Here is a 142,403-nt window from a genome sequence, read left to right as displayed (position 1 = left end):
AATACTGTATGTATTTTACTGTTGTGATTTTTTTGGGATACACCTGTATTGCAGTTTTTGTTATATTAACAGTTTTTGGACAGTATATTTTTGTATTTTATTGATTGTGTTGTTACACATGCATTTTGTCAACATACTTGCAGGTTCATAAAGGACATGTACCATGCTCATTTCCCAAATGAGGAATTTCTGTTATCAGGACAAATTGGACAGCGCAAACACGAGTCCGTACTAGAGAATATTTACTGTAATTGATGAAGCAGAGTTTAAAAGAAAAACGATCCTACCCTAATTCCCATCCCTTAATTACACAAAAACAGAACATAATTTCAAATTGACTGTGAAAAAAAATAGTAATATTCTGTTACTGGTTCGGTCTGTAACGTGCAATATTAAGGAAAGGGGGATGGGACGTGACACTGCACACAGGCTGGTCTCTAGTTGGTTGCAGGCTGCAACATACCAGCTGCAGGTGATTATTTTTTGTGATCTGGAATGAAAGCCATTGATCAACATATTCCAGTCACATACTGTACTTTTTCGCAAAAATCAGCTGATCACTTTCGGTGGTCGATCAACTAGTTACGAGGAACCCCCGCCTCCAAAGTCCCACACAGAGGCAGTGGAGGGAAAACTATAGCCCGCGGTAGTGGTAGCCACTCTGATTACTTTTTAAAGCAACACACGACTGAACATTCATTTTCCTTCATTCTGTTAGGCAATGGGTATAAACATACTGAGATTTCATTGGCTGTTTGTTATAAATTATCGACTGTGCGTACATTCGCAACAACCTCCAGGAACTTCAAGAGACTGGCAACCGGGACCAGATATTTATAGCCAAGCAACAATCAAGTTATTTGAATCCGATGAAAAAATATAGCCTGCAAAAATAGATTTAGTTAACAGAAGCCGTAATCCAAGGTGTCCAACCAAAGATCTATCTTTCAAGCCAACTAACCTTTGTGATCGACCATTACCGCACGTGCATATGCACGGACTCCCAGTGGCGGTTCTGGGGGGGCCAACGGGGGCCAGTGCCCCTGTAGCACCGATTCTGGCCCCCCCTGTGGCCCCCCCTCCGAGCGCAGATTACGCAGTCGTGCCGAGTCGCCGACGCGAAAGGTGGAACCAAAGTGCGTGATTTAACATTCTAGACGGACCCTTTAGTGCGCTGCGCCATTTAAAAATGAGCGGGAAAATGAGAAGCAGTCCGCAGAGAAGGAAATTACCACGACACGAGTGCTATTTGCGTGTGTGTGTGTGTGTGTGCGCGCGCGCGTGTGTGTGTGTGTGTGCGCGTGTTTGTGTGTGTGTGTGTGTGTGTGAGTGTGCGTGCGTGTGTGTGCGCGCGTGTGTGTGTGCGTGTGTGCGCGCGCGTGTGTGTGTGTAACTTTTTTAGTCTCCCTTTTTATTTTAATTTTTATTTAACAGGATCAATATATAAGACATTGCCTTTTAAAATTTGGATAATTATATGCATGTAAATCATCTAGCTTCAGTGTATTTGCAATTTCTGTCCCCGGCAGGCTGGTACCATATCATCCCCTGGCTTGAATATTCTCAACAGACGTATTGTTACGCTTGCAGACATTTTAGCCCTCCTAATACTGTTTTTTTCTCATCACTGTAATGTTATGACTACAATTTCAAAGTCTGAAGAAATAAAAAGTCAAATAAGATTTCGAATCTGTCTTTTTAGCCCTGGGTTGAATGTGCCCCCCCCCCCATCAAAACCCCTGGCCCCAGCCCGGCCCCCTCAGTGAAATTGATCCAGAACCGCCCCTGCGGACTCCGACACGCATGCTATCAGCAACAGCCATAACGGCCCCGAACATGAATGAAACAGAAAAATAAAGTAAATCCAAAGGTTTGTGAAAAGGAAATCACTCCCTACCTGACTCGGAGGCACGGGACGCACTTTTGCAGCGTGTTAAATGCATGAACATCACTATCGTAGCTCGTGTGTACCATTTTAAAATGCTTCTGCTGGCGCTCCCGATTCCCATTCTTTGGGTGAATTGCAGATGAAACAAACTGAAGGAACAAATTTACTCTCATTTCTACGATGCACATGACTCATTGTCAAAGAATGTCCGTTGGTGATTGTCCTCTCCAACATTGGCAAAATTACTGACCCCCATTAATTAGTTCTTATCTGAGAACTAACTTGATTGTGACTTTGAAGCAGCAGTCATACTCTCTTCTGAAACCATGGTTCTTTATGTCAAGTTGGTTTCCTGCAAATAAGCCAGTTGTAAACCGGCACCCACTGAGCACAAAGGCAGGTTTGTTGTCTGGTGAGCATGTGTGTGTGTGCGTGTGTGTCTATGCAGCTTGTGTATGTGAAAGCCCATGCACGCGCACACCCCCGCAGATAGACAAAGTCAAGGCCAAGCAGTCTCCTTAACCCCTCCGGTGCAAACCACAAAGCAAACAGCAGCCCACACCCTCGCAGAGTCTCAGGCAGCCTCAAAGAGATTTGCCCGAAGCTATCACACTCAAGACCGATGGGCAAATTAGACAGACAGATATCCAACAATAATTTGTCGGAATTCTCATTAACTTATTAGCAACATTAGAGTTTACCATGGAACCGCCGACTGAATCACATTGATTTTTACCCTCTGACTCATTCACACAATAGTGTCTTGAATGACTCAGGTGTACAACTTAAAATGAATGAGAGAGAACGAGTGAGCAATGGTAGACTCTTAAGCCCAATGATTGGTGTTGGAAAAGATAATGAAAGCACACCAAACCACTTAGAAATGTAATGAAATGCTAAAGTATTTTTTTTCCCCCATCAAATGTAGTCAATCACTATTTTCAATTCACTGAACATTTGATCCTATCGTTATAGAATCTGTGCTAATGTATACCACCCAAACGTGTGACTTGCCCCTTTGGCTCGGGCCTCAAATCAGACGCGACAATTTTCCAAATGTAAGCATATCAGGAAGCGCAGAGGAAGAAACGAACATGTAGGGATGAACACAATAATGGTGATATTGCAATATTAAAATTGACTGGACCAACAAGTGACCAAAAGCCCAATCGGATAAAATGCCGGTAACAACATCAGCTGTCACTAATCACTCCTCAGAATCTCACAATGTACCATCCACATCGGTTCAATAAACCTCCCTGGCTTTTATTTCCACAATATGATCGATTCGGCATTGACAAACTTGCAACATGTCTATAAATTGTGCTTTGTTGTGAAAACACACCACCATTATCACATAGTACAAACCTCTTTCTACTGTGCAAGGATACCACACCAACCATTCTGTGTCATTTATTTAGCATCGTTCCATTCATTTTTTACGGTCCCAGCCAATAACGCACTCGCCTTTGATCTTGACAGCAGCCCACAATTCCCTCCACCCTCCCCCCGTAACAGACACAACACAAGGGATTGTCTACAACACTCTTACTCCGACACATGAACTTCACACTGAACTAACACTAAACTACTGAATGAGACAGGCGTTTACAACCGTGAAAATAATGTCTGGACTGGGGGTGCCAAGCTCATTTTTGTCGCGGGCCACTTTGGAATGGCATCTTCCTTCGGAGGGCCATTACGACAGTGAAACCGAATAAATCTTTGATTATCTCATTGTATCACTACTTTTACGCAACAAATTGATGAATTACTGGTTTTGAAATCACTCAAGTCAACTGTTTGTTTGTTGTTTGCTCAATTGTTGTTCAAGTGACTGTAAAGAGGAAAACAAAATTATTGCACAATGTCAACGTTATTGTAATACACATGACAATTTGATATTTCGGTGCAGATTTTAACAAGGATCATGGAAGTTGACACACATGATTTGCTTTCACGCGGCCACATCAAATAATGTGACGGGCCGAATCTGGTCCCTGGGCCTTGAGTTTGACACCAGTGTTCTAGCCAATTCTATAGTTTCTTGAAGACATTCGGGTTAGGGTTAAGACTAATCCATACAGTAAGATGTACCACGGCGACTGCTGAAGACTTTTCTTTGAAGACAGAGATGATGACCGTTTACCATTTTTAATCCAGAAATTGTCAGACCGGAGCAGTTTTTTTTGGCCTCACAATCGGCATCCTCCACTCTCTCCCGTCTTCCTATTCTCCATTTGAATCAGGTAAGTCCAGCCCCGGTCCTCGAGAGTCCCTGTTTTCTATGTCTCCCTACATCAACACACCTGATTCAAATGATCAGGAGTAGGTTTGGACACCACTGATTTGAATCAACAATTTCAGTAGATGCAAATGCTTGTCACACACGCATCTCAGTAAATTGTTGGGCGCTATACCTCCGAGCCTACGAGTCACTTTTTATTGTCAGCTCGACAAGCATCATTTTTGCTGCTCACAAAGAATCATGACGGTGTTGTACGGTACTGGAACAAGCAAACAGATTGAATAGAAACAAACATGTTTTACGTTTTGTAAGCGAGTTTCTTTCGCCACACTGCCATTTTTCACAATGTCATTTTCGGAGGAAATTGCCGCAAACCCACCCCCGGAACCTTTTTTTTCTCCTTTGATTTTGTGATGTCACTTTGAGCAGGGCAAAATTAACGAGCAAGTAACAAAGAAAGGACCGTAAATAAAAACAAGCAAGTCATACAAAGATTGGTTCCCCAGTGAGCAAGAAGTAAGGGTATTTTCCAAAGCAAGTCTTTTTTTTCCCCACAGAGCCATTTTAACAATGCTTGGTCATTTTTGTTGGCAATCAGCGCAAATTTGGACCTTATTTATGCCATCACTTTTGGGACGTAGTTTAGTTTGGTATTCATATGGAGAACAAACTCTTCTCCCATAATGACTGGAACATGATGCATGCATCTGGGTGAAAATGATCCTATTACGCATTCACTGGATTTTTTTCTCAAGAAATTAACATGCCCTTTAGGGTAGCAGACAAAACTATGAAGTGCTAAAGCAAGAAACAGTACAGCATAAGAGAAGAACATTAGCAACATTAGTGCATGAATCCTTCCATGTTTTATTTAATTTTTTTTTTGTTGCTTTTGTTTTTGTTAGAGGAATCTATGAGCAAAATTGTATCATGTTTAAAGTTTCATTTAATTTGGGCACATCGAAGCGTTTGGGTGCGTATCCAGCACCCCCAAATGCCTGCACACATCTGGCCGGGGGACTGTTGAAGTCCACAATTAGCACGTCAATACAGGTGGACAACCACAGGGGAGAAGGCGACACTCGGTCACAAAAGGGGAATGAATAATTCGGGAACAGCGGTTGAGCAACAAAAGACGAGTTGAGAACACCCGTCGCGCCCAGACGACATTGACCATCCGCAAAGTCTACAACATGCTAATTCGATGTAGACCAGCCAGAAAAGGCGCCAATGTACTGGTGGTTCAAGTTGGAAAAACAGGTAACCAATCACTACCGAGGAGCCGGACCGGGGTGCGGCATGCAAACATCGGGGGCAGTGTTTTTCTTGTATTTTGCATATGTTACAATAAAATGTCGAACTCGCGGTGGCGGGACTGAGAGTGTGATCGCGGAGCAACTAACCGTCGTTCGCTCTCAGAGATCCGCTCCCGCCGATATTGAAGACAATTTTCCTGTGTGCCGAGTCATTTCTTTAACTTTGTCCGAGAAAATCTCTGACAGAAACTTGGCGTTGTCGGCAGGATGATGTGCTTGTTCGAACGGATTTGAGCTTTTTGTTGGACTCTCCGATTTCCTCCGGTGGACGATCCGTGGCTGATCGCGTGTTTTGCGCCTCCGAAGCCGACCAGACCTCGTGGAGACTTTTCCAGGAGGAGCCAGCCCCGCACCGGACACCGTGAGGAGCAAGCAAGCGCCATCATCCAACGAACCTGGGTTCAGCTCGGCATCGGGACAATTGTCGGAAAAATAAGGTCAGTCGGCGTGGTGGAGAAGCCGTTGCGTAGTCGGTTATCTCCACTGAATGACGGAATTAGACGAGTTAACGCCGAAAACGGAGTAGGCTAGCTCGAGTACCGTTTCGTGGTTAGCGGTACGGGGGAAATTAGATTCCCGGGACACAGAGCCCAAGCGCATCTGTGAGAGCATCGGCTCATTTAGATATCGTTTCTCGCTAAGCGAAAACGGTAAGGAAGCTTTGTCTTCCTGCGGAGGTTGACCACCTCGGCGTGTGTTGCATCTAACGTTGTATGCGTATATTGCGCGTATCGGTTTGTGTTAGTGCGTGAGTGTGATTGGTGATCACACTATTGTGGTAACGTAACCCATATAAACTCCGGCGCGGGCACGTACCGTTTGTTTTCGGGTGACGACCCAGATCTAGATCGCGATTTTTTTTCTTTTTGTAAAATACCTCTAAACGCTTCCAGCTGTTGCTAGGCAACATGGCGACACGGAAGTCCTCGGGTTGTTGGCGATTGAGCGGAACACAGCAGACAACAGCACGTTACGATGTAGAGGCGATCATTGAAAACACACGATTAGCTGAAATTGACTGCAGAGGGTCAACGCGATTCGTGAAAAAGTGGAAAAAGAAATACGGATTCTCGGGAGACGTTAATGATTGCGATGAATTGGAAACGGTGTTGGGCAAATTATCGCTGAAAGACAAAGAAAAGCGGAAAAATAATGAACACGGTAAACAATGGTACAAGTGTAAAACACTCGTTGAAAGGGCCAAACGAATACGGGTGAAAAAGGCGAAAGACACACGTCAGAGGCTGGATGAGGATTTAATTGCAGAGGCTGCTGCAACGCAACCCTCAGCCGCTCCAGCGGCCGCCGTTTCGGGGGAGTTGTACCCGGCCTTCCCCCCACAATCGCAAACTACGAGAGAAAAGAATTCGGTACCCCCTCCGCCCTGGGGAACTAACCAAGCCCCCATAACACCCCTCGATCAAACTACCGCACAGAATTGGAGTCTAGAGAACCCGGTCAAATCGCAGGATGGTCCAAACCATGGACATCAACACGAAACGCGCTCCAAAGGCACGGTGGGTGAGTGGAGGCGGACCCTCGACCCATCCACCTCGCTAGAGCATAATTCGTATGAGTCTAGATTCGACTGGTACCCTTTCCAAGCGTTCCCTATGGTTCAAATGCCGTCGACGAACGACAAATCGCTGTACGTATATAGACCATGGACGCCAGCCGAATTTCGAGACATCGCCGCGTCACTTCCAAAACCGAAGGACGATCCGGACGAGTTCGTAAGGGAACTATCCGATTTAGTCCACAGTCACAGGCTTACCGCGAGTGAACTTTTGAAATTGCTCTCATTAACTACCAGTTCCAAGTTTGGCGCAGTTGTGGGCAACTTTAATGGTAGGAAAGCTGCGGGAGGTTATCTGTGCTATGATGAACTCACGCAGGTAGGGGGACCCCTTGACCAAATTATGGAACGTTGCGCCAAGGCATACGAGCGGACGCAAGATCCAAAACAAATTGCCACATGCATCCAAAAGGCTGACGAAACTACGGACGATTTTTTCCATCGTCTGCGAATAGTGTTCAAAATACACGGCGGTATCCCTGAGACACAGTCAGACTTGTTCAATTCGCATTTAAAACAGCATTTGCTAAACCAAGCACATCCTGATGTTACCCAATATGTTAAAAGACATAATTTGAATTGGCCAACATGTCCGATCGATGAGGTTTTGAATTACGCACGGAATTACGAACGACTCGAGAACAAGAAAAGGAAGAATGAGAGTCACGTGACCAACATTTATTACGCCGCAAAAAACCCACACGCACACGGGAAAACCCCGGGTCCTCCTTATAAAGGTAATAAACAAATACGGTCGTTTGCTCCCTTCAAATTAACCCCTAGGGACCAAAAACGTTTTGTTGAAGGCAGATGTTTTCTTTGTGGGCAAAAGGGTCACATGGTGAAAGAATGTAGACAACAGCGGAAGGACAGGCGCGTGCGGGAGCGTGATGGTAGCACGGGGACCTCCTCATCAGATGAGGAGGATTTACAAACGATACGGAATAAAAAAGAGGAGGTAGCTATGACAGCGATAAAGGCCTCTGCGCCTTTGTTTGAATCGCCCGCCTCAAGTGAGGACGAGGGTGACATCTTAGCCGGTAGCAATCATGTTTTCGACACAGAAAACTACCTGCTGAGATGTGAAACCTCGTCCATAACTAAACCGGAAATGACGTTGTTGGTTGAAGGAATCCCGACCGTCTTCCTTGTTGACACGGGCGCCGATATCACTGTTCTTGGTCGTTGGGATCGCGATACTGTGAAGCCAAGCGATGGCAAAATTCGCATGAAAGGAGCACACGGCTCCGTGCAGCCCCTGACGTTATCGCAAACAGTAACCATTACTTCCCCCACAGACCCAAATCGGAAGGCACTCGTCGAAGCCGCGCTAAATTCTCGCTGTCCACATAATTTATTGGGACGGGATGCTCAAACGCAACTCGAGATTTACACCATCGTAAATCACAAGGGCCAGATTGAAGCCCGCATGGGGAACAGTCAACATGATGCTCGCTATTTTTGGACACTCGATTTACCGAACGATGACGTAACTCGGAGTTCCGAATGTCTAGTTCGATTGGCAGGTACCAAATTAAAGCCAGGAGGTAACGTGCAAACGGCGAACAACCTGCACGTGACTATCAGACGTAAGCAGACACCAGGACCAGACCCTGACTACACTAAAGTTTTTCTGGGCCTGCAACCCCAGGGTATCGTTGTTGAGCACGTGTATTGGAAAGATCAGTGGTGTTTCGCCACAGCGCGGGTAGGAAGGGCGGTCAAGCCCCTCCTCTCACAAGGGCAACACATTTACATACCGCTCGGCAAACCGGAGCAATGTGAGTGGAGAAATATGAATAACCTTGCGAGCTCCGTTCCAAACCACCTGTGGAACCCCTCCCCCGCCAATCCGGGGTGCGAGGAAACACAGGATGGCTGGGTGCGTCAATACATCAATTGGAAAGTGATGACTACTCCGGCCGTTCATTTCAGCTGACAAATTGCAGTAACACGTGACGTACTAGCAATAGAGGCACAGGACACAACACAGGATGATTTGAAATCAAGACAAATTTTTGCACCTCACACAGAACGAAAATATTGGACAAATAAGAGAGCACAACCAGATGACGCAGGGATAGAGAAATTGGAAGGCGGGAAACGTTGGCTTCCAATCTCTCTCTTCGAGTGCGCCGCGAGGTTGACACATGGCTTGTCACATGTGTCAACAGGGGGGATGATAGCGATGATAACACAGGTGCACCAATATTATCATACACATGGGTTTATGCATATTTCAAAAAAAATTTGGAGATGTTGTGTAATCTGTTTGAACCAAACACAAGGGAAACGATACTGTCTTGTCATTGTTGATGTGTTTTCAAAATGGGTTGAACTGTCTTCGAGCGCTCACGATGATTCAGGAACTGTCATGAAAGCATTGGGCGAATTGTTGGACACTGATTTGGAGCGACACTGTGCGTACCACCCGCAATCGGCTGGATTTGTGGAATGCATTAATGGAACTGTCAAAGCCAGGCTCATTGAGACAATGAGAGAGACTAAAAGTCTATTTGATCAGAAAGAGATGCATAGGCACAATGACTTGCCAGAGTGTTCTGCTCCACAGACTCGCCAGGTCCGGAGTGGTGATCAGAATTTCCTCAAAGTGCTGAAAAGACTTCTCTGGGACAGTGAACGCTGGAATGGCCCCTCCCAAGTGATTGCAGCAACAAAAACTGCGGTCAAGATCGAAGGACGCGATGGCTGGATCCACCAGTCGCAGTGCAAGCTCCTTCGGTTTGAGGTTGAGGGGCCTAGCGACGCCAGTCCCAGGAAGGAGAATCAGCACCTAAGTCCAAGTGCGCTGACCTTGCGTGCCGCCGAAAGACCACCGGAAGGGCAGTCAAGCGTTGCCGATGCACCATCAGCATCATCGGCATCATCCTTATTGGCCTAAGAGAAGTCACGGTGGGCACACAGGCCCACAGAAGGAGTGACTTGCCCCATGGGATTCAATGTCGGGAGGCAGGAGACGATTGTTGGTATATTTTTCTTTTTGTGTTTTCGTGTCGCTTGCGTGATCCCGCTGGTCAGAGGTTGTGCTGCCAAATTCATGGATGCTATCAAAGTGAAGTGGCGGCTCACCTGACTGTGGCCATGTCGGAGTACCAACAGGTGCACACGGAGTCTGACGAAGATTATGTTAACACTGACTTTGGTGATTGATTTACTGGAACCTTATGTAAGCCCGTATGACGACTTCACAGAAAAGCATTGCAGATGTGAGTGTTTGATGTTCTTGGGTTGGCTTACTTTGTATATAGTAGTTAGTTAGTAGTTAGTTTTGTTAGATTTTGATTTTCATTCGAGGTGTGTTTAGATTCGATTTGATTTTAAATTACTTTGTGTTTAGATTAGGTTTTGATTTTCATTTAATGTATAGCCATTGCCCGGGAAGGGTTTTCTGTCCTGATCGTTACACCCCCTTCCCCTCAGGACAGTTTTTCTTCCCACCCGTGCAATTGCATATCAATGTCACCTGGGCGTTTGACGAAACTTTAATTATGATACAGAGGTGGGAATGTTAGAGGAATCTATGAGCAAAATTGTATCATGTTTAAAGTTTCATTTAATTTGGGCACATCGAAGCGTTTGGGTGCGTATCCAGCACCCCCAAATGCCTGCACACATCTGGCCGGGGGACTGTTGAAGTCCACAATTAGCACGTCAATACAGGTGGACAACCACAGGGGAGAAGGCGACACTCGGTCACAAAAGGGGAATGAATAATTCGGGAACAGCGGTTGAGCAACAAAAGACGAGTTGAGAACACCCGTCGCGCCCAGACGACATTGACCATCCGCAAAGTCTACAACATGCTAATTCGATGTAGACCAGCCAGAAAAGGCGCCAATGTACTGGTGGTTCAAGTTGGAAAAACAGGTAACCAATCACTACCGAGGAGCCGGACCGGGGTGCGGCATGCAAACATCGGGGGCAGTGTTTTTCTTGTATTTTGCATATGTTACAATAAAATGTCGAACTCGCGGTGGCGGGACTGAGAGTGTGATCGCGGAGCAACTAACCGTCGTTCGCTCTCAGAGATCCGCTCCCGCCGATATTGAAGACAATTTTCCTGTGTGCCGAGTCATTTCTTTAACTTTGTCCGAGAAAATCTCTGACAGTTTTCCAGCTGAAGCAAGGTTTCGCCTCCCCAGTTCAGCTTCGGATTTTTATTTGGATGTCTAGTTTTCTGGCATGACTAAAAACCAGAAGTTTGTTACATCACATCTTAGCAAAAGAAAACCAGCTGTGTCCCTGAGCATTATGTAGGCTACTTTCCACGCGTATGTGGCATAAGTGTTGTATCTATGGAGAACATCAGTTCATCAAAAGCTCTGATGCCCCAGTTTGCCTTCAGTCTTTGCATGGATATAAGACATTCCTTTTATGAGCTCAAAAGCATGAATTGAGTCTTAAAGATCCTCACACGAATGTGACCTAATTTGTGTCTTTCAGGCAAACAGTGCCCACACACACAACAATGTGTGAGCACATACAAAGACTGTTACAAACGCTTTAGTCACGCACATGAACAAGGAGGCTTTGGGAAGAGAATCATCACTCGAGTGCGACCCAAAAAGTCAAACACAACGTGGAACTCCCAAATCACTCGTTTGTCACTTGTATTTCCCCAAATATTGTGGTCAAAATCCAAATGAAGGTGTTCAACCATCCTCGTGTGAATTTGACGATCGAAATCTGTGTGACAATATTACATTTGGTCTACTTTTTTTGCAGCTACTTAAAACACAGACTTGTACCCTTACGGTTGACTCATTTCAAGTTGAAGAGTGTTTGTTAACCGGTTTATGATGATCTCAAGTTGACTGCTCTTGACAAATGGAAAGACTAAAAAGCAGGCAGAGAAAGAGGAAGGAGATAAGTCATTCCCACAATTCCACAAGTGCTTCTTGGTGGGCAGGAGTGTTGCCATCAAGCTTTTAGTGTTTATTGAGCTTCCCAAAAAGGAAATGCCCTGTCGAAACCACAGTGAACTCAAGAGCAAAAAAAGATGGGGCCCTTTGGAGATGATCAACCAAACCACATAAACATTAACACGGTGCTACTTCCAATTTAAGAATGGGAATTCAGAAGGTCGCTGTGTACAATTTAGCGACACAGATTGTATTTCCTCCAACAGTTTTTGTTTTCATTGTTTTGCTGGTCCTCCGACTTATATTCAGGCGCAACACGTATATATTAAATTAGAGCTCGTACCCAGAATTCCTGTTTCCTAACCGTATTGACGACAGCGAACGAGTTCCGGTTGGATTCAAAACTTCCACTTTTAAGAGGTGGCCAGCATCATGACGGTGTTTCAGGCAAAAATATCGATTTTTATCAAAATATACAATACAATACAATACATCCTGATTTATATGACTGATATGAGACGAAAGTGATGACATTAAAATGGACAATGTGTGATTATTTTTGTTGTGTGTTTAGTTTTACAATAAAATGCAGCTGGGATGTCATTAAACGGCTTCAAGGCATACCTCGGGAGGGCAAAATCACAAACACGCCACATGTTTGCTGAAAGCAATAGGAGGTGCAAGCTGGGCTTTCACAGGGCAGGAAGTCGCATAAATAAACGGTGCGCAGCAATCAGATTATTGGTGAAAGTAAGGATGATGTGAGTGTATTTTGGACTTATAAAGATTTGTGAAACATCCCATTTTAAGTGTATACTATGGTCAAATGATAAGGACCATCCACCAAAAGTTTCATGGGTGAAATGCCTCTAAAGGGAGTTCAAAGAGCCTTTGTACACAATCTCATGCAAGACTTGATGGGAAAATTAAATGAAAAAAGGTTGAAAGAAATGTAGATGCCAACAAGCATCGCAGCACAAATCGTATTTGAAATAAGGTGTTCACTGTCAAATGAAAATCAGACAGTTAAACGCTTGTCTTCACTCCACCAGCAGGTGCAGCTACGGGCTGACTCGCTCACTGGTGCAGTAGCTAAGCCTCATCACGGAGTTCAAGTGTCAGGCAGAGAAAGGAGCTGACCTCAACAAGGACGGGCCTCAACATGCAGGCAGCTGCTCTCGGCATGCCAGCGCACAGGAGAATTAATAGAACCAGCAGCTCTCAATGGGACACTGTTAGGTCACACAAACAGCCAATTCTGATCCGGGGTCATCTTAATGCGCGCTGCCTCTTCCCCTCCGTATTAGTGGTGAGAAATATGAAACCTGGATCATGCCAAACATTGTATAAATTTCCGGGTAGGCTTAAGCGTGAATGCTGCTGGCCTGGGCTGTACGGTACGAGCTGTGATATGCGCACTTGCGGGAATCAAGAATCTGGGAGTGCCCCGTGTACTCTTCTGTTCCAGCCAACATACGGTATGTGATTAAGTCGAAATTACAGCCTCTATGTGTTACTTTTAACACTAAGTGCACATTCTGAATTCACTTTTGCCGACGTTAAACAGCCATGTGACAGGTAGTTGCCAGTAGAGAAGAGAGGCCGTATAGTATTTTGGTTCGCTGAATCACATCTGAATTTTCCGAAAACTTGAGCGCTACATTCAACCCCAAGTTGCTCCTGACGTTGACTGAGTCAAGTGCAATTCATCAGCAGCACTATTTTACTGCCATGTCAGCATCCACCATCATGATTGCTGATTCAATGCGATAAAGTGGTAAAAGCGCTTTGAGTATTAAAAGGTCGAAGGTATGTATCGCAATGCACATGTAGACCATTCTGAATCGAGCAATACGTTTCGATAATAAATTAAAGGGTAATTCATGCTAGCAAAACAAGAAAATCGACTACTTGACTTCAATACAGAGCATGCATGCACCACAAACACAATAGCCAAAAAATGTCAAAGAGCAGAGGCATATTCGAGCATTGTTGTAATATAATGTTTTTGGGGGGTTTTCACTTCTTAGCCGCATACTGTATTGGCCAAAATGGCAAGCCATTTGAGTGAATGAGTCTCACTTTGGACGAACAAAAAATTGAAAAGGATTGAGGCAACATGGCAAAGGTGCTCACATCCTTTCCTCAAAAATCCTCTTCCTTAGTACAATGAACACATCCTTCGATTGCATCACGTGAACGAAAAAAGCACTTATTAAATGTCCTGCTCTTTTGATGTTCAAAGCTGGAAACGTTCCACTTTAACATGGTTCCAGCAAGACTTCGGTGAAAAGTGGACTCGTATTCGATCACCCAAACACTTCATCCCGGTCTTTAACGATTAAGTGCCAGTTTTGGGTTATCTAAGCAATTAACATGCCTTTGCTGGCTTTCCTTATAGTCCCTTCGTGAGAACAATTTTTCTTAGAAACGTATTATATTCCCCACCATAAAGGCAATGATTACTGACTAAGCGCGCGTTCGGAAATTAATTGTCTTTTAATTTTTTTCAGTATTCATCATAAGCGTTGGTATTGTGTGCCACGTTGCTGTTTTCTATCTGCTGTAGTGAGCAACTTGAAAACGACTTCTCCAAAAATGAGTTCAAACAAAGTATGAAAAAGCCGTCATTCTTCAGCCATTCCGTTGCCCGTTTGTCTCTCATTGTGAGTGATGTGCTACGCACCACTTACTGTACGTCATAGCAGTTCCCGCTACTGCGGGAGCACGACTATTTTCCACTCATTTTCTATCCTACTTATCCTGTTCAGGGTTGCGGGGAGCTGGAGCGTATCCCAGCTGACGTGAGGTTAAAGGCAGACTACTCACCAGTCAATCAAAGGGCACACACTCTATCAGGACAGACAATCATTGGCACGCGCAACACTGTCACTGAGGGAACTGAACCCAGACTCGAAGAAGGAAAGTCAGTCAAGTTGACCGTTACACAGGCAGTGACTTGGCAATGCTATCTTGCAGTGGAAAATCAACCACCCTAAACGTGACTGTCATGATCCTGTCCTGTTTGCTTTGTTTTTCCAGACTCCAGCTGGAGAGTGGGCGTTCTCTCGTGAGCCACACCTGCCTCTAGTCATGCCTCGTTGCCAGCTGCCTGTAAAGACACTGCCATGCCGACAAATCCTGTTGGATTATTACAGCCTTGCTCACAACTAGTCGCCAAGTGCCTGAATTTTCTCGACGTTCATAGTTTTTGCCTCATAGTTTCTCGCCACTTTGCTTGTATTTTGTATTTTCTTGTATTTCCTTGTTCTTATTTCCACGGTTGAAGTATTGCCGTGCATTGGACTTACTTGTCCTTTTGTGACGAGCAATTTACGTTTATATTCATCCTTGCGTTTGCAAGTGTTTTTTTGTTTATTTCGTTCGTTCCTGGTTCTTTGTTACTAGCGTCTTTTGTCGTACTTTGTCGGTCTTGCGTTTTTGTGAATAAACCTTATCCGTGTCTACGCTTGCGCAATCCATCTCTCTTTGGATTATTTCAAAGACCAAACAGTGATGAGTTTAGCCAAATTAAACAGAGAGGAAAGGATTGAATGGTACTTCATTTATAACCGTAGCCGGGTTGTTGGTGAAATGAGTTTGCTGAATGTGCTAATGTGCCCATAAACAAGACACCGTACCTCCAAATACTCTGCATCAGTATCTCATATTGAAGTTGCCTTGTAGTGGCTGTAGTGTTTGCCTTGGCACAGAAGTGTTGTCCAATTTCACTGAATTGGTCCGGAATGCATTGTTGTTCATCTTTCTTTGCCAGGGACCTATAGTGACAGGCAGAAGAATTAAATGCTCTTCCACTCGAGGGCAAAATATACATAAAGTGGATAACCCCTGCTACCACCTATGGCCATTCATACAGCATAACTTATGACTGACACTTATTAAGTAAAATTGTGAGTAAATTGAGATCATTATTACTGTACTGTATACAGTCTTCCCCTCTATATCGTGGTTCATCGTTCATGCCCCAAATACATGGTTCTTACATGACGCATCATTCTTATGGGTTTTTATAGTGTAGTGAACGGGCATATTTAATGTGGAAGACCTTCAGTTGAGTACTATGTTGTGCTACAAGTCAGACAGTACTGAGGTCGACTCAAAGAGATACAGAGTAATTCAGAGCAAGAGGAGGCTGAAAGAATAAATGAATGCCTGTGAGTATTTTTTGCTCTATTTGTATGTGTTGCTGATGTGTGTGTGTTCAAGTAGCAGTTGTTTGAAGCTTTATAATTACTGTGCCAAGTCAAATCAGATGTATTTATATTGCCCTTAATCATAGAAAAGTCTCAAATGTTGACAGTTGACAAATATTAACAACATCCCCTGATCTTGGCCCGCAGGAGAGCAATCAAAAACTCGAAAAGGAAAAAAAAAACATCCGGTGAAAGATTTGAAACCTTGAAAAGAGCCGCAGATGGGGTAATACCCCTTCCAGGACGATCAGGCTGCAATGGTTGCCAAGTGGGCAACATTTAACACAATATAGTGCTATACAATGTGACACTGATGTAACATCTCTGACTATGATGGTTTGGCTGAACATTTTGGTGTTTAAAAATGCGTACAGCGTTACATTTGCTTTCGTTTTATGTCAGTTTTACAGTAAACTTGAACTAGGTGTGTGCATGTGCCGGTTACCGGTGTGATGGTTTACCATGGTTTGTAAAAGTCAGGGTTTTCATAACTGCCAAGACTGTCACCGATAATGACCTCGTACTTTTTTTTTTGTTTGTTTGTTTTTTTGGGAGGGGATGTCTAAGCAGGGTACAATACGATTGGCCGCTTGCAGAGTTAACTAAATGAACCACCTCTTTAAGTTCACTATTCAAAATAGTTCACCGGTGATGGGACACTGTGACTTACTAAGAAGAGTTCAAATTAAAAAACAATGTTCGTATTTATTTATTGTATTTATTTAAACTTACCATTATACGTGCTTCTTAAGGACTCAACATTCTATAATTTTGTTTTAAAATAAAGTACCAGTAGATTGTATTCAATGGGAAAAAAATATTTTTATTTCCCCAAATATTTTTAAAAACAACCTTTTTGAGCTGTAATTTTAATATTACGGATACAGCGATATTTTTGTTAATGGTCATGATACTATCAGAATCTATTGTCGGATCGTGTCTAAACTGATAGTGGCAAATAAACAGATGGAAGCAAGCATACTGGTTTCTTATATTAAAGAACTGTGCGAGCAAAAGTAAGAACAGGCACTAATGTATTTTAATCAATTTTAAAGTGCATAAGAGGAGTAAAACTATTTTTTATGCTTCTATATCAGGGGTGTCAAACTAATTTTTGTCTTTGAAATAAGAGGCACTTAAGACCTGTTTGTTTAAATATTCTTACATTCATCCATCCATCCATTATGTAATCCGCTTGTCCTCACGATGGTCACAGGCTGGAACTGTCTTCAGGCAGTCGACGGGATACACCCTGAACTGGTTGCCAAGCAATCGCAGGGCACACACATAGGCGGACAACCATTTGTGCACACAATCACACCTTGGGACAATTAAGAGTATTCCATTAGCTTGCCATGCATGTTTTTTGAATGTGGGAGGAAACCAGAGTACCTAGAGAAAACCCACGCAGGGACGGGGAGAGTATGCAAACTCCACACAGGAAGGCCGGAGCCAGAATCAAACCCTGCACCTCTGCCACTGTGAGGTGGAACTGCTTTTTTGAAATATTATTTTACAAAATAATAGGTACATTAGTCACAACAAAAAAAATGTCTCAAGTATCAAAGTTTCTAAAAGTGTGGTCATTTGACAATATTGATATTTTAGCAATACACATGCAGTAAATGCACATAATCTGCTTAAAATAATGTGGTGGGTCAGATCTGGCCCCCAGCCCTTGAGTTTGACACCTGTGTTCTATTTGGTCTGTCTATACCATGAACTTTCAGCTATTGCGTGTGTGTGTTAAATGGGTGTTCCCTGTATATCAGCCTCATTTTTGTGACATTTGTTTGGCGGTGTACATTGTCCCATGAGATTTTCCCAATGTAAAATATGTGGCTTGGCTCAATAAAGTTTGGGGAACTCTGCCTTATACAAAGTAGTTATCACAAGGCTATTGTTGTTGATTTAAAACAAAAACAAAAATAAACAACAGAACAGGGTCTCCTTGCAAAACTTGGAATATTACTCGAAACATTGACCAGTTATACTGGTGTAAAGACATAGACGATGAGTGCATTTTTGACCACAGCTGACCTCTCACGGCCCCTGCACTCACTTTCCAGTCTAGTTGATTGCATCTGCAAGCTGTTGATTGCCCCACTCAGCTCAGGGAGGAGAAGAGCGAGAGGAGGTCAGCACTAGGCAGTGTTACAGCACCGGCACATAGCGCCAGAAAACCGAGCAGATTAAGGGCAAATTATATAACTTGCACTCCATTTGAGTCAGTGCATTCATTGCATGTGTCAAATGCACAGCTCCAGAATATGTCCTCAGTGCCTCTGCTTGCACAAATGCACAAACCATGCGATATAATGCTTTAAATGTGTGTTTGATGGCGTGGCGTGGACTATTTCAGCGAGCCTTTGCAAACTGTCCACCGGCACTTCACTTGTCGTGTATCCAAAGCACCTTAATCGCCTGTTCTTAAAATGTGTGATTGTGCGATGAGTAATATCGGCGAGAGAAAGGAAACGGAAACGAGTGTGATATTACGCCGAAGAGCAGAAAAGACCAAATTAGTTCAAATAATAGGTGGGTGATTTGGTGGCACAACGTAGTAATTAACCTGCTGTTGTTAAGCAGCGGCGGTGCCAATTGACAGTCACCTCGTCTTACCTTGGTATGGTGATGCATTTTGTGTTGATATTCTGCGTGGTGATGGCTTTCTCCAGTTCATCCAGCTGTCCCGTCTTCTTCAGCTTCTTCACCAGACTTTTCACGGCTTTTTCACACCACTTCTCCTCCTGGCCGTTCTGCTCTCCCTTCTTCCAGCCCAAAAGTCGCTTGACGATGGGGGGAGTGAAAGGCAGAATTGACATCTTTTAGCTTGCTCTTGACTTCTCCCAATGGTCCCAAGTTCGGCTGCCGTAATCAAACCCCAAGCGAGCTGTCTTTCAAAGCGACCCGGACCGCACGGTGGGAAATTGTTATTTCCTCGATATTTCAATATTATTCAAGTCAAACGGTGGCATGCCGGGTTTTAACGCTGCAGTGAACTCTGTCCGCTTGACTGGAGCTCACGAAATGTGTGATGGCAGTCGGTTGCGCTGTGGAATTAGTAGCCCTCCGCCGAGAAACCTAGTGCCGTCTTTACGTTTTCAGACGTTTTTTTTCTTTTAAAACAGAGACCGATTATTGTCGCCTGAGGCGTATTATTCCTCATCAAATGAACTCAAACAAATCCTTGTTTGTCGAAATTGTGTGCTCTAATTCTCAATGTGTGTGTGGGGTTTTTTTTTTAAGTTCAGAGTCATCCGCTGCGCTGGTTCCGCCGTGCGAAGTTTGCATGAAATGCAAATGCAGGCGCTGCAGCTGAGCGTGTCTATTGAAACTTCGGACTGCACAGCCCACCCTTCAAAAGGCCGTCGAAACAGCTGGACAATTGCGCAACCCATTCCATTTTCGAATGGTGCGCCTGCATTCTGCAAAAAAACGAATTCTCCTGTGCCAAATTAAGATGTAGCCCTTGGAGGGCTGGAGTTATGCAACACTGGACAAAACAAAAATGTGACGGCCAGTTCGCATATGATTCGATATATAACAGGGGAAAGCAACGCCCTTTTTTAAACGAATTGATATGGCATACCACTGTGGTGCACAGGCTGTTTTCCATCCTCCCTTTGCATTCTTTGTTGTTAATTGTTAACTAGTATCAACAAAGCACAGGTTCTACTTCAGGATCAAAATATTCAACTGGCTAGTTTGTGAGGAGCTACTGTGAAAAGAAAAGTGATCAAATGGAATTTTGCACATGTTGAAAAGCTACGCCACGCATTTGTCTCAACTTGTTACTGGTATGAACAGAGAAGGCCCACTCAGCAAGATGGAAGTTGGATGTACAGCATGGCTCATATGTGGAACCACTCAAAAGCAAGCGCGCCACGCGCGCACACACATACACGCGCACACACACGCGCACACGTAATGTGTGGACTGCCCAGACACCAGATGCACAACACAAGCCGCAGCACAGTTGAACCACGCAAAGTGAAAGTGATAGTGGGTTGAGGGTCTTAAACTGCCTTTGTTGTGGCGCTTCAAAAAGAAAGACTTTTATTGCATTCAAGAACAGGTTGCAAGAAGGTTGAATGCACCCATGTGGTAGTGCACTTGCTGGCCTTTCATTGCTAAATTTGCAGCACAATTGTCTGATGGGTGTATGCTTGAATACAACATTAAAAAGAGGAACTACAGGTAGATGCAAACTGTATATGTTGTATATGAAGCCGATATGATTCCAAAAAGGGATAATTATGTGAGAAGTGCACATCGTGTGATGATGTGAAATGGAATGTGACTGGCAACCCAAATGCACGTTTGCTTCCTCTTTCTCTGATGTACTCTGCAGTCAAAAGGGTATTGTGCATCAGAATAGAGCAAGCCTTTTATCAGAGCCCCCACTGACAGTTCACAGTCATACAAAAATAGTTGCATCGACCTGTGGGTAACATTTTGGTGCGTGTGTACAGCTACATTGACCTTCCCCCCAACCCCCCACCCCTCCCCTCTGTGAGCACAGTTTGTCATTTCTGCTAAAAATACAGTTGGATCACAGCTCAGCAGGACAACCTCTTTGCTTTTATCTATTTTGGTTCCTCAGCCACAGGTACAGTATGTGTATTTAAAGCCTCCTAAAGACCATTTGTTCTCCATTAAGCCCTTTACTGTACACACAGGTTAAAAATATGGCTTTCTTGGTTAAATACTTGAGGAAATTTTTTTAGTATAACCTATCCTTGTGTGGGTCCAACAGCACCTTTGCAGCTGTGCAACATATAAGGGTGGGATGGCAGCTTGCAGGAGCGTGCTGACATGTATCACACGGCGAGGCCTCTCCGGTCCTCATGGTAACTGTTTACGCCTCCGTGGGACACGACCGGCCAAGACAGCTGGTTTGTTTTGGAGTAGTATGGGTCGAGACAGGGTGGATATGGGGATGCAGGATGGGGGATGGGATTACAGATGGGCCACAGTAGACAGGAGGGGAGTGGGTGGAAGTTTTTTTTTTTTAATGGGATGGGGAGGGGGGTCCTTTGAGAAGAATTACTGAGCACAAAAGGCTTGTCAGCAAGACCGAATGGGCAGTGACCACATGCAATCCGATGGATGATAATGACATTGTGTTGAATGTGACCTCAGGGGACCTGCTTGGTCCAGAGTTTGTGAGTATGTGTGTGCATGTGTGTGGGGAGGGCTTGAGGGTGGTCTGTGTCACGTCAGATGGTGTCCTAGACGAGCAGAAGAGTAAAAATCACAGGTCTCTGGCTTGAGTTCTGATAAGGCTCTAGGGTCTCTATTTAGCTAATTAATATCCCAAATGTGATCTGAAAATGATAGTTTATGTGAGCATCACAGCGATGCAACCAATGTCAATTTGATTAGTTGAAAGAAAAATGATGGAGAAAGAAAAGACAAATCACAATCCAAAGCAAACCACATCACGTGTCAATCACGGTCGTGTTCTGGTGTGGCCCGGTACTGCTGCTCATTTAGCGGGCACAATGGTGTTCATTGATTTGACTGCTAGCAGAAGTAAAGGAAGTATACATGTGCAGTACAAAGGATGATAGAACTTTGTACAGAGAGAACCCAAAAGGTTTTTCGCAGTTAAAATACGAAATCACAAATATACAGTTAATACAAGAAAAATGAATAAAAATGGTAAAAGTATTGAGTGAAATACCTATCTTAAATGTTTTTTACTTGCACAATAAGTAAAAGGCGTCCATCTTTTTGATGTAAGATCCGCCAAGTATTGAGGAGCCTGACCACTGAGAGTTCTGTGGGTTAAAAATATTGTACTGGATCCTAAAATGAACTATACATTTCCATATACTGCAGTATGAAATAACACGGGCTGCTCAGTGGTCGACTGGTTAGCTCATCTGCCTCATACTACTGAGGTCCAGGGTTCAGTTGTAGGCTGTGTGGAGTTTGTATGTTCTCCTCGTGCTTGCTTGGATTTTCTCTGGGTACTCCGGTTTCCTCCCACATTCCAAAAACATGCACGGTAGGCTAATTGAATACTCTAAATTGTCCAAAGGTGTGACTGTGAGTGCCAATGGTTGTTTGTCTATGTGTGCCCTGCGATTGGCTGGCAACCGGTTGAGGGTGTCCCCCGCCTACTGCCCGAAGACAGCTGGGATAGGCTCCAGCACAATCACAACCCTCGTGAGGATAAGCGGCTTGAAATATGGATAGATGGAATATCATATGCATTTAATTTAAGTTCTGCCCTGGTGTTTAAATGCGAGACATACCTGTTTGAACAGTATCTGTCTGATTCAGGTGAGTGTTTGTCAGGTATTGTTAGGAGTAACCAACTCAAGGCAAGAAGACTATAAAAAGCATTTAAATGTCTTGGCACCTGCTAGTTTGTTTTGTCTTGCAGAAATACGGTATATCATCAGCCATTTAAGAGTGCCTGATAGAAAATCATATGATATACCTGGGACAGCATTGTTGTTGTTTCTATACTGTATAGACACACACACAACCCCACTCACCCCACACCCACATTGCTTTGTTTTGTGCCCAGCACAGGTTTTGCACTTCAACTCTGGATGGAGGCAGGTTCGACTAAGTGATGTTGTTTTAGCAGCTGCACATGCTAACAGCTCAGCATGGTGTCAAGACAGCTGACTTGATTCGCTGCAAATAACTTTAATTGCAGCGCTCAAGAGGCGCAATTGTACGCGATGTAGTGGAAGAAGACACTGAATGGCTCAGGTCCTGTAGCAGGTCAAGGCACATAAAGTACATTTAGAAGGAGCTGCAAGCAGATCTGCGCCGGCGGATGATGTAAAGTCGATTGTCTGTGAAGCGAGTACTTGGACAGTACTTTCCACCCTATTCGTTTGTGTATGTGTACTCAGCTTGTTGGTGCTGCTCTTTGCAGTCTTTGCCTTTTGCTGGTGCTCTCACTGCACCAACACCCCGGGAGCTGTTTGTATGAACCTTGCTTTTTACTGTATGCAACTATTGAGGAAACAACTCTCATTTCATGGGTCCTCTGTGACAAATCTTGTGAAATTTCACAATGTTGCCCAACTGTGTGCTATGAATAACAGGAAGGCAGATATGGTTCCCTGTCAGTGTAAATTGCCTGCCACTCAGCTCAGCAGGAGCTTGAATAAATGCACCATGCACATCAAGTCAGGAGTAGTTAATTGACACAAGGCATGCCCGAAACGGGCACTGGATCACTTTCAGATTAGTTTTTTTAGTGTGTTTGTGTGTGTGTGTGAGACTCTATTTGTGCATGTGTGTGTGTGTGTGTGTGTGTGTGTGTGTGTTTGATATATTGACACAACATGCTCCCATTTAGACCCAGCAACACACGTTGGGGGACTGTGGCGATTTTTTTTTCAGGTAAAACATTTAGCCTGCAAGTATATTCAAACACATTTGAGAGTACGTTTGAATGTATTTGTGAGTACATTCGAACATACTTGAGTTGCGAGGCCGCTCGAAACTATTTGCCACGTCAAAATATTTGTACTCCACATTGGCAGCACATTGATAACCTTGAAAATGCCAGCGAGATTAATTTTCCTGATCAACAAATGCATAGAGTTTTGGAGTGAAAAATGGGTCATTCTCGCCACACTGTCCCTTTAAAAGGCGCTGATGAACCAAGCCATTAGAAGGATTCAGGTCGCACTGTTGTTGCGTTGTAACATAACTCAGCAGCAGAGTCATAACGCTGGTTGCCCCTGGGCTCTGTCTGTGTGACTCTGCTGATGTGGGTGGACCAAACACAAATATGTGAATCATAGCGCAGGTAAGTCACTATGCTTCACTTACCCTCTCTTGAGTGGTGACTCATGTGAAACAACAATCCTTGAGATAACCCCTTTTTCCCGACTGCGACTTACTTTGTATTCTGAAATGGTAGCTTAGCCTGTATTTAGCTTTGGGACACCACCACTGTGACCTTAACTCATGAATCACCAAAATATGACTGTTGGTAATGCCCCATGAGAGCAAATTTCCTGTTGTTAGTATACCTGCCTAATCTTATTGATAGCAGACAGGATATTGAGTTGAAGTCATCAGGTTGGAGATGTCGTGGGAAGCTTCATGGAGGTCTGCGTCTCATGCGAGGCATCATCTTATATCATTTGACACATGCACATGCTCCATTGCAGCATTGAGGTCCACATGGCGAGTTGATGACTCACTTGGGATTTCCAAATCCGATGAGCATCGCAGCATTTTGCAATAATCATGTGCAGATGTGTATGATCACGTCTGGCTGATCATTCAAGAGATGGCAGAGTTCATAATAACCACAGGTCATGTTTCATGCTGTCAGCATTTTTGCAGCAGAGAAAATCAAATAAAATACAAAGTTAATTTATATTAATCTTGTCAGGTTGTCACAGGTCACTATAACCATAGTCATCAGACGAATTATTGAATACAAGAGTTGAACCAACAATGCTGCCTTATAACTAAAATAATTTTAACCGCCATGTCTTTTTTTAATATAAGAGTCATTAGGGCATGTGTACATGTTAGGTATGTGTGTGTGTGTGTGTGTGTGTGAGCATAGGTATGCTTGTGAGGATATAAAATCCGACTTCAACGGACAGTCAGGACGGCGGAAAAAACCATTGGCACTGCCCTACCCACTCTTGAGGACTTGCACACTGCAAGAACCAAGAAAAGGGCACGGAAAATCCTACGGGACCCCCCGCACCCTGCCCACCACCTTTTCCAGCTACTCCCCTCAGGCAGGCGCTACCGATCCATGCTCACCAAATCCAGCAGACCCTGTGGAACAGCATCCCGTTGTAGTTATTGTAGCTCCAGCTCTGTAGTCACTTGAATCACTGTCACCGATCTACAGTATATTCCACAGCACCAGACACTTTAAAGTGCTCAAGGACATCTGCATTATTGCACACTTGTTGTACTACAAATACTGCTATTGGTCACTTTAAAAGGGTTCAATGATTTTCTGCACCAACTGTACAACTGTGATAGTATTTTATTCTACCACTGAGCACTCACTTTAGCTCTGCTTGATACTTTACACGTTGTCTCACAGTTGTCACTGGGTGGTACAACCGCACAACAGTACACTTACATTACGGAATGTCCTTCCATACTTATTTGTCATGTCCTTGTTTATGACGATACTAGTGCAGCGTGTTCTACCGGAGACAAATTCCTTGTGTGTTCTACATTCTTGGCCAATAAAGATGATTCTCATATATCTATGTATGTTGGGGGTAAGGAGAGTCGTCTTTGTATGTTGAATTTCTTTTTTTAACTGCACAACTCTTTGAGTTGCGTTTATATATACATATATATATGAATATATATATATTATCCTGTAAGTGCTATATAAATGAAGTTTGATTGATTGATTGATTGGTTGATATTCAGAGAGAGATTCATTGAATAATATGTCTATTATTTTGGCTGTAGTCATTAGTTTTGGTTTTCTGTGGTGTACAATGGCACGGTATTGCATTACAGTAGTGGCTACCTTTCAGGTTTTTGTACCGCAATGTACTTTAAACTTAATTCACAACGATGCGGTGAGACAAAATATGGCTACTGAGATGTATTGCATCATGACCTATAATTATATGTTATCAATACTTGATAAATATGGATATTGGTTCGTGTCACCGATGTCACACTTAAGGAACGTCAGAAGTTTTTAAATATTTTTTTCTCTCGAGTTTCATTGTTTAAACAGTTCTTTCAAAAACATGAAATTGTACATTTTTAATTAATGAATTAATTGGTTCATTAACTAACATATTGATATATTTTAAATAAGGTTAAAAGAGATACAATTTCACCATTTACACATACTAGATGTATGTCACTAAATACTTGAACAAGTGCAGTGTCAGTGTCGTGGTGTGGTCGAATTCCAGACTGAAATGAGTGGGGGAAAATGGATCGTTTTGCAGCGTAACCTTTGCACCAGCTGTGATTCTGATCAAAAACAACCTTTTGAATTATTTTTCCCAAGAAGATTTGATATGGGCCTGTATAGTTACTTATTGTTGAAGCATCCAGGTTAGGCTTTTTTAGAAGTGGTTTTATCACTGCAGTTTTCAAGGTCTGGGGAAACTACTGTGATTGAAGGGAATTATTCACGATGGGTTAATGGGTGTTTTTTGAAAAACTGTGATGGCAACATATCAAGATAGGATATGGAGGATCTTAAAACTGTTTCTTTCAAAGTTGTGTAGTTTAGAAAGTTCAAATGTTCAAGATTTACTGGACAACAAGATGGCACACCATTGTGATTTTTCCACAGAGTGAGTCATTTGCTTTTTGTTTTCTCTGTAATATTTTATCGGTGAAAAAGACCGATATGACTTGTTGGACAGCAATTCAGAAGGAACTGATCTTGTGGGGTTTGTCACTTCTTCTACAACAGAAAATAATGTATGGGTATTATTACTGTTTTCATTGATAACCTCGGAGATGAATGATTGTTTTTTCAATTCCTGGTTGTAGATATGACGACTGTCTTTGTTGTAATGAACTTGGAGTTTGGTTTTGTGCCACCTGCCCTCTGCTTGTCTGCATACTCTTTTTTTTTTTTTTGCCTTAACCAGCAGGGCATTTCTCCATGATGACATTTTCCTGACTGGCAAAATGTTTGTCTTAATTGGGGTATTACAACTACCAGGACTAGAATTTTCATAATACTGTAATATACAATGAGAGTCCCACCTTTTGTTAGCTCCAAGTAGTGTTACTGTGATTACCTATGCTGAATGCACGTGTACCTTAACGTGCCTTGTGAGTTTATCACCCTGCATTTTCAAAAAGCCAGTCGCTTTCCAGTGAAAAAGCCCTCCCTGCGTGCAGTGCCCTCTAGTGGAACAAGTGCTATACTGCAATCCATGTAATTGCGTCGTGATGTAAGCGTTCAAAAAGCTGCCTGGGGGCTCAACACAATTGAATCACGATTCCAAATTGCAATCGGAGAGGATGAAAACACGATATTGTACATTATTTTTTAGTTCTAAGATCATTTCTGTTTCTAATCAGGAGTAATACACATCACTAGGAGTTTTATTATCCTGCCAACTAATGTAATCCCAAATTTGATTTCCACTTGCAAATTCAAGTACAACGCAAGAGGGCGGCCTGGTAGTCGAGTGGTTAGAGCGTCGACTAACCACGGGGTTCGATTCCAGCACTGGCCTTCCTGTGTGGAGTTTGCATGTTCTCCCCCACATTCCAAAAACACGCATGGCAGGCTGATTGATCTCCCAAAAACAAAACACTGAAGTAATCACTGGACATTATTAAAGTAAGATATGTATATTTCATTCTGGTAACCTTTTTCTTGATGGCTTTTGCTCTATCGTACATTTAAAAGGATAAAACAAAAAATTGCAGGTGCCCGAAATAAAATGATCTTGATCCTAACCCCACATTTTAAAGTAGACTGTATATCAACAAGGTAGACTGAGGGATCGACTTTAAAATGTACCGAAATGACTTTATTTTCTGCAACCACTTGACGAAATAAAATTGAGTGAATTATAACAAAAAATGTTCCCACCGTACACTGACGTTTTGCTATACTCGGTTATTTCCTTGCCCATGGCTTCACTTGTTCAGAACAATTATATCATTGACGAGATTCTATTGTGATTGGTGATATGCAATGGAGAACTCACAATAGAATCTATGATATAATCATTATAAACAAGTGAAGGAAATAGCCTACTGATGCGAAAAAGTCAGTGCGCACTTTAAAAAAGTTTGTCTTGAATTTACGCAATATCATTTTGTCAATGAAATCATCTAGATACAAATACATGTTTGAATAGATGTATACATTTACTTAGGAAATGTATTGTCTACTTATAAAATATATCTGGATTAAGATGATTTTATTTCGTGCAACTCTTGAAATGAAATCGGGTAAATTCAACACAGCATTTTTTTTCAGTTTAGCTGGTTGCATTCTGCTGCATGTTAAGTAATATATTTAACGGTAATGTTTCTGCAGAACATAAAGCCTTGCATTCATTTGTTTAAACTAGGGCTGTCCAAACATGAGCGGTTATTTTTGTCAATACAGTAGAGGGCAGCAGGAATCCACCCTTGCAAAGTCCAAATTTTTAGTCTGGAAAGTGACTATGCTTCAATTTACATCAATAAATCCGTCATTGCGAGAATGTGTCATGCGTATCAACATCAAAATCTTTCCGTGTTGGAAAGCGGTTTGACAAGTGACGCATCAGAGAGCAACACAATGATATTTATTTCAAAAGATGAAAAGTGTGAGTTGAATTTATTGTTCCCATTCCATAAAAGATATATCAGAAATGTATATGCTCGGCTTCCCTGGCCTCTGCATGTACAGTGCAAAACAATTGTCTTCCAGGAAACATTTAAAAACCTCGACACAGCTTTTTACTCTCATATTTTACCATTTTGAGAAAGGATAAGGAATTTCAAAAGGAATTCATCATTTTCAACTTCAATTCTAGCTGAGAAGTCAAGCATTCATCAAGCATTCAACCACTATTTTTTTTATCTGATCAACAATGTAAGTAACTATAATTTGACATGTTAATTGTGGTTCACTGGGTAAAATTGAACATCACTAACGTGAACGCTGATTGTATTCAAACATTGAAGTATCATATGTACTGATGTTATTACTCATGACAGAAACATCAGTGACTAAAACACACCCAAATAAAATAAGATATAAATTACTGCAGTCTCCAACTGCAGGGCATGACTGCTGCATTCACTGTCGGATGATCAGGAATCACAATGTTGCCTTCAGGGCCTAGGATAGTACCTGCAACATAAACGTTGACAGGCAGACATAAGATTTCTCACAGATTTGAAAGTAGAATGGGACCGGAGTGAAAATCCCCTCATGTGTGCCCCTCTAATACAGACATCTTTTTCAAAACCTAACTTTCTCTTTTGGATCTACTTTTCTGAGAGCCCCAAAAAAAAAAAAAAAAAAAAAACTGGGATGGAATTGCCAAATCGTAAATCAATTTAAAATTATATCAGGGGAAGAACAGAGATGAAGAAATGAAGAAATAAAAAGTGATGAAGGAGGCTCTGTAAGTGATTCAAGCAGTTTGGGTCGTCATGTTTTAAACTGACTTGTCTTTTTTTTTTTCATGGAAATAATTACCTATCAAGTTAGTATGAGCGAAAGGCTTCCCCTGTGGTCCTTCTCTGATTACAGACGCTTTGCGTTTTATTTGAAGACAGCAAAATAATAACTCATAAAAATACTTAGAAATAGCATTGATTTGACGTGCTGTCAGGTGAGAGGATGAAGGCAATGCAAAGAGGAATTGCTCGACGATATAATTGCGTTTGTGTCTTTATACTATATGCGTGCATGCGTGTGTGTGCACGTGTATTTTTAGCATTTCAGAGCGCAACAGACTGTTCTTCACCTTTGTTTTGCATAAAACCTTTTGACCATTCAGATGAAAGTTTTTCCTAATTTTCTCAATGCGATTAGTGCATGTGTGGTCGACCTGTGCCGACAGGTCAGAAAAAGCAACAAACCGAGAATTTTCTCAGTATGACCCTAACAGAATCAGATCATTTCATCTGGAAAACCAAGCGAGGGTGGAGACTGCTATAGTCTCTCTACCAACAGTCGGAAACCTGAGCTGGGTCGTTGCTGCGCTGGAATTTACTGCACTGGCATCTGCTGTAGCCAAAACCTCATTCTGGAAGTTTGGAAAGCAGAGTGGAGTGACAGCATTTCCTGCATCCATTTAGAGACCCGCAATATGGAAAACATTTAAACCTCCCCAAGAAGAAAAATCAGCCATCCTTTAGTTGCATTTCCTGCTGAATGCAAGTCTGCAAAGGCAACCTTTCATCTGTCAGCAATAACAAATTGAAAACCAAATCGGGGTTGGTTTTCGACTTGATTTTGTGGTGCGTGCTTATTGTACGATGAAATATATTAATTTGTTTTGATTGAAGTCTTGCCAATTTTGTCTGTAGCCTGCAGTACCTCAGCTTTTATCATTTGGGCCCTCCGCCCTCCAAAAAATAGACATGCATGCAATGCAAAAAGCACTGCTAATAATGTAATAATGTGAGCTCACAAAAACAAGACAAGAGAAGTGTGTACTACCATTCTGAATCACTTATCTGGCTTTATTCAAACATCGTCATTAATGCGCGCAGGAACCCCGTGGATTTGAGGATTCTGAACACGACTCCTAAAAAGTCACTGAGCAGTACTCTTTGAAAATGATCTATGCTCGTCACGACAGGACGCGTGGAAAAAGTCTCATGGACCCATGTCTGAAATTGGAGAGGAATTTAACAATTTTGGTTTGAGGTGAATTCCGGGGCCTCTCCGAGCAAACTCCGACATTGCAATTCGCCCAAATGAGTCGGAATGGGGACCAGGAACTACATGAGACAATGGGAGATGACATCTAATGTGGGTGGAGCATGTTGTGAAGTTTAATGATCAAGGGCCTACGAGGCCTCATTCATCACTGCTTGCCGAACTTCAAAGTGGCGTACAACTGCTGTACGAGCCGTTTCCTATATCTCCGCTGCTATTTCCCATTCACCGAATATGTCTGACAATACTCATTCATCATTACAATTGAATATTCCAGGAATTCTCGCAACAATGCGAAGTCAAATGTCACACAAACAAACCACTGATTTTGTATTGTGTGCTTTTACATAAACCGCACTCCTTTCACACTCCTCTGCCTGCAGCGACTCCTCTCCAAGGCCTCTCCTTGGCACAACCTCTCTTACATGTCACGCACAATGTCTCTTTGATAAGAGCTCCGCTTGATGTTGTCAAACACATACAATGGTTTGGCAAAATATGATTAGTGCCTATACAGTGAAGTGGATCATATTGTAAATGTTTTTTTTTTTGTTTGTCGCCACACTCAGACATAGCACACCCCTGTCACTTTAAAAAGTCCCACTGTACTTTTGGGACTTCTTGAAACCACATTTTTCTTTCTTTCGGACTGACTTGACTTTTAACTAAAATTTGTTGTTGATGTTGTATTGAATAGCAGGGCGTCCTCAAAAAAAGTACCCTGTGTACTGGAGCCACTGTAACGAGATACAATCGTGTTGACCGCATTGAGGGACAAACTCCTCATTCTTCTTCTTCGTTGTTTCATTTTGATTTTAATTACGACTAGCCACATTACTACTCTTTATAGACTTGGTGTCAAATCGAGAAAGTGAAAAGCTTCCAATCTAGAGGAGACTGGATGTGTTCTCGGAAGAATGCCGCGTTAAAGTCCGAGTGTTCCGTGACACTTGGCGAAGCGAAGGTCCCTGCACTGTTGTACCGCTCTGAGACGAGCAGGTACAATGTGAGATCGATCTTGAGGTGTTCCAAAGGGGTTAAAAAGGACTTGAGGAGTGTTTTGGCTGTTCTTCAAAAGCAGCTCGAGGCAGTTTACTGGTCATGGCTGAAAGAGAAGAAGGCTGTCTTGAGCAACCGCCCCCCCCCCCTGCCCCCGAACCCCCAGCCCCCCTGCCCCCCTTCCTGTGTCTCTGTCTCCATATAATTACACTATGGCTGACAGACATAGTCCTTTAAAATTACAAAACAAAGACAGGCTGGAAAATAAACAGCGCCTCGATCACTCATTCGAAGCGTGAGCATGCCCTATTAACGTGGCAAATTTTGATGGGACGGGTGTCAATCATTTTGTTTCGGTTTTTATTTTCTCATTGAGACAACTGCAAGTATCACAGAAACTGTTATAGCCTCATATTTTGCAGCAAAATGTTCAGTTGCTTTCAGCTAATTCTACTTTTTGGGTGATTTCATGCATGCTTTTAATTGCGCTTATAAAACTCACACTGAAGTCACACGCTTTGAAAAAGGATCAAGTGTTTCACTCTTTCCGTTGGCTGGGAAATCCCTTGAATTGGCACATTTCAACGAAATATCAATCAAAGCTGTGACTTGACAGTAGAGAAGATCTAAATACTTTCTAGTATTGAAATGATGAGAAACATAAGAGAGAACCATCGGAACACCTCCAATGTTTGTGATTCACCAAGTACATTGCTACAGTTGTCGCATTTTCCAGAGGCTATTTCATGAGGCGTTATCAATGTGTATACTTTTATTGAATACATTTTTTGGAAATAAAAGCTTGGTCTTATTTTTTGTCATTGTTGCAACGATGTTGATGTTGTTAGAAGGCATAAGTCATGCAACTTTTACAGTGGATAATTTTCAACATGATAGAATACGTCAACAGTTTGGTTTTTTTTTAACGTCATGAATTTGTGTCTCTTCATATTTTTTTCAAAATTGAAAGTCATCCAATGTGAACTTAATTTGTCAGTGAGCACAGAGAAAAGTTGTCTTTTCAGTAAATGGTTGTGAAAATTGACTGCTGGTCTCAAACTCTAGACAGCACACTGGACAGAAGCTCCAACATCCAAATGTAGTTACAGTATTTTTATTATGAGTACTGCCTTTTTTTCATTGCATATATTACGGGAACAACATTTGAGTAATTTAAGTAGCCACAGTAAACTTGTAATCTCACACATCACGGTTGTCAAGAGATTTATTTCAGTGTGCAGCATTCTGAATTTCTGACTGTCATGTGATGTCATTGGAGGCTCTCCACGCCGCTTTGCTAAATGTGCTGCTAATAACCTATTTACAATGTTGCGTGGTGTGTAACCAAAGCATTTTCCTACCACATCAGGGCTTCACTAAACGCCACACAACACGGTCATGCACTTTAGGAATGATATTTAAAATTGCAATGTATAATTAGATCAACATATTGCAAGCATGTAAATACTCAGCATGCATCTTGCAGGCCTGTAAATCGAAAATGCCTTTGATCCTCCATCTTGCATTCATTACCACAGTGACAACATCATCATAGTCCGGACAGGAAAAAATGAGTTCTTGTCAAGCTGGATCTGAACGATGTACCAATGGACTGTTTTCATCCTCAGACAGATGGAAAAAAAAAAAAAAAAAAAAAACGCCAACATCTGATGATGCTTTTTGTTTTCCATGACATCAATAAAGGAAATGAACAAAGGCATGACCTATGATGTGACAAAGAAGAAAGAAGGCACTTTATATTTAAGGCGATGAGGCAAAAAGAAAAGTCAACACAAAGGAGACGTACTGTTAGGTGAAACACGGAATGCTTTGTACAACCCCTCTGAATCCTTCCATTGTGTCCTAACCACTAATTGTAACCCTTGAGAAGACACTTGCCTGAAATATGCTTTGGAATGTTTTGGAAGAGGGGTTATATTTGGTTCTTCAGGGCGTTTATGAAAGCTGTTATTACAGTATATACTATAAGATGTAATACATGAATCGGAGTTTAAAATGGCCCCCATCATCTAGTTTTTTTCACGTCAAGGTTCAATCTCAGTGTAATGTGAGTCTGTTTTTCCGACGTAGGGCTGTGACTGACTTGTGGATCCTTCCTCACGCTTCAACTAAAAGTTAATCACAGGTTTGAGCAAGAAGCCTGCCGAGTGTCTCCAGCATGTTTTCATTTTAACAGCTTTCCATTGCTTGCATCGCTCTTTTCTTTCTTGCTCTTACCTAAATGTATTGTAAATAACCGTATTGTTGAAAGACTCTAAACAGGATGTCGTAAACGGCAACTCTCCCCCGCTAAAGTCAATTTAGGCCCCAGTGCCCTACTGCGGTTTGTTGTGTAATCGCTCAGTTATGTCCTTTATTTTCTTACCGCTGGCACTCTGACGCCGTTTTCTGCTTTCTATTGCTGCTGCTTCCATTTGATGCCACGGACATAGTTTTGACTTCATTGTGATTCATACATATGTAATGGCATTTTAAAAGGTTTTGAAACTTGTCTCTGGAGTCTGTATTGTGTGATCTGTTGATGTCCAACAATGCCATGTTAGTTCGGGGTCAGAGTCGTCAAATGCAGAAGTGGACTATCCTTTTTAAAAAGCATGTAAAGTACTGTAAAACACAGCAACTACACATTGTAAATAGAAAATTATTTGGTGATAAACAATCAGTGTTATTTTGTTGTTGATTTCAATCCAGGCATTGTGGGCCCTTGCCTCATTCCCAGTGCGAGTCTAGCACAAAGCCCAGCCTCACTGTACGCGTGGGTGGAGTTTTCGTTCTTTTGGTATTTTGCTCCACTTTGCACACGTTGAATTGGGCGAAACAGGGCATTTGTTTCCGCACATTGGCGGATAAACTGCAAGATCTCCCCTTGCGGATGATGGAGGCGCATGTTAAGTGGGCAATTGGAGAGCGCCTCAAACCGTGCGTCTGTGTGCATTGGTTGAGAGGGTGGATATTAAAACCCCACCACACACACACAAATCCACAGGCACGCACACACAAATATGCACACACATATCCACACACACACACATTTCTAATTCATGTTTCATTGTCTGAATTAACTGGCACATTTTATGCATGTCAGGTGAATAACATAGCTTAATGTTGAGCACTTGCCCGGTCCATGCAAACACAATTCTAACCTTGTGCTGCCACAGACAATTATTTTGCTGGTTGACTCATCACCATTAGCAATTGCAATTAGTCGAGTAATCAGATCATATGTAAATCGCAGCGTCTCGGCTCCAGCAATCAATTGCTCTTCTATACAGTAACCATCATCAGCTTGCAGCCTGAATACTTGAAGCTTTATTTCAAATTACTAATAAAGAAGCATTCCTGAAATGTTTTTTTTAAATGATGGTACAACTTGAATTGATGGCGATACTGTGGCGTCAACATTTTTCGCTGTAAATATTTAATATATTTACAAATGGAACCAAAAAGTACTGAGTGCACTATGCACGTTTAATGCTATTGCCTATAATTACAAAAATATATATTTGTAAACATATTTCACTCTTCTCAAGTATCAAGCATTTTTTAAAAATATATAAATGTAGAAGACAGTTAAGTCAAAAGAGTAAAAAAGGACTGTGCTACAGAAAACTGAACTGGGACTAGCAGCTGCCACTCCTTGCCGCCCTGTAAAACAGCTTCGGGGTATTGTTCAACAGTATTGAGCATGTGTGCAATAGTGGCTTCACAGAAGAAGATCAAAAGGTTCAAAGATCTTTGAGCCTGATTTACAAGATCCCAAATAGTAAGCATAAAATAATGTATTTGCTCGAACACAGTGATTCTCAAAGTGTAGTGCCACAAGTTGTATGCAGACTCCCTCTCATGGCATATGAATGATTCACTGGCCAATTACAGTTCAGTTGTATTTAACTTTTAAGTTCAATACGTTTTGCATTTTATCTTCAAAATTGTTTTGAGGCTTTTATTTTGGTAATCTTTTATGTGTGACGCATTTGAATAAAATCATTGTAAAATTGTAAAATTCAGATAGAATTTCAATTCTATCCCGGTACATTTATATTTGTCTCATCTATTTTTACTTGATGCTCATACATTACAAATATTTATTTTCTACATTTATTGTTTTCTCACAATTTATTTTTTTGTAGTATGCCATTTTTAATTGGATTTTTTGTTTTTCGTCTCATAATATTTTTATTTGATTCCTATTAACCTTGGGTTGTTGTTCTCCCAGTGGCGGGCCGTGCATTTCAACCTTAGGCCTTCAGTGACGTCACATACATTAACACAATATAGGCTCGTCAAGCAGCACTTAATTTCAGAAGCATTTAAAACCATCAAGTATGCATTCACAATTAAGAGCAGGAAACTAAATTTACAGATATTGTCAAAAATAAAAAGATTTAAAAAATACTAAATAAAATGCCACCCAAATTACGCTGTGTGATCTCAAACAAGTCTGTCCAATAAATTGCGCAATGTCGCAGTTTCATATAAGACACCAACCACACAATAACAAAACAAACTATTCATTGAAAATAAAGTTAACAGATCATTTGCATTTTGAGAATAGGCTATACAACAGCAAATAACTGAAAATGTTGAGCAGCTGAGATTGAACGAACTTTAGTGCACGAAGCTGACTAGAATGCACCATTATAAATTGCAGGTGAGCTGATTTATTTGATACATTTTTGTATCTTTGTCATTTTATTTCGTGACTATTAATACTAACGAAATAAAATAACAAGAAGAAATGTAAAATAAAATTCATTTACTCACCAACGTAGTGGCAATTCACTGAGCTGCAGATCTACGCGAGTGTCCCCAAACGTTTTTAAACGCACCGTAGCTTGTAAGTGCCTAGCCGTGCTCTGATGTTTCCTTGCTGCCTTGGTAAAACAACTTAAATTGGTAAATCCAGTGGAAGGTCCGTCTTGAAAATTGTGTGGAAAGTAGTCCTGCAACCAGAGGAACGTCTTCTCCTCCGGCCATTTTGGCTCAAAATGCAGCAACAGTCTAGCAGGCGCTAATCCAATCTCCGAACGCGCACGTCCAGTGTCGACGTAAACCCTTCTAGCTGGCCCTGGTACGCAGACTCGTGATCTGATTGGCTATTGCAACCTGACGGTGCACGTTCATTTACAGCGCATAGGGGCCTGCTCTGTTTAATCTGATGGCCCCGAGCAAGTTTAATTTACCTGGTAACACAAGCTATCTGAAATATGATTGGTTAAAAACTACCACAATAAATAAGTTATTTATCGACTAAGTGGAAATAATATGACGTAAAGAATACAGAGAATAATTTTGTTTACATATTTATGAAAATAAAATAGCAAATTAAATTTATGTTATTCTCAGAAAAGTAAATTTATATAAATTTACTTTTCTGAGAACAACATAAATTTATTAAATTTACTTTTCTGAGAATGTTTCGGCCAGCAGAGAAGGCCTTGCTGGCCCTGACGGAACGCCACTGTGTTTTCCCCATAAATACAACTTTGTGATATACAGTACATTTTGTTGCTGATCATAAAATGACTTTAAGTGTAGTTTTAATGTTTTCGTGTAAAATTGTGACTTTGGAAAATTGTGTTTTTTTTTTCCTTGAAATCCGACAGCTTGAATAAAAAGTTTGGGCACCCCTGCTCTAACAGATTACATTCATGTGGCATGTTGTGCATGATTTAGTAATATTGTGACCATTTCCACTGATCCCAAAGAGTGGGTGCTCAATGGGATGTTCAGGCTAACAGAGGCACTCACTGTTGGCAACAAGTGTAGAAGTAGTCCACCTTATCAAAATAAAGGTTTTGCACTTGAAGTAGCTCTGATGTTTTTTTACAATAGAAAATTTGGGAGTGCACCACAAGCGCAAATTGAAGTCTGAATTGATGGAATTGAAAGTTTAAGTGGAATAAGCAAGCAAACAACAATACTACAGTGGACAGCTTAAAAATTGCCTCGTTCTCAGTCCGCACAAATGTCTCCTTTTTTGCTCTTTTCGGATCCCATCCATGTTGCTATTGACACTTTTTCCATTGATAAAACCCAATTGTACCAGGTACTATTTCTTGTACTGGTAGCGTTTCTGGTTACCTGGTCATCTGGGGTTTCAACCATGCCAAGCCAATACCTCACCAGCATGACATGAACTACAACTAGCCGAGCAGATTCATTATTTAACAAAACCTTTGTGCATCCATGGCGAGAAAAACAAAAATAATGCTAATGCTAGCGTGCCTTGTTACTGTGACTTACCGTCTCAACGTCTCCATTTCCCCAATGGGTATGTCAACGGGATTCACCGGTGACCAGTCCAGGGTGTACCTGCAAGTCACACAAACCCTAATAGAGTATCGAGAGTAAAGAGTATTTTGGAAATGCTTTATGCCAATAAACTGTCCTTTCGTGCTAATGATTCGTCAAACAGTTTCAGAAGAGGAAACCACTGCATATTTAATTGAATACAAATGCTTTATTGACATGTGTAAGGCATATTTTGAAATGGTGAAATTATGAAAACATAAAGTGGATATCTTTACATTTGCAAAATGACACTGAGAAACTCTGTAATGCATATAGAAAGATTGAAAAGTGCATATTCTTGTTCCTTTTTGTTTTGTCCATAAACACACGACACTACACATAAATAGTTGCATTGTAAAATGACGAAATGAAGTATTTACATGGTAATATATTTTATAAAATATATAAGCTTTATATTAAATCTCGGAGGATTACAATTTGGATCCAGGCTGGGTGCTATCTGTGGGTGTTAAGTAGCACCTCAAGCCAGCACGGGCAGGAAGTGATGAACTGTCTCGAGTAGCAGGGGCCCCATCCTTTAGCAAAACTAATACGAACACTGTGGGGGTCCCAGGGCCCCTCCTGGCTTTCAGGCTTCAGGCCTTTCTCAGCCATCCAGTTGGAGCACTCATAGTCAAACATTTTGAGGGAGAAGCCCGGCATCACCCTCTTCACGCTCATCCCTCGAGCGCTGAGAAGGTCCAGAGTGGGCGAGTGGACGAACACCGGGTGCTGGCTGCGGTTGTACACCCACACGCCGTCGGGCTCACGGCTCAGCACAATGCCGTGGCCAATTTTACTGCGGATCTGTTGGATGCTGCTGCTGTTCCTTCCATGAGTGGGATAGGCTGGAAGTATAGCTGTGCCGTGGCTGCCTCGGTTCTCACGGCGACTGTGGTTGGCGTTGGTGTGGAGCTGGCTGAGGCAGAGGCCCGTGCCCTGAGGTAGGTCATAGAAGATGTTGAGCGAGGCTTCGTAGGCTGGGTAAAGGCGACCCACACGTGTGCGCTGCTCCCAGTAGGCAACGTTGCACCAGTGAGAAGGATGCTCGCTGGAGGTCGAGGAACCCAGGGAGCCCAGGGAGGTACCAGTCTCTAAAGGTGAGAAAAGAAGAGGAATGATTTATATTTCTCGTATACAATCGTCAATGCCAACACTACGTTCTCTCAGGAAATTGACACCATAATTCACGGTGGCAGTGGCTGACAGGGTCAGGGTCCAAGTCACTTTTGAATTGGAGATACAGGAAGTGTGGTTGCCCACAAAAGGTCAATAAGGTTAGAAGGGCCCAGGGAGAGGCATAAAGATAAATAACCACTAGAGGGAGCCTTGGCTGGTTGACGACATCCAACCTGAGCCGCCATCTTGAACCGGGAGTCTCCGGCCATCTCTTCCATTCCTTGTAGTGAGGTTAACTGTGTATGGCACTAATTAATTATTCATAAATTGGCGGATTATTTTCCGATTTTGACACAGATTGGTTTATTAGAACCTTTAGACATGCAGTGATACCAGACAGGTGGACAATTTAAAGTCAAGCACCTCTGCCGTATGAAAACAGCATTGTATTGAGTGGCTGACGCTTGCACACCGACACGGATTAAAGGTCTTGACTGTTAGTTGCGTTGTCCATGAGATAATTGTCACTTCTTTTCTGCAGTGGGAGCAGATCTGGCAGACACAAGATGACACTGCAACCGTCAATTTACAATGTTGTCAGTGGTCATGTGCACATTTCTGAAAATCTGACTGCATCACATTTCAAAACCAAAAGCAATACAATCACAAAGTGGCAGCACTCAACAAAAAGATGGTGAAAGCAGTTTGCCATTTGAAATTGGATATTACATCAAGCATTCATTTTTTAATTATATGCTATACTGTGCTGTGTTGCACTCTGGTATTTATATTACGGTAATGCTTTTTTTATTATAGGATTTGCAAAGCATTGGATGTTGAGGAGTGACACGAAAACATGATATTTTAGATGTAATATATTTCATATTAATATTGGATGCATGTGGGTCTCATCCATCTAACTGGTGTCTCTTTTACCAACTTACTAGCTCCATAAAGATTTTTGGGTGAAGAAACATTTTCAAAGTGCACCATTTTTTTTTGTATTGAAGCCACATGTCTGATGTTGTCAACAAAACAAACCACATGAAAATCGCTATAAAATTCAGCGGGTTATGATTTTTTTTTTTTTTTAATGTATGCCCTTGCCCATAGTCTCAAGAGAAATAAAGGAAGTGGAGGGGCAGGGCCATTGCGAGATTCTTCTTTTAAGATGGCACCCACTCTGTACGACGCAGTAATTCTGTCTCCAAGTCCAGGCGACATCTCGTGTTATATAAGTCGTTATATAAGTCTATGGGGAGAGGTAGAGGTCTACTGCATCAGTGTACAGCGGGAAGTGATCCAACTTCACTTAAATGGTCTGAAATGATTTCATTTATGCAAATAATGTATCTTTGTTCAACTATCTTTGCCAGTGACATACAGTGACAACCATTTCACCATTTCATCCTGGGGGCCCTCACAGAAATTACAGCCAATGAATATTCTTCACAAAATCAAACTCAACATGAGTGCAAACCTCCACCTAAGTACAAAATGTGTATCCACTTTTTGTGCCATCTTAGTTTGTTGGTGCCCCTTAAGATTTTGTTTTCAACAAATACAGTCCATGCCTTGGCTCAATAAGTTTTGCGAAACACAAGGTTAAAATGGCTCAAGTCCACCCTACAGTAGGAGCTGGCAACTCACATTATGCTTTTACACCCCCCGCCAAGGCTGAGAGGCCCCTGATCAATGCATTTAACTGAAAAGCTGCTTACTCCTCCTCTTGAGCCCCGAAGGACGTTTATTTCGTTGTTCGTTGTAATTGGTTGAGAACAGAAAAAATGCCCATGCATACAGAAACTAGGCAGTATATGTTCACAGTATTTCTCCATACAAGAATCTAATGGATGCTTTTCTACTCAGATAAATATACTGTCGCGGCCCGGTGATCGAGTGGTTAGCGCGTCGGCCTCACAGTGCAGAGGTGCAGGGTTCGATTCTGGCGCCGACCTTCCTGTTTGGAGTTTGCATGTTCTCCGTGTGCATGCGTGGGTTTTCTCCGGGTATTCTGGTTTCCTCCCACATTTCAAAAACATGAATGGCAAGTTGATGCAACACTCTCAATCGTGCCATGGTGTGATTGTGAGCGTGATTGATTCCTGCGATTGTTCAGGGTGTCCCATGCCTTCTGCCCGAAGACCGCTGGCATAGGCTCCAGCATGCCCCGTGACCCTTGTGAAGATAAGCGGATCAGAAAATGGATGGATGGATAAATATATTGTATAACTACAGCCGATAATGGAGAAATGGCATTTTGTGAGGTTGAAACATTTCAAACGGAGGGCATTTGTACTTGTCTTTCCACTATTCTCAATCCCCCCTCATTTGTAATCATAATGATGACTGGAAATAGCTTCCTCTGACTCCATGAGAGGAAGGAAACATGCTCAAGGGCTGTTTTGAGACACTGTGCTTCAGGGGTCTTTTTAATTATTCGCTTTAAAGCTTGTTCAGGAATGCATGGATTATCTTGATCTATGTCCAGAAAGGATCTGATGTTACATTCTTGGAAAATGTGTTTCAAAAGTTCAAGACAAGGCGACAAATAATCAGATGATCTACTTTTATCTCCCAGTAAGCATTTTTACAATGTTTAGTGTTGGACTCATCACCATATCACTAACATTGGTACTGTATATCGAGTCTACATTTTATTGGTTTGAAGTTAGACTATAAACAACTGTTACGTAGTCGTGTTATTTTTGCACTTTCTGTTACAGGTTGTTCCATTACCACCGCACCACTGTACTGAAGTCCGTCCGAAAGAGAGGAGCCCCGTACTCGATTTTACTTATTTCTAATAGACAATTAGAAGACTATTCGGTATATGTTTGGTTGTCAGCTATTCTTTTTATTTGCCACCTTGGTGTCTATTAAAAGAAGGGTGTCAACAGTCCACTTCCCCCAGCGATATCCTCCGACTTCTCATCACTCCTTCAAATGCTAACTTCGAGTTGAAGGTGCAGGGTAGCAAAGACGAGAGGGGTGGGAAGCATTCAGCTCTCTGTCAACCTTGTGCAAGCCTGTGAACCCTGGACCCCCGCCCCCCTCCCCAAGCCCTCATGCTATCAGCTCACATTAACTCCCTCACAGAGTGATGCCATTATTTTTCTCCAGAGACTCTACTGACACAGAGGATTTAAAGACCCGTGAGCCCATGGCCCCATTCCTGTCATATTCCACCGGAGCACCCCCCCCCCCCTTCCACCACCAGAAAGGCTACCCCGCTTTTTAAATTAAAAGATGCATTTGGATGAAACTGGTATCGACATTAGGTGTGCTATGTATGCAGCGGCCATGTTAATTTGGGGTTAGTGAGTCGCTAATGTCGCAGGGAGGAGGAGGCCAATGAAGGACGAGATATAAGTGCGTTTGTGTAAAAGAAGCTCAAGATACGAGCGCACACTACGTGATGAGATAGCACCTTGCATATGCATGCGAAAATTGGGCTTAGTGGTTCCAAACAAACTATGATCACGTACACATACACACTCTCGTATACACAAACACATGCACACAAAATTGCACATCTCATTTGAGCCCCACGTGTGTCATTAGTGAATTCCAGGCTAGCAACTCCTGCAGTCTGGAGTTTTTACAGCTCTCCAATCACACACACACACACACACACACACACACATGCTCACACAAGCACACACGCACACCTGTCATAGGTTAATACAAAAATGTAGGCGGAAACACAACTAAACTTTATGAGTTCACAATATTTTTTTTTCCCCCAAAGTAGGCATGAAACAAACGTAGTACACTGTGAGGAAGGCTCAACTTCTCCACAGTTCAAGTGACTCAACAAATAGACAGGAAGAAGACACGGAAGAAGTCTCAAGAACCAGAAGCTCTAAAGACATTTCTTTCGTTGGCAAGCCACAGGTTAGGTCAGGTCAAGTCCAGTTCTTTGTCAAAGTGCATTCTCTAGATGGAGGGGAGACCGGGGCTTTTTGTCACATGGCTAAGTTGTCACATTGCAATTATCTTCTCCACCAGAGGTCACATCTAAAAAGTGGAATGCTACTTTTCTTCCTTTCTAGGGTCAGGGGTCGTGACTGAGAAGAGAATGGCACATTGTGAGCTGAGATGGGTGCCAATTAAACATTTTGCACAACCCAAAGTAAAAACTCTTAATTTTATTTGTTTTGGAATAATCCAGATACAAATCCTCGCAACATAAGGGACTTGCAGAGCTCATCTGTGCGTGCATAAGAATTAAAAAAACAAAAACAATCAAGGGACCAATGCAATTTGGTTTGCTATTACAAAAGTGTATGCCTCACTGTAAACCTTAAAGCTTGCAGGCATTGTTTAAACGGCTCGAAGCTTTAAGTGACAAAACGACAGGTCCACTTTGGGCCATGCTATAATGACATTTCGTCAATATATACTGAAACCGAGGGAAACAGGCAGAGGCAAAGTCTGGTAAGCTAGCTAGCGGACAGCGAAACAATTGGAGAGACAGAACATGGGATCAAGCCAACAGAAATGGTTTTCTCGTCACTGTCACTTTTTAAATCGAGAAACGTTTGTCTATTGTGTTGCTGTGAAATATTGTTGCGGCATGTCGCATTGGCGATTGATTCGCTGAGTGTTAAGCGGCCTTTCAGATTACTTCACTTGCGCTGGTTATGAAGCCAAAACAACACTTTTATTCAGGCCGTTTGTCTTTTGCTGGCAGCGTTGGGAGTAATGAATTACAAAAGTAGCAATTTACAAAAACATGAAGTTTCTCAGCAACAAAGTCATGCAACATGTTACATAAACCTACTGTGCCTGTAAAGACGTTTCATTAGGAATGTGTGCCGTACTTAATATCCCCATGGACTGGGGCAAAGCACCGCACTTCAGACATACTGCAGCTGGTCATTTAGAATCTGCTTGCTCCCCTTTGGCCCCTCACTCAAGAAAGATCCTACCTGTTTCTTCCTCGTGTCACTCCTCAACATCCAACCAAATGCCATGAAGCACTTAACTGAGCTTCAAGGAGAAGTCAAGTCAAAACAATTTTCGCTACATGGTTATGTTTTATGTGGCCCGACTAAATGTGGTACTTTGTTTATTATTGGGTTTGTGAAATACGAATTAAGCAGCAAAATCCAACCATTTATATCCACCTCAGGGCGCGGCCATTTTGCCACCCGCTGCGGATTTAAAAAGACACCACAGTTTCTCAGGGCTCAGGGAACAGCTCGCCTATTTTTTTGAGGTCACGTGACATTCGTAAGCTGAGCCGTGATTGGTCGCCATTGATTGTCATTTTGTCTAAAACTATACAAATGCCATTTTGGTCGTAAAAGGCTCTCAGAGTCAATTTTAGTCTTACTACTTGACATGGTCATCTGTGAAAGTGGAGAACGTGCGTTCTGCATAGACAGGTGGGAGTCCGTCCCAGCCAAAACAACGGCGCGGTTGTGAAGTTAGATAAGATTACTCCACTATGTCGTCCAAACAGACTCATCATGCAAAGTTAAAACCACACATATGCAGACAAAAGGAATTTAAAAAATGTTTTAGATAAGACCTCGGTGGACAAGTATATTGACAATAAAGTTGTATCCAAATCCAAGTAGTTGCTGTGATTGTGTGTAGTGCTTCTACATGCGTTTTGCGCTTGTTGTTTTTTGAAATTGACGTCCCAAAATCACAAAGAAAAAACGTGTTTCCCTGTCGTGTGCATGTACCCTAACATTGAAGTTGTCACAATACGCAACATACAATGCAAACTCGCAATCGTTGAAAAAAAAAAACAGTTTTCAGTTGCCTGTCGTGGACTTCCCCAGGAGCTATATAAGTATGTAAGTGAATAAATCCCGTCATCATGTAATGAGACACCATTTCTTTTACAACAAAGAGCACACACTATCCCTAACTCACCGGACCAGTGTGTTTCGAAAAAGAGTCTTTCAATTGCGGCAATCCAAAGATGTGCATGTATCTAGCCAGTTAAATTGTTGCAATGTAGGTAGGGAAGTGAGCTTTCTTTGCAGAGGTTTGCACACTCTAATTACTGACTAGTTGTTTCTTGGAATCTGTCGGGACTTTTTTCTTTGACATCACTCACAAGACTGATTAAGTTACAGTTTCTTTCTTACCTTTAATGCATATAATGATGTCCATAAAAACGAGGAGCGCATGGAAACGGAACACAGACGCACAATTATATTTAAAATAAACCAATGGCTCCACTTATTCTGTGACGTCAAAAGCAAAACACAAACATGATCAATCACGAATGTATGGTGCAGCATGTCGTGTTTAATGTTTTTGGCATGGTTCTTAGTGTCATCAGGCTCAGCTTGGCTTTTTTCCAACTCCAGGTATAATGAGCGTGTGTGAGTGAGTGCGCAGCAGCAGGGAGGAGCTTGGGAGAAGTTAAGTTCTTCTATGGATTTTTTTCGAAAGACAGGTTAAAATGCGAGGTTATCACTGTGTTTATGTTTGGGCCGAGGAAGTGTGTGTCTGGAAGATTGTGCGTGCCTGTACGCATTCATCTGGATGCGAGGGCTGGCAGCAATTACAGCGTCCTGCAAGCATTTAAGCCAGCCAACCCTAAACTGCACGGTTTACCAATTAGATAAGTAACCTTTGTTGCTTTATTTCAAAAGCAGTGTCTCTTAGTGCCAATCTCACTGTAAAACATTCTCCCTCATCCAGTGTTTTTAACATGCATTTTTTTTCCCGCTTCCTCTCTGGGCTTGGGGCTTCTCACATACCTGGGGAATGTGTTACATGGTCAACGCTTTCGACCTCATCATAATTTTGTAATAGAGCAGACAACACAAAGTTCCAGCCAGAAGACTGATATCTTCATCAGACATCACAACTATATGTCTCTCTTTCGAAATAATCAAATCTTCCTTTCCCACCAATGAGCACCTTATGCATGTTTTTTGATAGTTAATCTGGGATGCCTCGCCAGCAAGTGTCTGCCTAACAGTGGGCAGTTTGCACCATTGGGAGTGTAAATACAGACAACCGCATTGCTGCCAATCAAAGCAGCTCCTCTCATTCTCTTAAAATGCAGCGCACTCACATCTCGCGTGGAGAAATTTCTGGGGAACAGAATCACAGTGATCTGTGAGTGAGCATTGTAACTGCAACAAACAATGTCAATGTCAAAGTCATTAAAGATGACTTAAATATGGCCGTCAAAATCATTTATCATGTGTCCTCCACTCCCCCATAGCTCCATCCTGGCTAAGGTGATGATTTAAAAATGATAATAACGATAGTGATAATGATAATACTATTAGTAATGTGTTAAATTATTATATCATAAATAATTTATACAATGATTCAAAGACTTTAATGCCCCTTCTTGTCCTATTGTATGAATGAAATAGTATGCCATTCGCTCACATGTCTGCGCAGCTCAGAATCAGCTCTAAACAAATCAAACAAAATTGTGTTAGACCAGCAGCCAACCTACTGTGCCAAACTTAGACGTGGTCCAAGAAGGCGTATAGTTCAGACGACTTTCTGCCACCAAATTGTCAGGTGCAAGGAAAACATGATAAAGACGCATCCTTGCATAGTTTGGCGTAGAATGATACCAAACAAGCGCATCGGGGCTTGCGCCTGCACAGAAATGAGAATGGCCAGCATTTCCGCATGCGTTGTCTACGAAAGTAGAGCCTGAAGTGACTTGGCTGCCTGGTCACTGAACAATAAAGTAGGCATTCAGCGTCAAACTGCCGAAAAATGACCACCTATTTCGGTTTCTTTCCAGCCACGACAAAAAAGTTACACTCGGCTATGCGAAATATGGAAATGGGAGCTGAATTGTTGCCTTTAAATTCACAAGTGTCCAGGTCACAGCAAGATAGGCTTCCTGTTGCCAACCTCGACCTGCAGGGGAGCAGAAATACAGTTGGGAGAAATTGGGGAAGTCGAAGGATGAAAAAAAGTGAAAAAGGGAACTGGAAAATGAAAGAGAGAGAGAACCCGCCAAGCATAACTCACATCCTTGGAAAAAAAAACAAAAAACAATGGAGAGAAAGACTGTGAGAAAGAGTGGGAGTGAGGGAGACCCTTGTCTTTCATCCACTGCCAAGGATTAGATTCCCCTCCAGTTATTACACTCTTCCACTGTGCTGAAAGAAGTGGATAGTTTTAGTCAGGGTCGGGGGGTTGCAGAGGGGGAAAAAAAAAGAGAACTCGGCTATCTACTATTGTCAGTCACCTCTGACATGTTTTGTTTCAACAGCCTCAAATTCCCCCAAAATCAGTGCTTCACAGATAATTCAGAGAAGAACAATCCCGCCTCCCCCTCTGGCGCCGAATGCTATTTTCTTTGTTTGGGACAACAAAAATTAAGCAGCGACTTCAAATCCAGCACACCACAAATCCAGCTGGCGTCTTGACTATCTCTGCCATCAGAGGACTGTGTTATCGCCAGACATTGGCTTCAGTCAGCCAGAATGGGGCTGTGGCTCACAAACACGCACATTGCTCCCTCTCCGTTTTTCAATCGTATGACCTTTTGATGTCGCAGTGTAAAAAAATAAATAAAAAAACACGATGCGTCTTGTTTAAAAAGACAACAACAAAATAATCCATCATTCAGAATCTGCCCAACTTCTTAGAATCTGAGTATGCCAGTAGAATTCCACCGATGTGCGACTCAAGAAGAATTCTTCCAGAGGAAGAGAGAAGTTTCCTGCATTTCTCCAAGTTGGGCCAAGGAATTCTTCGCGTATGACATGCATCATTTATCCTGGTCAAGTGGATGTCCAAGCATTATATCATCCACACAGAAGCTTTGGCTTGAGAGTTGACACAATATACCGGTAATGTTGGACCAAGTTTCTGAGCCTTTATAGATCACTATCACTATCTACAATCGTTGTTTGAGCCTAATATCTTATGTATGTGTAATTATTTGCATTTAAAACTTTATGGCGGCACAATGGACAACCGGTTAGCACATCTGTCTCGCGGTACAGAGGTGGAGGTTTCGATTCCGGCTCCAGCATTCCTATGTGGAGTTTGCATGTTCTCCTGCGTGGGTTTTGTCCGGGTACTCCGGTTTCCCCCAACATTCCAAAAACATGCATGGCAGGCTGATTGAAAACTCTAACTTGTCCCTAGGTGTAGATGTGAGCGAATGGGTGTTCATCTAAGTGTGCCTTGCGAAGGGCTGGCAACCGGTTCAGGGTGTTCCCCGCCTACTGGATGAAAGGACACACACTGTATGTTATATTGTTTATTTATTGAATGTTTGTGTCAAAGAAATGATTGTAAATTTTATGGAATATCTTTGTTTTAGTTTTCAGGGTAGATGGTGCGGTTCTTTACCGGAGTAGACACACTCCTTGTGTGTGAAGTAGTAGGTAGTAGTAGACGGAGAAGAAGAAGTGAATAGTGGTGATGACTATCATTTTAGCAGTGATGAACTGTAATTTTAGCAGTGACAAACTAATTTAACGATGACAGAAGCATGGTCAAAATAGAAATGACAGACTGGCCGACGGTCCTTAATTCGTGGTGATGATTTGACCCGCAAAATGTTGTAAATTTGCCCACCTCTGGTTATTATTTATCATTGTGCTCCTGGAAGAGCAAGCGTACCATTGGCTTTGATTTTGTGGACTATTTCTATTATAAGGTCCATGATAAATGGTGGGAGGAGTGATCACAAAGATGATGGCAACATGTCCACTTTCATTGCATCTGAAAGACTCATCACTGCCAACCAAGATGGGAAATGTGACATGCTTTGCACTGGATGGAGCCCTGAACACTTCCATCAATTCCAACTGGACTCTATTTTCGTCACCGCCACAGGCGAGCACAGACTGGCGGATCTGCAAGAGGGAGGGTCACATCGCTGTGGGGGTGGTCGCAGCTGACTTCAGCAATCACCAATCAAAGAGGCTCCTTTCATTCCATTTAAAAGCAGCACACTATTCGTGCACTGTCATGATTTGGTTTGGGACCAACAGGTGGCACTGTAGGGCTCCCCCTGCAGTTGCACACCTGTTGGTCATTATGTAATTATTAGTTGTATAAAAGGACTCCTGCCCAAACACTCAGGGTTGGGTTAGTGTTGCTCTTGGCTACTGTCATGTTTGTTCGTTGCTTTTTGTTTGTTTGCTTGCAACTGTCATGGTTCTGTTCCTGTTAGTTTTTTGCCACAGTCATGGTTTTGTTTTGCTATTTTGGATTAGTTTTGGTTGTTAGCACTTTGTTTTGGATTCAGTTTTCTCTGTTTTATTAAATATAATTCGTCAAGTTCACCCTGCTCCTCCCTCCTGCCTGCTTTTTGGGGTCCACCACCACCGTGTAACGTGACAGAATGACCCGACCAGGTACTCAGGACTGGTCCCTATTCCACCATGTGCCTGGTGGAACGCGTCTGCGGCCGACACCCTTTTCCCTTTCAGGCAGCGCTGGTGATGCGGCGGTCCTGTTTTCGTCTCGTCAAGCCACGTCTACGTTGAGCCGAGGCTCGTCACGTGTCTGTTCGAGCTGATTCACATTCACGTCCATGACGAGCCATTTCACGTCCACACCCACGTCAGGCCGAGTCCCTGTTCACGTCCGGCTGTCCCATGTCCCCCGCTATGTCGAACTCCGTCCACGTCAGGCCAAGCCCAGCCAAAGGGTTGTCGTCGCTTCTCTTTCTTGTTCCTTGGCGAGGCAAAGGTCGCCGTCGCTTTTGTTCCTGTTCTCTGGCGAGGCAAGGGTTGCCGTCGCTTTTAGTTCCTGTTCCCCGGCGAGGCAAGCCTTTGGACAACTTTGGGACATCTGGGATCTGTCCCTTGAGGGAGGGGTACTGTCATGATTTGCTTTGGGACCAACAGGTGGCACTGTAGAGCTCCCCCTGCAGTTGCACACCTGTTGGTCATTATGTAATTATTAGTTGCATAAAAGGACTCCTGCCCGAACACTCAGGGTCGGGTCAGTGTTGCTCTTGGCTACTGTCATGTTTGTTCGTTGCTTTTTGTTTGTTTGCTTGCAACTGTCATGTTTGTTTCTGTCATGGTTCTGTTCCTGTTAGTTTTTTGCCACAGTCATGGTTTTGTTTTGCTACTTTGGATTAGTTTTGGTTGTTCGCACTTTGTTTGTTTTGGATTCAGTTTTCTCTGTTTTATTAAATATAATTCGTCAAGTTCACCCTGCTCCTGACTGCTTTTTGGGGTCCACCCCCACCTCGCAAACGTGACAAGCACTACAGTCTGGGCTGTGAAGTGGGCACTCAGAAACTGCCACTCCCCCCAATTGTTTGCAGTGTGATGGTTTAAAAATATAAAACAGTGGCTCCAAAGTTTTGATGCCCGCTCTTTATATACTTATGACTGAAATACATTGCATTAGACCAGCTGTCTACCCTGTGCCAGTGTTCGATGTTGTCTTAGCAGAGGTAAGATTTTGATCGACTTTCTGCCACCAACTCACTGCGCCAGACACTTTATCTGCTGTGCAGGCCTGCCCAGCATGGTGGGGACTGGTCTGCAAAATTGACAAACAGGCGCAGTGAACCTTGCGCTGATTCAGAAATAGAGCCCTTGGAGTTAAAGTTAACAAAAAGAGTTCTTTGCCCACATAGGACTAAATCAGATCATCTCAAAAAACTTGGATGACGTTGACGTGTTGAGTGACACAAATTGGATATACTGTATATATTATATATTGGATATACTGTATATATTATATATCCAAGTATATTCGTCAAGTTTTTCTTTAACAGTGTTACTGGAATCAGGGTTTGTACAGTAAATGTAATAAAGCCCCCTTAGCTGTGATTACATGCTTGAGGAAAACACTCTTTGAAATCAAATCCATAAATTATATATCATACAGAGACATAAATCTGATGCTGAATTAACTAATTTGTCAAAGTGATTGATTATTTGATGAGGAATACAGAGAGAGGAAAAGAGTAAGGGAAAGGCAGGTCCTGATAGTTGACATCCCCCCACCCACCCCCCACCCCCTTCCAACACATTCCTGGACAGGCCCTCTTCCTCGACACTTCCTTCCCCGCTCAGCCAGTCCTGGAGGTCAAGTTGACAAGTGTCACATTTGAGCCTCACGTGGGCCGACTATGGCCTTCACTCCTCACAACGTAATTACACACATTAGTGATGGAACACATCCACTTGTTCCACTCTGAGGAAGAAATTCCGACTAATGGCTAATTAGGGGGAATTATCTGAGTATGAAATTCAACCAGCGCATACGGTGGTCCACAAACGGAACATACTGTCTGCACAGCAAAGTCAAGTATGGTGAGCTTTGTATGACAAGGGAAACAACAACCGTGTCACCAAAAGCGTTGGGGCTGATGACTGATCTCCAATGTAACGGTATTGATGTCAAAACTCCTTAATATTGGACAAAAAATACACTTACTCTGGGTTGTGTCTCTCATGTGGCCTTTGTGAAAATGAGATGATTCCGTGATGAATATGCAAATATTGCTGACACACAAAAAAGGCCGCCGCAGCTTGGGAAAACAAGGCGAGTGTTGCTTTTCCAACATAAACACATTTTGAGTCATTCCACATTGCATCCACAGTCACAGCACAGGGTACGCTGTCCTACATTTTGTCGAGTTAGTCCCTTTCAACATCTGCAAAGAATCTTTAAGTTCAGCAGCATGGCAGGATTCCATTAAAAGCCAAATTGCGAGTTGGCAGAAACTCAGGGAACAAAGGAAAGCCACAGCCAGTCCTGTAATTTAAACCTTATTTTAAATTGTGAAGGTTTAACAACATGGACTAAGGCAGTGCATTGGGAAGACGCAGAGAACGGCAGGACAAGCGAAACGCAATGGAATTACGAGTGCGTTCAATAAACACGAAAGGCAAGAGAAGACATAAAATCAGTAGGTGGAGCTGACAAAAACTCAGGCATAAAACTGATGATAAGGTCGGAACACCGGGGGACACGTGATCCGATCTTGTTTTTGATCTCACACGGTAAGGATGAGGACTAATCTCTCATTACTTCTGCGAGGGTTCATTTCCATAATGACACAGCTTCGGGGGGAAAATGGGCATTTTGTACCACCCTAAAGCTTCACTTCAAATGTTTAAAGGGAGCAATTCGGGGGCTGGACAACCAGTCACCCCCCCCAAGTCATGATGAAACTCATCTCCAAAATGCAAATGACAAAGGTCAGTGTCATGGTCGTCAATATGCAGAGGTGTCAAGTACACAGTAAAAGTACTTTGTTACCTTACTTAAGTGGACATTTCCAGTACCGTATTTTCTGCACGATAAGGCACTTTGGATTATAAGGTGCACCTTCAATGACTGGCCTATTATAAAACTTTTTTCATATAAGGGTGCACTGCATTATAAGGTGCATAGAATAGAAGCGACACTAGTTGCTGTGGTTTTGCTATGCATCCACTAGATGGAGCTACGCTAATGGGAATATAATACAATACAGCTTTTTTTTTTAATATAGAGCCTTCACAACCGCTGCAGCACTCAGTAATTAGTCCACATGGCTCTCTAATATATTTGTATTGAATGAATATTTTTGACTTGACTTTTGCCTCAATGCAGTTGTTCCCCTGGCTTTACTGTTATACTTTATGTCGTTTTGAAAGCATTTATTACACTTTTGCTTGAGTAAAAAGTTTAAGTTGATACTTCTTTGAAAGTCTTTTTAAATCCTAATATTTATATTTCTACTTGAGTAATAGAGGTCATGCCAGTCCGCCAAACATAATGCCAGCGATACAATGACATTTTTCAAATTGCCAAATCGAGACAATTATTCCCCATTTTTTGTTGTGTCAGTTCACATGTAAACAGCCCATTAACCTCGGTCGGACTGATAGTACATTAATGAAAGCGAGTGCCACTGCTAAGGCATTAGATTGGTGAGCTTGACTGGATAACGGAAGATTTGAGGAGAAAGTCTGGAAACATACAGTACTTGGAACTTCATTTTTTATTTAGATCAAACACGTAAGCACAAATTCGAGTGTATTTGGCAATAAGTGGTCAAAACGGATAAACACAAGGTCTGGTAGTTTAGCTGCACTGACAAGCCACGGGGATGAAAAGTTTTGAATAAACTAACCAATCAGCATTATGAGCAATTAGACAATATTAAAAAGACATGTATTGATTAAAAAAAAAATCTACCTAATAATGCTAGGTTTTCAATGTCAGGGGTATTGCATAACAGTACACAGAGAGCTGTGTCTGTTATTGGGATTCTGATTCTTAGAAACAGCTCTTAGAATGATGCAGTCGAAACATCAGTAGGTTTGGAAAGGAACATTTCCTCGACTCCTACATTGGTTATCAGTGTACTTTGCAAGTGGTCAAATTGTGGCCAGTCAGTTTCGGGCTTGTGTTAATAACACAAACTTAATCCTCGAATATTTTTTTTCTTTTTTTGCTGCTTTCACATCAAATTGCAACAATATGATGCAATATAGGCTTAGACGTGGAAAAACAGAAACATCGCAACTGCATTGGGAAAACAAATGGCCTTCCAACGCGTCAGTCGGTGTCTTTACAAGGTTGTGCTGAAAAAAGGGGCATGATGGAAAATATTTGAGGAAATGGCGACGGGTTAATGGGCCAACCCTTGATGTAGAATTCCATAGCCTAATGTGTCTCAGTCAGGCATAAGAGCAAGAGTTGTAAGCGTGCCAGAAAGCAGGCGACTAAGGTTTAGGCAGGCACATCTAAGCTTGTCACAGCGCAATTTGGATGTCTCCTGTTTGCACAATTTTTACATTGGCCCTGATCATATCTCGGGAATTGATTCTTTCTAGATTTTGCCCTGGAATCAGATTTTATATTCGTGTTCGTTGTCTGATGTGTACTCAAGAATAACAGAACCCCAACAGAACGTTTACCAAAGCTTGTCAAACAGTGTCAACTAACACGGAATACTTTGCAAGCCCACTTCAACAGCACTTTCTTAAAACTGTCTCCCAAACTTTCAAGAATGTCAGCTCCTCTCTGTGTGTCTTAACTATTAACGGTGATATGTTCAAACATGTATCAAATGGCACTCTCCAGAGTCAGTCAGACCCCACCGGCCCCCCACTCCCGCCTCTTTTGCAGCGAGACCCTACTCCCCCTCACCTTCCCAACTTCCCAACATTCCTGGGCTGTGCCCCATCAGTCAAAGAGCCAATTCATGGGGTTAATGCTGCAGTGAGTAAAGACAGGGCTTCGAGACACGATTGTTTGGCTGTTACATTGCTTAGCTTACAGAAAGAAACCACAAAAATATGATGTGTTGGGCAGGGGGTGGCGGGGGTGCTTCTTCTCTTGCTTAAGTGCCACATCCGGCTCGCTGACCACCTAGTTGTATCCCCCAAACAAAGCATAGCCTAACTGTGTGGATGGCTGGAGTTTTCTTTCATTTGGTATTTTATTAGAGTTCGCACAGGTAGAATTAGGCCTAACAGGGCTTTTGCGCTGTTGTGCGCCATTGTGGGATGTAACGTGGCTTTTTCACGGCCAAACATAGCGGCATCCTTTCTTTATTTGCATTAAAATTAGGATGGTGGGAGCGCAGTACCCCCGAGGACACCGTGCTTGACATTGCGGAAACAGAAATAGACTCGCCGGGGTCCGTGCATGACATTGGCAGGTAGACTGCAAGATCACCACTTGCGGATGATTTGGTCAAATGCGCATGTGACATGGGCAATTGAGACCGTCTTGCACCCATGACTGTGTGGGTAGACTATACATCTACTTAAAAAAATGTATCTGGATCCAGATTATTCAATTTTTTGTGGCCACTTGACAAAACAAAAGTAAATTATGCACATCATTTTTTTCAGTTTACGCTGGTCAACAGCAAATTGTACTCTGAGATGGCTTTATGTGTCCCTTAAAGTGTTTCTGATGCTGATTTAAAAAATGTCTTGACCTCTTTTCTAGTGCATTATATTTTTTAGCTATTTTCATTTTTTTCATTTTTAAATTTGACCTATAATATAAAGTTTTGCAGTACGAATTGTACCATGTGTTGTAATTTACAACTATGATGTTTTAGAAATTCCACCTGTTGCTAAACCTAACCCTTAATTCATAGTTTTTCCAAAATATATTCCTATATTACATGTTAGTAGTAGCAGTGGTATTATGAAAGCCTGAGGGCGGCACGTGGAAACTGGTCAGCATGTCCGCCTCCCTGTAGAATGGTCCAGAGTTTGATTCTGAGCCCCAACCTTCCTGTGTAGAGTTTGCATATTCTCCCCATGCCTGTCTGGGGTTTCTCCAGGTACTTCGGTTTCTTCCCACATTTCAAAAACATGCATGGTAGGTTGATGGAACACTCGAATGTGTCCCTAAGTGCAACTGTGAGTGTGAATGGGTGTTCGCCTATGTGTGCCCTGCGATTGGCTGGCAACCGGTTCAAGGTGTCCCTCGCTCCTGCCCTCCTGCTGAGATCAGCTCCAGCACGAGCTTTGTGAGGATAAGTGGCTCAAATAATGACTGGATGCATGGATGAAAACCTGATGTGCTCGAGAAAAAATAAGGGCAGATTTGAATCAGCTAAAAAAAAAAAATACTTGCATCAGTGATTAAGAAAGAAAGTAGAATGCTGTTACTTGATCTTGGTATGAAATAAGAACTTTCATCCATCCATCCATTTTCTGTGCAGCTTCCCCTCACTAGGGTTGCAGATGGGCTGGAGCCTATCCCAGCTGACTTCAAGGGGCAGACTTACATTCACACCTTCGAACAATTCCATCTTCAATTAAAATTAAAAACCTGAGAATTTTGCCAAGTACCAGAAAGGCACAACACGTTCTAACCTTTTGCCGTATGGCAGCAGTGTTAAACACCCTGCACCCATATAACAAACAACTCAAATCAAGTCAACTATACGTATACCAATCCATACATGCGCGTTTATTATTGAAATGCCAGAAAAGGCAACAACCCGCTTCCGTTTAACCCACGCATGCATGTGCGTGAGTGCATGCGTGTTTGTCCTCATAGAACCCCTATTTGAACACACTGAAAAGATCGTATCAGCGAGTCATGGAAGAAATTCTTCTGTCTCTCCCTGTCTCACTTGAAGACACACACGATCACACACAAACACACAGACACGCACAGACAGACAGACAGAGACAATAAGAGCTGAATGATAAAAATTGATGGTGTCACATGAGGGATAAAAGTCTACTAGAGTTCCGTTTTTAGAGCTGTGCCGTGTGCGGTGGTTTAAAGGGAACGTTAACTGATTGAATGATAAAAGAGGCCAGGGCAAAGGTATGTATGGGCCACACCCTGCTGCTGCTTTTTAGTTCTAAACCTCGAGCAAATAGCTGGTTCAAAGAAGAAGCCAAAGCACATTTGTTGTGTAGAAAACATCACAGGCTATTTAGTAGAAGACTCACAATAGATTCACAGGAGACAGCAAATGTTTTTTAAGTCGGCCTCTTCATTGACAACATAACATGTTGAGCTGGATGGAATTTTTTTTTTAAACACCTGTATAGCCACAGGAGCATCTCATAAAGTGCCGAACAAAGTCTGAGACGAGAACAATATGCAGATCTGTTTGTTTCTTGTGTGTACCGCATAAAAGTTCCAGCTCTGGGCTCCACTAGGAGCGCTCGTGGGGTGCGGTGTGGGGGGCAGGGGAGCTAAGACCACACACAGGCGTTCTCTCTCTCACAAACACGACACGCAGCATGTCTGTAAGGAAACTAATCTAGCTCTGCTCATGTCGCCAGGCACAATCAGTGGCGCCTCCTGTTACGGTTCACCTTGAAAACAATGACCAAATCGCCATCAAAGGTCGACTCCCTCCCAATCTTCATTTAACTTTGTTCGAAAACATCCCTGTAGTTTGTGTGTTTAATTCAAATCAGACTTTAACATTTTAGAAATCAAATCACAAAATGAGGAAAACAATCATAGTTTTGATTATGAGTTTGAAATGTGCATGTTGACATTTTAGGCTTCCTAAACAGGGCCACATCAACCAGTGTAGTCTGTCGCTTCTCAGTAGATGAATGACAAACTTCTAAACATTCACAAAGTTTAAATAAAACGGGGATGGCTGCAAACTCTTTAAGCGCTCGTCTTAAGGGAGACTGCTTTACTAAAAGCAGCATTCAAGATTCAAAACATGTCCAACAAGAAGAATACAGCCCAGACCTACAACAAGGCCCATCCAAATTGCTGAATATTCCTGATGCTTTTAATTTCAGTGAACTTTGACATTTGACCCTTTTAAACAGGAATGAGCAATTTCAACATGCTTTCACCTTTCTCCGACCTAAATTTGATGCAGCTCACGGCACTTCTATGCAAACCATTCAGAGAATAAATTCAGAGAAAAAAGAGATGGAAATAATTTCTGAGAAAAAAAAATATTGAATTCTCTGCAAATAAATCAGGCATAATACTGAAGGCAAAACAATACCCATAAATTAACATGTTAATTATAAAAAAAGAATCATGAATGAATAATGTCCCATAATTTGGGGAAAACAGAATTTTTGAACATTCATTTATAATAGAGCTGTGAATGGCATCCAAACTTCCAATCCACTCATTGGGTTGATGTCGGCGAACAATTTGATTCATAACTTTTGCATTTTTCTGAAAAAAACGTGTCATAGACACAAGAGAGGAAGAAGTATACTAAAGAAGGTAGAACCTAAAAGCACTGAACCAACAAAGTTACAAAAACTTTAATTTTTGGTGTAGTTTAGATGGATAGTTTAAAAATGTATTTATTTGATTTCTTTTACGGAGGACACTGCAGTGTGCTATTGCAGCACAGGTGAACATGCACCTCAGAGCGCTTGAAGGCTGCTTCAAAATCATCTGCATCTCTCAGACAACAGATACATTTTAGTCATTTGTGATCCATGGAGGAGACAGATTTTTAGATGAGTTGAAAAAGTTTGGGAAACCTTGCAATACACTTCAAACTTTGGGTAGAGTCCTCTTCAGTACGTCACCATGACACCATGATCAAATATCTTGTCCAAAACCCCATAAAACTAGTGAGCTATGCATGTGGGGAGGGGGATGGGGTGGGGGGCGGGGGTTCTCAATGACTTGAGGATCTCTCAGTGCCCCGCAACAGGCGGCCTCCAACACTCGTGACAAGACAAGACTGTGATGAATACATCAGCTGTACATCGGACATGTCTGGGATGCCGTGACAATATGACGCAGACTTCATAGGTGCCCATCCATCTTTCAGCACCGGTCCGGACAGACGTGATTGAGTGGGTTTGTGGACTTTTTTTCATACTACACGGACCTCTCTGGCCGAAGTCAGCACTTAAACAAATAAAGCTCCAGTTTCATCATCTAGAGGGGGCTGTTTCCTGGCCAAGTGCAACGCTAAACTGCCCTTTTCCACATATACACACACAAATTCTACACCTAAGCCAGATCACAACCGCCAGGCTTCCCCGCCCCCAAAATACAAGTCTCTTTCCACTGCTCAATTGCCGAGAGGAATGGAGGGATTGAGGGAAGAAAGAGGGGGATGGGTGCTCGGAGAGGCAAAGGGGATTGGGTGTATGCGTGGGGATCTTATTGCAACTTCATCCTAGTGAAATATTTGGCTGTGGTGGAGAGGAAAAGAGAGATGGGGAAAGGGGGAGTGGAAGGCTACTTTTGCAGCATCAGGGTAGCGAGAGACCCCAGACCTCCACAAAGTCTCCCATGCCGAACTGACAATGGAGGCTTTATGCTGCAGGCTTTGAGGTTATCTTAACAGCCTTCGAAAATAGGAAGGAAGGCACAACATTGCAACACCGCCACAACTTATCACTCCATGCAGATGTTCTGGGGGGGGGGGTCTTTGCACATACTGTACGTCTCACACAAAACCACACAAATACTTTTTGCCGTGAATACTTTCAAAGTACATGAGAGAATGTATATATGCAAACAAATGCAAGCGCCCAGCCATAACAGGGGTAGACAAACATGAATATTAAAACTACTGCAATGTACTTCACCTGTGTAGTCGGTCGGTGTGATGGGAGAGGACGGAGTTTCAGTGTAAGACAGTATAGAGTCTGAAAAATGATGCAAAAATGGAAAGCGCGTTACAAACTTGTGCAGCTGATTGGATGAATTGAAACATTTTCCCTTCCGGTTCACATTCATTTAACGATTACGGCGACATGTCTTGGTCAACACAATAAGAGACAACTGGAACTTAAACATGCCTGATGTTGCGTCACTGGAAATTAGACCAAATGTTTGTGGCCAAAATCAGTCATCTCTCAAGTCACACCAAGCTTTGCATGACGTTAGATAGCGCATAAACTCATTTCAGTCGAAACACTTTTCGTATATTTACAAATAATGACTTCTCTTAGCAAGGTTTTTTGTAAGAAATAAACTCGGGACATTCCGTGATGCTCAACACACTGCTGTACATTCAAAGCGTCTCGATACAGTTTGTGTTCTGACTTTCTGTCAAGGTTAAGGCAGAGTGTTTTACTATTGATGTTACTACTATTGACAAGTGTTAATTGAGAATGTAAGATATGAAGAGGCATGTTATAATTTCCACGCATCATTAAAGTTAATAGTGTCATTTCTTGTGCACTGCACTGATAGCAGGCGCTAAAATTTCTGTCGATCATTTTTCATGATTATTATTTACGATGGTATCATCTTATTTCTTTGGAATAATATTCATTTTTTGGTTAACACCAAAAGCAGAAAATGTGTCTTGAAAAATGTATCCATCCTTTTATTTTTCTATAACATACTGCTTATCGCGGGTCACCGGTTAAAGTTAGTAGCCAGTACCTAGACTGTAGTTTCATATACTTTGTAAACACTCAGTGGCAACATATGATTACGGATCAGATTCATCTCTAGTCAAACTATTTTTCAACCTGTAATTTTACTTGCAACCTATGATGTCAACCACAGGAGAGAATGTGTCAGGCTGCTCTGGCTGAAAGACGACGCTGCCTGTCATTTACTGCTTTGTCGTGTGTCTGCTGCCAAACTCACCCAGTGGCTTGTGTTCATCCGAATGGGACACCGAATATGGGGGAGGAGGTGACTCTGCAACAAAACACACCAACATTTGCAAAGTTGAAATCATCAACTAGAATATGACAATATTTCATGGAGCAGTCGGTGTTGTTGGTCATGTATAATTGAAATAATAAATGATTCATGCAGCTTAGTGAACAGCACAAGTCGTGCAGTCGTGCACTCGCAGGCTCGATCCCTTCAAAACGGAGCTGACACGGAGTGGCGGCCCCTTTAAGAGCACAGGCAGTAATTGCCGAGTCCTCTGTCAGATACCCAGCGAGTCAGTCTGGCGCCAGCTCTACGCAAACTGTATATTATCGGCACTCCTTCACCTAAATAACAAGAAGAGGACCTCCTTGACAGAGGGAGACAGCAAGGGGGAGGAAAAAGAAAAAACAAGAACCGCTTTGCAACTTGAGAGTGACCTTCAATCGGATCATGTTGCCTGCAAGTTTTTTGGGAGTGAATTTAAACAGCCTAAAACAGATGTGTTTGCATGTCTGGGGGAATAAAAAGGTTATTTAAAATGAATTATAAAAATAATGTTTAAAAAGTATTGGATGGTCGCTTCTTTGGTGTCCCTTCAATGGTTGATGGTGTATTCTTATCCGCTGTATTGGGACTTAAAAGGGGGAAAAAAACCTAGATTCTTTAACAATGTACAGGAATAACAACATGCTAGTGTATGAGAAGGGTTAGGCATGTATTTAATATCCTTGATATCAGCTAAAATCCATGTACTCGTATGCAGTTTGTGTTTACAAGTACTGTACTGTTTTAACAGGATACACACCTCCCCAAAGTATTTGATGGTTTAATGTTAGATAGATAGATAGATAGATAGATAGACAGACAGACAGACAGACAGACAGACAGACAGACAGACAGACAGACAGACAGGCAGATAGACAGATAGACAGATAGATAGATAGATAGATAGATAGATAGATATTCACCTGGCCCACATAACCTGCTGTAGTGGTAAGGGTTGCAGCACACCTTCCCATCGTCCCCCCCTTCAAAACTTTGGCAGTGGTGGAGCACTTTGAGTCGGGCTGAGGGCGGCAGGTCGCTCCATCGGTACATCAGACCCAGGAGGTACTGAGGCGAGACGTAATGAGCCCCCAACCGAAGCTCAGTGCCCGGCACCATGACGCATTCGCTCGGAACCCCTCCTTTGGACTCCACAGCCTTCAGCAGCGGATCCAGACTTTTCTCCGGCAGTCTTTTGAGAAAAGCGTAGGCAATATTCACGAGGTCACACTCACAAGAGCCCCTGTTGTCTTTTGGGGTGACCGTGTGGGGGCTCCGAGGTCTGCGATCCCACTCCCCAAACAAACAACAGGTCACCGTCCTGTCCACCTCCTGTCCACGGCGAGAGCCCGTGCGACCCGAGGCACCAGGGTCGTCTTCAGCCTGCTCCCCCTCCTCCTTCTCCACCAGCTCCCCCGCGGGGTCTCCCCCGGCGCGTGTCACCGGCCCCTGTTCTTTTCTGGGCAGCCCGGAGCCACACGGACATCCTCCCTCAGCTCGGCCGCTTCCATCGCTCTGAGTGAGCGCACGGCTTCTCCACAGTCGCCGTACGAGCCCGGAGCGTCTCGGCCTGAACATACGACAACCTAGACCGTCCCGGATGCGTCGCGTCGGTCCCGTCCGGCTCTCGGAGGGTGCCACATGGGGGTTTTTTTGTTTTTTTTTTAGACTCGGCGGCCGAGACGTGCGGATGGTGCACGGTGCGCCCAACGTGCGCAGCCGAGGGTGGCCGTCCTCGGGCTCTCGCGCAGCATTTGGGAGAGAAAGTGTTCACTTCGACATCATAGCTCCACGTGAAACACGCACACGTTGAACATTCAGCGACTAAACTTCATCGAAACTGAACTCATTCAAGTCCACATCCTGCACCCAGTCCTCAAACCGTTCCAGGGCCACTATCTCTATCAATTGACAGCTTCTAAACAGCAGCATGTGCAAGATTACATCCAAGATCCTGCCAGGGGTTTGCCTCCCGCTTTGGAAATTCCTCCATCCATATACCTCCACTCCGACGTAAATCCCGAGTCAACAGAGATCCCGTAATAATCCTGCTACAAAATTCGAAGATAAGGCGGCACACTGGAGTTCTTATTTATTTAAGGATAGCTTCCGTTCTTTCAAACTGAGTTGCAATCGTCCGTCTTCAGCCTCCTGCAACCAAGTCCTCCTCGGGCACACACACGCAATCAAAACACACGCATGCATTCCACACACGCGGCATCAGCTATAGCAACCAGAGTCTTGTTCCGCATGTATTTTCAGAATAAAAGAAATCTTCCAAGGCATGCGCACGGTCTTCATAACGGAAGCCACTGGCGTGCGAAAAGCACATTTACTGTCATAGAAACTGCAAGATGCCCACTTGCGAATGGTGTAAAGTTGGCCACTGGGAAGTGGGCTCTTTGGGATGAACGTCCACCTCCAATCATGCGTTTGTGTGTGGCAATCACCTCGCCTCAACCATTGTTGTGGAAAGGGGATATACATTTAAGATGATTTACAATGATTCCGAGGGACTGATGCAGGCCGTTGTCATATTTATAAATGAAATACAACGACATTCACCATACTTGTCCGCAGAATTCAAATGCAATGACATGAATGCATGTGTGTGCCGTTGATTTCGAAACGGCAAATACTATGTCTAGATCGCTGGTCTGCAATCTGCGGCTCCATAGCCATATACACCTCTGTCATCCTGATGACGCGGCTCTGCGTGGCTTGGGAAAATAAATTATAAGTGTCCGATTGATGTGTATGTTATTTGTCTCAAAAACGTGTATCACTTTTTCCTTCGGAACTTGTGCAATTTTGGTGATCAGCCTTTGCATTCGCCTGTTTCAGAGACGTTTGCGAGCTCTTGACGTCTCAGCAGGCAGATTTGACAGGCGGCATGCGCGGTAAACCCAGCGACACCAAAAATGCACAATATCTGAATCAAATATTTTATTTGTGTTTGCTCATTACTTCAATTGTAGTTATAAATTGTAAGATTATTGTGATCTCGAAATATTACAATAAAATAATTTACAAATTGTATTATTTTTTTTGTCGCTCAAAATATACGTCACGCTCTCTGACAGCCCTGCAAATTGGCGTACAAAATAGGCCTTTGGAGTCCTGTGGATCTTCGCATCTACAGATGCATGAGAGCATCTATAAACAAACACCTGCGTAAAGATGAAGATAACTTCCTACAGCCCTGATTTACAGACACTGTATGCAGAGGTTCAGTAGCAGAAGTCCCATTCAGTAGGGAAAATAAATATTCACTGTACAGTGAAATACTGCTCTTTTTTCAATTGTATTTTTAAATTCAGGCCAAGGCTCCGCTACACGCTCCGAAACGATGCTCATTTTGTTTGCTAGAAATTTAGCTCTAGAAGTTTTCTCAAAGTTCAGCTTTTGAATTCATTTGAAAGATACTTTCAACTCTGCAGTTTTTCTTTATTTATTGTAAGAGTTCAAAATGTGTTAATTGTGATGTCAAAAGCTGTTTGCGGCTTCCAGTGTTGTCTTTTCCGTAGAAACTGGGTCAAAATTTGTCTTTTCAGTGTAAAATGTTGCCAACCCCTAATCTCAATGGAGATACATTTATCCCTGATGTGCTAGTTACAATAAGACCGACTTGTAGCTAATGCTTTTATTTTGAAATCTCCTGACTCGCGCGTGTGCGTGGGCGTGTGTGCGTGTGCGTTGCGCGTGCGTGTAAGTGTAAGTGTAAGCGTGTGTGTGCGTGTGTATGCGCGCGTATCTCGTGTGCGCTCTCTCTCTCTCTCACACACACACACACACACGCGCGCGTGTGTGCGCGCGCGTGTGCGTGTGTGTGTGCGCGCGTGTGTGTGTGCGTGTGCGTGTGTGTGTGTGTGTGTGTGTGTGTGCGTGTGGAGCTATGGAGCCATTGGCTGATTCCCGTCATCATGTGCCAGTCTAGACGCTTTGGCGGCGGGGAGACGCAGTGACTAGTGGCGCAAACGGTTTCAAGTTTCTCAACTCTTTAAAAGTCTTAACATCCTGCTCTGCTTCAAGGGGAAAAACATTTTAGTCATTGCAAGAACCAATTCAATAAAGACAAAAATTCTGCTAAAATGTGGCAATCTCATTTGGTTACCACAATCTTAGAAAGAGGTTTCAGGAGCCTTTGGTACATGATATGCTGTCATCATACATCAGCACTAAAAAAGATTATAATAAATAAAACAAAATAAAATACACTCATATACAAAACCAATTCCAATGAAGTTGTGATGTGTTAAACAGAAAAAAAATATGAATACAATGATTTGTCATGTTCAATCGAAATTTAAATGAATGCACTACAAAAACAAGATATTTAATGTTCAAGCTACTAAACTTTATTGTTTTTAGCAAATAATCATAACTGAGAATTGTATGGCTGCAAAACATTCCCAAAAAAATCTGGGACAGGTGGAAAAAAAGACTGAGAAAGTTGTGAAATGCTCATCAAACACCTGGTTCAAACATCTCGCAGGTGACCAGACTCAATGGGAACACGTGGGTGCCATGACTGGGTGTAAAAAGAGCTTCCCAGATATACTCAATCATTCACAAGCAAAAATGGGGCGAGGTTCACCTCTTTGTGAACGTCTGTGTGAAAAAATAATCAAACAGTTTAAGGACAATGTTCCTCTGTATCATCAAAAGGCTCAGAGAATCTGGAGAAATCCTTGCATGTCAACGGCAAGGCTAAAAACCAACATTGAATTGACCGTGGATCCCTCAAGCAGCACTGAATGAAAAAAGGATATCTCCACATGGGCTCAGGAACACGTCAATAAAACCAACGTCACTAAATACAGTTCGGCGCTGCATCCGTAACTGCAACTTAAAACTCTCCTCCGCAAAGTAAAAGCCATTCATCAACAGCACCCAGAAACGCTGCTGGCTTGCTGGGCCCAAGCTGATATGATGGACTGATGCAAAGTGGGAAAGTGTTCTGTGGTCTGATGAGTCAACATTTCAAATTGTTTTTGGAAATTGTGGACTTGTGTCCTCCTGGCCAAAGAGAAAAAGAACCATCCAGACTGCTCTGGATGTAAGGTTCAAAAGCCAGCATCTGCGATGCCGTGGGGATTTGTTAGTGTAATGCCAATGGCATGGGTAACTCACCCATCTGTGATGGCACCATTAATGCTGAAAGGTATTTTGGAGAAACAGATGCTGCCATCTAGGCAATGTCTTTTTCATGAGCGCTCCTGCTTATTTCAGAAAGATACTGCCAAGACACATTCTGCATGTGTTACAACAGCATGGCTTCGGAGTAAAAGAGTGTGAGTACTTGACTGGCCTGCCTGCAGTCCAGACCTGTTTCCCATTGAAAAATTTGTGGTGCATTATGAAGCGTAAAATACAACAACACAGAGTGTTAAACAGCCGAAGCTGTAAATCAAGCAAAAATGGAAAATAATTCCACCTACAATGCTCTAACAATGAGTGTCCTCGGTTGTTTATTGAATGTTGTTAAAAAGAAAAGGTGATGTAACCCAGTGCTGTTGCAGCTAAAAACTACAAAGGTCATGATTATTTGCTAAAAACAATCAAGTTGATCAGTTTGAGCATTAAATGTATTGTATTTTTAGTGTGCTCAGTTAAATATAGATTGAAGATGATTTGCAAATCATTGTATTCTGGTTTTATTTATGTTCAACTTCAACGTCTCAACTTCATTGGAATAGGGTTGTCTATGAGAACACAACTGTTAGATCGTAAAGCGGATGGGGCACCTGTAAAGAACTAATTGAAGTGTATCTTGTTAGTTATGTATTTTTTAATGATTTTTTTATATCATCAATATACTCCAAATGAAGTAATATGCTCCACCTTAAAACATACTTAGCTGCACAACCCATAATGACCAAAACTAAAGGAATAGTACACCATTCGCAGCAGTAAAAAGTTAAGTTAAACGATAAATAAAAACGATTATCATGCAGCGAAACAGCAGTCCATGTGGAAAAAGGAATAAAAAGTCAATTCAGCCAGAATCCAGGAAGGAGTTATTACCATTTTCTTTATTGCAATTGGAAACAGCTAACCAGGTTTGGCGAAACACATGTACCAATGCTCTGCAAGCTGTCCAGCCCGCAGGGACTGCTTCAATCCCCTTTTAAAAGGAGCTCACCTGAGCTTCAGGCCAATCAGGTACGAGCTGCACTTGGCCATTCCCAGGTGGTTGCAATTACCTTCCTCTGAAACAATTTGTGTCGACAAAACACATTAAGTATCACACATTGACATCACACAGTAACAATTTTGGATGGAGAGAAATTTGCACCTTTTTCCCCATCCAGAATCCCCCAAAAACATAATCGTTAATATGTGTCATTTGGCATTATGACAACGATTTTAGAAGTAAAATAGCTGGCTGCTATGTTTAATTAAACACGTCACTCGACAACCGTAACGTGAGTAAGCTTTGGACTAGAATGCGCAATGACACACACAGCTAACCCGAATGGATAGCATTAATCCTGAAAGAATATAGCCGTATAATTTCCAGACATCCATCCCTTCATTTTCTGACCCACTTATCTTCACAAGGGTCCCGAGGAATGCTGGAGTCTATCCCAGATGTCTTCGGGCAGTAGGCGGGGGACACCCTGAACTGGTTGCCAGCCAATTGCAGGGCACACAGAGACAAACAACCATCCGTGCTCGTACTCACATCTAGGAATAATTTAGAGCAGGGGTGCCCAATACATCGACCGCGATTGACCGGGAGACTGCGGACTGGTTCCAAGTCGACCACGAGGAGTGGGAGGAGGAAATCGGGGGGCGAAAAAAATTTGTGTGGCTGTGTGTTTCGGTTTCGTTCATGTTAGCGCCCGTTCTGGCAGTTGCTCATCGTGGCGTGCGTGCGTGCATATGCGCACGTGTGCATCGCTTGGTGCCCGTGTGTGTTCATGCATGCTTGTGTATATGCACATGCACGTGCATAATCAGGTCAATCGCGGGACGTTTGTCACTTCAAAAGTCGATCTTCGGTCAAAAAAGTTTGGCCACCCGTGATTTAGAATGTTAACCTGTCACGCGTGTTTTTTGAAAGCGGGAGGAAACCGGAGTACCTGGACAAAACCTACGCGGGCATGGGGAGAACATGCAAACTCCACACAGGAAGGCCTGCACCTCTGCACTGTGAGGCAGACACGCTAACCAGCTGTCCACCGGGCCGCCAATAAGTCTACTGAGTGAGACTCCACTTTTGATGGGAAAGATGCAGCGCGGAATGGTCTTTTGATGACGCAAATTACAATTAGGAGAAGGAAGTTTAGCAGACAGCATCCTGTGTGCCATGTTGTTAACTCGCTACACACACTTGGACAATGCTGTCCGCAAAAAGATGAGAGTGCTGTTTTGGTCCGGTCTCTCATAGGCTTAATTTACGAGCATGGACTCCACTCGCATTCTGGACATAATGCCCACAACGCCACCACCGGCAGAAGGCTCGGAAGAAAGCAGATAATCCCTAGGGCAGTTAAAATAATCTCCCACTTCTTGCGCATTAGAAATACTCAGTAGAACGTTTGTTTTAAATGTCACTGGCATGGCATGTCTCCTCTCAAACTGTAAGTCACTACATCTCTCAGAAATCTTCACTACACACGCGCGTGCATCTGCTTATGAGCACACGGGGCTCGACAAAACTTGCATAAATACACTTTATGTGTAAAAATTGTGGGATAACATACTACTGCGTGCCTTGTTTTTGTTTTTGGTCAACCCCTTGCATATTTTTGCATTGTTGCGTTGTGTTTCTTTGTGTCGTCCTAGTTGTCCGACAGTAAAATACATACATTACATCTCGTTGAACCCATCATCGTCATACCCATATGTTGAAAATGTTGCCATTAAGTGAAATATATCAAGATTGAGGTGTATTACAATCACCAAAATCTCATGACACAATCTGTGCCAACGACGTGGTTCCAGCAGACATAAAGTTTAGTCTACTTTCAGCCACCAAATTGTCTGTTGCGCCAGGCGTATGTAAAAGAGAATGCCTTTGGTACACCAGTTCAGCCAGAATGGTGCAGAGAGATGAACCGAATCCCCAAACAAGTACATCGAGGCTTGCATCGGCACGAAAATCATCTCTTCTGCATATATTCCAGTTGAGCTGCATGGTTTGTGTCCACTTTGAGTGAACCGACTCTTGAACAGAATCTTTGTCATTCCAGTCGCCCAACGAAAACATTGTTGCGTGAGTGGTAGTGATAAGGTGTGTGTGTGTGTGTTTTGAGTGTAGGAAGAGATGGGTGGGGTGTACAGAGGCTATCAGGAGTGCAGACAGTGTGTCCAGCACCAAGCCGCCTCCCAAAATAAACGCCGTCCTTGCGGCTCCATGTCTGTCCGGGAGCAGACCTGGAGGCTCCCCACAGCCCCAGCGGCAGCAGCGAGGAGTCTGGGGGCCAAAGGAACAGCATGTCATCACCTTCATCACTCCCCTAATGGCCCTCCTCAAGACATGACAGACTCTGTGCTGCCCCACCAAGGCGGCAGTTGACCCACACACGCATACATAAACATGCTCACGCAAATGCTCCCAGCCTCTTATAGGCCGGACTGGAAAGACTCAGAGGCCCTCTTATGAAAACATGGAAGGCTGCTGCATATAATGTCCTGCTATAATTCTGGACCCATGCCAGTCTGCCCTCTACAAATGTTTGTAACAATGGGCAGATAAAATATTCATGTTTAGAAGTCACCCTTATGTTCAAAAATAGTGATTTGGACATCACCTGTAGTGATCAGTGAGGGCTGCAGCAATGCCTTCTCTGTTGATGAAAACAAACAGAAGCACTGACCTCCATTTACAACCTAATTATCATTACTGCCATATTTTTCCCAATAGTGTATTCTCTTCGTTTTGTGGCATTTTTAACAATGTTTTTTGATTTTTGGAGACCAGAGCGCACACAAAATTGTAGTTTAAAGGGCTCAGATTTAGGATGGATGACGGTAGGTTTTTTGTTGAAGCGTTTGAGGTGTTTTTGTCGCCCCCATGCGGCCAAAGAGCTTCAAATGTCAGTTAAGACGCTTGCCAGTCAGTGCAGGCAGAGATCTTTCTTTTCATGAAAAAAGAATCTATCTATCTATCTATCTATCTATCTATCTATCTATCTATCTATCTAGAGAGAGAGACTCCAGTTAATGGAAACATATCATAACATACGGTATAATGTAATGCTCATTTTATTTTGCAGGTATCCCTGAGACGATTATATAATATGAGTGTAGTTTGTAGTGCAGCCACGCATTGTGCACTCTATTGATGGATTTATTTTCACGACAAAATAGGCAGGCAGGTCAAGAAGCCTTGAACCCAACCTTTCCTTGTCAGCGAGTCTCAGGTGAGCACACGCCCACCCTCGTCCGCTGGGTTTGTGGCATCAGAGAGTGTCGATAACCTTGGGTCATTCTGCACTCTCACAGTTCAGATCTAGCACTCCACCAACCCTTTGAACCTTCACTCTGACACCCTTTCAGTGAATTTCCGTGCACGTTTTTTGAAAGGCGACCTGTTTATTTTTCTTCCTCCATCTTTGTGAGTCTGACTCTCACGCTCACCGCTGGGTCAAAGCAAAACGCTGGCTGCAACGGTTGAATATTTTTGGCCGGAAATTAAGATTTTACAAGAAAAAGAAATGAGAGGAAGCATTTTGGGTTTAGCATGAGTTTTTATTGTTTTATTGATATTCCAGTATGTGAATTTGTTACCAGATTCTGGATTACATCAGAAACTCTGGTGAAATGGAAGCCTTATTATATTAGCCCTTCAAGTTCATTTGAAATATTTGGTTTGGTAAAGTACACTTGTTCCTTGAAACAATCCCAAAGAAAAAGGCCTCAGAGTGTTAGCTTGAGAGTCTGTTGTTGTACATACAGATGCTGGATTTCGGATCAGAATTGGTATTTCAGCCCTTGTGGATAGTGCTCGTCGCTGGCCGCTTCAAGATAATGAAAGAAGTTTGAATTTCAATAGACCATCAATCATTGTGATCCTACTAAATACTGAACCCCCAGATCCGGAGCGTAAAGGTCATCTGTATTTGTATATGTAGTACGTTAACTTTCACAGTATTGTTTTTTTGTTTGGACTTCCACGTGGGGGAACAGTATCGAAGAAAACGAGGAAGGAAACAGGATGGGGAAGGGAACCGTGGTGTGATGAAGCCGGTTCCTCTCACAGCTCTCGGTCAGGCTGCAATCATGTGGACAGTGGCGCCACTGCCACAACTAATGGCTGTGGTTGTTCACCAGTGAGCTCTTATTTATTTATTTGACTAAAAGACCAACAACCAGGGGGATTTAAATCCTTAACGGTAGCGCGCGGGGGGGGGGGGGGGGGGGGGGTGTTAATGTAGATTTCTCTTAACAGAGTTGCAATGGCAACTTAACATCAGCATGTCAAAATCACAAATGTGCTGAGCAGATACAAGTCCCACTTCTTTGTCTCTATTACGGTAGTTAACTATGATACAATATTTGGTATGTGTTAGCGTGTCTTTGAAAATAGGGAGAACCATTCCTACTCAAATTCAAACCGAAAGTCAATGCAAAGCCTTCACTAAACCTAATATGCAATGAGAGATGTACCGTTGCATCTTCTGTCTTGATGAAATAGCACCTCTTGCACAGCATTGATGTATTCTTTGGGAAATGCTTATTTTACAACTTGAAGTTAACTACACACGCAAACGCAGCCTGGCTTGTTCACAGTTTCCTTTTAAGGTGACGATGAGCAAGCTGGGTGTGCTGCCAAGCCGGACACTCTGAAGATTTTTACATCTGAAGCAAGATTATCCGATTAAATTGGGAAGTCAGCTGTGGTTTGATGTCACACCATTTTTTATTTTTTGTCAAAGTATTACCCTCGGGGGGCTTGGGTCAGCGTGCTCCATTGTGAAAACAAGGTTAAAATGCAGTAGGGCTTGATGAACTTGAAGAAGCCAACACCCACACATTGCCAAACATAATCTCAGCTCCGATTCTGTTTACATAGGGGGGGCGGGGTGAAATGTTGAAGGGAACACACTCTGCACAGCTTGTAATTGCTTGTGATTCTCTCCGCCGACTTCAAAGACAAAGATTGCTGTAGTTCAAAGGTCAAAGGCTCCACCAATGCCCGAATGGCCCCCAATTTCCTGTTATGTCTGGTGTGCCGCAGGTCTAAAGCGATCTCAAATGGGAAGGTCACTTTCTTTTAGGTTCAACGAGACAAACGGCTCAGCTTGTAAAAGTCCAGCTTTATTTCGCATTATGCACTGAAGACAAACTGCAATAATAAACATTATTTGATTAATTGGCCGTGTCACTCAAAACAAAGTTGTCTTACCTTTGTGAAGGCAGAATATTTAGTGTAGCCCTCGTATTGTCGAGGCCGCATGCTTATTGTAAGTTTTTTGTTCATCTTGAATCAACTACATCAGTTGAGGCCCTTTTTGAGAAGAATCCGAGGCAAGCTTTGTAAATGGAATGCATGTTCAACTCCCTTATTTCATCTTGTCAGTAGAAACCCTTTTTCACTGCCATCCGTGGTTCATGAGACGCTCTCCCTTTGCTCTTCTCCCCAGCTTCAAGTAGACAGCCAAGAAGGACTCTCACATGCTATAAATTATCCCAGGATTCATCTCACTCAGTGTTGCACTCCAACAGTACGAAATGGAAAGTGGGGGAAAGAGCATAAATTTGTGTGTACGTTTTATTGAAAATATAATTTATGATATTGGCTCAAGTAAGGCATTGGTTTTGGAAAATTCAAATTTTTTCAAGCTCTGTGGCTGTGGGTTGAAATATTAAAAAAGGCTCACTATTATACACACACACGCACACATACATATATACATCTCTCTCTCTTTCTCTATCTCTCTCTCTCTCTCTCTCTCTCTCTATATATATATATATATATATATATATATATATATATGGGGGGGGGGGTTGGGAAACATGCGTGTGAGTGGCCACAGCGCTAAATTATACTGAATCCTGGTCCCTCTCACAGGCCACATGTGGGATTGGCCCTGACAACTGAATGCAGTGCTGCTCTCATTTTGGTAACTTTGTTTACAACCCTATAATAGAGACAGTATAGGACCACAGGGCAGGACACAGACAAAGTAAAATCAGTCATCCTGGAAATGTTTCTGGAGAAGAACAGCCGTAGCTAAAATTAGCTTATTCGAATGACTGTATGCATGGGTTGGATTAACTTGAGTTTTGGTTTTGTTGGTATTTTTATTTTCTTACAGCGATCAACTTTCCACCGAAGTGGAAGGACTGTAACTGTAGGTAGTAGGCTACATATGTAATTCCAAGAGAAATCTGTCATTATAGTGCGGATAGATCTGAGTTTCGCCAGCCTCTTCCCTCTGTTTGCATTCAGAGTGCAATGATGGACACTCTTTGTTTACATTTAGAACACTGAGAAACATTTAACAGGCTCACAATTTAGAAATGTACTCATCACTCATACCCAAACACACACACACATGGACAAGCAAATGGGTGCACAGACAGTGTCGCATCTTGAGCTGTTGGTGGTTTGATTTCCTTGCTCAACATCAACTCGTGAGTGGCTTGAGTCACTTTGGTTCTGTCTTTGTCTTTCCTTTTCTTTTTTAGGTTCAAAGCAGGTCTCAAACAGACTGAACTATTGCCATTCAACAAATGACTGACTGGTGTTGTCTTTAATTAGTCAAAAGAAAAAAAAAGATCAACTACAGTAAAATAGATTTTAAAATGTATATACCTCACATACAATTGAAGCAAAAATGACTCATACCATGATTTTGACAGCTACAAGAAAAATAGCAAAACATATTGGGCAAAAAAAGCTCACTATTTCCATCATTTCTATACAGTTTGACCAGACGTGTCTTCTCTCAATACACACACGCACGCACAGACACACACACAGGGACAAAATTGATGGTACCCATCTTTTAATTGAACTAAAAATCAACAGGGGTCATGGAAAGAAATTGAATCTCACGAAAGTAAAAACACATCCAAAACTAAATTAAAATTAACCGATGAAAACCATACACTGCTTTGCATTTGTGGTTTAACAGGCGTAGGCAAAGATAAGAAAAAAATGAAAATAAATTGACCGGAGGGACATGTTCAATCAAGGTATGTCCTCAAATCAGCATCACAGTCTTCAAACTTGGAATCAGTCGCCCTATTTTAGGGATAACAAGAAGTCACTGTTGTTTGGTGACAATGTGTGTACCACGCTAAACATTGACAAGAGGAAGCAAAGGAGAGAGTTGTCGCAGGAGATTAAAAAGAACATTATTAACAAGCGCATTCGAGGTAAAGACTATAGCACCATTTTGAGATTGTAGGACAGTCAGTGCTGACGGAATGCCCACCTCTGTAAATATGGTCTCACATTGTCTACTAATAAATGACAGAAAACATAACATTTAATTAAACACAAACATTTCTCATCACCTGACCCTTGAAACATTTGAAATAGCCTCATTTAAGGGGTTTGTAAACCACACCTATGTTAGGACTTCCAGGCAGGTAAACCGCAAAGAACATACACATGGACAACAACTCAGACCTATGAACAATTTTTAGTCTTCTATCCCCTTGAAGTTTTCTGGAATATTAGCGGAAACCAGGCGGCCAACGTGCCGCCTGATTGGTCAGTACGTCTGCCTCACAGTGCAGAGGTGCAGGGTCCGATTCGGGCTTCGGCCTCCCTGTGCCTATACTATGGTTTCCTCGACCTTTGTTGTCTCTGTGATTAGTTGGCAACCAGTTCGGGTGTACCCTGCCCATTGCCTCAGAACGTATCGGATAGGCTCCAGCAAGTCCGCAACCCTCGTGAGGATAGGCTCATTAGAAAATGGCTGGATGAGGAGAAAGCCCACTCGTCCTGTCCACTGTCCAACCTGGCCTTTGCAGGATAAAAAAACCAAAACTATGGATTGAATTACAACAGCACGAGTATTCCCTTTTTTTTTATTAAAAAGAAATTAACTCAAGACAAAAACATCCCTGCAGCATAATGACTGAACTCAGTTTCATGTGTATGGCGAGGATGTTGAAGTGCAGCACATCAGAAAAATGTACAGGTGCCAACAGGCCACAGATAACTTTACATGAGGTTAAAGCCGGTGTCATTTACAAAGTCAACTGGATTGCATGCAGGAAGCAAACAAACATGGAAATAACATGATGACAAGACCAGATTTGCATTGAATGTCACAAGAAAACTTCTTCTCGGTAATAATTTAGGATTATAATAGATCCTGTGTATAAAAAAAATACTGCTTTGTTTGTTGTGCAGCATTAGAATCTCTTCATCTGTCGCCGATCTTGTCTTCTCTGCTTCTTCTCGTTCACTTCCTCCGGTGCGGACGGGCTCTCTGCAGAAAACCAGGGGCCCAGAATGTTCACCCAAAGCAGGTGAGCAGCGCGAGCCGGCGCCTGGCAAACAAACAGCACACCATTACGTCTCTTTAAAAGAAGGATGTGGATGAACGTGCATGGGTTGAGAGCAAAAATGGGAGTGGGAAAAAAAAATACATTTATCTGAAGTAATTTTTAAGTAGAGAGACTCTCACCAGCAACCACAGATACCAAAAATACGAAGAGATGCAACTGAGCACTTGGACAAACACTGTGAGCAGGATGACATCCTTCAGGTGCCTGGTAGAGAGAGAAAAAAAAAAGACTTGATTGCCACTGAAACCCTTTTTAAGACTACACACTGACAATTTAAAACAATATGAATCACACGTTACATCAAACATTGCCTGTACAGTTAAGAAATATCCATTGAGGTGACAGTTGAATATGGTGTGATCACCTACTCGGCCATTCCCTGCTCCATGTTTAAGTCTATTCCTCCGTCAAGGAGACTTCCGTCCTCAGCAAACACCGGTTTGGCCATCGTGGACATGGAGCGGTAACTCCCAATATAAACAGCTAGCGCAAATGCTAATAACAGCTGTATGAAGGCGGAAACATAGAAACTTTCATTGAAGAGAATAGTTTGCCCAGAAATCCGCCCAGCACTCCAATACAATACTTACCCATGTCCAAAAAGTAGATGAATTGTAGAAGATCAAAAGATTTACAGCAACATATATGGCCTGTGCAAGAGAATTATTATTTACAGTTAGTGATTGGAGTTACACAAGTGACAAATAAAACGGCTTGAAAAAGCTCGTCATCTTACACTACACATTCAACTGACATTTATTATGATGGACATGTTCCCATTTCATGGCACACAAATACAAGATCCATGCTTACATTAGCTCCCAGAATGACTCTTGTATAGAACTTGAGGGTTGACTCGTTCTCCTCGAAAATCTGCTTCTTTCCCTTCGTACCAACTTTGCCTTTGGGCTTCAAGTAGGGAGAGGGTGGGGCGGGGGGGGGGGGGGGCAAGACCAGTTTCATTAATAAACTTCATGTAAACATTTTATATTATAAAATGAATCATTGGTTCCTGAAGAATTAAGTTTTATCCTGATGTTTACGTGTCCCATTTTATGTATTTCGGTCTTTGCAGTCACTGTAGAGTTTTTGCAAATAACGTCATCCTCGTTTTGTGGGGAATCGCACGTTTAGTTATACTGGAACGTAAAATGTTTCATGAGTAGATTTGTTTGAATTATCTGTGGCAGGATATGGAGTCGCGCTTCCTCCTGCTTGGGCAGTGCGGCATGGTGATCATCAATTACAGGACGTAGGCCTATCCTATAGATACACCTGCTTGGAACTTCCTCTTTCCGTTCCTCCTCCTTGGAGTCGGCACACACGTGTGTGTTGGCATGCAGTGTGTGCTTGTTCAGTGCAGAGTGGCGTTGGGTTTCGCCACAAGGCAGCGTGGTGTGACAGGGGGCTGGGCTACTTCGGATGTTCCTCGTGAGCGTGGTGCACTTCCTGCACCATCACGAGTGGAGTCTGGGCAGAGCTTTCCAGGACACATGCACCTGTTTGCAGCCTTACTGCTGCTGCTGTTGTTGTCTTGGCTCATGGATACAAGACACGGTCCTTAAACGGCCCCTTTTCCCCGGTTTTAAGTACTGGGCTCTCTCCTTCCACTGGTTTTAATCCCGACGCTCTCTGGGTGGAAGGTGATGGCTGAAACTGCTCCCGCAGCATTTCCCCACAATTGCAACCGAGGCATTCTGACTGTACTGTGCCAGATGGTTTTTAGTAATATTGCAGACTGTGATTAATTTGATTTGATAATTCTTTCTCTTGTGTTCTTTTCTGTAAAATAAATGTCTTTTGTTTTGTTATTTGTTTGTTTATAAATTGTCTTATCTTAGTGTGACATTGCTGAGTTTCAGGTTCTTCTGATTGGGGGGGGCAATGTTGCATTTTGTTTATAGTGGTATGGGGCCGCCATAATTGCATGTTTTAAGCATGCGTTTATTTTTGATTGACAGGTGCGGAGGGCCCCTGTTCGGCAGCGGTTCCCTGGTCGTGGTCTTTCTTCACTTTTTGGTTAGCGTGTCACGGGTGCTGTGTAGTTTTGGATGCTCCCCATCTTTATTTCCGCTGTTGTGGTAACCCCATACCGTGTCCCGTTTCCCCCTTTCTTTGGCATGTCCCATACGACTCCACATCCCTTTATTTAGTCTGCCCCTGTTTTTTAAATGCCTCTTCATAAAGTTTGATACTTTCTTTAAAATCACGTTCTGGCTGTGGAGGTTATTTCGATTTTTCCCTTATGTAACTGATGTGATTGGATATTTCAAAGTCTTAAAGAGTGTAAGTCACCAGGTGGCGTCGTCTAGTCACCGATTTAATACAGCTCACCTTGCCACTTATGATGTATGTTAATTACAATAGGGAATATCATTCATGGACTATATGCCAAAGTAAGTGTGATATTTTACTTCATGCCCCAAATGCGCACCGCTAACGCTATAGTCGGACAGTCGAGTCAGTGAACGCCAAAGAAAAGAATAAAAAAGTGCATGCGTGTGAAACCTCACCGCCATTAGCTCTCAGGGATATACTTGTGGTCGTTTCCACTGTGTCCTTTACAACACGCTGTCCTCGAACCCACCTTTGCTACGTTTATGTAGCCGCATTGAAAACTTGAAGACAAAATCGCTCAGTGTTAATTCCTGTAACACATCAGCGTTAAACACGTCTGAGATCAGCATTTCCGGCGCGTGAAATAAACGTCATAGCGGGCTATGAAATCTGAAATTTGATGGTAGTGTGCCCTCTGGTGGCCATTATATAATTATTCTATTGTATAGTTGTGCCAACAGATATCGAAGGCAAACTTTAATTTTGATTTCAAGTATCATGAGACAGATCTTGAGGCGTGTGGATATATAAATATAATCGCAAAAGTGTAATGGGAACACATTTTCGCGTTTCTACACCATGTGACAAGTACTCCAGCAGTCTCGGCTGGTGCCATGGCAGCTGACTTGGAGCTGGTGCGGACCAAGGGAATCCGACTGTTTAATTGAAATAAATTATCTCAAAGGCACGAGGCGGTGTTGATGGGATGTGCTTTCTTCCCAATACTCTGAACGTTAAGTTGAAGAAATTCAATTAAGTGTGGCTAAACGGCGGGATACAAATTGTGCAAAAGCAAATTGGTAATGGGAACATACACATTTCGAAAAACCTGTCAAATATCACAGATAATCGTGAAAATAGACGATTTTGAGACGTGTAGTTAAGTATATCGCAAAGGTGTAATAGAAACACAATTTTTGCGTTTCCACGTCATGTGACATGGCCTCCAACCACGTACGGGTAGATAGACCACATCCAAAATGGCGCAGTGTTGACGTGTCGTAGCAGGAGATCCATAGGCTTAAAGCGGCATCTATAGAATGCATCCTTGTCTGAGAGACTTTTGCTGTCAGCTGTCCATTCATACATTGACCTTTGTCGGCCACCGTAGGAGGGTTTTCCACAGCCCATATGTGTTTGTTTTGTCAAACAATCCTAATGTCGGTTGACAACTAACTAAACACTAAGTCGGGTTGGCAGCGACCCTTCTTCTGACACTTAGACACATTATGGAGTTTTTGCTTCAAGTGAAAGTCGGCGCTCTATTTGGTTTGCTGCTACTAACTCTTTTTTTCGGTTTCATCCCCGCTCGAGTCACATGGTTCAGAGACACAAACGGGACAGGTAAGTGCAGTTATTGATTTCACCAATAGCGGGGGCTTACTTTGTTGCTTTTAAATGGAATATTACATTGACCGAATGACGGGAAAACAAACTCTTAGTTTATAAATATAACTATATTTGAAAGGTGGACTCTGATCAACTAGGCTGGATTGCTTGAATGTAATTTTTTTCAGTGAAGAGTCACGTGCTCCCGTTAGATTTTTGTCATCAGTGATTTGATCAACGATGAACAGGACAAACGTGCTGGTATTTATTTTGATGAGACTACGCCTACGTTGATTCATGTCAGGGACTGTAACATTTAGTCACCGAGTCTTTTTATTAAGAGATTGAATTTAATACAATGGGGTTTTATGCGAATACAAACTCAATACACTGCTGCTTATGCTCTGGTCTAGCCCAAAGGGATACTAAATGTTCACACGTGTAGTGCAACCCAAGGTAGTTACCATAGTGAACTTGTCGGAAAGTGGATCTAGATTTAGTCTCGTGTGGAAGTCAATCATTACTTCTCCCACAGCATTAGGAACTTTCTGTAAAGTTATCTATTCTAGAGTCAGCTCCTCGGACCTTTTGCTATTCTGAAAAAGCACATATTTACCATCAGTTAATGTGGTGAGGAAACAATTTGGGAATTTCTCCATTGTGAAACAAATACAGGTTTTCTTATCTCATTTATAGTCCTATATTCTCAACAGTGCAGTACAGGTTGTTGGTCTAATTTGTCATTAAATCACCCTAAAAAAAAGCTTGTGGGATCTATTTAAATGTGTGATCTTGTGTAATAAAAAAAAAAGATTAAAAAAACAAATCCTTGCATTTTCAGAGACTCATCGCACAGTTTTGAGTTTAATAAGCTGCTTTGCCGGTGGAGTCTTCCTGGCAGCATGTTTGCTGGATATCATCCCAGATTACTTGGTGGACATCAATGCCGTCCTGGAGTCCAACATGATTGAGGTTAACCCACCTGGCACGGGGACTCCTCCCTACCTTGCACTATTGTGATCGCTTAAGTTGTGCATGACATGATTCTCATTGCAAAATGATCTACTTCATGTTCATTGAAGATTTTAAATTAGTCCAATAATTCCTGAAAGAGATGCTTTACTGATTTCACCATTTTCAGCAGTATAAAATGAATATTTTGTCTCTAATACATTTGATAACTTGATTATTTTTCATGGGAAATTAACACCTTAACGCATCTTGTCACTTGCTGTCAACGAAAAATGTGCTCAAGGCTCAGGTAACAACCAATCACAGCTTATGTGACGTTCACAAGCTGAGCGGTGATAGGTCGCTGCCAGAGCCCTGAGTACTTGTGATGTCATTTTCAGTCCACAGCAAGTGGTGAATTGCGTTTTAAAGGTGTTAATTATACTTGGAAAAACAATGAAGTTGCCATATTCATTTATAATACTTAATATAATACATAATTCTCCATAGGTGTGAATGTAATAGAAAGGGTTGGGTACATTTCAACAAAACTTTATGATATACCAATGATTCATTTTGATTAAGTGATTAATCTCATTGTTTTTGTCACACAGATCAACTTTCCCCTTCCTGAGTTCATCATGGCTGCCGGCTTCTTCATGGTCCTTATATTGGAGAGGGTCGTTCTGAACTGTCGGGAGAATGGTGGGACTGCGGATGAGAGGGCCCCACTTATACAGGACAACAGGAACGGCCACGGCCACGGCCACGACTCCACCGTGACTCCAGATCTGGAGAGCAGCGGCCACCATGTCCATGTCGACTTTCAGGCCCACTCGCCTTTTCGCTCATTTATGCTATTCCTCTCGTTGTCGCTCCACTCGGTTTTCGAGGGGCTGGCTATCGGCCTGCAGGACACTGACTCGAAGGTAAGAAAAGAGGAATGCCTATCGTACACTGGCTTATTTCCATTTTATAGATAATACTGAATATTGAGCAGCGTTTACCCAGATTCTGTTTGGTTACACTTTGGATACAGCTCTTGGCTATCATAAATTGGGGCCAGTGAGTACATAAGGGTGATTCTAAAAAAGGTACCGGTAGTCCAGCAGAATGTTCAAACACTGACCCACTTCGAGAGGCAATATTTTTTCCCCTCATTTACAATTCATTTGCAGAATTCTCTGCTTACAATATTGCAAACATTCAGCAGGGATAACATAAACAACCTTATGGAGATTTGTGTTGGAATTTGTATGTGAATGTACTTTGAGTGGTGAAAAATAGCCGCTGCGGCCACTTCCTATTCGTGATGCACCAACACACCCATGAGCCCCGTATAACCTTAAACTGCATCAGTTTCAAAATCAGTTGTTCCTAATAAACTGGCAGAATGTCAATACGACACAATACCGTCGAGTCCCCACGCTGTTCATAATGTGACAATACGTTGGCAGAAAAAAATGACCGTACGCGTGTTAACTTCTGTCTCCACAAGGTACCGCTGATGATTTACACTGTAATGTACTGTATAATTCCTTTGGAATGACTTTAGTAAGTTGAACCGGAAGTTTAATCCATTTACTGTAAAATACAATGTTAACGTTAAAAAAATAAAAATTCTCTTTGTGTGTTCTACGACAACCATTTAAGCTGCGTGCCAAGCATGGTGTCAAATTTTATTCGAGGCATGCAAACAATAAAATGGATCGCTAAATTTCTTTCACACTATAGTTGCCTGCACTATTTCTGCAGTGCATTCTTGCACCTGAGATGGCAGGATTTGAAAGGTGCACAGTTCAGCTGCAGGCATTTTGTATTTTATGAAGCGAACAGTTGTGGTGTCCACGTGATCCTGTAATGCAGGGATGTCAAACTCATTTATGGCGCGGGCCACATTTGAGTTACCGTTTCACTGGGAGGACCATTATGACTGAAACCGTATAAAGAAGTCAAGAATAACTGTTGATTCAACTATTGTTTAAATTACTATCATGAGAGGTTTGGTGACAAGAAAATGCTTAGAATATATCTCTTATTTATTATATATGAAAATTTAAAATGTTGGTAGACATTTTAGAAGGGATCATGGAAGTTGACATGTTTGAGCTGCTTTCACGGGCCTCATAAAATGATGTGGCGGGCCAGATCTGGCCCCCGGACCTGGAGTTTGACCCCTGTGCTGTAAGGAAACCACGTGTAACATCACAGCCATTGTTCACCTTTCAGAAGTAATTTTCAACATCGTTGGTAATTTGTGCCACTTTTTAAACAGAGTATCTTTGTATCAGGCTAGTGAAAGTGTTCAAGTGTAAAAATATATTTTTTTGTTTTTACTTGAGTGCTAAGTGCTAGGTGTTCAGGTACTAAGCCCTCCAGTATGAAACAATGGAGTGCATTACCATGACATTCAACAATGTCTTGCAAAGGGCTGGGTGAACGATCGTAATTTCTTCAACCTCCACTGCAAGAAGGTTTGATTTAAAGCATGTATCATTTGGACCTGGTTTTGAAGAAGTTCATTTTTTTGGCTCTCATGTGACACTCCTAGACCATACTGTCTGAGAACAACCCTTATACATTAAAGACAGAAGTTCAAGCTTCTGGTCGGATGCTTTGACAAGCAAGGAATGTTCCGGTCATAAGACTTAAATGTCGTCATGTGGTCAAGGGGCCCCCATCAATGCAGCCTCAACATTCTTTGGTGTAGCTTGAGGGTTTTTCACCTCCAAGCTTCATTGTTGGCAATGGAGGCTCATAAGCAAAAATAGATGTTTACAAGAGATCGCTTTTGTATGTTCTTCACAATTTATAACAGTTTCAGGTTGTCATAATAACGTGTCTCTGACCTGCCCAAGGATCAAGACTTTGAGCACACTTTGTTGCCTTGCTGATGTCAGCAGACTTTGAGTGAGAAGCCATGTCTCATGCAAATGAGCGATGGGCACCCATTGTATAGTACAGTATACGATGTTTGATACCACTTTTTTTTTTTCAGACCAATACCAGTGTGAGTACTTAATTCTTGGGTAATCACTGATACCAAGTAACCAATACTACTAGTTCTTTTGATAAAATTCAATTTCAACCAATAACAGGTCATTTTAAAGAAAGACCGTTTGTTTATTTCTGACAAAATGGAGAAACGGTCATTCTGCAAGAGTTAATTCAAGCCCAAAATAGACACAAAAAACTTTTAAAGTTCAGGGTTCATTTTTAAGAAACAAACAAAAGTGCAATCCCCTCCCCCCCACCCTCCAAAACAACTCTCTGCCAGTCAGTGTTTGTCCAAAATAAATTGAAGTGCAAAATAATCGAGGGACAACGATAAATTGTGAAGCATGACGCTATCAAGTTGCAAAATAGAGCTAGATGATACGACTGAATAATGTTTCATATCAGCTGGTATTAATAAAGATTTTTTTTTTTACCTTTACAAAACAAGAAAAATACTACATGGATTAAAGGTAAAATAAAACAATCCAGAGGAAAAAAAATCTTTCATATTACAAAATATAAGTACAAAAAAAGCAGGCATCAGGTGAGTTGAGCACTCTGTATAATACGCACGAGTAGGTAAAGGTGCTATATTACCTGGACTGCATTCAACAGGGAAAATAGGGCTTATTAATTCACTGAACAATGACAACATTCTATTTTCTCAGTCAATTAAAGCAGTTAAATGTGTAAGTACTGTAAATGCATGAAATACTGTAATGGAGAATGTCACCATGCCACCTATACTGTATTGAGTTGGCAAAAAAAAATTGTGTAGCAACATAGTAATAATGTCCTTTAAGCATGAATATAAACTTGATCAACATACATGTAGAAATTTTATCTTAATGGTGGTATGAGAGGGTGGACAAGGATGCAATTGACAGGAAAAAGTTCTGTCAGTCTGTCATGCCATATACAGTCATACCTCGGTTTTCGACCATAATCCGTTCCAGAAGGCTGTTCGAAAACCGAAACCACGCTCTTTAAAAAAAAAAAAAAAACTTTATTGAACACGTCTGCTCACAATGGAACGCTACATGAGGAAGCGTACTTCCTCGTGTAAGGAAGGCGAGAGGAGTCAAGTGGCGCAATCAAGTGTGCTCAGTTTAGTCGAGAACCGATTTTCGGTCGTCATCCGAGGCATAAAAAACTCGACATTTTTGGTCGAAAACCAATTTGGTCGAGAACAGAGACGTTCGAAAACTGAGGTTTGACTGTACATCCTTGATAGCAGAACGTCCACAAAAGCACACCTGAGGTATCAGTGACCGGTACCGGCAGTCTTAGCAATCCCTCGATACTTTGAAATAAAGCCGATATTGGTCCGATACCCATACCCAGTGTCGGTACTCGCCCATCCCAAGCACCCTTAAAGACGATCATTTGTACACATGGAGACAGAACTATACACACAACACCGTATTTATGTGGCACTTGGACACGTCGCCAAACACAACCACCGCATCAGCAACTTCACCGCTGTTTATCACAACCTTAGACGATTTAGGCTTATTTTTTTTCCATCTCGCTTAGCCATAATGTCCTTTCTTAAAGATTAAATGTATGTTGAAATGAATGAAAACCAAATGTTTCACCGCCCAGGTGTTGGAAATCTGCATTGCCATACTGGTCCACAAGAGCATCATTGTGTTCAGCCTGTCAGTGAAGCTGGTCCAGAGCGCCGTTCGTCCCGCGTGGGTGGCCGCTTACATCGGAGTGTTCGCCATCATGTCGCCTTTGGGCATCGCCATCGGCATCAGCGTGATTGAGGCCCAGCTGCCAGCCGGAGCGCTCATCCAATCTTTCCTGGAGGGCCTGGCGGCGGGGACCTTCATCTACATCACCTTCCTCGAGATCCTCCCGCATGAGCTCAACTCCCCCGGGAAGCAGCTGCTCAAGGTGCTCTTCCTCCTGCTGGGCTTTGCCGTCATGGCCTCACTCACCTTTTTGGGCTGAGGGCACGAGATGTTGAAGTCGGCCAGGGTGCTCGTCAAGATTTTGGCTTTGTTTTTGGATTCCTCTTCTGTTCCAAGTGTGCAGAGGGCATTTTTCTCCACGTTTATGACTGTGTTTACATTGCAGGTCCTTGGCTTTTCATCATCCACCGCAGGTGCATTTTTGAGGGAACACATTAACAATGCTTGATGTTTTTAGACCTTTTGGTATACTTTTTAAGATGTTTCATGAATGATATCTAAATGTAAGTTATTTCATTTCAGAGTTTTATGTGAACAGGGCCTTTTTCACCGGCAAACACTTTGAACCTGACTGAAGAAACCACTGGAGATGTTTACTTTGTGTATTTTATCCAACCATGCCACATAATTCGCAACTACATTTGCTTCATTTGATTCAAATAAGATGTGTGTTTCCCGACAAGTGCCTCCACGTTTGTGTACGTACTTAATTTACCAAGAAGTTATTTTATCTTTTGTCTTTGCTTCAAGTAGTCTATCACTGACCTCCTGACCTTTGATTTGTACTGTTATTATGTTATTACACTTCCTTTAGCCTATTTGTGGACTCAGTAATATTTTATTGCTCATATGATTTATGGTGAGATATGTTATGTGAGCTTGCATGCATGTAGGCGCGCTTCCTGATGCCTCAAATATTGTGACCTAAAAAAGAGAATGCAAACAAGAGAAAACATGGGATTTTTTCCCCACTACGCCCACCACCCATAAAGCTTCAGTTACTATACGAGAAAGACTAGTGTACTAAACTAATTGGAACCCGATCGTTATATTTGCAAATCGATAGAACTGTCATTTAATATCACCATCTGATTTTTGCATTATATGAGAATTGAGAGCATGCAGTATAATGACATTTTTTATGGTGATGTAGAACAAATTGATTTGTATGATGAAATAAAATATAGTATCAACAAAGTTTAATGATTGTTTAGCTGTTGAGATGGGGAATGTCCCAGTTTGCATTCAAGCAAAGCGCATTCTTTGTTTAGTTCATTTGCCTTCGGGGCGGCATGGCTCAGCGGTCGAGTGGTCATTTCTCAACCCAGAGGTTGGTTGCTCAATCCGCGGCAATTGCGACCATGTCCAAGTGTCCTTAAGCAAGATACTGTCCTGACCCCCAGTTGCTCCCGATGCTGCATCATCAATCAGTAGGTGAATGTGGTAACAGTGTAAAGTGTTTCGAGTACCCGATGTGCGCAATGTAAGTGACAACCCATTTTGCAATTGAGGAACTATAGTGGTCCATCTATAGTGCTCTTTGTTCCTTCACTCCGAGACTCATGTGACCAAGAACTGTTCCTTTCTAAGATTGTGGAATACTGTACAAAAAACGCATCGTGCTGCAATGAAATATTATCGTGTCATACACTATTGTTGAAAGGATGTTCGTAGTAGCTGCATTTTTTTTCACTTGTACCTCAAATTGTGGAGGGTGAATTTATTATGAAGTCATATTACATAGATAAATATTTACATAAATCTTAGTCATTCTGTATTCACTCTGAAATAAGTTGGTATCTGATCAGAAGCAAATGTTGGTTACTGTAATTTAATAGTGCATTAAAAAACGTTTATCGTTAATAAAATCAATGTACCGCCATCTTGTGGAGGTGTGTATGCATTACAGTGCAAGTGCCTGAAAGTATAATTAGTGTTGTTTTGTTGGCAACGTTTATAAAATACCATTATGAAAATATGGTCAATTATTAAACGTTTTTTTAATGCTGACTTCCATGTAAAAAGTATTATTATCAGTACGATAAGTTCATACTACCTTATTTTGAAGCATTCAGTCACACATGAATATGTCCTGTGTCCAAATAGTGGGCCATTCAGAATCACATATGACACAACATTCTACGAACCCCCCCAATTCCAATGAAGTTCGGATGCTGTATGAAATGTAAATTAAAACAGAAAACAATGATTTTCAAATCATTTCACATACTTTGGAATACACTACAAAGATATTTTATTTGATATTCAAGCTCGTCAACTTGATTCGTTGTATATTCATCATGAAGACTCTTAACGCCTTACAAAGTGTCATAACATCAACGCTCTTGCCTGATGGTCCGAAGGCATTATTAACTCGTTTTTCCTTTGTGGGGGTGGGGGGTCTGATTCACGAGGGCCTGCTAATGAGAGGTTCTGTTGAAGAACAATAGCACAAAGTACAGTAAGTCGGTCAGCACAGAGGCCCCTCAGTGTGTGTGAAGGAGCCAGTGAAGCATCAAGATCGGGGTGCGAGATGGCGAACTCTTCTGCTCTCTCACATCTCAGCATGTCAGAAAGCTTTCAAGTGTATAAAATTAGTGGACTGATGTATCATTTTCCGTTTGTAATTAAATCAGAATATTTTCTGCTGAAAGATAGACAAGACAAAACCAAAGCTTATAACGAGCACTCACACACACCGACCTTTGTTTTATACTCTGAGTGCTCTTTGTTTTGAAATTAATTGTTGTGATCAATTATTAAATACTAAAATAGCCACAGTTGGTCGGTCATGACTCATATGTGATGGGAAAAACAAAACAAAACAAAACAAGTGGTCGCCTCCAAAGGAATGCGGAAGGTGCAATATAAAGTCGAGTGTGGTCAGTTCTCTCGTATGACACTTCCACAATTATACAACTAGGAGATCAAACTTCACATTTCATGTGCTGTTCCACAATGTTGTTCAACCTCATGTCAGATGAAGTGTAAATGAAAAGTGTAAATGTGAGTGATTGTAGAGTATATGCTGTGGAGGTGGCGTAATACATTTTCATATCGCTTAAAAGTTCATTCATTTCAATAGTTCACTTCGAAGGAGAAACTCAAATATAACACAGGAAAGCTGTATGAAACCCAAATACTTTTTCAGAAAGCCTATTCAAACTCAATTTACTCTTCGCTAAAGTCAATCCATCCATTTTCTGGAGAATTCTTTTGAAAAAGTGAATTAGAGGCTTTTGGTAGCCGTACACAAGCAACTTATCTAACAAATACAAAAACGAAAATATTCCACTCGTACTTACAGCCATTGTTGTGATTGATATGATTCATTGATATGAGTCGAATTTTATTTAATTTGTTGTCAAGTTTTCATTGCTACTTATGGAAATGTACTAGGCAGCTTAAACCAGTCCTTCTCAAAAAATGTGGCTGGTACTGTATATGTTCTTTTTTTTGTCTCTCCCATTGAGTGACCCTTGCCACCCTAAGCTCCACCTTCAATTTGCATTATGCAAATGAGCCAGTTGGTTTGTGCCAAGTGAGTGATGCATCCTCCCCTTCTAGCCCCCTTTCCTCCCGTGGTCTTCTCTTCCTCCTCCACAGTCCCCAATACTCATCGTTCTCCACCTGCTAAAGGTAAGATGGACATTTCTCGCTAGCTACTAGATCTTAGTACGCTCCTCCGAGATGAAGAAATAAATCATCAATAATATTTCCAGATAGAATGATTTCTTCATCAGTATGTGAAACTTCAACAGAAGGTAGCTAAAACGCCTGTCATCTTTCTCCACAGTGACGCTGTCGTGAGATACTGCAAGCAAACATGGCCGCTGTAAGTGAAATGAATTACTGTGAGATGTTTAACTTTCTGTTATTGTGTCAGTAGATGCTTGCTCTGGGATGGACCCGTGAGCACTTTTTTTTTTAAGACGTGGCTTTACAGGTCTTTTTTCTGTAATCATGTGAAGCAGCTTAACGAGTCATTCGGTGGTGTGCGTCGCTTGGGGTGCCCGCCAGCTCACAAGCATGCCTGACACTTCAAGGGGAAAGTCAAGTCAACCTTTTTCTACACAATAATATGTTGTATACACTGCTAATAGTCTAAACATAGCATTCTGATGACGAATATTGTATTTGTGGAATATGAATGAAGCAATACAAATCCCCGTTTTCATTCATCTCAGGGGCCCTTATACTGCTATTTGGTGTCAACTGAAAATGACATCACAGTCACTGAGGCCTCGGCTAACAAGCAATCACATCAAACCCAGAAAACAGGTGAGCCGTGATTGTTTGTTCCCTCAGCCCCAAGCAACTGTGATGTCATTTTCAGTGGACATGGCTAAAAATGGGTGGATTTTTCAGCTTGACTCATATTCCACAAACGCAATATTAATAATCAGAATGCCATGTTAAGACCAGTGGTAAGAGAACATATGATTGTATTTCTGACTTGACTGTGCAATTCACAAGTATGTGTCAAGTCTTGACCTTCAGGTTTCAAGCAAGTCCGAAGCGAGTGTGGCAAAAATCAAGCAAGTCATGTCGAGTTTTGACTAAATTGCAAGAAAATTTAGTCGAGTTATGACTTGGTTAATCTTTCTCTCTCCCAATTTATATATAGAGTAATCCCTCACAATAACACTATTCATCTTTCACGGATTCGCTCTTTCACAGATTTTTTTTTCATGCAGTTTTTTTGGTTTGTTTGTTTTTTACAGTGCATTGTGTTCTGCATCCTGATTGGTTAAGGGGCTGTCGTCGAATGTCAACAGTCTCCGTGCCTCATCGCTGTACATCTTGCCAAATTTTCTCCATGACGTTGATAGGCTTGAACGTTCTATACAGTATTTCTAAAAAAAAAAAAAAAAAAAGTCAGTTGTTTGTAAGAAAAATACATCAGTATTTTAGTTTTTTTAAAGCGTTTGAACCTGAAAAAAGTATTGTATTGTATATATAATAATTGTAAAATATAAAGATGACTACTTCATGGATTAAAAAAGAAAATCTAACTTTTCTTTCCAAAGCAAAACTAGCATCACATTATTCTTAAATTGCAGATTTTCAAATGTAAACTGGCAAGACTTTTTCAAGTCAAAGTAAATTTGAGTCTCATGAAGTATAAGAAGCTATTATTCATCAACATCGCTGTTCGGTCTGTTACGCAGACTGGATCTTTCCGTGTGGTGTCAGAGGACGAGCAGGCCATGAGATCCAAGCTGGAGCATCTGACAGTGAAGGATCATGGGCCCGTGTTTGGGCCATGTCACAAAATGCCAGGCCACACCGCACAAAAGGTATGACGGCTTTGCACGGGGCAGGCTGACGTCGACTGCGCAACTCTAAATACGATACGACCACTTTTCAGGCTAAAGATGAGCTGAACGAGACTGAGGAGAGGCGGATGTTTTCCCTCAAGGATCTGCGGGTCATGATGAAGGAGAGGGCGGCCGAGGGAGATGACTTGGCCAAACTGGTGCTGGAACGTTTCGGGGACAAGCCCGACACTCTGCTCCTGCGCTTCCTGCGAGCCCGCAAGTTTGATGTTGTTAGGACGCATGAACTCATGAAGGGTAACCATCTTTCGCCTTATCGTTGATTTTAGCATTTGTTCACATTCCGTTGATATTTACTGATAGCTTCAGTAATTGCGAGGGAGGCCTCTTTTGTGCTCCGCTTTAGCATGAATACTGTCCATCACAGAGAAAGGGAGCCATGTGGTTGTTAATTGGAGGCTCTGATGAGGCCCTGACAAAGACCTCCTTTGTCTCCAACTGGGACAGCAAGTATATTTTACTTGGGAACTCACCGTGTACCGGTGGGAACTGCACAGCAGAGCGCCATGAGTTACACTGGTTGTACTGCTGCTCAGTTTGAGGCTGTTGATTGATTGACTGGTTGATGTGAGCTATAGAATGGATACACGTGGAAGTCCAAACGCAAGAAATTGGTGAATTTGTTAACGGTGAACCCCGAATGTGAATGAGATCACTGTGTTCTTTGTATGTCTGGGCTACGACATAGCAGTAAGAGTCTATCTAGTATTAGTAAAAACGCAATCACCGTTATTTGCCCAAGCATTACTATTGTTAATTCAGTAACCTCGTTCTATTCACGCGGGATAGAGCCTGGAGTGGACAGCAGAAAAAAAAAAATCTCAAGCCTCTCCTCTTGTTTACTCGTGCTTGATCATGTGGGGTTCAGTTGATTTCTTCCCACATGAGAAACGCGGTTCTAGATTAGGATTTTGCATTATACCGGTAGTTAGTTTTGATTTCAATTTGACGTTTGCCCTTTATATTCAATTAGTTTAAATTAGGTTTCAGAGCAGGTTTGTCAGGTTGTTATATTAGTTTGGTTTATATTTGTTTTAGTATTAGCTTAATTTGTTCATTTAAAAAAATATCACAACTAAACTCAACTATTCTTTATTTTTATAGTGCTTTCACAACAGGGAGTATGTGTGGAGTGCAAGACGATAAAAAAGGCCACTCTTGGGAAATAAAGTAAAGTATTTACGATTCGCAAACGACTGTTGAGCTTCCTTCTTCTGTATGGCCGTATAGTAGTACCGAAATATAAATGCATTTAAAACAAACCCCAAAATCTCATGTATGAAATTAATTGATAAAATAAAGGATATTTTCGCTCTAATCATAGTTTTAAGTTAGTTTTATAACGTTTCAGTGAGTTGGTGTTTTTCATCCACTCCCAAACACCAAACTGCCAAATGAAAAAATAGACTCTTTTTATTCATTGCGAAATAAAAAGGTTTTAATCTGCCTTTCGCAATCAGCAGTCGAAAAAGTTAGGTTGCACAAAACACTCATTGGACTCCGAGTGAACTCACAAACTGTGCTGCTGTCATATCTACAATAAGTCATCAACGCCATCTACTGGTGGGTGTGCAGCCGTAAAGTAGTTTCCAAGTTTGAAATTTAAAGTGGAGTAACATCGGCCGAGTGTTGGAAAAAAAAAACTGCAACGGTATAATTGTCAATGACAGTTACTAACTTTTAAAAGCTTATTTTATTTTGTTCACAAAAATGTTTTTTCAATCTCAGTTGTAGTTCTTTCATTAGTTTGAATTAACTTTATAACCTTATTTGAGGCCTGCTCCATATGAGTATGTTGAGTGAGAATTGCTTTTATATACAAGGAAGGAACAACTGACTTGACTTTTCTTCAAAACAAAAGCTCGTTTAAGTTTAGTGAAAGCATTGTTTTCCAAACCCCAAGAATTTCCCCTTTTGAGCATGATAAGAACCCAAGGCGCGCATAAAGCCACATAAAGATAAAAGTAGACAAAAGTTCCATTTCGCTAACATGTTTAATGAGGGAAAGCTGGTGTGCAAATGTGAACTTTCTCTGAGGGGTTAACGGCGAGTTGTGAGTGAAAAACAAACACATGCACACTCATGCGCGCGCCTTAATTGGGGTCTTTGGGGTATGAAAAGGGCAACAGTGCACATGCTATGATGAAACAGTAGTGTCATTGTGTGTGATGCATCTCCTCATACACGCATAGACCCGCCATGAATATCTTGCATTGTCGTGGCTGTTTGTAGGTTACGTGCGCTTCAGGAAGGAGTACCCTGAGTTGTTTGAGAACCTGACGCCCGAGATGGTCCGCAGCACCATTGAGTCGGGCTACCCCGTGGTTCTGCCCAGCAGGGACAAATACGGCCGTGTCGTGCTGCTCTTCAACATTGAGAACTGGGACCTGGACGAGATCACCTTTGATGAGGTTGCAAAAAAAAAAGAAAAAAAAGAAAAACAATCAACAACAAAAAAATGTTGATAGGCTTGAAATATCATTTAGAAATACTAAATCCATCTACACGTTACTGACCGGCATTAAGTGTTTGTCTGGTAGTGGTCTCGTTAATGCCACCGCTCCACTGTGTATGTGTGTGCGTGTGTGCGTGTGTGTGTCAGATTCTAAGAGCGTACTGTGTGATCCTGGAGAAGTTGCTTGAGAATGAAGAGACCCAGATCAATGGCTTCGTCCTGATTGAGAATTTCAAGGGCTTTACCATGCAGCACGCCTCCGGGATTAAGCCGGCTGAGCTCAAGAAGATGGTGGACATGCTGCAGGTCAGTCGAGAAATAGGCCATCGATCAACTCAACAGTGAGCAGTTTTCGACTGCGGTTTTGTTCGCCATGCAGGATTCGTTCCCCGCCCGTTTCAAGGCGGTCCACGTAACCCACCAGCCATGGTACTTCACCACTACGTACAATGTGGTCAAGCCTTTCATGAAGAGCAAGTTGCTGGAGAGGGTATGGACAGAGGGGCGGGGCTCACGCACTTCTTTTGCACATGGCTTCTCGTCTGATGAATACCTTTCACCTCAGGTTTTTGTTCACGGGGACGAGCTGGACAACTACTTGAAAGAATTTGATGCCGACATTCTTCCTGTAGATTTTGATGGGAAAGCTTGTGTGGCAGACTGCCAGGCTATCGCCAACAGGCTTTTCGGCTCAGAGGACACGGCTCTCTGAACCAGGACGGCCTTCATCGCAGATGATGATCAAATAGGCACTCTGATTTGAAGCTATAGCACAAATATCTTTTCTTTTTTTTAATCCGTAAGGCAGCGCTGAACAGAAAAGTATTTAGAGTTAGCAGAAGGTGGTTTACTGTGATAATTGATATTGATGTTTAGATATTGCAGAAAGAGTTGTTTGGGATGTGCAGCTGATGTTTCTTTTTACTGTTCAAACAGAGGAGTTGAGTTAGCTGTTTGCCTTTCCAACTTGAAGAATATGTGCCTACAACTCGCCAGATGAATGCTAAGAGAAAATGAAGTGGTTCTAATGCAGGAAACCCTAAGAGTACATGAGAAGGGTTATAAAGTGGTTACAAGTAAACCTGTGTGGTATTAAACGATATATTCTGTCCCCGTGACTTTGTTACTCTTCAGATAATTTAATACTGTAGCAACAATTCATTGCCCGGAGCACTACAAATGTCTTTTGTCATTTGCAGTGGATTTATAAGTATATTCATTAAAAAAAAGTTTTCTGGTTGTAATATAATGTGACAGGAAATTGCAAACACATTGTTGATGTCAGAATCATGACAGTCTTGCAGTTTCTGAAGGTTTTGGGGTAAGAAAAAAAAACACCAGCAAAAGTGTTTTTGTTGGACAAAATTTATTTGAACCACAATTCCTTATATAATGATTCTTGAAAAAGAAAACAAGGAAATAAAAAATGATCCAGTGTCCAAAATGAGAAAAGAATGTGTACAGCTTTCTTGTCATTTTCACGTCCCTTTATGGTATTTCAGCATGAACAACAACAACAACAAAAAGAACATTAAAGCTGCATATTTACTGTGGCTTATTGTGACGGTGAGCTCTCATACACATACTAAAAAAAACGGTGACTCTATCCAAGCTGAGTGTTTTTGGATTCCAGTCTTGAATGATTCATTTGCCCTAAAAAAAAGTATGAGGCCAAAATGCTATAAAGGAAACACTGATTTTCGATGGCCTGGGCACATATGACTACATTTTCTTTTACAACTATAATACACAACATTAAAAGTCCCCCATCATGGTGTCATATTTACACAGATTTTCATGAATCTCTTCTGATTGCTTATTGCCTTCAGTCCCTTTATTTTAGCTCCAATCCTGGGCTCTTAAATATTTCAAAATAAATGCATTTTCAAATATTTACTCTTTCATTTGTTAAGGTCGATCATTTTGGTTTCTTGACAGATGTGACAAAATGGCAAAGTATGTATTTCTCCATCACCAGCATACAAAGACCAACAGATAGTTGGAGAAGTATTCACACAAAAAATGAATATTTGTTAAGTTGGAGGAGGCAAAACAAAAACAAATTCTCATTCATGAAGGCTGAACTGGAAACAAATCAAGCAATGGCGTCACGCTGGGTGAGATGATGATTGGTATCTGACAGTAGGTGGTAGCAGGGATTTTTGTATTATCTATTCTTATTATATTCTATTATGGCAAAAAAAAAAAAACAGTTATTTTTTATATTGATTGTTTTTCACCTTACTACCAAATAAGACAGCACCACTTTGTACCATATTGTACAACGGTCACATGTGAATGAAAAAGAACTGCAAAGAAGAGAAAGAGGAATGTGGGAGGGACGCAACAGTGGGATCATTTTTGCCTGACTGAGAAATTGAATTTGGGGTAAAATAAAAAAAAGTAGTCAAGCTTGTTGTTGAAGATGCTGGACACCAGCAACAGCCCTGTACGAATAAACAGGCATGTACTTGGTAGACATCATATCCCTCATTTCAGTGAATAGCCATTGTGTAAATTGTGTGTTCTATTGTGTACCCGTGTACCCACCCCCACCCAAACATTGGAACAAAAACAAAATGACTTAGGTTAGATCGAAATCAAGTTTCATATGAGAAACTTTCAAGGTACACTGTTGTTACGGCTTTGTTTGCAGTGCATCATCATTTTGAAGTAAATTCATCTGTCACTGTCCCAATTTTTAGAGGAAAAGATTGACCGTGTTACGTTGCCTTCGAGTCAACATTTTCATCTCTGCAGTTAGAGCTCAAAGAATTGAAGTCTGAAGTTGCATTCGAGCAATTGACTGCATTTCGTTTTTGTTCAAGTAGACGCACTCCAGCACTGAAGACCAAATATTTGAACATAATATATGAACAACCCATTACAATCACCAGTACTGTTCAAACAGTTCACAAAAACAAACATTTGGTTTATCGTTTCGTAACTCGGCCCTTCAACTCGTCGTACCTCACAGCTGAGATCGTTTTAACCAAGCTAGTAAGTGTGCTTGCCATTGCAAAACCGTCCCTTCGACCTTCCCGGGAATGAGGGCTTGGCTTTGGCTTGTGAGCACTGGCAGTGAGGTGAGCGTCTCACCTCTCGACTGATGCTGCAGCTGGTCAAAGGCGAACGGAACAGAAATAGGTCGCCAACGAGAGACAACACGCGGAATTACCTCACACATTAGCGACGTTGCCGTCTCACTAGCGGAGAGTATTTTCAAAAATAATAATACATGGGATGGGTGAAGCTATAAAGTGCAAAGAAGCAGAGATTGTGACGGTGGCCATGTGCATTGATCCCATTTGGGGCGATCCCTGCTCCCAAGCAAATATGCTTTCTTCTTTTTAAGGTGTCATGCATACAGTAAGTGCCGGGGAGTCCTTTGGTTGATTTTAGTTGGCGCAAAAAGAAGTCCTATCAAGACGTTACATTGTGTTTTAAGAGCTAATTTTCAATGACTTAGATCGGGCCTCTCAAGCATGATGTGACACACTGACCCCAGTTTTTACCTTTCCAACCCGACGCGGTCACAATGGTTAAGGATGGAATGGATAGTAAAAGGACGCTGCATGGAGGCTATAATGGTGGCGATAAGCAGTGATCGGTAACGGGCACCGAGCACAGCACTAAACTACTCTGATGGCCTCATTTTTACGGGCCGCATCTTCTCATATTTGGTCACTGCCTTCATTGACAAAGGTCACCGGTGAGCACACGTCAAAAAAGTCATGTGTTCCTGCTCTGAACTTCACAGAAGCAGACGGTTGTTCCTGTGACTGCGCTGAAGGCATGGGGACACGTGGCGGGCGCAGTACCAAAGAGGAAGGCAGAAGGAGAGAGGGAGCACTTCCACATGTCTCCTGAGTGACGGGACAGTGGAGTCTTGTGTGGTTTACCATCAGGGAGTGAGAAAAAAGACGGAGCCAAAGGCTTTAGGCTTTTTTCTTGGTGCAGGTACTCTCGCTCAGGTGGTCGCTTTGGCACGGCGGTTTCTGCTTCTGCCACTGGCAGATGGCGTTGGCGTAGCTCACAATCACTTTGTCCATCCAGGTGAGGGGTTTGGGGAAGAGCACGGCGCCCTTGAAGAAGCCCAGGTGGCCGCCGTGTAGCGTCAAGGCGAAGATGACGTTGGGCTTCTTCTCTACGGAGTGAGACAAAGCAGAGAGCCATTAGACCTCTGGACTCTGAACACGTGGACGGAGGAGTTGCCCACAATAGGATACCGATACTGGTTTGTACAGATAAAAGCATGACTCATCGGTTCGATTATCAGTTTGCCGCACAACCACGCAGACTTACGTTACAGTATAATAAAACAGTGAAAAAGCATCACAGTCAGTCAATGGACACAGCAACTAAAAACGATTTAGCTGTTTTCAAAAGGCCCAAACTGGTCTCAGACTTGTCAGTACTGTACATTTGCCTGGTTGTCAAATTAGCCAGATGACAGTTCAGGGGTCCTTGGTTTGCAACAGCTACACTGCTACGGCAGCGGAATGACGCTAAATTGTGACAGAGTCGGAACACGGTGTTCCGCATCATGAACCTACGCTAATGCGGTACTAGAATCAGAGTTACGGTAAATCTTTGCTTCAAAAGAAACACCTGCAGGCCACCAAAATGGAAGACTCAAATGTACGGCAGTAAAGCAATGTCCTTCTTCACAAGTGAGATGAGACTCAATGTACCTTTGTTAATGTTAGTATTGAACGTTATTCTTAAGAAATAATTATATCTGTTTATGTGAAGACGCCAACCATACGAATGATTTCTGCCGCAGGCTACTCATGTGAAACTTGGGGGCCCCACATTGGTGACCCCTGACGTAGTGTATTCTTACGATGCTATGAAAACTAGTTGATGCTGGGCCATTCGTAACCTCGAATGTCGGGACTGTAAACGGGGGAACCCCTGTCGTCATTGATACATCATTATGCAATTTCACAATCAATATTCCAATGAACAACCTTGGCTTCAATTTTGAACTACCGTAAGCAAAGATGCAGATGTTGGCGTCGATGTGTCTGACAAGAATAGACGAAGCTAAAAGAGGAGTTGAGCACGAAATGGAATTTGACGGAATTACAGTGAGCCAAGCTGGGACAGCTGCCCAAGAATTGGCAACCAAAGGTCAAGGACCAGGACATCAGGCACCCAAATAGCAACCTGGTGCTAGAAAGCTGTCCACGACTCTCTTCATCCATTTTCTACATCGCCTACACGAGGAGTCACTAATTGAGTGTGCTTTCTGTCACCAAAACTGTGACAGGTTAAATGCGGTGAAAAACGTTCATGTACCGGATGCGCGTCCATGATGATGATGAAGGAGGTGTTCAAATATATCCAACACAATTCACCTCGCGTGGCGGGATGACTCTGAGTGGCGCGAGGGGGGAGCACCGGGGCTCTTGGGCCCCTGGCGTAGCGAAATGCCCACCAGCCGGCGGGGAAGGAGGTGGGGTCTTACTGGAAGGTGCTCGCCCCGCCAGAAAGGAGGGGAGTGGGAGTAGCCGCCCCACAACCTTCCTTAAACAATAATCAGGCGAGAGTCCTTCCGGGGCCCGCACTGGGGTTGAACCTCGTGAGGCACCAGCGAGAGTCGTACCGGGTGTGGGACCCGAGAGGGGGGGGCAAATCCCTGACGGGGGCCGATTGCCCAGGAGGAGAAGGAACACAATTCAAATAAATAAGTAATGAAATGCAACTACTGCCTGAGATGAAAATGAAGGAAAGGAGTTGCTCCCCCCATTCCAACATGGTGGAATGGCTCTGTTGGCTTTTTTATCGCATTTGGGACGTGAGGACTTGAGGTTGAGAGTGTCACACATTATTTTTAAGCCATCAGGCCTTTATGGGCCTTGCTTTGTGCACTCTCGCCTGACTGTTGAAGTGTATGATTTTCTGGAGTGACAGCTTTCAAAGTCTACTCCACCTCCACCCACTTGTTTGCATGATCGCGGCTTTACATTCTACAATTTTGTTCTTTGCTTTTTTTTGGGGGGGGGGTGTGGGGGTCGCTGTCTGAAAATGATGGTAATTTATGTCAAAAAATTACAACGTATATCATTCACTGCACTGCATTTTATTGTATGAATGAGAGAGCGAAAGTGTTAATGTGTGTGTGGAATGGGGGGGGGGGGGGGGGTAAAAAGCTGCGGTCAACTGTCTAAATGAGTACACTATAAGTTTGGTGAACACAAATGTAAAGCTTGTGCACACACCAGTTCAAGTAGAGAAGACGGGTGCTGAAAGAAGCGTTCAAATAGCAAACATGGTATATGTGAGAACCACAATCTAATAGTATAAAATAGTCTTGTGGCAGCATTCACAATAACGTCATCACCAGTGAAACATCGGAGAGCTACATGAGTTTCCTGCAGTGCTACTAGAATGAAACAACACCCCGTTGTATCAAGCCACCACCAAGTGATTGTGGATTAAAATGGACATAGGCACTCGATCTGATTTAATAAAACAGATAACGTGCAAAAACTAGGACACCTCCCTGAAGCCGATAAATCATTCATCTTTATCCAAAGGCCACGTGAACTTGCACAGAGGGCTGCAGCTGTTCCCAAGCGGGGCGGCGTGGTCAGCTATAAAGGATTGGCCCCGATCTCTTCATTTTGTCCCTTATCTGGGTTAGTGGGAGGAACTGATTCAGTTCAGTCGTGATTAAGATCCCACAGGGCTTTCAACTGCGTGCACCACGCATGGAAGCTGCCTTAAGTGCTTATCCGCACCCTACAAATGCTGTTTTTTTTCACCATTCAAAGAATGATGGTTAGAAGGCAAGCTCAAATTAGCACTAAAATAATAAAAATAGGTATAGAGGTTGTATGGGGGTATTCTGTGTTGCCGTTTGGAGCATAAGAGGAGCGGCATGTACCGTGGAGCTCTGTCATGCCCTTTCCTGGTATGACTGTATGGCATTCTAAAACCAACAACTGTGTTTCTTAAAAGACACATGACCGAAAGTCATGTTACGGTCCACGCATGCTCACAAGGGAAGCCTCACATATGTGGGGCTTTTCTTTTCCCAAATAGCCTCTGGGTTTGGAAATAGGGCAGTAGCCCAAGTGTCACAGGCTGGATGACACTGCATGGGTCAAGTGACACCGGTTTTTTTTTTTTTTTTTTGCTGTCAGGTGGCAGAATTATTATGATTTGAAATGACATGGACATGAATTACAGCGGCGCAAAGGGAAAAAAATTAAAAAATAAAAAACAACAGGGACCTCGGATCAACATTTCCATATTTGTGTTGTTTATGAATTGCTTTTTTCCTATTGTGTTGTCACTGCCTAGTGTTGACACTTACTGAGTTGTTTTCATGCAGGTTGTGTTCTGTGAACACAGGCATACCGGATATGTCGCTTAAAATGTTATGCCAAGAGAAATTGAATAGAGGCATTTACATGGAATTGGCAGTTCAGGTTCCACTTTCAGATTTTTCTTACTAGTCTCAAATAGCGCTGATATAAGTAGTCTATCAGAACTTAGTCAAGTTGTCTAGCTTGACAACATTCTTCCTGAGAGCTCATCAAGATGCTTAACAAGAAGCATGTGAAAACTTCAAATTGAAGTACTTAGGCCACAAAAAACACAATTCTGAGATTTGGTCTGCCAGCAATAGCATCTTTGCTCGATTGAGGTTTTGGATTTGAAATAAACACTGATCGAAAGCAAACCAATTATAATCTTTGGAAGCGGAGTTTAAACATGTTGCTGTGTCACTGAGGAGGTTGTCATGAAAAATGATTGCTTACCTGCTAATGTGCGGGGGATTTTGAGCAGAGAATCGTGAACCAGAGGATCATCTGCAGCGTTCACAAGCAGCAGTGGTACATTTACCTACAAAATTACAATGACAGTCTATCAGACAAACACCACAGAAACTATGAATTTGTGTGACATTATACCCAGTTGCCTTACATTGTGAATGTAATGTACACAGCTTTCTTTCTCATAATACTCTTTGAGAGAGCTGTGGCCGTGGAATTTCCTGTTGAAAGACATGAGAAAGACAACTGATTCATTTGAAGATTTTTTTTAGGTGAAAAAGAGGAGAACGGCAAAGAAGCAGTTTAGGACGTTCGTAATACGATGTGCGAATCCCGGCAGCAACACAATTCTATTCATGCTCAATCCAGCAGTCACACGACTACTGAACAATGAGCGAAGGTTTCCATCACCTGCGAGTACTGTACTTGTTTACGGCGCCGCGTGAGGGGCATGGATGTAAACGGCATTCTATTGGAATGTATTACAATGTAAACAATATATTCCTTGAAAACCAGATATTCTGAATAGCATTTTTTCCCCACTGCATACTTGTGATTTCATTCATTCATATAATTATTGTTCTACATGAAATGTGTTTTAATGGAGAAAAAAAATGTCATTTAATTGAAAGGGAAAAAAATACTTTATCGGGGTGAATATTGTAATAAGGAAATACAATTGTGTCCCTATCGTACAATGCAGGAAATTTGTTTGTATTGTCATATTATATCATGATGTATGATAATAATGATATCCACGTCATACGTCATTTGTACCATTTCATTCTCTCATGTACCTCATGATGTTGTCATCGATCTGCATGAGAGACGTTGCTGTGTATAGCCGACCAAGGTCGCCGGCTATCATTTTAACAGAGTTCCCCACAAATAGGCTGTGCCTGCAGTGTGCAAAAAAAGGAGAGGGAGCACGTGAATGCACAACAGTTAGCGTTTTGTAACTTTTTGAGCAATAAACATCTATTCCTAGTAAAACGTTCGGTAGCAAAGAAAAAGAGTAAAAATGGTGCATTTGAAATCCGATGACTATATAAGGACATACAAGAATAAATACAAAGAGAGAGAAGAAAAACATAATAAACTACTTGTGCCTGATGGTTTATTATCATTTTTCTTGTCCAAATTAAACCATCCTTAAGGTATCACAGTGAAAGCCGCGAAGCTTCGGTGCAGAGGCGTTACCTGTGTGAGAGGATTATTTTCTTCATGTTGTCAGCCATGAGAAAATTATAGAAGCGCCTGAACTGATCCCACTGCAGGAATGTTTCCTGGGCCCTGAGAGACAAACAGGCAGGAAGTCAGCTTAGTGCTCACCGTGCTACTCAGCATTCCTAACGACGCCATGTCAGACGTAATCCCCTGGACAAAGAGTCATGCCGACAAAGAGGAAAGACAGCATCAGGCAATAACAAACAGCAAATTGGCCAAGACGTTGACGCCCCAAAACTAAGAATTAAATCCAAATGATTTGGGAACAGAGGCAATAACTTCAACTTCCGAGGGGGGAAAAAAAAAAAGAGTCGTGAATGTTGCTTCACACAAGGAAAGAACGTGCTGCTTATATCTGAACTTGGGTTCTTTCCCGTTTGCTAGGGGTTGCTGGCACATGCATGGAGGTTCGACAGCAGCTGTCCCTCGTAATATCTCACCAGCGTGTCGCGATCAAAAGTGTTTATGAACAGGTCAGATTGCCAGTTTAGGTTACAGCGCCGCGCACGTCAACACTTCTACTTTCCAACATCTATGCGGCGGTTGCAGCAAATGATAAGAAATGCAGAAAGAAAAAAATGGAAGGCCTTACGTACACCAGGTAGATAGCAGCCAACGACAAATGAGACGAATGTGTTATCATACAATGATTGAGATTAAGCGATGAGACATCCACCCACCTGAGAGCACTGTAACCTTGACAGACGCTGACACAGCACAGCACTCGCTCCTGGTTGGACATGTTTTCCCCCAGAAACTTGCAGACTATGTTTCCACCCAGACTGAAGCCCACCACTATCAACTGGGTCTGAGCATACGCCCGCTTGATGTACCCAACCATGGCGGCAAACTCCCACGTGCACCCTGTGAGGATCGGTTGACTGAGTTACAGATCAATACACCACAAAATGCATTTGTCTGCCTCGAGATAAACACTTGATGAGTTACCGTAAGTAAACATGCGCGGCGACGTGAGCTCGATGTTGGGTAGCGCTCCGAGGTGGTTCAGCACAGCACAGCGGTAGCCGTCCTTCTGGGCGTAATCCACAAAGGTTCGGATGTAATGCTTCTCGCTGTGGTTACCGATACCAGGGCATATCACCATGGTGATGTCATCTGGTCAAACAAGCCGAGGTATTTCATCAGTAAGAGATTATGGATAATGTACTGCTTTACACCAAATAAAAACGAGTCAAGGTGATGGTCCGAAGGATTTTACTCTCAAGTAACAGAAAAAAAGTGAACCTACTTCAGGAAAACAAACATTTTTTAATCTAAAAATACCGTATTGGCCCGAATATAAGACGGTGTCTTTTCCATTGAAATAAGACTGAAAAAATGGGGGTTGTCTTATATTCGGGGTCTAGACATTATACCCATTCACGACGCTAGATGGCGCCAGATATCATTGAAGCGAATGCTGAACTTGACTCCCCAGGCTTTCGGCCAGACAGCAGGAGGGATATGGGACAAATATGGCACTGTAAGTGCAAGTGGGATCGTTGACTTGACAAAAGACACAGTTCCAGCTGAAGAAATGCAACCGCGCAGCATAATGCTACCATCAGCAGCCTTAATTTGGAAGGAAAACATTTCGGACTGGAAAAAATTGGGCAATGGAAAAAAAAAAAACGTTTTGGGCAATATCCCTGAATGAATTAAAGTATGGTCTTAAATTTTAAAATTGGGGGATAAAAGCATGGGTTCCCTTTCTATATCGAAACCTACACAAATAGTCATAAAATATCTCATGAAGCCATTTTGCCCATGTGCTTTTCATCTGCATAGCTGTGTGTTGCATCACCTCCTGTTCGATGGTCCCCCACTGGTTCGAAGAGGTCAAAGGTCGCAGTGGCTCCATCCGGCATGGGCAAGTACTTCCTGATCCCACTTGGGTGAGGTGCGCTCACCCGACCGAGTTTCCCATATAGGGCGGTCTGGAGGTGACCGCTCTTGCCCCACAGTAATGGCGGAATGTACCTGCGTAGCAAACATTTCATCATGTTGTGTTGTGTTATTTTGACTTCAAAATGGCACCGCGAGAGTGGCTGCCTTTCCAGCAGCTCCTATATTTTGTTGTTCTGCTTCTTCCTTTCATAACCTTGCTGCTGTGAATTGGGAATTTCTCCATTGCGAGACTAATAAAGGTTTTCGTATCGTATCAACCGGTTCCTTTCAAATCAGAAATGAGTTTTGAACCATTCTAGGGAAGCGCATAAGGCTGAGTTGGAGTAGAAGTAACAGTACATATAAAGAACACTGATTTGCATTGCCGGTTTATGAAACGCAAACCTTTGGGTTCACCTTTCTGACTTCCGGGTTGAGTGAACGCTGGCACGTTTTGGCTGCCGCTGCTCAACCCGTATTGTTTTGTGTTTTTTGTTATTGTAAAGTGTCCTTGGGTGTCTTGAAAGGCGCTTATAAATAAAATGTATTATTATTATTATTATTATTATCATTTGCATACAAGGCCATACAGTAACCTTTTTGGCGCGGCCCTCGAAAGATTACACAACAGCAAGTGAAGCGTCATCACTATTTGACAGTGTTGACACAGCTCGTTGTTGCAAATTCCTCAAAGGGCGTGCTTGCATTTCATTTCACTTTTGACACCTTTGACAACCTGAAATCTTGAGTGACGCCATATGCTGCCGAGACTGCTGCAATATCACTACGATAATGTTACCGCTGTTCGATATCACAAAAAGCCGACTGTAACCATCATATTACCACACAAGTTGACACAAATCTTGTTGGCTGTTTCGGGTTTTAGGTGGAAACGTAATGACCAGCACAATACGATACAAGTGACATATTAGCCATGTTTTCTGAGATTACAGCGAAGGCCATTAAACACACATAACACAGCGATTACATGTTCTGCCTAGCTTCAAGACACGTTTCCGTGCATACAGTTCAGAGTGACGTCACACATTACACAAGCCCTTTAACCTTGTCCCTGTGTTTTCTCATCTCTGGCTTCAACATTTACTGCACCTTGAAAATAAGTGTTACATAAGAGCACAGGCAGCGACTTCAATGTGGTAATGTGAGCACCTCCGCCCTTTGTTCTAAGCAGAAGTGGAGCTTCACAGCACGTTTCTGGAAGGGGCACAGCAGCTTTAATCCAATACAAGAGGTGGATTATCGCAATGTTATAATGGGTATTAGTAGACAGACATTCGTGTATAGTGGCCTTGTGACTCCCGTAACAAAACAAGCTTCATATCACGAACAGCTAAACGAACACATGGCATCAAGGCGCACTTGACATTATTTGTTGATTGGACAAACATTATGTGCACGTCGCCGAACACAAGCAGTCATGGTGCCATTGACCCTTGCAGAAAATAACACGGCCATTGGGGGTAACAAATGCGACTTGTTCAAAAATACAAACACAAAATGGATGAGGCGAAGTTGAACGACAACTATCTACTCACTTAAATTAAGTCTGATGAACATTCAGTACAGTGAAAGGCGAAGGGCTCCAGATGACCTGGTTGCATAAGCAGACCCCTGCAGTTAACTCTTCAAGAGTCCCGCTGACGATTTAAGGTTTCCTCTTGAACAATAAACTAGAGGTGGGTGTTCGCTCTCAAAAGTTCTGATTTGGTTAAAAAAAAAAATGCTTTTCACAAATACCGGCGTGAAGTTGAGCGCTTTGTCAACAACCTCAAGAGTACGCACCTATTTCCAACATATTTAAATGCCCTTTGCCTTTTCTCTGCATTTATAGTGCATGTGCAATGAATTCTACGATATAGTCTGGTTTGAATCATGCTCCACGACAAAGCCTGACAGACGTGCGTGGCACATTAAGGACAATTGACGACAGATGGGATTATCAGAGCGCTACATGCGTTACAGTCCCGATTGGCAGGCCAGCATCTCCATTTCCATGGCAACAACATCAATGATAGAAAACTCACTCTTTGGTCAGCTGAGAACAGGACTTGAGCAGGAAGTGGTTGAGGGGTGTGTCTTGATAGGTGAGGTCTGGGGGAGCAGTGGTGCTCTTGAGGTTTAGGCAGCGTACGATGACGTAGAGGACCGTCGCCACCGCCGCCAACTTCATGCCATCAAACATCGCCGGCAGCTCCGGAGAGATGGTGTGCACGTCTGAATCATGCGCGCTCATGATTGCTCTAGAAATTGTTTTTCGTTTTTTCAAAAAGGTTTATCGTTAAAAATCATGAAATACATTTTCATGAAGCAATCAGAGATGATAATGATGAGGGAAAATATCGACTTTGATATTAGCATAAAAACAGGAACTGCACAGTGCACAGAAAAGCCAGACTATTTGTCACTCTCATACTCAGTGCATGGGTTCACACAGTGTTGAGCAAAAGCCTTACGCAATGTTTGCAGTACCGTAAATGGAAGGGAAGATACAGGCTTTAGCAATGACGCTAATTACGGACCCATTCTAGATAGGTTTGTGTTTTTGAAACTTTGTATTGTTGTGCAGCTTAGTGAGATACGGGTTGAAAGGCTCACCGAGTGTGTGGGCACAAAGTGAATGCTGTTTTTTCGTCAGGGTTCCTTCAAGGTCGCAAACAATCGCAAAGACGTTCGCCAGCAATTTTAATGCTCTCATATGTTTATTTGCTTGTTGCAAAGAAATATATATTCAACATGTCCAAAATTTGACGGCGACAAGAAACAGTTTTTCCTATATGCAAACACACTTCCAAAACCTTTGCAGCTCAGTGAGATCCAGGTTTAAAGCCATCTCACTGAGCTGAAAACAAATGCAAGTGTTTTTGAATGCTGCATTTTCGTTAGGTCGCATATGTTCGACAAAGGGTCGCCAGCTGTTCGCCGACAGTTTCAGTGTTTTTTCTGGTCACAGGAATTTCGACAACAAATGTGCAGGTGAATGTCTGGCAAACGTTTGACAAACATTAACTAAAAATGCATTGTATTGATGATGAACGAACTTTGGCGAGAACGCAACATTTTTTACCTTCGAAAACACTCACTCTCATAATTATTCGCAGCTCAGTGAGATATGATCTTTATGTACATTTTGGATCAACAAGTATTGTCCAATGGCAAGACACTGAAAACACTTGCATTTTTTCACCTGTCTACATAAAAAAAAAAGTTTACTCACTTGTTTCTGTGGTGGCTACGATAAAGAATTCTTTCCAAAACTGGGAAAATATGATGGGTAAAGTCACAGTGATGTCATCAGTCCTAAAGAGCAAAGTAACAAGACAGATTAATAAAATAATAAATACGTAAGTAAATTAAAACAAAAACATGTTTAGTAAGATAAGACACATAACATAACAAGCTTGGTCGTTACCAACATAAAATGTAATCGTGTAAATGGTTCTAACCGTCAATCATATCAATAAATAGATAATAACCCCTTAGTTTTGATTAACATGAAGTCTGAATGCCTTAGCTCAATATACTGCAGATGACTGCATCACAATCAGAAATGAGACCTTCATTTTTCACCGCAATTGACATCAAATTATGACTCGCAAATACATGAAATCGATGACAGCTACGCAGTTGTTTTCCCAGACGAAGAACAAGTTGGAGCGTCTGAATCCCCACCCACGATTAATAAACTCATCCAATTTCCGCATTCAAACATCGAACCACGTATACAAATACATTGACAGCGCTGTCTGCAGAATTGCCACGAGGAAATGACTTTGATTTTGGATGACACTTGGTCAGTAAATAAACGTTGTGTTTTAACAAGGGAGTCTGCTATTACTGTGTGTTGCCTTTGCTAGCGTTCTTTATCACGACTTGCTGGCACAGCGGCGCTCACTAACAAGACACACACACTGGGCTTTATAGTTTTGACATCTCTGCATAATGGAAAAGCGAAAAGGAAACACTTGTGATTGCAAAAAAAAAAAAAATCCCAGTTAATATATGTCTGGTGCTCGGATAAAATATCAACATCCCACCATTTGCATTTCGCTGGCTCCACTGCGCGAGAAAATGAGAAGCAATCGTTGCTTTTTTTTTTTTTAAAGATTCGGGCCACGCGGATCACTGCAGTTTTTGTTTGACATCGAGTAAATCCCTACATTTTATTTAATTTAGTGTAGGCTATTCACGCTTTACACTATTGCCGGGCTCATACGTTAAATGATGTTATATACGTACAACGAGGGAAGACCAGACTATCCGTCGCAGCAGAGCATCTTTAGCATAGCGTACTTACCACAGCCGAGGGAAAGAATCTGCCACTGACCGCCTCCAAATGTCCCAACCTTAGTTACAGTACATTTGTTTGTTGGGTTAGTGTTAGGTCATACGTGTCTGCCGTGTAACGCCGTTGCATTAGAAGTGGAGACAATACAAAGCGCACAGACTACTTTACAGTTGCAGCCGCCACACTGACAGCTCTATTCCGCTTCCGAGAAGATTCTGTAATTTGCATACGGGCGCTTTCATTGGTTGATTATTATTTGACGTCACAAAACACTGACTCATATCTTGATATCTTTATCGTCGTGCAGAGCAGTCTGTCAGAAGCACCTTATCCGAATGGTATTTTATCGAATTAACATAGAGTCGTTAATATTGTCCGATCGCATCAATAATGTGCTCCATCCCAGCATGCACAGCATAACCAAGTCTATCTGCTCGGACCTTTAAGATTTTATAAAACATATTTCCATTCTTTCTAGTGATTGAAGTAGATTACAGTGGGCTATATTTTACACATTTCTGATCGGCTGGAAGGGATCAGCAGATATTTTGCATTTTCCATAAAATCGGTGATCGGTTGTGGTGTCATTATTTGCAATGGTCAATGGCGTAATTGATTGGATCCACAGATTGACATTGAATTTTGATCGGTTATCATGTTGTTTTTTTAACTCGCCGATCGGTGATTGGTGCCAAAATCCTGATTGTGTAAAGCCTACAAAGGAATACATCAGTCGGGATCATTGGGACATTGTGACTTCCTAGGGAATGTTCTGGGAATTATTATTTGAAAACGTAAACACTTGCAGATGATTTCTAAAGTCATGCATGATCAAGTTTTGATATTTATCTGTTTCCTATCTTGGAAAATCATTGATTATTGTGAGAAATGTGTTTCCACATATATACTGTAAATGTAATTAATTATTAATAATAAAATAACAAAAAGACATTTGAGAAAATATTTAATTTCAGAAATATATAGGAAACTGGTGGACCTTCACATGAGAACCCAGGAGGCAGCTGTCAGTTTAAAAAATGTTGGTAAGCACTGGTCTATATTATTGTGACTGTGAGTACGAGGGTGAATGGTTGTCTGCAACATAATTTGCTGGTGACCAGTCAGTATGTACAATGTACACCATTTCTTAGCGACAGTCAGAGTGTACAGTGTACACTGTACACTCTGACTGTACACTGTAAACCACTTCTCACCCAGTGTCAGCCAGGATGTGGACACGGCCTGTATGATCAGGTCCAATGTTGAGATGACGTTGTTGCGCATAATGGCCACTTGAGGGCGACAGAGTTTGCCAAACAATTGCTTACTCGAGCGTCCCATCTTGTCAAACATTTTATTCTGCTTTAACTGCATATCTATAAAAACAAAGGTGCCGGTAATTTCCTTCGAGGTGGTGCAGAACAAGGGGATGATACTGAATTTTAATGATGAAGATGTATTACCAATACCATATTTAATTCAGTCAAAAACGGTTTGATTTCATGTTTTGCAGGACAGATTGTTAATTATAAAATATATATTTTAAGAGGTACATTGGGTGATAATGGTTCATTCTTTATAAATGATTATTTTTAGTTCGACCGTAATTCCGTATCGCTGTTCAGTTCGGAAGCAAAGGTCTCCACCCCCTCTATGACATCATTTCACATTGGGTTTTACCGCTGGGTCCTCCTCTCGCTGCTTGCGACTCAATTCCTACTTTTCTCAGGGCACTTGAATGTAGCTACAAGCAGTATTTCTGCCGCAGCCCGAACTACCTTGGTTGAATAAAGTTACTAAACAAATATGACATCTTCCAGAAAAGCAAGCGAAGTAAATTTGACAGCGATTACGCTTCTTCTTTGCCTGTCGCCGGTCATAGGTAAGTTTATTTGACTCGCTTTCCATGTAATGGGCTGCTTTGGTGACGACTGTAAATTCAAAATGTTGCAGTGATTGAAGTTAGTTTATCGGTACTCTTCACGAATTTGGGAATCTGAAACATGCAACACAACTTTTTTTTACATTCATTCTGTGAAATAATGAAACCAGTTCATTGGCCTTTTGTTGTTTTATGGCACTGTCCTTTGAGTCCAAGTTGGCTCGTAGGATTTTGAAAGTTTGAAACTTGAATGATGAAATGATGGGGTTGGTCCTGTACGTGCATAATTCTCTTTCGATATTCCTAAACCAATTATTTACGAGCTTCACCTGTTCTCGGGAAATGCATTCCCACTTTTGAAGGACAACATATAAGTATTTTATAATCCCAGAGTCACTGCAGTTGTGAACAAGATGTCATTGGGCTACTTGCAAGACTGTTATTGTAACCTTCCTGAAAATACTAGCGATTGTACAAAGTATATTTCATGTAAAGAGTGTGTTTGGAGAAAAACTGTTGCAGGGCGGTGTTTTTTTCTCTCTCTCTCTTCCTGTAAATTGAGACATAATTATGAGACTTCTTTTGAAGTTACTTGGAGGCATTCTGTACGTATGTACAATTGTGGTCATATTTATATATTATTTACAACATTATTTCATTTGTATCAGTCAATATCCCTGAGGTGAAACAGTATGAAGTGGTACAGGTGGGAAAAAAATAGCGCCATATGTGCTGCTGTCTGGATTCAACACAAAGCAGCTGTCTGTTCATCTAACCTAAGATCAATTTAGAAATGTCCTGCCAACTTCCTGCACCTGTACACGCATCGTCTGCCTAAAATAGTAACTAAACATGTCTGGGCTGTTCAGAGTGCCATTGGCTGGTGCTCGTCTACTGTCATGACGTGTGTACATCCCACACTTAGTGGCACTCGCAGATCACCTGTCAGTCTGCGTGGTCGGTCATTGGCAGCAAGCATCCCCAGCGTTCTCCCGGTGCACTGTCATGTTGTATAACTCCTCATTCCCGGCAGACCAAGAGCGGCATGCTTCTCTTCCACCTGGCTAATCCTACAATCTCTTAATCCCAGCCACACACAGACAAGTTTTGTTGTCAGTGTTGTCAGACTAAAATGGTAATGTCCATGTTCATTAAAAAATAAAATAGTTCTTGATAAACTGTTTCTACAGCTCGTAGTTGTAGAGTCTCCACTACTCTCTGCTCTGTTTTGAAACAAAAATCTGATACCATGTTGTGATGTTCCCTATCGCGAAACTAATTTAACAAGGGATAGGAAATAGGAAAACTTATTGTCACTTGTGTGGTGCACAAACCACAGTTTGAAAAGGGGCTAGGTCAGAACATGCGTTGCATCTCAAGCGCTTCTTTTGCAGCCCGCACGTCCAAGGCCTGAGCTCTTGTTACTGGAGCTGGCAGTTAAAAACATTTGGGGAAATAATGCACAGGGTAGTTTACAAAACCAGGCAAACTCTTGGTATACTTAACAGTGTCTCCAAGGAGGCCCAGACATAAGACAAACAATGACGGTACCAACATATTTTCAATCTCTCCATGCTATGCGAATTCACCTTTCAAATGGATGTCAAACCCATTCACCCCTACAACATGTTGATGTCAAAGATGCCAAATGCTGCTGGAGGGGGTGAATAGCAACCCTGAATAGCATCATAAGAGTAAACAAACACCCAGATTATGACTCATAAATCTGTGCTCTGCCACTCCCACTGCGCCTTTCTGCCTGAGTTGCGGGAGCCGTCCAAGAAGTATGACTTAGTTTTCTACCCCTCTGTATTCCACTCCAAAACAACACTTTAAATATATTCCAAATTTTCTGTCTTCCCTGTTACATACATTTGAATGTTGTAATCCTATACATAGATTATTCATCATTTTGAGAGATCAAAAATAAGTGATAACTTGTCATGTTTTTGTTTTTTGTTTTTTTTTGCAACATGTCTCATTTATTTCATTTTTCAGTTTATGTCCTACATTTTCTTTTGCCAATTGCAGAGAATATTCATATTAGCTATGGTTTAAATCCGGAAACAGCGAGAGGCCACACGCTATCACCACAGCAGCACTCGTAAAACTGCTGCGTCCAAAGTAACCCAAATTGGGTGAAATAGCTAACCTAGTGCTGGGGTCAAGATTTTGATCCAACAAGGGGTTAAAACCAAATAAACCAAGAATACTAACTTGATGGCCAATATTTTCTAAGAAAAAAGCAGTTTTCCACTGACAGTCGCCTCAGCGTGTTTAGCACAGGTTTTACACCGGCTGCCCTTCCTAATCTACTGGGTCAAAATAATTACCCAACATTGGGTAAAAGTCATGCAATCTGCTCAAAATCCATAGCTACTCAGCGAGTGGGTTCGCAAAACAACCAAGCATCTTTTAGTGTGAAGAAGGTAAAAAAAAAAAATCAGTCACTAAATAAAAGCCCAGTTACAGTTGCACATCAGATAAACCCTTCAAATGAGGTTAAAATTGATCAAAATGTAATTATCATTCATTTCAACCCCTTTTTTTCCGATTAAATTTCCAAGGTGACTACTGCGAAGTGAATAATTGCCATAATGGAGCAACGTGCGTGACGGGAGTGGGAGAGGAACCCTTCATCTGCATCTGTGCAGATGGATTTGCTGGGGACACATGCAACCTCACAGAGACAGGTAAGACAATCGAGCCATCATTTCGGTACGAATGACAGCAGCACTTGACGTTCTCCGCCTTGTTTCACTCAGGACCTTGCAGTCCCAACCCCTGTAAGAATGATGCCTCTTGCCAGGTAATTGCTCCCACCAGAAGGGGAGATGTTTTCAACGAGTACATCTGCAACTGCAGGGCAGGCTTTGAGGGTGCTCATTGCCAGACCAGTAAGTGGCTTCAAAAGTTAGCATTGTCAAGTCCTGCATCATCACTTTTTGACACTCGGATGTTCAAAAATGTCAGAAAAATGTGGCACGATTGTTTAGCTACAATAGTAAGCATACCGTATACGATTGAGGTCATGGCCGTCGTAGCATCCCAGTAGATGGGATGTGTGCTGTATTGACCGTGGTCTCATGAAAGAGCCTCTTTCACAGAGTTCTGTGGTGATTGGCTAATTAGATAGAAAACCCCTCTCCAAGTCTTTTAGTATGCAGATGCCACAACACACGGGTTCTCACAGACTTGACAGCTCAGATATTTTATTGAAGACCCATGAAACACTCTTCATGGAATTTTTTTTTTTTTTTTGGTCCAATGTGGAAGGCGAAAAGGTCAGACCTGTCGAGTTAAAGAAACCTTCTGCTCAAACCTTAATGATATTGCTAAAGAGGCACTTCTTTTGAATGAAAAGCTCTCCCCCTCCCATCGTGCACAGGCTGACCACCAATTGTAGTGTTTGTGGAGTCTACTCCCTGCACCAGTTCTATTTCTGTGTCAGATGTCACTGGCACAAACGGCCTAGTGGTTTGGGGTGGAACCTATTTGTATCGTTACAGTTAGAGTGTTAGACTATTTTAAACTAATGATCAGGTCATGTCCAAAACGGTATGGTTCTGACAAATATGCATTTTATTTATTAAAGCTGTTTAGAGTATTTAAATGTGTGTAAATGAAATACTATTTACAAAATGCGCCGTTTAGTTTAGGCCGCATGCTGCAGTGCTGGATTTAGAGCAAATCAGTCAGATTATTTTCGCATTCTTACTGAATAGGGTTAAGCATTTCTCAATTGTTTTATTTGTGTTGTCACAACCACACTGGCATTTGTTTCAAAGTTTTGAGCAATCCTCTTAGCGGAGCAAGAATTGCACGGTTCCATGTGGCATTACGTCAACCCGTCTTCTGCTTGAGCAGAATCTGTTAGGCCATACAAGGTAGCACAAGGCATTCTCATTGTTCATGGGGGGGATTGTATGACGCAATTTTGAAATCAACACAAGCTACTTCCATTAATTGGGTATTTGTTTATTGCCATTGAATCACAATTGATCAATGATAAACAACAAGAAACAATAGCAAAGGAAGTGTTTATAACTAATACAGTTGCACAAACATAGTAGGCTAGTTGGCATCAACGAGAAAAAATTGCGACATTTTTCCTTGGGGGGAAAAACAAGTCGTTTGAGGAGGCAATTATGGATTTGGTTTGATGTAGAGTAGTCAAAGGCTTGGGTGATGAATCAGTACAGAATACGCCTAAAATGATTCACTCGTATTTGGTTACTTACTTTGGGTGTCGATTACTTCTGTTGAGAATGCAGTTAAGTCATCTGGGTTTGTGGAAATCCAGAGACAGGCATTGATACAGTAATTGACACTATGCATTGTTTTGTTCTTGCATGAATTCAAGTCCACATGCCTTAAAAAGTTTATCATGATATCCTGGTTGCTCACGTTTTAAAAGTGGCCTACTTGTCATTGTCAAGTAAGTGAATTTAGAATGAAAGTCCTGTAGATTCTCAATCAAAGTAATTCACTGAAATCTCACTTCATCCCAATTTAATCTGGAGTAAATCACTCATTATTATTATCCATATCCAGACTCGGCTCTGTGATATATTTTGGAGGTGCACTTGGAATTTAAATTGTTGACACAAGTACGGTATTTTATTTTTGGATCTGTAATGCGCTTGCTCATTCGGTCATCCAGTGAGGGATCAAAAGAGAATGTCAGGTCAATAAATGTTTTCCATTTGGAAGGCAGAAACAAGTCATGGACATTTTCTTTTTTGAATTCACATAGATTAAACAACCTCGACACTCCCCGAGAGCATCTTAGCTGCATGTTTCCAAAGCATTGGCCATGTGATGTTTGGAGTTTGGTCTACGCCTGTGGGGGTTTGACTCCATAACAGAGACCTTGTTTAAAGGGACTACAGTACAAGACGCAAGACGCTTTGTTGACATGGCTACTGAATAAAAAAATATGACACGAAGAAACAGAATTCATAAGTGGCCACGCAGTCAAATTCTATGATAGTCTATTATTGCTAAAGCCACTCCTGTTTTGTATTCTGTGCTTTGGTGATTTTCAATAATAAAGTTCTCTTAATTTCCAGATGTGAACGACTGCGCCAACCGACCGTGTAAAAATGGAGGCGTATGCAGAGATCTCGATGGCGACTACTCGTGTCAGTGCCCGTCACCCTATGTTGGGAAGCAGTGCCACCTACGTACGTGTACAGTACTCAGTAAAATATCGGTCCTTTCATTCACAGACATTTATTGTATTCATTCTTCGAGTATCATATGTGTATATTTGTGGTATATCGTCAAGGATTTCAATGAAGGAGGTTCCGTTGGGAAGTCCATCCAACCTCAGTAGCTCAGGATGGTGCTTTGTGGTTTTCATCTGGGAGTTCATCCAATCGTTCTACATGTGCTTTGTGGACTAGGGGAAGACATTTTGCCCTGTCCCACACAGAGTCCTGTGAATGGTGCTCTGGGAATATAGTGTGCCAAATCGACAATACAGGCCGCTCGCTCCCTGTACAACCGCTGTCTGATTTTGGCCCGCATTGCTGGCAGTAAGTCCGTTTCGTATCCAGTGAAGGCTGGACTCCACCAGAGCTGCCTTTTGTCACCGATTCTGTTCATGCACTTCATGGACAGAATTTGTAGGCGCAACCAAGACATTGAGGCGCTCCGGATTGGCGGACTCTGCTTATTGCAGAAGATTTGGTTCTGTTGGCTTCAGCAAGCCTCAATTTCCAGCACACCCAAATCTGAGGCCTTGATCCTCAGTCGATAAAGAGTGGGCTGCCCTCTTCGAGTTGAAGACACAGACCTCTGCCCCAAGTGGAGGGGTCTGTGTCTCAGTGCGGTATCTGCAGTGATCCAGACTCTGCATTAATCTGTTGTGAGGAAGGAGGAGCTGAGGCAAAAGGCAAAGCTCTCAATTTACGAGTCCCCTCCCTAGTTGAGGTTTTCCACCCACAACCCACTAGGAAAAGTCCCTGGTAACACCCAGAACACTTTGCAGCGACTATCGGCTGACCTGGGAACACCTCGGGATCTCCCTGGAAGAGCTGAATAAAGTGGCTGGGGAGAAGCAAATCCGGCCTTTCTTGCCTGATGTGACCCAACCCGAGATGAGTCGAACAAGATGGATGGATGGATGGCATTCTTCAACTTTGTATTGTATTTGACTTTTGCTCCCTCAGATTATTCGACTTCTCCCAGCATTCTAGCATTGCTTTGCCACATTCTTCAAAGGTCTGTGTTTTATATTCAATGCAGAGTAGTGATTGAACTACAGAATCAATGAGTTCACATTCTCCACTTGCCCAATAGCCCTCTTTTGCTCAGCTTGTGTCCAAGGATCATTCAAACAGTCTCGTGGGTGTGATTTTTCATTGCTCATGGACAGTTAAGATTAAGCCATAAAACGTATGCCTGTGACTAATTCAGTGTGTGTCGTGATTTAATTTGTGTTTGGAAATTCCGCTGAAAGACAATTATATTAAAAGCGCATCAGGCAGTTGGAGGGAGTGCGGGTGTCCAATTTTCACGGTATGCAGCCTACGTGAGTGAATGGCGCTCTACTATTTTTAAATGTAAAAATATTTACATTTTTGTGTCTCAGGTTGTATTTCTTTACTGGGAATGGAGGGAGGAGCAATCGCAGAGTCCCAGATTTCCGCTTCTTCTGTGCACTATAGTATTCTGGGTCTTCAGCGTTGGGGTCCGGAGTTGGCTCGGCTCAATAATCAAGGTATCGTCAATGCCTGGACGTCAGCGACCCATGACAAGAATCCTTGGATTGAGGTGAGAGAAGTCACTGTTCACACTTTTATCGAACTGACAAGAGCTTCAACAACGATCACACGTCATCACTTCTTGACGCTAGATCAACATGCAGAAAAAGATGCGTCTAACAGGAATAATAACCCAAGGCGCCAGTCGCATGGGCACGGCAGAATACATAAAGGCCTTCAAGGTGTCCAGCAGCTTTGACGGAAAGACTTACACCACATACAGAATGGATGGACAACGGAGAGACAAGGTTAGACCGTATGGTGCATGTTTTAAAGCCCTCCATACAAAGAGCTTAGTGCTACATGGTACAGTCCATTTATGTCCATGTCATCATACAACTTTGCATTGCAGGTTTTGGTGGGCAACACAGATAATGACAGCACAAAGACCAATCTTTTTGACCCACCCATCGTTGCCCAGTACATCCGCATCATTCCTGTGGTTTGCCGAAAGGCATGCACACTGCGTATGGAGTTAGTGGGATGCGAACTCAATGGTAAACACACCAAAAACATCCCCTTGCAATTGAATTCTCATGGTGAATAATAACACGGCATGCCATCACAAATTGCGTGCCGGGTGTTCTGGTTTGGGCCGTTGCCTGTTGTGTTGCTGAAAGCTGAAAATGTTCCAGAGATAACGCAACGACTTGTGCGGTGGATATTTGTAGTTTGCAAGTGTGTCGGCTGGCTGGGGTAGCGTGGCAGCCGCTTCTCTGAAAGTCTCAGAGGCGGCGAATAAGCAACACTTGAGAAAGGAGGACGAGTCGTATTTAACAGGAGAACAAATGCTAAGCCTAAGCCATGCTAAACCGACGCTAAGCTATCGTTAAATGTAGTCACGAAATGTCAGAATACCTGCGCAGCAGAGCACATGGCATTTTCTTGCATGCGTGCCACTATCCCTTCTGCCTTATTCCTCTTTGTCCACTCTGGCATTGCTTTGAACTGGAAATGTTTTAGATCAGTCACATTTTTACTTTCAGATTTTCTGGTGGAGGACGTTGATTAATTTCTTCTGCGGGTTTATTCCTTCATCTTTTCTGCTTTTGCTCTCTTGATTTTTTTTCCATTCCTCCCTTCCGTCTGTTTTCTTTATTCACAGTTTATTCAAACACAACAGGGTGCTCAGAGCCAATGGGAATGAAGTCTCGGCTGATCTCAGATGGCCAGCTTTCAGCCTCCAGTTCCTTTCGCACGTGGGGCATCGATTCCTTCACTTGGCTCCCTCAGTTTGCCCGCCTGGATAAGCAGGGGAAGACTAATGCGTGGTCTCCTTCCCAAAACAACCGATCGGAGTGGATCCAGGTGACGTACGATGCTCGTGGGTTCATGACTGCACCGGAATGACACACGTTTCCAAAACCTTCATCGTAATAAATGTTTCTTGCTCAGGTGGATCTCGAGAAGACAAAGCGCCTGACGGGTATCGTCACCCAGGGCGCCAAAGACTTTGGGGTGGTGCAATTTGTGTCTGCCTTCAAAGTGGCTTACAGTAACGACGAAGAGTCTTGGAGTATGGTGAAGGACGTTAACAGAGATAGCGATAAGGTCAGTAATATACAAGCCCAAGTCAGACAAATCTCTTACCTATATAATGCTTATGCAATATATCATCCAGAATTTTCATGTTTGAGAGTCTAAAAATGCCATTTATTCCACACATGCCCCAATTGAACAAAAACACAAATCCTCTAGCTCAGGGGTGGGTAAACATCTTGTCTCGGGGGCTGCATTGACTTTTAAAATTTGACAGAAGGGCCAGGTCAGCACGAGCTATGGTATATTAAAAAAAAAAAAGCATTTGTTGACAGTCCATATCAAACATCAACAGAACAAAAGCATGAAAGTACTGTATTAATATACTTTTTTTAAATGACAACAGTGTTGTTGATGACCTATTTTAGCCTGTGCATTGCTGCAGATGGGTTGGGATCAGACCAGTAGAAGTAGAGCGATACAGAGGTCCTAGGTGGTCAAAAAGATCCCCCCCCCCTCCCTGTGTTCTGCAACTTCAAGTCAATGCGCCACCTGGCGTTGAAATGCCTGTCATTACAAGTCCAATTGAAATGAATGCAATCATTCACATCGAACCTTAATTCTGGACCAACCTTCGGCGGGCCGGATTAAAAAGACCAACGGGCCGGATTCGGCCCGCGGGGCGTAGTTTGCCCACCTCTGCTCTAGGTGGTTACATTAGCTGTGCTATGAATTGTGTGGACCCAAGTACTGGGATTCATGCCATTAGCTCATAGCAATAGAAAATTGGAGAAACAATGTTAATGGGGTCAAGGCTCTCAGGTTCTGCGACACCAAACTCCTCCAAGCATGTGTCGATGGACCTTGCTTGTGCAGTCGGACACAGTCATGCTGGATCATCAAAGGGCCTTCCTCATGTTGCTCCCCACAATCTCGGATGCATCAACTTGTCTAAAATGTCCATATGAGGGAGAATTCTGATTTCGGAGGAACTCGGGGCTCTCGCCCAACTCCCGGAGGTGCTTTTGTCCACGTAGCTCACATTTCCCCCATGTATTTTACTGTCACTATTAAGAGTTGGGAGAGTGTTTTAACCATTTGACCATGATTGAGTGTGGCAGAAAATGACATGATAACATTGATAGTAGAGAATTCATGCAAAAGAAACTGCTGTTTGTGGACCATTTCTGTCGCTAATAAGTCATACACACGATATCTTCCTTACTTGCAGCTTTTCCAAGGCAATATTGACAACAACAGTCATATGAAGAATGTATTTGAGCCACCGCTCTATGCCCGATTTGTCCGAGTGGTTCCCTGGGAGTGGCACGAGCGCATCACTCTCCGCATGGAGTTGCTGGGCTGCGATGACTAGAGATTCAACTTACTTTCGCAGGCCTGCATCGACATTTCACTTCCTCATCTCCTCCTCTGACAGAGTTTACATCGTACTGTATGATTCTCTGGATGAAGATCATGTTGGCGGAATAGCTGGGACTTCAAAACATTGTGTATGGTGTGTGTGTGTGTGTGTGTTTTTTAAATTTGACATTGCACATTCTGTATGTCCATTCTCGAAATCGTATCATGTTCTTACAATCTTCCAATTAATCCACTATCTTTGCATGACGTGTACAGACCTCCATGCTAATACTGCTGCTGTTGGGTTTAAACAACTTTCTGTCCAACTTTAATTCACAAGTGGAGCACAAAGTAGCATGATGAAGCGTGGTGAGTGCAATATGGATTTCGGTACGCTGTGAGTCCTGTAGATAGACTTTTTCGTTGACACATTTCAATGTATTTCTATTCATGTTTTTTTTAAATTGCTATTTTGAGGTAATAGTTTTACAGCACTTAATGTGTAGCTAGATAAACTTGAAATAATTGTATATATGTATTATTGCACTACGATCCAGGTAGTTAATTAAAGATGAATACATAGTTTTGTTTCTTCTTGTGCATTATAAAAGAAGTACCGGTAATATGCAATTAGTTTGTTTTCTCCATAGTTTTCCAACTGGTTAGAGGGTCTTGGTAGTAGTTTTCATGCATGCACAGACTTGCCAATCATCTGCCCAAGAAGTCATCTGTCACAAGGGGCTGCATGAGAGGTAATCTGAAGGAAAGACTCCCAAAAAAGGTGTCTCATCAGTGTCACAGCCAATTTAGGGACACTTCAAAAAACACTGGTATGATAGAAAGACTGATGTTTAATGAACAGAGAGTAGCACACAATTTAGCCTGATGATATTCAAAACAATTAAAAGATCTTGCAGAAGCTACGATACGTTTAGTTGCCCTTTTTGCATGCTGCTATCTGATATTTGGCCTTCTGTTTTACAAGAATAATTACACCCTATAAGCCATGCTTGTAATGATGCTTACGGTCTTGGTATGTTTGGCCCCTAGCAAGACCTTTCATCTCTTCAATGAATGTGCTGGACACAGAGTGAGTGTTCACCGCAACACAGCTGTTTCCCCAATTAAACATCAGAGTGTTTCCATGAAGCTGCATGGTGGCTTGCTGGTGGGATGTGACTGAACCATAAAAAAAATCAAGCTCGTGTTAGCCTTTTTTCATTAGCCTTCCGTGACCTGGAATTAGATGATGTTTACACTATTTAAAGGCACGTGCCTCTTTGTCATGGGAAACACGCGCACACACACACACATAGGTGGCTCATCACATATTCCCAAGCAAAAGACAAATTGGACTGGGAGGTTACAGCTTCAGCAGAGCAATGACAGACACGGTAAACCTGATTGAATTTGGGGGGGGGGGGGGGGGGTTGGTGGTTTCCATCCTTTTCAAAAACCTCTCGTCCTCCGTCCCAAAAAATGGGCATCTGGTTCCGTCCCAGGGACGGAATGCCCATCTCTGTTTGTCAGACTGTTAAGTACATCTACAACCTTCCACACTCACACCTATGGGTAATCTAAAGTCTTCAGTTAACCTCAGATGGATGCACTCTTAAAACTGCTGGGTTCAAAGTAACCCAAATTGAGTGAATTTCCTAGCTCATCACTGGGTCCAAAAGGGACCCAGTGTTAAGTACATCCAAAAGGGACCCAGTGATGAGCTAGGGTCCCTTTTGGTTGGTGCAAAAAGCCCCCTATGCTGGTCTTTTTGCACCAACACACTGCATTGAGGATTTGACCCAGCACGTCGGGTGAAGATTGTATCTGTATCTGAAAAAACTAAAACGGCACATGTCCCACTCACAAAGCAAAGAAAATTAATCAGATTGACGCAAAATACAACCACCTATCCAGTTGTCCTTAATTGACTGAAAAACAGAAAGGCTTTAATCTGCTTGGAAGCAAATTGGACAAATGCAACATGGTCGAGTGGTGAATGACTGTATCAAATTAAGCACACTAGGACACGGAGAGTTTGTTATGATCCTCCCTAAAAAGAAGTGCTAATTCCTCAATTAAAACATTAAATCTTGTCATATGCAACATCTAACTGCCGATTAATGGCAATTTTTATAATTCAACGTTTATTTGTACAGGTAAGAACTGAATCTTAATTGCAAAACCGACCTGGCAGAAAAGAGCAGATTAAAACAAAGCAAATAAAAATACATTGTGACGTTTTCGCCTTGGCAACTCTTAGTTTGACTGTCGTGTGCACATGCGCAGTGTCTACATCAAATGAACCGTTTCGTCACCTCGCCACGTACTATTCGATGCAACCAAACTGCCCGTTGCTTTGACAGACGTGCAAACTGACCAATGAGAAAGAAATGTTACGACTGGGGATCTCCCATGAGCGGACTAACAAGCTACTTGCCGACAGAGTTCCTGCTTGAGAGGCGGCGATTGAGAAATATTCAAAGCAAATTGTGTTTAACAGCCACAGTAACGTGAGTATACAATAAAGACACCTTTAGTCGCTTTTGTTGGGGATGTTGCACCGTGGTTTTATTGGAGATGTTAACAAAATCAGATCAGAATAAGGTCATTTTTAGTTGCTTGGGGGTTCAGCGGCTAAAACTGTCAGTGCCAGTGCTAAGGCTAACGTCAACAGTTCCCTTTGGACCCCAACCAGTCAAGGTTTGCTCAGTGACAAAAAAAAATAATAATAATAATTCACAAGCGACATTACCACTCTAGGCCATATGACATCAAGGTGCTAAAGGTTTGATATTCGTTGTTGTTAAAACTATTCTTATTTATTAAAAGATGTGGTGGAGTCGTGTCCTGCTAATCAGCTGGGTTCTGGTGCTGGTCCAGCTGCTCACTTCAGAGGCAGTTCCCATCAGTAAGGACAGGACCAAAATTAAAGAGCCAGAGGTCAGAATTGAAGATGCTCCAGCTAGTGTGGTAAGTGATTCTCTACCTTTTATTTCTCATTAGGATTTTAATAATTTGGCACAGCACTTGAATGGATTTACAAATAAAACAAAGTTGCAATTGAAGTTCTGTAAACACGCCATGTAGAATAAGCATTTTTTTTTCAAAAAGAAAAGGACATTTCGGCAATGTGCGGCAAGCCCCTTCATGTTCAGAAGAGATTTGGTAAAAAAAAAAAAAAAAGGGGGGAGGGAAGAAATGCTTTTAATATCTGTAGAAGGGGACAAAGAATTGCAATTTCATAAAAAAATGTCTGCTAAAATAAACGGAACAAATCCATTTAGCAAGACCAACTTGATTTGCTTTATTTGAAAAAAATGATGTGGCAGACGAGTTCTGGCTCCCGGGCCTCGAGTTTACACGTGGTGTACGCTTTTACTCAGCTTTAAAAGCTTTCGCATATAAAAGGCATTTTGAATTTTAGCATTACCTCCCTACAAGAGCTGAAAATCTGATTTATAGAAAGACCATATTAAAAAAAAAAGACAATCAAAAACAAAAGGCACATTTTAAACATTCAAACTTACTAAGACGTACACAAATATTAAATGATAAGTGTTACTTGGCGCTGGTTTTCACACTCCAAAGAAGTTTCCAACTCTCCAAACAAAAGACTTCGAGCTTATTATTTGCTTCCCTGAAATGAGCTTTACTGTAAAACTGACATGGAAAAAACCCCCAAAAGATGATAAACATTGTTTGTTTGTTTGTTTATTGTTTATTGAGCATATATAGAACATACAATAACAGATTGACAAAAGGCAAGCAAAAATTATAAGAGGAAAATTAAAAAAAAACATTGATGATAAACATTGTCTATTTAAACATCAAACGGATGTGTTCAGACAATTGTTTAGGTTCTTAACTAAAGTGTATTGTGTTATACTGCTATATTATGATATTTTCATGATTTCAATCACATGGCATTCTTTGTTTGACATTGTTTCTTCTGCTAAAGGACACCGGGCTCCACTACGACCGCTACCTCAGAGAAGTCATTGATTTTCTCGAAAAAGATGAACATTTCAGAGAAAAGCTCCATAATACCGACATGGAAGATATCAAGGTGAAAGCCCTCTTTACCGTGTACTTTGATTTACGGCTCAGAGTACCTATGTGATGTATGAGGAAAAACCATTAATCACCCGCTTCTCCTCCTTCAACAATGATCATTTTGTGTGCAAACTCAAAAGTAGTGAGATGTGTCACTCTGATACTACAGTGTCTTAATTTCCAATTCCGAAAGTTGTACTTTAAGCCCCTTTTTACGGATGTTTAAGAGTCCCCTATGAAGGGCATCGCAGACGCAAACCTTCATTGGTGCCCAATATGAAAACTTTTCCATCACTATACAACAAATGCGATGTACAACAATTATAATGAACGCATTTTTCACACTATAAGGCATACCTAATAGCATTCCATTTTCTCAAGAGCCGACAGTACGCCTTATAATCCTTATATCCGTATCAATATTCAGATTTCTTGGACGTAGTGTTTTAAATGTTCTGTAAAGCGCTTTGTTCCAGCTGCAGCCAGTTGTGAAAGCGTTATAGAAATAAAGCTGTATTGTGTTGTATTCTCTTTAGTGTAGCTCCATCAAGTGGATGCATAACGCAACCCCAGCCACTACTGTGGCTTCTATTTTATGCGCCTTATAATGCGGCGCCCCCTAGATATGAAAACCATTTTAAAATAGGCCATTCATTAAAGATGCGCCTTATACTTCGAAGCGCCTTATAATGAAAACAGGGTAATGGGATTTTTGTGTTTGGGTTTTTTTTGTTACAAGTAATGTTGACTAATGTTTACTTCCAGCAAGGTAAACTTGCCAAAGAGCTGGACTTTGTCAGCCACCACGTCAGAACAAAACTGGACGAGTTGAAGAGGCAAGAGGTAAATCGACTCAGGACACTCATCAAGGCTCGGCATGACCTTGAAGGTGGAAATGGTAGGTCAAGTGTAGAAAAAAAACGGAAACAAAATATGTTTGAATCTAAATGTATGTAACATAAAAGGCTGCAACTTGTGCACATGTCTCTTCGATAGATATTGCAGTGGACCACCAAGCTCTGCTGAAGCAGTTTGAATACTTGAACCATATGAACCCACATACGTTTGAAGTGGATGACCTGGATCGCCTGATAAAATCGGTAAATCGGATGGCCAGCAAAAGTATTTGCACATTCGCGTCCTGAATGACTTGTAGACACACTGTTCAGACAACTGTGAGGAATATTGATCAACGGCAAAGCCTGTCAACAGACAGCAACGTAGCTGTTAGTTGTTCGAGGTTGACTGAAGTGGCTAATCCGGGATCGATAGCAACAGTTCAGAATATGCTTTTCTCCTTGCTAAGTCAGAGTTCAAAGAAATGATTTGCACGCTGTATTTTCACTCACATTACTGCTAAGATAATCGGACAATTTAGCCCAAAACAACTCATGATGTTTGCGTATCAAGGCCACAAACGATCTGGAGAACTTCGACAAAGAGAGACACGAGGAGTTCAAGCGTTATGAAATGATGAAAGAGCACGACAGGCGGGAACACCTGAAGACGCTGGATGAAGACGAGCGAAAGCGAGAGGAGGAGCACTACGAGGAGCTGCGGAAAAAACACGCCGACCACCCCAAAGTCAACCACCCGGTAAGTCTGACCGGGACTGTGTTCACACTCACTTGTCATCTTTGGATCGATTGTAATTCCTGGTGCGAACACTGAATCTCCCAAACCTTCTCTGACTAGTGTTGGGAGCGGAAGTGGGGTGGGGTGGGGGTCATTATTTTGAGACACGTAGCATCATTTGTCAACAATTTTGAAAATGTTGAAATGAGGTGTTATCTTTGCAGGGTAGCCAGAATCAACTCAAGGAAGTGTGGGAAGATACGGATGGCTTAGACCCAGAGGATTTTGATCCCAAAACTTTCTTCAATTTGCATGGTAAGTCATGCTTTCAGTGCGACAGGTTTCCTCCTTTTAATGACAAGACACACACACACACACTTCAGCCATGGCATCTATGTCTTCCTCTGCCTGATGTAGACACCAACGGAGATGGCTTCTTTGATGAACAGGAACTAGAGTCGCTGTTCACCAAGGAGGTGAGAATTCATGTCATGTTAATGTTCTGGCGAAAAAGTCCTTGACTGTTGCTCGCTAATGTTTCAGCTGGAAAAACTCTACGATCCCACCAATGAGGAGGATGATATGGTGGAAATGGAGGAGGAGAGGTTACGCATGAGGGAGCATGTCATGAACGAGGTATTGGACAGCTGTTGAAATATAAACTTAACCAGCCACATTCGCATTTTGTACCTACGGTTGGTTAGCTTATTTCTTCTTGTGAACTTGAATAAAGTACAAAACGCAAACATGAGAAACACCTTTTACCATTATGCTGTGCGGGTGTGTGGCCTGTCTTCACGTATTGCATCATCAACGAATAGTCATGTCATTTATTGACTCTAAACACTTGCAGGTGGATTCAAACAAAGACAGGCTGGTCTCTTTAGACGAGTTCATGACTGCTACAAATAAAAAAGAATTCTTGGAGCCAGATAGCTGGGAGGTAAGCCCCCCACCCCAAAAAAACCCTCCAACAAACATTGTTATCACTTCAACAAATTCAAGGACTCTAAAATGGACCAGGGTTCACGTGGTGTTTGTAGACTTTGGAGCAGAACCAGGCCTACACGGATGAGGAGATGAGGGAGTTTGAGGAGCACCTCGTTCGCCAAGAGCAGGAGCTTCACCAGAAAACTGCTGAACTTCAGAAACAGAGAGATGAGCTGGATAGGCAACAGGAGCAGCTGAATGCGCAGAAAGTTGAGTTGCAACAGGTAAGGGCACCAGCGTTGAACACACGCACACGAGGACAAAATTGTTGGTGCGTCTCTGTTAATGAAAGGAAAACTCCACAGGGGGCAGAGAAAGAACTTGAATCAGACAAAAGTGATCATGTAATGCACATCAGATATTGCTTTTGAATTGTGGTTCAAAAAATTATTTTTAAAAAACTCATGAAACAGGACTGGACAAAAATGACGGTTATATTTTGTTGCGCAACCTTTTGAGGCTTTTTCCGGGGAAACTGAGCTGCTTCTCAAGGTCGTCAAGTAGAGCTGATTTTCAATAATATACTGTAGATGAAGGAACAAAGCAGTAGCAATGCATGATCAGTAAGAATAAGAAAACCTTTATTCGTCTCACAATGGAGAAATTCCCAATTACAACAGCAAAGCTATGAGAGGAAGAAAATAGAAAAACAAAAAGTAGAGGAACTGCTGCAAAGGCAGCCACACCTTCATTTGTTTTTTCTTTTTGTCAAATCAAGCTACTGACTGGACAAAATGGCTTGCGAGCTGGCAAATTTATTTACATGTGAACTGAGATATTTTTTTGTTTGACCAAAGCCACACTGGATATTGTGGAAAAACTCACATATTTTGTAGTTTTTCTAAAAAATAAGTGACACGCACACAGAGTCACGGCACAGTGTTGACAGTGATGTTTATGGATAACAGCTAATAAAAACCTGAAATTTACCATCTCAGCAAATATGAATGTTACATAGCAACTATCAAACAGGTAAACTGGCTTTTACTTGTTTAGCGCCTTTCAACTCCGTTTCCTCATTTACCTACTGATGACAAAGCATCAGGAGCAACTGGACATTCAGTACCTTGCTCAAGGACACTTTGACATGGTCGCAAGGGTTGAGGATCAAACCCAAAACCTTCAGCTTGGGAGACGACCATTCAACCACTGATCCATGCCGCCCTTAAATAACTTTGGATGTAAACATTGGATTAGAATTGGTCTTCTGAAAAATATGTCCAGTGTGTGTGTGTGTGTATATATAATATATATTATTAGTGAGGCCTTTTGAATCGAATCAGCGATGCAAATGAATTCGCTTTTGTTCTTTCCAGGCCGTCGATCATATGGAACGACTCAGGTCTGAAAAACAAGAACCCCCTCCCGAGGTCCATGGTAGGTCCAGGTTCATTTATTTTATTCATGGTTTTAGCGCCGGGGCTGTTGTATGACGATGCTGATCGACATCATTGTTGCAGTCGAAGGAAACGCCATCCCAGAGAGCCACGCAGCTGACAATCAACAGCAGCACTACCAGGAGGCCCTCATCCAAGAGTCTCAACCTGTTGCTCAGGTTCATCAGGATGCATATCAGGACCAGAATCAGCAGTTGGGCGAGCAGACACACCACAATCTGCCTCCAGGGGACCATGAAAGGCCACAAATTGAGAACCACCTCCCTTAGGACCTTCACAGCTGGACTTTTTCAACCTCGTCTAATCTAAGAGTGTCTAATCTTTTTCAACATGATGACTGATTGGTGCTTTGGAACACATTCTGGACGGAGAAGCACACACCTTGAACAATACCAGTTTTGGGTGCCCGACTTAAGAATTATAGTATGGATTTTCAGGAGCATTTTGTCAACATAATGGCAGCGAAGGGACATTTAAGGAGTCAAAATACATTTCCTTTCAAGGCCTGTGGAAAAGGTCACTTTGAGCGAAACACCAGAGAACTATTATGTGATGTGAATCCCCCCCCCCCTCCTATGAGTAGACCACTCATTAATACTTTGACTGAAAGCATCTTTTAGTTTGTATCATTTCAATGACAAACTAAATTGCTATTAAAAACAAGGGTTTTGCTGTTTGTTCACCACTTGACAAAATGGCCACACATTATTGCCATATTGTTTGTCCTTTAACTGCCACCTTAATTTATGCGGTAAGCAAATACAAGCAATCATTCTGGTGAAATAATTATAGAACCGATCTGCCAAAACTGAAAAAAAAGTGATCATTTTTGGAATTCATTGAATGAGGCACACGACGTCCGCTTTTCACGAACTGTGGAACACCCCATTCATTTGATGGTTGTTTGTCGGCATTACAGTGAAACTCCTCTACAACGAAACCTACATGGGCGAAAATACCCCCCCCCCCCCCCCCCCCCCCGAGGTTGAAAAAATCTTCATGCATTAAAGCCATTGTCACTTTTCTGCTCCCTCTACAACGAAAAATACCCCTGTTGCGTTATACGAAATCATTTTCTCTGCCCTTGGCTCGCAACAAGACTCACTACAATGAAAACAAGCCTTCTGCACAAGTCTAATCCAACCTCAGCCTACAGCGACTCCTACTGTTTAGCTTGGAAGCGGCAACAGCAAACACCAGTGGCTTACACATGCGAAGGAAGTATTTGTTATTGTTAGTTTCAGATGCAGCACGAACGTTGCATTGCGAAAATGGCTACAAAAACGGACCTTTGCAGACCAAGGAGTGAAGAAAAGAAAAAAGATTTAACGCTTGAAGACAGGATAAAAGTAATAAAAATGAAAGATGGAGGAAGCAAAGTAAAAGATATGCAAGAAATTGATGTAAGCGAAAGTGAATGCTGATCGTAAATTTCGCCATTTCCCTTTTTTTTTCTTTCTGCGCTGGCTATATGAAGTGTCAAATAAGTGTATGCTCATACTTATGCACTATTGGAATAAAAATAAAGAGTACACATACGTTTGTGTGTGTGTGTTTAAACCTGAGATAAATTTGCTATAGTGAAAAGTCCCCTGTTGTGAATTTTTTTTTGCTGCAAACATGATTTCATTCAAGAGGAGTTTCACTGTAGAGGTTAACATTTTAATTTTTCTTTTTTTATTCGCATAAACATTTGTGTGTGTGATGTGTTTTAGTTGATCATAATTGATCATTTTTAACTTCAGACAGCTATTGGTAAAAATACATACAATTGAATTGCAAAAATATTACCATTTGATCTCTGAATTTGCAAAAGGTCAAAAATAAAGAGGCCATACAAGTGGAGCTTTAATGCAGGAACTCCTTGCATTCAGTTCATATCTGTGATATGTATCTGAAAGATTGAAATCTGGTCAGATGTGATGTTAGTTAACTTGCCATGCAGTGTTGTTTCTGTTCATAATTTCTTTGCATCTGCAAATCAGCATGTTCTCCTTATGTTCTTTGGCCCCCCGAAATACAAAACATGCTTCCCTGCTATTATTTCTCTGTGCTAAGTGGTTTTCTTTGTGAAAATACGGCATAGTAAGTTTGCACATTACAGACACGCGGTTCTGTTATTGCTTGCTGCTGGATTTGTCAGTGTAAGTCTCTACTGTATGCCTCAGTTCAAGACAATAAAATGATTACATCCATTCAGTTTTAACAGTCATATACTTAAAAAATATATATATTAATGATTTCATCCATTCACTTTTAACAGTTACATTGACCTTTTTTTAAATATAACTCGCCAACTGAATGGTGCACAGCCATACTGTCTTCAGTGTAGCACAAGCAAATGCCTTGTAATAGAACACAGCTTTATTGAAACAGTCTTGACTGATTATAATACAAAGAGGTGATGGTGATAGATTAAAAAATAAATTGTCATGTCTACAAGATGAGAAGGAAAAGGTGACCAAAAAGCACATGCCTGGGGAAAATCTCCAGGGAATCATTTTGGCAGTGGCAGGGTATTTTTTGCATCATTTTGTACAAAAAATAAATTAATGAAATCTTTCAAGTTTACAGGAATACCTAGTTGTTTAATATCTCACATATTTGCTGATAATCCCACATGAAATTAGGAAACAGCATTTTGTGTTAAAACATTTAGAGAAAACGGGCAGACAAAAGCAGACTGACTTAAACAGGCTTTTAATAATAATAAAAAAAATGTGTTACTGAGAAATGCAACATTAGAAAAGTGAGTTTGGGTGAACACATTCAAAAATCCTGAATGTTCAATGTGGAGCGACGAGCCAGTCATTAGGATCGCATTGGTTGAGCATTACCTCGAAGCCCCTGGGCAGCCCCCCGTTTGTAACCTTGTTGGTAGCCCTCCTGCAACACACATCACCATGAACCTTTTCACATATCAAGTTCACACCTAGCCCCCCTCCTCCCCCCCACACACACACATTTTTGTATTCATTTTCAAAATGATAAGATAATTTTACCCTCTGATAGTTGTTAGTCGAGTAGTCCCGGGCCCCCGCGTTGAATTGGTTTTGACCGTAACCACTGCTGGGAGGGTTTGAGAAAGGAGGACGGTAACCCTCATATCCCCCTGATCACAAAAGGAACAACAACATCAAATGTCTTACTTACCTTATATGTTTTTAGGTACAGCATCAATCTCAGATGATCCCTGAAAACAGCTCATTGTATGTCACTCACTCACTGATTTGCAGCAGGGCTCGGTTTTCATCCCTCCTAGCCCTCCCCCCATGGGAATCCATAACTACAATGTGGCCTTGTGATAGATGAGTTCCAATTAGGACTGTGTACCTCTAAATCCATTGGAGGAGCCTCGGTAGCCATTCATGGCGCCTCTGCCGTTCCTTGCGCCGCCCCGGGGCACGGTCCTGCTGTTGAACAAGGACTGGCCCGACTGTCCGAAGCCTGCACCAGGCGACGAATCTCCATGCACGGCCGGCGAAGGCATGATCGGCGCTTGGGGCTGGAATCCAGCAACAACTGGAAGGCCACGAATGACTTAATACATTTAAATCACACACAGCATTTGTTTAACACAGGATTTTTTAAAAAGTCAATCTTCATTGCGCTTTCACCAGATTGTAAAGTCTCCTGCGGGATGTCAGGATGGTCAGCAGCAGGCTCCAATGGACCACTAAAACTCTGCCCGTAGCTCACAGGAAACTGGGGCGGCTTTCGAGGATCTGCTTGGCCGCCGGCTGGTGGCGCAGGTGCACTCAGAACAAATACCTAAAAAAAAAGCAGAATCAATATTTCTACATTACAGGCCAAATAAAAAGAATATACCTCACTCATCGCGTCTATAAATGATTCAGAATTGAAGGAGTGAGATGGAGAGAGCCATTTGTCCCTACTCAGGAGGAAGGGAAAAAAAATGACATGCAGGCATCGGTTGTACTTCATTGCCCTGAAGTACTTAAGGACTGGACACGGATACGAAGCATTACCGCTTGCACTGACTGGAAGGGGGCAGCATTGACATTGATGCCTCCAGTGTGGGTGGATTTGGAGGCAGGTGGGAAGGCAGAGGACAGGGAACAAGAGGCAGACGAATGCTCAGAAGACAGAGACATTGCAGCCTGGAGGGTTTGGAAATGGGGGACAGGAGAGGGGGGAAGGAAAAATAAAAGATGTAGTAAGTTGGATAAATGATTGACTGTAGCATTGCAAAAAGTCTGAAAATGATCTATTTCGCTGACAAATGACTGTCTACAGCAGGGGTCATCAACATGGTGCCCACACATGTGGACCACATCACCAGCCCATGGGCCTGTTTTAAAAACAGCTAAACTTTGATGGGACATTGCAATTTCCTAAGAATGCGGTAGAAGTCATCATTTGAAAATGTAAACATGGCCAGAAAGGTATAGAAATAGTGTTGCGCAATGATATTCACCTGTTTCCTAAATTATTGAGAAACAATTAACATGATCCGCGTCTTCACATACATTAATGCTAGGGTTTTTTGCTTAATTTTTTTTTAAAATAAAAAGATATAAGTGCATCAACTCTAGCCAAATCTAATTGATCCACTTTAGAATACTGTACATCAAGATACGCGTCAAATTGTCTTTCATTGGAGACATGCACAGTTGTGCTCCTAAGTTCACATACCTATCACGGGTCACCTGTTTTCGGAAGCTGAGCCATGACTGATCGTTACCTGAGCCCTGAGTCACTCTGATGTCATTTTCAGTCGACAGCAAGTGGCAAAAAGGCTGCCCCCTGCAATGGCTCACAGGTGGATTTTGCTGCTTAACTCATATTCCACAGATGCAATATTAATTTGAATGCCATGTTTAGACCAGTGAATCCCCAGTGGTTACTGGTCCCGAAACAGTGCTAACTGCTACGTCAGCCCAGCGGGCTACAAACCAGCAGAATTCCGTCCTCATTCAAGATGCGGCATACATGTAACGTATGCGCTTTAAAAGCAGCCAAATACTCATTGTTTTACATGAGACTGCACAGTGGCAGTAATTCGCCATCATCAGAATAGTTGACGAGTACGGACGGGTACTGTACGTCGTGCGTCCGTGTGCTTAGCTGTAAGCCATTCCGACTATTGAGGGCGCTATATGAAGGAAAGACCGCGGACTTGTGCAGAGAGTCGTTGGTTTGACTCTCTGGTTCATTACCTTAATGACGACATCGCGTTCACCATAACATGAGCCACTGTTGCATTTTCTGTCGTTCTCTTTCTGCTACTTACGTGCGAGGGTTCCTTTGGTCCTGTCATCGCACTCATCTGCGGACGTCTGGACTCTGAGTGGGCTGTTGGGAGGATAGAGCAAAAAATGTGACACAAATGTTAAAAGCTTGGTCACTCCCAACTTCAGTGTCTCCTTTTTTTTGGTCAGAATTGGACAAGGGGAGAATATTTCAGTCTCGGGTTTAGATTAGGTTTGAAGAGGGGCAGGCGTTTTATTTTGCATCTTAAAATGCTACATAACAATTTTATAAGATGAATATTTGAAAAATTCAGTCAGTTGCACTCAACCCAAGGAATCCATGGAACCCCCGCCCCCCCTTTTTTTTTTTACAAACTGTATCATATACGTACATTTGGCTGTCATAAGAAAAGTAATACAGTACATTATAGATTTCAGGAAGTCCATTCGGAATAATAGTTAGCCTTCCTAATATTCAAGGTTAAAGGTGTATATATATGTCGGCATCACCGTGGAGTTTGCAAAAATCATCCAAATGTAACATCTGTCACTGAATGACCACACAAACTAATTATTGTAATTACTTAAGCATACATCACAGTAATAATACTACAAAGTAAATGGGCAGAGGATGGATATCCTCCGGATACTCCCCGCCCAAGTTAAATCCCACCCTTGACCTTCTGAAGAAGCCAGTGAGGGTATTAAGCAGCATACTCACATGATGCACATGCTAGCTGTTGGAGGTCCACAGTCTGGACAGGCTTCATGGGCTGGGCTGAAACAATGGCCGGGTCGAGGAGCTGCCCATCAAAATCCAACACTGAGTCCTTGCGGTTAAAAAAAAATAAAAATGAATAAATGAGTGGTGAATCATGGTGTAGACGTCACAGGTGGGGAGATGTGATGTCATGATGTAGATGCATTGTGCTATAGATGAGGGTTGGCGATTATGGTTTTTATGCTGCTGAGACATATATGACAATGTTTATATGAGATTAACAAGGACCACAAAGGAGCTTTAGCCTTCTTGGGGTTCCATGTACAGTCATACCTCGGTTTTCGACCATAATCTGTTCCAGAAGGCTGTTCGAAAACCGATTTGTTCAAAAAACGAAACCACGCTCTTTAAAAAAAAAAAAACTTTATTGAACACGTCTGCTTACAATGGAACGCTACTTGAGGAAGCGTCACTTCCTCATCTACCTGAGGAAGCGTCATTTCCTCGTGTAAGGAAGGCAAGAGGAGTCAAGTGCCGCATTCAAGTGTTTCAAGTTTGGTCGAGAACCGATTTTCGGTCGTAATCCAAGGCATAAAAAAAAACTCTAAATTTTTGGTCGAAAACCGATTTGGTCGAGAACAGGGACGTTTGAAAACAGAGGTTTGACTGTATTGCCTTTCTGGGTCATCCACTGTCTTCAATTCTTTGCTGGAACGCTGTAAAACGGAGACCACTCCAACAGTAATGTCAGAGATAATCACTCGAACAGTTGAAAAGAGACTCGACCCAGGAAGAAGTTGTGTTTGACTGCCAGGCAGGAGGCACGATTCTTTGAAGCCGTACGAACTCGTGCTCGCTTCTCAAACCGAAACCTGGACCCTCGCAACTCCTGCTGGCCTTTATTGACAGTACATGCAAATTACAAGCGACATATCAGACAAACACTCCCCCCCTTCATTTACACGTCGCGCCTCTCAGTGGACACCTGGGGGCCAAGACACTTCCCGGTACAAGCGCCAACATTCATAATCAACAGATACCGTGACATTTTAATGAGTAGTCTTCCCATGAACTGATACATCAGTAACTTTGCTCAAGGACATCTTATTATGCTGGAGCGCATTCTGTCCTCCCAATCAGCCCAAAGTTGAATCCTTCTTCCTGTATTATCAGTTACCAAGCGCCTTGGCTCCATTCCCCTCAAACTGACCCCTGATTCTCTGTGCTCCATTGTGTACAAGTTGTATAAACACACGCATTCGAGGTCAATCAAGCATGTAACAAAATGAAACTTTGAAATATGATAACATTGTGTTAGTCTATTCTCCATCAATTACACTCACGCACGCACGCACGCAGACTATGGTTCCTCTCACCTGCATGAAGTTATAAGTCCCTTGCATCTGGGCCATGAGGTCTTGCACCACCTGCTTTCTGATCACCGGGTCAGTCGACGGAGGTGGGCTGACACGATTCACAGCAACGCTCGGTTCTGGTGGCAGCTGGGCGGGGGGCTGATGCTGAAGGGAATTCACCATCTTGGTGTAGAAAATAATACACTTTAACAAAACTACTTGCGCAGAGGGTACGCAGGGTCATAGAGAAGCACAGCATACCTGCATGTCCACTGACCACTCCTCCACATGTTCTGTGTCTGTACTGCTATAAGTGCTTTCCGGGATAAACTGTCTATTTACAAACTACAACAAACAATATAAGTTAGCCACCAAAAAAGAAAAAGAAAAGTCATTTCTCATTGGCGTTTGTCTGAAGCAGTAGAGCGGGCACGGAAATCTCACCTCTGTGGTTTCCAATTGCACTGGCTGTGGATGATTTTCAGTAACTGTTGCTTCTTAAAAAGAAATAACATTAAAAAAAGCTTTTAGTTTCCCCGCAGCACATTTAAACAAGCAGCTTGTGATTGTGTCAAACCCTACGTGGTTCAGGTGTTTGCTCTGGAACATTGGAATCAGCCACCACTGCTTGCTTTTCCTGCTTCTCCTCTTCCTCTTCACATGTTCCATTTCGAGCACTTGGTGCTCTGTCAAAGTAGCCGCCCTGAAGCAAGTTGTCCATGATGTCCTTCAGCGCTTTGTCTGGAACATGATCGGTGAAGTAATTCAAGGGTGAAGGGAATTTAGTCACATAACATCACCATAATAAACATAAAAATAAGAAAGAAAGTGTCATTTCAACTCCAGAATGCAGTTCAGCTTTGTATCCGGGTGCATACTTAAGAGACAGGGTCATGTGCAGGCTTACCTAGATGCAGCAGCACACAAGATTACATTTGGCCGGCGTACAAAAAAAAAAATAATAATAATAATAATGAAATAAGTGGTTAGCCTTTTGACTCATGAAGAGTCAACTGGTTGACATGGCTGACACTCCCAAAAAGCATACATACAAAAAGGCAAAAAAAGGGTGTAGGGCACAAATCATTAATTAACATCGGTTGCAATTCCGTTTCACATGTGGTTTTCTGCTATTCTACTTTCTGGCGAAAATAGATTTAAGTAAACAAAGAAAGAAGAAAGACAAACTGTTTCATTATCCTAACACAAGTCAAAACGGTCGCGGGAGCAATGGAAATGCTTACATGACGTTCCTGCCACGGCCTTGTCCCTGCCCTCGAGCAGTTCCCACAAGTGCAGTGAGGCCTCTTCATATTGTTCAGTCAACCTGCAAGTCAATGAGGAGACACGGTACACCGTCCACGCTGTGTATTGTGAAACGATTGATCCATTGTGCCTTTGCATATTCCTAACACATGAATACATCTGATGAGGCACTAATACTTGAGCGGGAACCACACACCTGACGTCGCAGTTCCGATCAGGTCCGACGAGTTTGTAGAACTCGTCGAGAGATGCGAGATCAGCATCCGTGAGCAAGGAGGAGCCAGAAGCATCTGGCCGCGTCAGATCCTGCCTGACGTTGTGGTCACCCAACTGGTCCAATAAAAACTGCAGCTCCAACACCGTCTTCAGTCGCCGTTGCTCCATTTCCTCTCGCTGCAGCTGTTGGCGTCTTGCAGTTTTCTTCAAAGTCTTCTGAATCTAAACACACGCCCTTCCCGTTTTAGCTCAAATCATGACAGATAAATAAATAGCACCAACATCTGCTTACACAATGTTCCCAGTAGCCAACGGAGCCACATTTTAGAACAAAACGGGATCGAAGCGAGATGACGCAGAGTAAAGCAATAGCAAACGTGACAGGCCGCGACTGCCCAGAAAAATATATGCCACCGCAGTCACGATGCGGGTGACAAACTTATTCGGACAGAGTAAAACGGGGTGAATGTAACTAAACCTGACAGTGAGAGGTGGTACGCTGTGGAAGGGGAAACAGATGTGTTCCCTGACATTTCTTACTCGCCAGCAACAATTCCATATTTGCTTAAGAAATCGATTTGTGAATAAGTGGATGACAGAAAAAGGGTCTGATCAAACATATTGAATTGCAGTGACCCCACCCGTGCCGACGTGCCACAAACATGCTCCAAAGGTGCCCAGCCTTAATGTTTGTCATTTTCTGTGTTTTTGGCCGGTTGATAATGTGTGTTCTCTCTGCCCACAGTCTAATTGGAGGGCGGAGTCCATAAGCAGCACCAGCCTGCATTCAGCCTTGGCGTGTTTAGGTTCAGCTCCGGATCATAGTTCTTTTCATCAACGATGTCGAACTTTTTGGTGATGATCACGAGATGACGGTGATGACTAAAATATGACGTGACGTATGCAAGTTTCCATTGACAAGACAATACTGGACGAAAGTGCTTGTGGTCTGTCAGACGTTCAAAATGCATGACATCCCTCTCCATAGTGCATGTAATCTCCCTGTCAAAAAATATCCATAATGCTGCTGCAACCTATCCTTGTTTGGTCCCGCCCACCACCAAGCTGGCACGCAGGGCAAACGCACACACCGGCACAACATGTCTGCGGTCGATAGTCACATACATGGACACGCTTTCTGTTGATGGACCAATGGCGGCAGTGTCATCTGAAGGTTTACCACACTAAGATTTTTTCGCAGGCAAGTCGCAACTAGCCCTGTTAACATATACTGTAACTGTATACATTTGCTAGCATTCGATGTCAGCAGTCGGCTTATGATAAATTTCAGTGTAAGCCTTAAAGTTTTCCACATGACACCTGGTGCAAATGGGCTAACTTAAGGCTTAAGTTATTTTGGTTGAGCAAACGCCAAGAACCAGTAGGGATGGAATGAGAAGATCATAAATTGTAGTTTTGTTTTTTCAACAAAGCTTGTGATTAATATGATTTTTGTGAAAACAGCCACATTCAAGCCAGATCCTGATTTACTCACAAAAGCTTGTGAGCCGAACTGACCGGTGGGCATCTGACTTAATGAAGTCATTATCCATCGTAAACTTAGAACTTTAATGCACAGCAAATCTGGAACAAAAGCAATGTATTTGGACTCACCTCTTGGCCAAGGGTCAGAAAAATCTTCTGCAGCTCCCGAGCAAACTCAATATTGGTGAGGATCTCCTGGTACTTTGACAAGGCCTCCTTCAGGCACATCATGGAAAAGTGAATTGGACTTGGGTGAATAAAACAGGCTGTATCTACAAAACCAGAAACTGTGCACATACCAGCTGATCCTGATTCAGGCTTTCACCTTTGTTCTTCTTTGCTTGATAGTCATCCAATTTGGACTGAAAGAGGGGGATGGTGGTTAAAACAGTGTAGGTGGGCTAAATTTTAAAATGACAGATAATCCGTGGAAAATGAACACATTCTTAACAGAGACCGATGAATTGCAAATAGTGACTATTTATTCCTAAAATTGGTTCAAAATACAAAAAGAGATGTAGTACGAAATATTCACTATTGACAGTACAAGTACAACCACAACACTAGCAAAACAGCTCACAAAAACATTTCCAGCACACATACACTTCAAACAATCATCTACTAATGGAAATGCATTTTAGAAGTTGTGTTGGAACTTGGATTCAAAGTTAATCACAAGGAGGGTTTTAAATCTGGTTTCCAGCATGAAAATGAAAATATTGCCTGCTGTGAAGCCCAAGGCACTTTGCCTCGATATTTTTAGTGAGCTTATTTAATTACAGGGGAAATATTAAACCGATGCATCTCGGAATGATTCAGTGCTACACACTGACAGTTTTACTCAAATGTGATTGCTCAAGCATTGACGTGTTGCGTGCTGTGCTGTGTTGTGGACACGATGGTGATCATAATGAAAGAAAATTATGGTGCTCTGGATAATACCTTTTTTTTCTCCATGTTGCGAACCTTCTTGTCGAGCACACCAAGAACCTGCTTCATGGCGTCAGATTTGCCCCCGTTTCCAACCTCTGGAATGGCAGACTGGACAGCATTGTTACCAACCATCGCTGAAGGCATCTAAATTGAGTTGGGAGAGAAGGCAAATAATCCACTTATTTGTTCAAACAACTTCATTGGGAAACAATTCAGTATGAGTAGAGCAGTTACTCGTGTCCAGCTATCGCTGTTAGAACGTGACCTTCCATTGTGTGGGAGTTACCCATTGTGGAACATTTTGACTTTTTTGGTACTTGTCATGCGCTTCAAAATAGTATGTTCGGGAAAGAAACAGACACAGCATGCGACACTTGGGGAATATCTTTTTTGTTTCGTTTTAATATAACTGAAAGCAATGAGGGCAGAGCGGCTCAAAATGTTACGTAACAAAACCTACCAAGTAATTGAACAAGTTGAACACTTTGACCATACTTTACTCTGAGCGTTCGTGCGTTGCCGCAGAGTCTACGAGTGAAACGACATCAACCTCGGTCACGTTCAACTCAATATTGCGCTATTTTATGAGAGATCAACGTTGGTCTCGCTCTCTATGTCCCATTGTTAGCCTGCAAGCTAACCCCACATTGCTGCTATGCGTCTATTTACCCGGCTTCTCCACACGCATTCGCGAAAACATCGAAAATGACATTTTCATGTTTTCAAACGGGTTTTCAGTGTCGCTTAGTGCGGATAAACTAACATGATCAGTGGATGCTGCAACAGCTCGTCGTGTGTCGTCGTCTCAGCTGAACATGACAAAAGACGATTTTCTACCTTCTGCCATTCCGTGATTGTTGTACAAATAGCATACCTTTATACTCTTTGTCTTCAAAGAGATTTACGTCGACGAGATTAACAACAATTGAGCAGGTAAACTCGGTGGCTTTGCCTTTCTGTGGTATTTTTTCCAGAAAAGATGCTCGAGGTGACACACGAACCGGCTGAGGAAGGAACTGCTGCTCTATGGCTGCTCTTTGGCTGCTCCTGATGCTGAGCCAGGCAAGACTACAAGGACCCCTCTCCGGTGCCCTCAACGTTGCCTGATTAGAAAAAAAAACACCACATCACCACACCATACATACGTTTTACACTACAGTACGATCGTATTACGCTCGAAAGAAGAGATTCTGAGGCCTTCTGTTTCTGTCTCTTTCTGCCAATACACACATCTACTATAAACATATTTAGTATTTACTATTTACACAATATTCCAAAAAGTACTAACTCGGATCCTGAATACAATTTAGATTGATTAAAACTAATATAAATAAACCGACATACGACACCCCCTCCGTGAGTCATCACCTTACCGTGGTGGAGGGGTTTGTGTGTCCCAATGATCCTAGGAGCTAAGTTGTCTGGGGCTTTATGCCCCTGGCAGGGTCACCCATGGCAAACAGGTTCTAGGTGAGGGGCCAGACAAAGCACGGCTCAAAGACCCTTATGATGAGAAAAATATATGGACTAAGGTTTCCCTTGCCCGGACGCGGGTCACCGGGGCCCCCCTCTGGAGCCAGGCCCGGAGGTGGGGCTCGTTGGCAAGCGCCTGGTGGCCGGGCCTACACCCATGGGGCCCGGCCGGGCACAGCCCGAAGAGGCAACGTGGGTCCCCCTTCCCATGGGCTCACCACCCATGAGAGGGGCCAAAGGGGTCGGGTGCAATGTGAGCTGGGCGGCAGCCAAAGGCGGGGACCCTGGCGGTCCGATCCTCGGCTGCAGAAGCTAGCCCTTGGGACATGGAATGTCACCTCTCTGGCAGGGAAGGAGCCCGAGCTGGTGTGTGAGGCAGAGAATTTCCGACTGGATATAGTCGGACTTGCCTCCACACACAGCCTGGGTTCTGGTACCAGTTCTCTCGAGAGGGGTTGGACTCTCTTCCACTCTGGAGTTGCTCACGGTGAGAGGCGCAGAGCAGGTGTGGGCATACTCATTGCCCCCCGGCTCAGTGCCTGTACATTGGGGTTCACACCGGTAGACGAGAGGGTTGCCTCCCTCCGCCTTCGGGTGGGTGGACGTGTCCTGACTGTTGTTTGTGCATATGCACCAAACAGCAGCTCAGCATACCCACCCTTTTTGGAGTCCTTGGAGGGTGTGCTGGAGAGTACTCCTGCTGGGGACTCCCTTGTTCTGCTGGGGGACTTCAATGCTCACATGGGCAATGACAGTGAGACCTGGAGGGGCGTGATTGGGAGGAACGGCCCCCCCGATCAGAACTCGAGTGGTGTTTTGTTATTGGACTTCTGTGCTCGCCACGGATTGTCCATAACGAACACCTTGTTCAAACATAAGGGTGTCCATATGTGCACTTGGCACCAGGACACCCTAGGCCGCAGTTCGATGATCGACTTTGTAGTTGTATCATCGGATTTGCGGCCGCATGTTCTGGACACTCGGGTGAAGAGAGGGGCGGAGCTGTCAACTGATCACCACCTGGTGGTGAGTAGGCTCCGATGGTGGGGGAAGATGCCGGTCCGTCCTGGCAGACCCAAACGTATTGTGAGGGTTTGTTGGGAGCGTCTGGCGGAACCCCTGTCAGAAGGAGTTTCAACTCCCACCTCCGACAGAGCTTTTCCCATGTTCCGGGGGAGGCGGGGGACATTGAGCCCGAGTGGACCATGTTCCGTGCCTCTATTGTTGAGGCGGCCAATCTGAGTTGTGGCCGTAAGGTGGTTGGTGCCTGTCGTGGCGGCAACCCCCGTACTCGCTGGTGGACACCAGCAGTAAGGGATGTCGTCAAGCTGAAGAAGGAGTCCTATCGAGCCTTTATGGCCTGTGGGACCCCAGAGGCAGCTGACGGGTATCGACTGGCCAAGCGGAACGCAGCTTCGGTGGTCGCCGAGGTAAAAACCCGAGCGTGGGAAGAGTTCGGTGAGGCCATGGAAGCCGACTTCCGGACGGCTTCGAGGAAATTCTGGTCCACCATCCGACGTCTCAGGAGGGGGAAGCAGTGCACCACTAACACTGTGTACAGTGGGGATGGGGCGCTGCTGACTTCGACTCGGGACGTTGTGAACCGGTGGGCAGAGTACTTCGAAGACCTCCTCAACTCCACCAACATGCCTTCCTTGGAGGAAGCAGAGCCTGGGGACTCTGAGGTGGGCTCTCCTATCTCTGTGGTTGAAGTCACCGATGTGGTTAAAAAGCTCCTCGGTGGCAAGGCCCCAGGGGTGGATGAGATCCGCCCGGAGTTCCTCAAGGCTCTGATTGTTGTGGGGCTGTCCTGGTTGACACGCCTCTGCAACATCGCGTGGTCAACGGGAGAGTGCCTCTGGATTGGCAGACCGGGGTGGTAGTCCCTCTTTTTAAAAAGGGGGACCGGAGGGTGTGTTCCAACTACAGAGGGATCACACTCCTCAGCCTCCCTGGTAAGGTCTATTCAGGGGTGCTGGAGAGGAGGGTCCGTCAGGAAGTCGAGCCTCAGATCGAGGAGGAGCAGTGTGGTTTTCGTCCCGGCCGTGGAACAGTGGACCAGCTCTACACCCTTAGCAGGGTCCTCGAGGGTATGTGGGAATTCGCCCAACCAGTCTACATGTGTTTTGTGGACTTGGAGAAGGCGTTTGACCGTGTCCCTCGGGGAGTTCTGTGGGGGGTGCTTCGTGGGTATGGGGTACCGAACCCCCTGATACGGGCGGTTCGGTCACTATACCACCGATGTCAGAGTTTGGTTCGCATTGCCGGCAGTAAGTCGGAATCGTTTCCAGTGGGGGTAGGACTCCGCCAAGGCTGCCCTTTGTCGCCGATTCTGTTCATAACCTTTATGGACAGAATTTCTAGGCGCAGCCGAAGCGTTGAGGGGGTCCGTTTTGGGGGCCTCAGTATTGCATCCCTGCTTTTTGCAGATGATGTGGTGCTGTTGGCTCCTTCAAACAGGGCTCTCCAACTCTCACTGGAGCGTTTCGCAGCCGAGTGTGAAGCGGCTGGGATGAAGATCAGCACCTCCAAATCTGAAACCATGGTCCTCAGTCGGAAAAGGGTGGAGTGCCCCCTCCGGGTCGGGGAGGAGATCTTGCCCCAAGTGGAGGAGTTCAAGTATCTTGGGGTCTTGTTCACGAGTGGGGGCAGGAGGGAGCGAGAGATCGACAGGTGGATCGGTGCAGCGTCTGCTGTGATGCGGACGTTGTATCGGTCTGTCGTGGTGAAGAAGGAGCTGAGCCAAAGGGCGAAGCTCTCAATTTACCGGTCGATCTACGTTCCAACCCTCATCTATGGTCACGAGCTATGGGTCGTGACCGAAAGAACGAGATCCCGGTTACAAGCGGCCGAAATGAGTTTTCTCCGCAGGGTGTCCGGGCTCTCCCTTAGAGATAAGGTGAGAAGCTCGGTCATCTGGGAGAATTTACTCAATAAATGCATGTTTCTGTCTTGATGCATTTTATGGGACGGGCAGCAGGCACAAAATTGCGTCAGATTCCGGAATGACTCATATACTTTTTGTGAATTTTTTGGGGTGAGGACTACCATGTAAAATATGTGCCTGACTCAATGATGGGTGAAGTGCTGCATTATGAATGATACTGAAATATTTGATGTAATTTCAAAAAGCTAACAGATGAGGGCAGTAACGTCAAATATATTGTAATTGCCTGAAATCCCATGCCTCTCAAAAAAGACTGGTCTTTTATCAAGTTATGGTACCATAAATAATTTTCTTGTAACAGATGAGCACCCTTTGAGTTGCACTGGTTGTTAAAACTTTGACTTCATTTGAATCATTTTTAAATGTAAAGCATTAAATCATAAGAAGCAATAGCCAGGTTGGATAGGGTGATTGATTTCATTCAAGGTGGCAGGGGGGTAGACTATTTAGCATGTCCGCCTCACAGTGCAGAGGTGCAGGGTTCAATTCCGGCGTTTGTGTTTGCATGTTCTCCCCGTGCCTGAGTAGGTTTTC

The 142,403-nt window shown here is 42.6% G+C and overlaps 10 protein-coding genes across 16 annotated transcripts in view; 5 read left to right on the top strand and 5 right to left on the bottom strand.

The window, feature by feature from the left end:
* Positions 1-19,404, bottom strand: part of smad3a (SMAD family member 3a) — a 36,473-nt gene extending 17,069 nt beyond the window's left edge. Inside the window, exon 1 of the mRNA XM_086106426.1 lies at positions 18,748-19,404. Within this exon, the coding sequence (XP_085962552.1) occupies positions 18,748-18,950 (203 nt within the window). The 5' untranslated portion in view covers positions 18,951-19,404. The remainder of the gene's footprint in view (positions 1-18,747) is intronic.
* On the top strand, positions 5,883-9,602 carry LOC147207337 (uncharacterized). The gene has a single exon (XM_086106425.1). It carries the CDS (start codon positions 6,361-6,363, stop codon positions 8,965-8,967), a length of 2,607 nt encoding a protein of 868 aa, XP_085962551.1. The 5' UTR covers positions 5,883-6,360; the 3' UTR covers positions 8,968-9,602.
* Positions 19,405-37,944: 18,540 nt separating the features above from the next.
* LOC147207335 (SMAD family member 6-like) lies at positions 37,945-62,134 on the bottom strand. The gene is made up of 4 exons (XM_086107293.1): positions 60,874-62,134; positions 59,891-59,944; positions 58,876-58,935; positions 37,945-38,889 (listed from the first exon to the last, which is right to left on the bottom strand). The coding sequence occupies exons 1-4, from the start codon at positions 61,526-61,528 to the stop codon at positions 38,252-38,254; spliced, it is 1,407 nt and encodes a 468-aa protein (XP_085963419.1). The 5' UTR covers positions 61,529-62,134; the 3' UTR covers positions 37,945-38,251.
* An 11,800-nt stretch (positions 62,135-73,934) lies between these two features.
* Positions 73,935-77,140, bottom strand: tmem208 (transmembrane protein 208). The gene is made up of 6 exons (XM_086107933.1): positions 76,948-77,140; positions 75,248-75,343; positions 75,025-75,084; positions 74,803-74,939; positions 74,554-74,638; positions 73,935-74,416 (listed from the first exon to the last, which is right to left on the bottom strand). Exons 1-6 carry the CDS (start codon positions 76,951-76,953, stop codon positions 74,279-74,281), a joined length of 522 nt encoding a protein of 173 aa, XP_085964059.1. The 5' UTR covers positions 76,954-77,140; the 3' UTR covers positions 73,935-74,278.
* Positions 77,141-77,681: 541 nt separating this feature from the next.
* Positions 77,682-85,604, top strand: slc39a1 (solute carrier family 39 member 1). Its single transcript, XM_086107679.1, has 4 exons — positions 77,682-78,115; positions 78,942-79,072; positions 79,666-79,980; positions 83,654-85,604. The coding sequence occupies exons 1-4, from the start codon at positions 78,001-78,003 to the stop codon at positions 84,005-84,007; spliced, it is 915 nt and encodes a 304-aa protein (XP_085963805.1). The 5' UTR covers positions 77,682-78,000; the 3' UTR covers positions 84,008-85,604.
* A 1,693-nt stretch (positions 85,605-87,297) lies between these two features.
* On the top strand, positions 87,298-92,653 carry LOC147207332 (retinaldehyde-binding protein 1-like). Of its 5 annotated transcripts, XM_086106520.1 has the most exons (10): positions 87,359-87,387; positions 87,545-87,583; positions 87,720-87,797; positions 87,937-88,029; positions 88,920-89,048; positions 89,120-89,324; positions 91,320-91,498; positions 91,690-91,848; positions 91,922-92,032; positions 92,108-92,653. In XM_086106520.1, exons 4-10 carry the CDS (start codon positions 87,970-87,972, stop codon positions 92,252-92,254), a joined length of 990 nt encoding a protein of 329 aa, XP_085962646.1. In that variant the 5' UTR covers positions 87,359-87,387; positions 87,545-87,583; positions 87,720-87,797; positions 87,937-87,969; the 3' UTR covers positions 92,255-92,653. The 5 variants fall into 5 exon arrangements, with proteins under 5 accessions (XP_085962648.1, XP_085962644.1, XP_085962645.1 ...); XM_086106518.1 differs by having other exon boundaries at positions 87,347-87,387; positions 87,720-88,029; XM_086106519.1 differs by having other exon boundaries at positions 87,357-87,387; positions 87,723-88,029.
* A 236-nt stretch (positions 92,654-92,889) lies between these two features.
* LOC147207331 (monoacylglycerol lipase ABHD2-like) lies at positions 92,890-106,945 on the bottom strand. The gene is made up of 11 exons (XM_086106517.1): positions 106,762-106,945; positions 105,682-105,764; positions 104,492-104,707; positions 102,364-102,539; positions 101,508-101,675; positions 101,240-101,423; positions 100,533-100,625; positions 100,130-100,231; positions 99,484-99,553; positions 99,318-99,402; positions 92,890-95,689 (listed from the first exon to the last, which is right to left on the bottom strand). The coding sequence occupies exons 3-11, from the start codon at positions 104,698-104,700 to the stop codon at positions 95,481-95,483; spliced, it is 1,296 nt and encodes a 431-aa protein (XP_085962643.1). The 5' UTR covers positions 104,701-104,707; positions 105,682-105,764; positions 106,762-106,945; the 3' UTR covers positions 92,890-95,480.
* A 1,497-nt stretch (positions 106,946-108,442) lies between these two features.
* LOC147207330 (lactadherin-like) lies at positions 108,443-118,827 on the top strand. Of its 2 annotated transcripts, none has more exons than XM_086107295.1 (10): positions 108,443-108,634; positions 111,202-111,327; positions 111,400-111,531; positions 113,707-113,820; positions 115,233-115,414; positions 115,497-115,652; positions 115,757-115,901; positions 116,528-116,712; positions 116,800-116,955; positions 118,115-118,827. In XM_086107295.1, the coding sequence occupies exons 1-10, from the start codon at positions 108,559-108,561 to the stop codon at positions 118,256-118,258; spliced, it is 1,416 nt and encodes a 471-aa protein (XP_085963421.1). In that variant the 5' UTR covers positions 108,443-108,558; the 3' UTR covers positions 118,259-118,827. The 2 variants fall into 2 exon arrangements, with proteins under 2 accessions (XP_085963421.1, XP_085963420.1); XM_086107294.1 differs by having other exon boundaries at positions 108,444-108,634; positions 116,510-116,712.
* A 1,825-nt stretch (positions 118,828-120,652) lies between these two features.
* Positions 120,653-128,455, top strand: LOC147207329 (nucleobindin-2-like). Its single transcript, XM_086107033.1, has 13 exons — positions 120,653-120,755; positions 121,075-121,215; positions 122,204-122,311; positions 123,064-123,196; positions 123,295-123,398; positions 123,709-123,894; positions 124,098-124,188; positions 124,291-124,349; positions 124,417-124,509; positions 124,727-124,816; positions 124,917-125,087; positions 126,180-126,240; positions 126,324-128,455. Exons 2-13 carry the CDS (start codon positions 121,075-121,077, stop codon positions 126,527-126,529), a joined length of 1,443 nt encoding a protein of 480 aa, XP_085963159.1. The 5' UTR covers positions 120,653-120,755; the 3' UTR covers positions 126,530-128,455.
* Positions 128,456-128,602: 147 nt separating this feature from the next.
* On the bottom strand, positions 128,603-138,485 carry LOC147207328 (caprin-1-like). Of its 2 annotated transcripts, XM_086107246.1 has the most exons (17): positions 138,324-138,485; positions 137,459-137,593; positions 136,816-136,878; positions 136,646-136,732; positions 135,012-135,253; positions 134,794-134,876; positions 134,132-134,290; positions 133,994-134,046; positions 133,811-133,894; positions 133,571-133,732; positions 132,195-132,303; positions 131,515-131,576; positions 130,250-130,381; positions 129,878-130,031; positions 129,594-129,782; positions 129,263-129,372; positions 128,603-129,146 (listed from the first exon to the last, which is right to left on the bottom strand). In XM_086107246.1, exons 2-17 carry the CDS (start codon positions 137,591-137,593, stop codon positions 129,072-129,074), a joined length of 1,899 nt encoding a protein of 632 aa, XP_085963372.1. In that variant the 5' UTR covers positions 138,324-138,485; the 3' UTR covers positions 128,603-129,071. The 2 variants fall into 2 exon arrangements, with proteins under 2 accessions (XP_085963372.1, XP_085963373.1); XM_086107247.1 differs by lacking the exon at positions 130,250-130,381.
* Positions 138,486-142,403: the final 3,918 nt, after the last annotated feature.

Source organism: Hippocampus guttulatus, chromosome 3 (assembly GCF_054856545.1).
Source record: "Hippocampus guttulatus isolate MCC_2025c chromosome 3, RoL_Hgut_1.0, whole genome shotgun sequence".
In the NCBI taxonomy this organism is placed as follows: domain Eukaryota; kingdom Metazoa; phylum Chordata; class Actinopteri; order Syngnathiformes; family Syngnathidae; genus Hippocampus; species Hippocampus guttulatus.
This window is presented reverse-complemented; position numbering and strand designations above follow the sequence as displayed.

What these genes read in the sequence shown, in the direction of transcription:
- LOC147207337 (XM_086106425.1), top strand. Translation starts at nt 6,361, where the DNA reads ATGGCGACACGGAAGTCCTCGGGTTGTTGGCGATTGAGCGGAACACAG.
- LOC147207335 (XM_086107293.1), bottom strand. Translation starts at nt 61,528, where the DNA reads ATGTTCAGGCCGAGACGCTCCGGGCTCGTACGGCGACTGTGGAGAAGC. An exon ending in CAGCAGGTTATGTGGGCCAG is followed by an intron (nt 59,945 to 60,873) that starts GTGAATATCTAT and finishes GTTTTGTTGCAG; the next exon opens with AGTCACCTCCTCCCCCATAT. An exon ending in CACACCGACCGACTACACAG is followed by an intron (nt 38,890 to 58,875) that starts GTGAAGTACATT and finishes TCTCACCTTTAG; the next exon opens with AGACTGGTACCTCCCTGGGC.
- tmem208 (XM_086107933.1), bottom strand. An exon ending in GAGTCATTCTGGGAGCTAAT is followed by an intron (nt 75,085 to 75,247) that starts GTAAGCATGGAT and finishes TCTCTTGCACAG; the next exon opens with GCCATATATGTTGCTGTAAA. An exon ending in TTTGGTATCTGTGGTTGCTG is followed by an intron (nt 74,417 to 74,553) that starts GTGAGAGTCTCT and finishes TTTGTTTGCCAG; the next exon opens with GCGCCGGCTCGCGCTGCTCA.
- slc39a1 (XM_086107679.1), top strand. Translation starts at nt 78,001, where the DNA reads ATGGAGTTTTTGCTTCAAGTGAAAGTCGGCGCTCTATTTGGTTTGCTG. An exon ending in CAGAGACACAAACGGGACAG is followed by an intron (nt 78,116 to 78,941) that starts GTAAGTGCAGTT and finishes TTGCATTTTCAG; the next exon opens with AGACTCATCGCACAGTTTTG. An exon ending in TGCAGGACACTGACTCGAAG is followed by an intron (nt 79,981 to 83,653) that starts GTAAGAAAAGAG and finishes TTCACCGCCCAG; the next exon opens with GTGTTGGAAATCTGCATTGC.
- LOC147207332 (XM_086106518.1), top strand. Translation starts at nt 87,895, where the DNA reads ATGAATGAAGCAATACAAATCCCCGTTTTCATTCATCTCAGGGGCCCT. An exon ending in CAGGCCACACCGCACAAAAG is followed by an intron (nt 89,049 to 89,119) that starts GTATGACGGCTT and finishes ACCACTTTTCAG; the next exon opens with GCTAAAGATGAGCTGAACGA. An exon ending in AGATGGTGGACATGCTGCAG is followed by an intron (nt 91,849 to 91,921) that starts GTCAGTCGAGAA and finishes TTCGCCATGCAG; the next exon opens with GATTCGTTCCCCGCCCGTTT.
- LOC147207331 (XM_086106517.1), bottom strand. Translation starts at nt 104,700, where the DNA reads ATGAGCGCGCATGATTCAGACGTGCACACCATCTCTCCGGAGCTGCCG. An exon ending in GCCGCGCATGTTTACTTACG is followed by an intron (nt 101,424 to 101,507) that starts GTAACTCATCAA and finishes CGATCCTCACAG; the next exon opens with GGTGCACGTGGGAGTTTGCC. An exon ending in CAAGGTTACAGTGCTCTCAG is followed by an intron (nt 100,626 to 101,239) that starts GTGGGTGGATGT and finishes TTTGTCTCTCAG; the next exon opens with GGCCCAGGAAACATTCCTGC.
- LOC147207330 (XM_086107294.1), top strand. Translation starts at nt 108,559, where the DNA reads ATGACATCTTCCAGAAAAGCAAGCGAAGTAAATTTGACAGCGATTACG. An exon ending in ATGCAACCTCACAGAGACAG is followed by an intron (nt 111,328 to 111,399) that starts GTAAGACAATCG and finishes TGTTTCACTCAG; the next exon opens with GACCTTGCAGTCCCAACCCC. An exon ending in ACCGATCGGAGTGGATCCAG is followed by an intron (nt 116,713 to 116,799) that starts GTGACGTACGAT and finishes TTTCTTGCTCAG; the next exon opens with GTGGATCTCGAGAAGACAAA.
- LOC147207329 (XM_086107033.1), top strand. Translation starts at nt 121,075, where the DNA reads ATGTGGTGGAGTCGTGTCCTGCTAATCAGCTGGGTTCTGGTGCTGGTC. An exon ending in TGGATCGCCTGATAAAATCG is followed by an intron (nt 123,399 to 123,708) that starts GTAAATCGGATG and finishes TTGCGTATCAAG; the next exon opens with GCCACAAACGATCTGGAGAA. An exon ending in ACCCCAAAGTCAACCACCCG is followed by an intron (nt 123,895 to 124,097) that starts GTAAGTCTGACC and finishes TTATCTTTGCAG; the next exon opens with GGTAGCCAGAATCAACTCAA.
- LOC147207328 (XM_086107246.1), bottom strand. Translation starts at nt 137,593, where the DNA reads ATGCCTTCAGCGATGGTTGGTAACAATGCTGTCCAGTCTGCCATTCCA. An exon ending in TGCAATTGGAAACCACAGAG is followed by an intron (nt 133,895 to 133,993) that starts GTGAGATTTCCG and finishes TGTTTGTTGTAG; the next exon opens with TTTGTAAATAGACAGTTTAT. An exon ending in CGACTAACAACTATCAGAGG is followed by an intron (nt 129,147 to 129,262) that starts GTAAAATTATCT and finishes TGTGTGTTGCAG; the next exon opens with GAGGGCTACCAACAAGGTTA.